The sequence below is a fragment of the Heteronotia binoei genome, unplaced genomic scaffold (assembly GCF_032191835.1).
Source record: "Heteronotia binoei isolate CCM8104 ecotype False Entrance Well unplaced genomic scaffold, APGP_CSIRO_Hbin_v1 ptg000648l, whole genome shotgun sequence".
In the NCBI taxonomy this organism is placed as follows: domain Eukaryota; kingdom Metazoa; phylum Chordata; class Lepidosauria; order Squamata; family Gekkonidae; genus Heteronotia; species Heteronotia binoei.
Window position 1 is genome coordinate 22,203 of NW_026800061.1, and position 140,839 is coordinate 163,041.

The 140,839-nt window shown below is 43.5% G+C and overlaps 1 protein-coding gene and 1 non-coding gene across 3 annotated transcripts; both read right to left on the reverse strand.

Annotated features, from left to right (window-relative positions):
- Positions 1 to 17,544: 17,544 nt before the first annotated feature.
- Positions 17,545 to 121,636, reverse strand: LOC132590752 (protein lin-7 homolog A). 2 transcript variants are annotated; one of them, XM_060263664.1, is made up of 6 exons: positions 121,497 to 121,636; positions 91,882 to 92,000; positions 41,393 to 41,464; positions 38,133 to 38,342; positions 36,587 to 36,796; positions 17,545 to 20,865 (listed from the first exon to the last, which is right to left on the reverse strand). In XM_060263664.1, the coding sequence occupies exons 1-5, from the start codon at positions 121,540 to 121,542 to the stop codon at positions 36,587 to 36,589; spliced, it is 657 nt and encodes a 218-aa protein (XP_060119647.1). In that variant the 5' UTR covers positions 121,543 to 121,636; the 3' UTR covers positions 17,545 to 20,865. The 2 variants fall into 2 exon arrangements, with proteins under 2 accessions (XP_060119647.1, XP_060119648.1); XM_060263665.1 differs by having other exon boundaries at positions 91,908 to 92,000; positions 121,497 to 121,618.
- Positions 36,248 to 36,314, reverse strand: TRNAS-GGA (transfer RNA serine (anticodon GGA)). The gene has a single exon. It is a non-coding gene; the product is annotated as a tRNA-Ser (tRNA).
- Positions 121,637 to 140,839: the final 19,203 nt, after the last annotated feature.

Here is a 140,839-nt window from a genome sequence, read left to right on the forward strand (position 1 = left end):
TTACCGTCCTCCACTGCAAAGACTGCCCATTTATACTCACTCTCTGCTTCCTATTACTCAGCCAGTTTTTGATCCACAAGAGGACCTGTCCTTTTACTCCATGATTCTCAAGCTTTCTAAGGAGCCTTTGATGAGGAACTTTATCAAAAGCTTTCTGGAACTAGCCAGCTGAGGGGGATTTATACTGTTCCCAAAACCGTTTGTTTTATATACTGTCTTTTTGGCAAAAAGCCGTCCTGCTTCCTGGCTGGTGATTATGGTGTAAGTCTTATTAGTTAGTTATATTCTATAACGCTATTGTTTTCTTGCACCAGTCTGTTTTAAAACTACCTGCCAGCTCAATAAAGTAATATTTTTGCTTATTTTTGAGTTGTGCTGCCTTGTCTGTTACTGTAAAGAAACACCTTGCTCTGCCTCAAGCCAGAGCAGAGTTTAGGTTGTTACAACTGGTGCTGCTAAATAAATGAGCTAAGGGAAAGACCCAGGAGGCAATCGCTTGCCTCATTGATGAGATGAGATAACTGTGGTGGGGTCAGACAACCCCCTTTGAAACAGAACTGCTGACTTGGTGAAGACATCACAGGAAATGGCATCATAGAAACAACACGATCTCAGAAAAGACTCCCAAGCAGCGTTAAAGAAAGTGCAGGAGGTGGAAGAAAAGGTGAAAGACCAAGATTCAAGAATTGATACAGTGGACTCCACTATACAGAAAATGCAGGAGAAAGCATTGTAACAAGACTGTAAACTAATGGAAAATCAGATTCATTTGAGAGGAGTGCCTGAATCTGCTGAGACTGACTTAAGGACATATATAATAAAAATCATTGCTGAGTTTTTGGGTGATGACCCAGATGAAACCATTTATTTCTACGACTATATTTACAGGGTTAACTCAGACTATGCCAGAAAAAAACAAATTACCAAGAAATGTGGTAGTAATATTTGTGATGTTGTGGGAAAGATTCGGAGTAAACAATTTGAAAGTACATTGGAGGTGGATGGCAGTAGCATAAGAATTATGAAAGAATTGCCAAAGAAAGTTATAAATGACAGGAGATTGTACAAAAAATTGGCTGAAAAGTTAAGAGAAAATGAAATGAGATATAGATGGATACTTCCAGAGGGTCTAAGTTTTGAATCCAAAGGAAAGAGATTTACAATTACAAGCACTCAAGAAAAGAAGTTTTTGGATGAATATAAGGAATTTGGGGGTACAGACTAAAAGTAAAAAATCATTATGGATTACAAATTAATATATTGGAATGTAAATGGACTAAATTCACCACAAAAAAGGGCAACCTTTAATTGGATTGGGAAACCAAAATGTAATATAATCTGCTTACAAGAAGTACACATTAAACAAACAGATTACAATTTTTTATGGAATAAACAACTTGGTATGGAATTTTGTTCTTTGGCTAAGGAGAAAAAAAGGGGTGTTGTTTTTTTTTATGTTAAACAAGAATTAGACCCAAAATTGATTTTAAAGATGATGATGGCAGATATATTGCGATGGAAGTGATGTTAAACTATAAAAGAACTTTGTTATTGGGATTGTATGCCCCAAATGGAGCAAAAGACTCTTTCTTCAAAGACATTATGCAACAATTAGATCAAGTGGCATATGAGCAAATTATGATAATGGGAGATTTTAATGGAACAGTTAAAAATATTTTGAAGGAAAACTACCAAAGTCTTTTTTTGATTTGGTAAAACAAGAAAGTCTGGAAGACATATGGAGGGAATTTAACCCTAAAGAACGTGACTATACTTTCTTTTCAGCAAGGCATAATTCTTTCTCGAGAATTGATATGTTATGGATTACAAAAGATCTTGGACTTATAACAAAAAAAAATAGAGATTCTTCCTAAAATAGGGGCAGACCACAACTCACTAATGTGGTTTGCAAAACCTATGAAAAAGACCCTAAAATGGCAGCTAAATGAAGATTTGCTACGGAAACAGGAAGTAGTGGCGTCTCTGGAAAAAGAGACTAATTTCTTCTTTCAAATAAATGAAAAAGAGGACACTCAATTTCAAATTGTGTGGGATGCATAGAAAGCGGTGATGAGGGGCATCTTAATTACACTGAACAATAAAGATAAAAGAGCCAAAAATAAGCAAATGATGGACATTCAGAAAGAAATTGGAAAAAAGGAGAAGGCGCTTAAAAAGAGACCTGGGAAAAAGAAAATTATAAGGGAGATTACAATACTACAAAGTCAATTGAGACATTTGTTGAATAAAGAAGTGGAATGGAACTTAAAAAGACTTCAACAGAAATCTTTTGAAGGAGCGAATAAACCTGGAAAATATTTGGCCTGGCAAATGAAAAAAAAAAGGGGAGCATAAAATTATTAACAAAATTGTATCGGGAGGTAAGGACATTGTTGACCAGGAAGGAATTAAAAGAGAATTTTATAAATATTATGCCAAGCTGTTTAAATGTCAAAAGGTGGATAGGGGAAAAATTGACACATATTTACAGAATATTAAATTAAACCCCTTAACAGAAAATATGAAAAAGGTATTAAATGAACCAATTGAAAAAGGAGAAATAGAGGCAGCAATTAATTCAATGAAATTAGGGAAAGCACCCGGTCCAGATGACTTTACAGCAAATTTTTATAAAGTCCGCGTGAAGGCGCTATTACCAAAACTTCAGAAATTGATGAATATTATAAGAATAGATGGGAAAATACCTAACACAGGGAAAGAAGCAGTAATTTCGTTGATACCGAAAGAAGACAGAGATGCTACAAATGTAAAAAACTATAGACCAATTTCATTACTCAACAATGATTCTAAAATATATGCCAGAATTTTAGCAGAACGCCTTAAACAGCATTTGAACAATTTTATTAAAGAAAAGCAAGCAGGATTTCTTCCCAGGCGACAAATTAGACACAATATCAGAACAGTTATAGAGATCATTGAATATTATGAGAAACATCCTGAAAAAGAAGTAGCATTATTTTTTGCAGATGCAGAGAAAGCATTCGATAATGTGCATTGGGATTTTATGTTTGCAGTGATGGAGAAATTGAGATTGGGAGAAGATTTTATAAGAATGGTGAAGGCGATATATACTGAACAACAAGCAAGTCTCTGTGTAAATGCAGACTTGATGGAAAAAATGATAATTAGTAAAGGAACAAGACAAGGTTGCCCTCTATCTCCATTGATATTTATAATGACTTTAGAGGTTTTGCTTATGCAAATTCAAGAAGATAAAGAGATAGAGGGACTGAAATTGAAAGGTTTTTCTTATAAATACAGAGCGTTTGCAGATGATATAACATTTATAAATGAAAACCCCACTCATGTAAAACCATTGTTGCTTAGTAAGATACAAGAATATGGAGAACTGGCAGGCTTTTATATAAACAAAGAAAAATTGAAAATTTTGTGTAAAATATGTCAAAGAGCAAACAGGAAGGTTAACAGAGTGTGAAGTTACCCCCAAAGTAAAATATTTAGGTGTGGAAATCACAACAAAAAATATTGACTTGTACAAAAATAATTATGAGAAGCTTTGGAGTAACATTGATGGAGATTTGATAAAATGGAACAAGTTGAATTTGTCTACGCTGAACAGAATTTCTGCAATCAAGATGAATGTCTTACCAAGAATTATGTTCCAGTTTCAAACAATTCCAATAGTGAAAGATAACAAGCAATTTAATAAATGGCAAAGGAAACTTTCAGAATTTGTATGGGCTGGGAAAAATCCAAGAATTAAAATGAAAATTTTGACTGATGCAAAAGAAAAAGGAGGTTTCCAACTGCCTGATTTAAAGTTGTACCATGATGCAGTATGTTTGGTGTAGATCAAGGAATGGATGACATTATTAAATAAAAAACTACTAGTATTAGAAGGTCATGGAAATGTTTTTGGTTGGCATGCTTATATGTGTTATGGGAAAAGTAAGATGGACGGGTTTTTTTGCATCATTATATAAGAAGCAATTTGCTAAATACCTGGTTAAAATATAAAAGAGATGAGGATGAGAGGAAACCGCCCTGGATTGTGCCAACAGAAGTAATAAAATTATATTCAGATGCTAAAGAAGAGAAGTGGTTATCATATAAACAGCTTTTAAAAATACATGGAGGAAAGGTGGAATTAAAATCGGCTGAGGAATTACAATATAAATATAACTGGTTCCAACCGCAACAAATTAAGAGTTTGCTTGAACAGGACATTAAAAATGATGGAATAAGACAAGAACAAACAGAATTGGAGAGAATGCTGTTTGGTGAAAATGAAAAATTGATTTCAAGAACTTATAAACTATTATTGAAATGGTCTACGGAAGATGAAGTAGTTAAATCTCAAATGATAAAATGGGTGATAAATATAAATAAGGAAATACAGATGGAGTCATGGGAATATTTATGGAAGAACTCTATGAAGATATTGACATGTTACAATATTAAAGAAAATTGTTTCAAAATGTTATATAGGTGGTATGTGACACCTAAGAAATTGGCAAAAATGAACAATCAGGTGTCGGATAGATGTTGGAAATGTAAAAAACAAGAAGGATCTTTCTACCATATGTGGTGGACTTGTAAAAAGGAAAAACAATTTTGGCAAATGATTCAGCAAGAGATTTCGAAAATTTTGGGTTATAACATTAAGAAGGGACCAGACATCTTTCTGTTGGATTACAAATGGAAACATTTCCGAAACAAGATAGAACGATAATTTGGTATATGCTTTCAGCTGCATGGACATTATATGCGCAGATGTGGAAGCAAGACAAAACACCAGAAAATTGGGACTGGACTTTAAAAGTTATGCATTGAAGTGAAATGGACAAGCTTACAAGAATCTTAAAAGAATATGATCTAGAGAAGTTTAAAAAGGAGTGGGGAAAGTTTCAAAAATATGTTGAAAAACAATGGAATGTTAAAGGATATTTGGCGATTTTTGACAATGGTTGAACTTTAAAGGAATGATAAATGGATTATAGTCAAAATGCGAGACAATGTGAACGTATTTTTTTCTTTTTTCTTTTGATAAGAACTAAAGGATTATTATGAAGATGGATTACAATTATAACATATGGGGTTTTTTTTGTTTTTTTCCCCCCCTATTCTTTTTTTTTTGTTTTAAGATCTCTTTATGAAGATTCTTTAATAGATAAAATTACCTTTTTTTTAGCAATTTAATTAAAATACACTGCCAGGGGTCATGAAAAGGGGGGAGGGTGGAGAAGATGTAATGTATTTGTATTAACTTTTTAATAACAGATGATAAGTATTATTACAATATATTGCAGTATAATAAATTGGTTTAAACAAAAAAGCATCAGACCCAGTACTGAGCTCTGTGGTACCCCAGTGCTTACCACCTTCCACTCTTAAAATTGCCCGTTTATACTCACTCTCATTTTCCTATTAATTAGCCAGTTCTTGATCCACAAGAGGACTTGTCCTTTTACCCCATGACTCTCAAGCTTACTTAGGAGCCTTTAATGAGGAACTTTATCAAAAGTTTTCTGGAACAAGGTAAACAACATCTATTGGGTCCCCTTTGTCCACATGTTTGTTCACCCCTTCAAAGAATTCTAACAGGTTAGTGAGACAACATCTTCCCTTACAGATCTTCTCATGCCAAGTCTTTCTCAATAACTTTTGTTCATCAATGTGCCTACTAATTCTTTCTTTTTTAATGGTTTCCACCAACTTTCCTGGTATTGAAGTCAGACTGACTGACCTATAATCAGAAGTGTTTCCGGCTCAACATTAGGAAGACCTTACTGACAGAGCAGTTCCTCAGTGAAACAGGCTTCCTCAGGAGGTGTTGGGCTCTCCTTCCTTGGAGGTTTTTAAACAAAGGTTAGATGGCCATCTGACAGCAATGCTGATCCTGTGAACTTAGGGGGTAGTATTTGTGAATTTCCTGCATTGTGCAGGGGGTTGGACTAGATGACCCTGAGGGTATCTTAAAACTCTATGGTTCTATGATTCTATTTCTGTCCCCCAAGAACATTTATGTTCCCCCAAGCATCAGAGCTTTCAGCCTCCCACCCACATACACCCCATCACCATGTTTGTCCCCCCTACCCTAAATCGTCCACCCCATTGGGGAGATGGATTCTGGTTGGACCCAGCCACTGTCACCCAGGGCTCTCTTTCATTGTTAAAAGGCCTTTCTCTCTTAAACTCAAGGGTTGTTGAGCCACACTCCCCCTCACTGGGATTTGTGAACACCTCCTTTTGAGCCACAACCTGTCCCTCTTCCATAGCCAAGCATAGGGTCTCAGCAGATGCTAGGTTCCTCAGTGGAGGAACTGCATCCCTTCATTGGGATATTTTAACATTTCTTCCTCATGAGCTGCATCCCCCCAAGAATTGGCACCTCCAGTCTTCCCCATCTACATATCTATGCATGTATTTTATGGGCTTGTGAACCACCACTTATCCTCTGACTACAGTGAAGCACAGGCTCTCAGCAGGTGCAAGGATCCTCAACTAAGAAACCACGCCATCTCATTAGGATATTTTAACACCCCCTCATCCCTACAAGAATCATCACTCCAAGCCAGGGCTGGATCTAGGAGGGAGCAGAGGGGGCGCATGCCCAGGGTGCCGCTGGAGGGGGGGCCAAATTGGGTATGGAGTCCATTCTATTTTATGAGCCCATAGAATAGAATGGGCCCATAAGGGGACATCATTTTTTAATTCCCACCTCCTCAAAAACGTATCAATCTGGTCCTGCTCCAAGGCTCCCCAATCCACACCTGCCTCTTCATGACTTCTGTCCCATCCAGAATTGGTGCTTCTACCCCACCCCCTTTGGAGAGATGGATTCTGGTTGTGGCCAGCTTCTCTCACCTTAGAAGGCCTTCTCCTTGCCCATCCTGTTGGGGATATGGATTCTGGCTGTGGCAGCTCTCACCTTAAAAGACCTTCCCTACACCCACCCCATTGGGGAGAGTGGCAGTTCTCACCCAGGGCTGTTTCCACATTAAAAAGCCTTTCTCTCTCAGGCTCAAAGGCTGCTGTGCTACACTCCCCCTCATTGGGATTTGCAAACTCCTCCTCCTGAGCTACCACTCATTCCCTCTGACACAGCAAAGCATGGGTTCTCAAGCAGGTTTTTAATTTTTTAAAGGTCAGGTAGTGTATGACTGGTATGTTAGACTAGCATCTAGAAGAGCTGGGTGCAAATCAAGTTTGCTGGGTGAGCTGCCATCAAGACTGCTGAACCAGCACATTCTCACAGCATTACCTACCTCACAGGGTTACTGTGAGACTAAATGGCAAAGTAGGAAAATGCCATGCATGCTGCTGTTTGGAGAAAAGGCAGGATAAACATATGCTGAATAGGGCTTTTATATCATGTTTGAAAAAAATGGGTCTGTTAGCCAAAAGTAAAATAGTAAAAGTTTAGTCAATGTAAACTTAACTGAAAAGTTGTGCAGGGATAATTCATAATTATCAGGAATAAAATACAATATCTGCTTTATTTGTGCTTCTAACCATTATAGACTTCTATAAGAGTTGGCAGTTGATTTTCAAGTGCTATGCCTGTTTTGTGCCACTAGATGGCTCCCATAACGTTTGAATTATTTTAGACAAGATCTGGAGAGTTTTTCGGTTTGCCAAGACTAAACTGATTTGAACTGTTGTAAACTCATGGCTTCTACCAGCAATATGAAAGGATCTAAGGCTGCCCTCCACAAACCACTCAAGCCAGAATCCTTGGATTTAAAACAGTTTATCCTAGTCCTATATACATTTGCAGTCGTAAAAGTTAACTTGCAAATTATGCTGTTGCATCAGAATGGCTGTCCAACTAATTTCAGTGGAATTAAAATTACACCATCTTAACTTGCTCCTGAATTGATCTTTAATAAATCTTTAGAATAGTTCTTTAAACTATACACAGGGGCAAACTGGAATCATCTGAGTATGAAGCTTGGTCACGTGGTACCAAAGAACTCTAATATAATATGATTCAGTTTGGCTTCCATTAATTCTTTACCTTGGGCAGCCTCTAAAATGTTTAGTCAATGTAAACTTAACTGAAAAGTTTGTAAACTTTTAGCTTAGCTTTAACATATGGATTTTCAATATTCTTCTGCTCTCTGCCTTGTAAGGGACATGTGTGTTTCATTTAGTGCAGGTGAGACATTTGATTATTTACTGGGCTTTATAGTCTTAAAGGGATACTGCCACTGGGTTTTTTGGACCCAGCAGGCTTCACACATTTAAATTTTATTCCTGCAAATACAAGATGATAAGGAAATAGAAGGGTTGAGAGTTAAAGGATTTATTTACAAATATAGAGCATTTGCAGATGATATAATGTTTATAAATGAAAATCCTACACAAGTAACACCTTTGTTGTTAGCTAAAATACAAGAATATGGAGAACTGGCAGGATTTTATGTTAATAAAGAAAAATCAAAATTTTTATGTAAGAATATGCAAGTAAATAAACAAAAGGAGTTGCAGAGACTAACAGGATGTGAAGTCACCTCTAAAGTAAAATATTTGGGTGTGGAAATAACAATGAAGAATATTGACCTGTTCAAAAATAACTATGAAAAGCTATGTCGTAAAATGGATGAAGATGAGATAAAATGGAATAAGCTTAACTTGTCATTGCTTGAAAGAATAGCTGCAATTAAGATGAATATTTTGCTGAGAATAATGTATTTGTTTCAAACTATTCCGATTGTGAAAGACTGTAAACAATTTAACAAATGGCAAAGGAAGATTTCAGAATTTGTATGGGCTGGGAAGAAACCAAGGATTAAAATGGAAGTTTTAATAGATGCTAAAGAAAGGGGAGGATTCCAATTACCAGATTTAAGATTATATCATGAAGCAGTTTGTTTAGCATGGATAAAAGATTGGGTGACGCTGCTGAATAAAAGACTTTTAGCATTGGAAGGTCATGGAAATAAATTCAGCTGGCACGCTTATATGTATTATGGGAAGAAAAAGATGGATAGTTTTTTCTCTCACCATTATATAAGAAATAATTTGTTGAATACCTGGATGAAATATAAGAAATATGGTGATGAAAGAAAACCATTATGGATAGTGCCAGCAGAAGTGATAAAAATAACAGCTGAGACAGGTGAGGAAAAATGGCTGTCATACAATCAACTATTAAAAATACAAAGTGGCAAAACAGAACTGAAAACTGCTGTGGAGTTGAATAACAAATACGATTGGTTTCAAATGCAACAAATAAAGAGTTTGGTGAAAAATGATATTAAAACTAAAGGAATAAGACAAGAGCAAACAGAAATAGAAAAAGTTCTGCTTGGAGATAATGAAAAATTAATTTAAAAAACTTATAAGTTACTTTTAAAATGGTCTACAGAAGATGAATTAGTGAAATCTCAAATGATTAAATGGGAAATAAATGTAAACAAAGAAATTCAGATGGATACATGGGAATATTTACGGAAGAACTCTATGAAACTTTCAATATGTCAGAGTATTAAAGAGAACTGTTTTAAAATGATGTATAAATGGCATATGACTCCTAAAAAATTGGCAAAGATGAATAACGAGATGCCAGACAGATGTTGGAAATGTAAAAAACATGAAGATTCTTTCTACCATATGTGGTGGACTTGTGAAAGAGCGAAAAAGTATTGGCAGATGATCCAACAAGAAATTTCTAGGATCTTGGGATATGAATTCAAGAAAACTGCAGAGACTTTTCTGTTGGGATTACAAATGGAAAAATTTCCAAAAGAAGATAGAACTATAATTTGGTACTTGCTTTCAGCTGCTATAGGACACTATATGCGCAGTTATGGAAGCAAGAAAAAATACCAGAAAAATGGGATTGGATTGTAAAAGTTATGACATGGAGTGAGATGGACAAATTAACAAGAACTTTAAGACACTATGATTTAGAAGATTTTAAAAGGGAGTGGAAAAAATTTAGAAGTTATGTAGAAGACGAGTGGAAAGTAAAAGGACTTTGGACAATTTTTGATAATGATTAAACTTTAGAAGAAAGAAGAATATTAATTTTAGTTCTTAAGAATTAAGGGTACCTTTTAATGTTAGTATTTTGAGTAAATAACACTGGCGGGAGTCAAGTAACGGGGGGGAGGGGTGATTAGAAAGAAGCATATGGGATAGATGAAAAGAAGCTATTAATGGAAATTGTTACCATATGTTATCAATAAAATTGTTTTAAAAGGTTTTACAGTTACTGGTTTTACAGATGAAGCAACAAGTAGTGTTTCCTATTTGTTAGCTTTATTAGAAATCTTAAAGCAGGATACAAATATTTAAAGCAAACAACTGAAAATAATTCTGGAAATATTTTCAAGCATTTCTTAACTTGTCCTAACATTTTCAAAGCAAAGCTACAGAAGCAACAGATAAGATTGCATTTTGGCTTTTCTATTTGAGAAAATCTTGATGGGATTTCTGGTTTCGTCATGGAACTGGTGTGGAAGGAGAGAACCACTTCCTTTACCGCAAAGTAAGTGGAAGAATGTCCCAAGCCAAATTAGCTCTGCCTTACTATACCATATGTGCCAGATTATCACTGATCTAGATCACTGCCTTTGACTTGAGGCATGTTTGAAGGAGACCTTTACAACAAGTAAGAATTATCAGACATACTTTGTTTGCTAGAAGGAACTGACTTGGAGGTACTAAACTGAAAGATGAAGACTGTATTAAGCCACCATGTTTGCTAGAAAGCTAGAGATGTAGATTGCAGTTCTTATAGGAAGTGCAGTGTTGTAGGGGTATATCTAGCAGGAAAAGTGTGGACTTGGGTGATGTGCAATCTTGGATAAAGTTCCATGAAATCATGATGGCAGAAAACTGTATATTGTGGTATAGGAACACTAATGGATGGAGAGCATTGACTGGATAAAGACAGCCAGATGGTAAGACACTGGTGTATGTGATCAGATGGGCTTTTGGGTTCACCTTAGCCACCATCACCCCGCATTTAATGTGTGCAATCACACATACACATCTGTCCTCTGGGATCTGCCCGTCTTCTGATGGCCTGGGGATGGATTAAATAGCCAAATGGTCGCAGCACTTTCATGGTGCGTCTCCAGCTGGGACATGGCATGGATATACCATGCATGCACAGGAGTGGTATAAATAACCTGCCGTGTGTGTGTGGCCCATGGTTATTGCAGGCACCATCAGATTGCCATGGTGTATCTTTTCCTGAAGCAGCTTTTTCAAAGTCAAGAGACTGCTATGGATAAATCCCCATCTGATCCCAGCCACTGTATATGTAGGACAAGACATGTTTCTGCACATCATGTTCCTTCCAGAATTCCTTCTATAGGTGCAGAAAGGATGCACATTTGGTGATCTGCAAATACACTTCCAAATACATCAGTGAGGGATTAGGATCCAATGGATACAGCTGCACAGCCCATAGAGTAGAATATTGTTTTATATGAAGGCCATTTCCAAACCCCCTTTCCACCCAACTTAGGGTCCCCAAGTTTGACACCCCCTGATCAATGTTCCCTCTAAGCTGCAGTCTTGTGAGCAAATATTCCACTTTGTGAGCTACTGGCATTAAAGTTGTGAGCTACTGCATAAATTAGTGTGCTCTGGGGTCATCCTTCCTGAGCTCAGACAAAAATGTGTGAGCTGGAGGCTAAAAATCTGTGAGCTAGCTTACACCAACTCAGCTTAGAGGGAACACTGCCCCTGATATGTCATACGTTTAAAGGAAGCCCGGCACACCTGTATTCACAGGCACTCTCACCTTTGGGACATCCTAAGGCACCTCTTTGTCTGTGGTAAAATCCTGAAAGTGATACATACATAAGGCAGTCTGAAACCTCCAGGACAATATGGAGAAACAGCATCTGCATTGCCTGGGTGTGATCTGCCTTCTCCCTCCCTTCTTAAGGTACGTATTAGGATCAGCAAAGTCCCGGCATCTTCTTCCCTTTGGAAGTGCCTTTTATCTCTCTGAAGTGTGTGTGTCCTCTAGTAACATTCTTCTGTGACGCATTTATCTCTGTCCTTTCATGATCTCTCTCCTTTTGTAGTGTAAACATCTCTGGTTATCCCCTCTGGAAAACAGGTTTACGATGCTCTTCCTGGGTTATCAAAGTAAAGCATAGTACCTTTTGAAGTATCAAAATAGATGGTGTCAGCTGCCTATCTTATACACAGATACATCCCACCAGGGTGCCATCACCAGGATACCTTCCCCAAACATATTAAAATAGCTGCCCAACCACAGACCTGTGTGTTACTTTAAGGATGCCTACACAGTCTCACTCCAAAATTATGAATTTGGGTCCCCTTTGTTTGTGATATGCTGGACGTTCATGATCTTTCATGGACTTCTGCACATCTGAATGGTGAATATTACCCCCAAACTCCTCTTTTATGTCTCTAATCTCCTCCGTTTCTGTATAGCTTTATTTGTATGTGTGTTATTCAATCGTTTATTTTACATTTATCTTTCAATAAAACCATTCTCTTTTACTTTGTCCGAATTATTTTAAGTTTTTCTTCTTGAAATTGACTTTAGTATATACTGGTGTAAAGATCCTGCCTGTTATATCTCTTTTGCCAACTTTGTCTCATAGCTAATCTCCCCATCCAAACTGAAAGATGATTCAGGTAACCAATTAATCTGGTGGAGGGATGTGGGCACACCCTGCATGTCTGGACACATGAATGTGCACACATGCCTCCAGGAGTGCTGTTGTAAGGGAATGTTTTATAGAGGAAACTCTGATCAGGACTTGTGTGAGCATGCAACTCTCTTTGTGGGTGGTTTTTCTCCCTCCTTTCATCTTCTTCAGTTTGACTGGCTAGCTGCACTTAGCTGATCCAGGGGCATAGCCAGGATTTTTTAGGTGGAGGGCTTTAAAAAAAAAATTTTGGGGGGGGACCTGAATTTTTAAAAAGCTCCCTCCTACTAAAAATCCTATGTCCCCCTTCCCTCCCTGCCACGGCTTGAGGACCACGTGCCCCCACATCAAGTCACATGGTACGCTGGCGGAAGCAGCCACCAGTCTTCCTGTGCCATTTAAAGGGCCCACCTCAGTCGCTCTCCCTATCCAGGACCAGTGGATTTCCCTGGTAGCCACTCCCATTATTTGCAACCGCTCTTGTTCCCTTCCCTTTTTCTTTCCCCAGACTGGGCAGGACTTTGGCCTTGCTGCTCAGGAAAGGGTTGTACAGCTTGTCTTGGCCCTGGGTGCTATGGGTGGGTTAGTGCAGCTGCTGGGCACCAGAAGTCACATCTTTACCAGCCCCCAGCAGGGCCCAGCCTCCAATCTGTGTGTCATATCCTGCTCTCCCCAAATAAATTCTAAAGGGGCCCTCTTTGAAACAGGTCCTCCTTGCCCATTTCCAGGGGACAATGGACTTGCTGCTGCTTCCTTCCCAGAATTGGTTTCTCCTCCTTGGAGCCTAGCCTCCCCATCAGCAGTGACACTGCCAAAATGGGCAGCCAAACTTTGGCTTGGACTTTAGCACTTGGGCCAAGGAGAGCTCCCCCTCACCTCACAACCACCACCTGGGGTTCCATTGGGAGGGTTGCAAGGCTCAGGCCCGCCTCCCCCCCGGGCCCCCAGTTTTGTTTCCTCACCACTCTGCCAGCCTTCCACTTGGGATACCCAAGCTAGTGTTGCCTTGTTTTCTGCTCACTCTCTCCCCCTCAGTTTCTGTGTATCTGCATCCCCTGTACTGGGTAGTCATAGAAGTTGGGAGACTTAAACAGAAGGGGGGAAAACAAGCAGCCAAATTTTGGCTTGGACTACACCATCCAAGCCAAGGAGGGCTCTCTTTCCCTTCACCCCAACCCCCCAACCACCACCCAGGATTCCATGGAGAGGTTGCAAAGCTCAGGCTCACCTAACCCTCAGTGCAGAGCCCTTGGTCTGCTGCTCACCCCCCAACAGCCTGGGAGCTTCAAATGCACTAGAGGAACAGCAGTAGCAGCTGCTGACCCCCCAGTATGATTTAAAGGCCTCACCAACCAGCTGATTGGTGGGACCTTAAAAAGGCACAAGGAGGCAGAGTTGCTCCTGCCCCCCCCCCCCCAGCATGATTTGAATCATGGTTGAGGGAGGAGGCTGTGGCAGAAGCCACAGCAGTGACAGAGAATGAAGGCTATGGGTTCAAGGTCTTGAGTTGGGGGGCCCCACACAGAAGTTGGGGGCAGCCCCCCACCCCCCGTAGCTATGGGCCTGGGCTGATCCAAGCAAAGTGCTGGGAATCCACTCCCGCATTATTAGGTCTATTTGGATTGGTGTTCTTGGTTAGAGCTCGAATAGGAATCACTACATATGCAGACACACATAGGGATCATTCCCATTTCTCACACACACACACACATTGTAACCAAAGGTATGTGCCTGGGAAGGTGCTATGGTCCTTCTTTTAAATCCCCAAGGGTTGTTCCCTTTGGAGGAAAACAAGGTAGACTGGCAGTTCAACTTACTTTTGAAGTAACACACTGAAATGTGGTTGTTAATTCTCTCCTCAAAGTCAAGGCTCCAACACAGTAGCTGGGGGGGATTCCTCTGCTGTGCTCCTTTTGCAACTCGGTAACTAAGCTGCCCTGGTGTGGGCAAAATACCCTTGGCACACCATAACCAAGAGCAAATAAAACCAGTAACAAGAGAGAATAATCAACACCATGATCCAACAGGATCCCAACCTTGATAAGCTGGAGAAATGGCTTGTCAAAAAGGGAGAGAACCCACAGGAAGTATGCAGGGCTTTTTTTGTAGTAGGAACTCCTTTGCATATTGGGCCACAGACCCCTGATGTAGCCAATCCTCCAAGAGCTTACAGGGCTTTTATTACAGGGCCTACTGTAAGCTCTTGGAGGACTGGCTACATCAGGGGTGCATGGCCCAATATCAAAGGAATTCCTGCTACAATCCCCCCCCCCCCCGGGAGTATGGATTCTTTAAAACAACAGGAAGAAGGATCGACCTCACTCCAATCCCCAGTGATTGCTGGGAGGCTGTGACAGGGCAGACACACTCTGGTTTGGGACCACCCAGAGGCCAGAGTGATTTCTGCTGGCATGTCTGGATGCAGCTCAAGGAGTCAGAAGCAGACATGGTAAAGTTTGACCACCAGTCCCTGACTGTCCTGTTAAAAGCACTCACAGACATTAAAGACAGCAGGATAACTTCAGATGTATAGCTTTTGTGATGGGAATGCACAGGCATCTCCATCAGGCCCCCAATTCAGGACACAAGAGCTTCCCTTAAACCTCTACATCCCAATTTTGCCTCAGAAACATCCCCCAGCAGAGAATGACACTAAGGATAATACTTCTAACTCAGAGTCAAATAAAAGAAAAAAAGAGTAATTTAGACTACAATTTAAGGGATGCCCATCTCCAGACAAGACCTGGAGATCTCCTGAAATTACAGCAAACCTCTGGGCCACAGAGTCCAGTTCCTCTGTAGGAAAATGAGTGTTTGGAGGGGGGAACTCTATGGCCTTTATACTGCTGGAGTCCCTGTCCTTCAGGCCTTCATCCCAAATCCCCAAACCTGGCAACCCTACCGGAGTTCAACAACAAATTTTCCAAATCCCCCAAGGAAGAAAAAGGCACATTGGCAGAAGAAAAACCTTAGACATCACTAGTCTTAACCAGTAACAAGATTCAGAAATTAAGAACTCCAATGTGAATTTTTAAAAGTAAAAGTCCAGCTAGATAAGAGCAAAAATAACCCTTGTAGCAGGAAATTGTTTGCTCCTGACACCCTTGCACAAGCAAGCCTCCCTTCTTTCTGCAAGGAGCTTTCTGTTCTTAGCTTTCCACCTAGTAAGTGTGCGAGCCAGAGTTCTGTAAAATTCCAAAAAAAAAAGGTGTAGATTCAGCATTAGCAGAGGCTGAAAGGTATCCCATACAATGGGACAAGCTGGTACCCTGGCACCATCTGATCCTATCTCTGCTAATGCAGAGTCCAAACAGGTATGGATGCAAGAAATTTTATCCACGAAGTGTTGAGCACCAGGTTGACAAACACTCCATATCATCCCACATCTCCACAAGCCTACTCTATGCAGATGTATTGGGGGCAAAGAAGTATTGTTTCTTTACCATCACTACCACAGGGTAAGCTTTAAAAGGAGGTTTACTTTATCCCATGTCTTGTCAGACTCCTCATGAGTATTTCTCCAGTGTCCCTCTAGCCATCTCCCTTTTCTTTTAATTGTCTGCAGTCCCTTAGTAAACCAAGGGGATGTCTGGACTCTCTTGTTATTCCTCAAAAGTAAAAAAATAGAAGTTCTGAATTTGATCCTTTACATATTTAGTATTTTTTATTTTACTTCAGTTATACTCAGTTTTTCTCTTTAGTGGAAACTCAAAATGGCTTACATCATTGTCCTTTCTTTCATTTTATCATCACAACAACCCAGTGAGGTAGGGTAAGTTAAGAATATGTCTCTGGCTGAAGGTCACCCAGAAACCTGGGGATTCAATCTTGAGTCTCTCAGGTCCTAGTTCAACATTCTAACCAATACGCCACACAGTCTTATTTGAAAAAGTTGGAAATATTGAGTATTTCCAGCATTCTACCATTCAGATGAAAACAGTACTTACAGAAGACATTAAAGTGCCCTTTTATGTGCCAGTTCCATCCAGCAAATCTTACAAAACTATGTGTAAGCCTAAATGCTATATTATGCTTACTGTATCCCTGGTGCAGTTGTGATAGAAGTTTAGACTCATGAATTCAGAGACACAACCCTTACTTATTATAGAATGTAAAAGACCGAAAAAGTTTTTTTCCCCCTAGATCAAACAGGTCTCTTTGCTTGAAGTTGCTCAGGAGGGATTCATTTTGAAACTTATTGGATTAATTTCTGAGTCACCAACTGAGCTAGAAGAAATCAGGTAGACTCAACATAATCTCTCTGTATTGTCAAGCCATCTTTTAGTGAAGTAATGCTGCACTTGATGCTTAATTTTGTATCATGCTACTTGTCTAACCAGCATCAGAGAAATCTTATGCATCACAAATACAGAAATGTGCAAAACTGAAGCCTGTCTGTCAGGACTACTCAGCTGTAGGGGTGCTCATTCAGAGAGACAGTATTTCAAGCTTAATGCCTTTGTTATTGGACAGAGTTGCAGCATGCCCAATTTTGGAGGCAGTAGGTCTCAGCCAATCTGATAGCAAGGAGAAGTCACATTCTGATCTCCATGGGCTGCCTACGGCAGGGGTGGCCAACGGTAGCTCTCCAGATGTTTTTTGCCTACAACTCCCATCAACCCCAGCCAGCATGGCTGCTTCCTGGAAAATGCCAAGTGTGTTAGAAGCATCTGGATAAGTCTCATCTGATCCAATAAGTAACGTATTGGATCTTAGCAATGCTCCGTTTCAGAATGTTTATGCAACTAGATGCTCAGTTTCAGAATGTTTATGCAAGTTTAGTTTTAAAAAGGATATTTAAAGTTTTGGTATTTGTACTATATGAAGGGTTGCCAAAGTTCCTAAAATGAAGGATTTGCCCAAACGTATTGTGGGGTATATATTTTAAGAGTAACTGGTATACAAAGACAAATTATACGTTTAAAATTTATTAAATTACACAATCCAAATAATATTGCCAATACTCCATATTTAAACATGACTCACATTTTACTTATATAATCTACTTTGTGCAATGTCCATTTTATTGAAATTTTTTATTTTCTGATTTATTTTGGTGATCTGAAATGCAGATGTTATCACATTATGCTTAATACATGAAATCTTTTTACAGGGCATTTGCTATAACTGAGATTGTATGGTTATAACATAATACAGATTGTGTAAAAAGTAACAACAGTGTGTATGAAATACACTCAATACTTACATAGACCCTTAAAACAATATCATTTAAAAGTTAGATATTTCATAAGACACATCACAGTCGGTAAGTAGAGTAAACTAAAACTAATAGCAAAACATAGAATTCCATACTTAAAGTTGTATAACATAGGGTTATAACTCCATTGTCTTAGTTTTAGCCATTTTGAAGCAATTCTATAATACAATTCCACATAATTGTGGTTTTTTCCTTCTAATTTTCATAAAGCCATGACCCAAAACATCATGTCTTATGAACTAAAGGGGTGTGAACATTACTTGGCTCTGAATGCATCTCTTAGAAATGATTTGTAAAACAATAAATGTGCACATCATTCCCTGCCTTCCTTTGAGAGATGAGCCCCCCTGCATGTGAGTCTGCTGAATTCTGGCTGATGGTTATAAAAGTAGATCTGATAGCCACTAAGATTCTATTAAACAATGTTAGAAATTATTTCACTAAGGAAAATAACATTTTTCTAACCAGTCATTCAACATAACTATTAATATCTAATGCTTCTCAAGTAATGGGCATATAGATTTCAATTGACATTTCAGTTTGATTTATTTTGAATTTACAGATCATGGATTGGATCCATCCAGATTTTTCACTCAGTCTAGGCCAATTCTCTTCCTAAGTACAGCCTCCAGCCTACATGGCTTTTGTCCAGCTAGGTCCCATGATCCTTGGCATAGTTTTGGGAGGTTGGTCAAAGGGGTCTTTTCCTTCTTTTTTCAGCTGTAGAAAAGTTGGTTGGATCAAACTGTTAAGTGGTTTGGATGGCAGTGTACACATTCTACTACTGATTCTTCTGATGACAGCCAGTGTTGAGACCAGTGTTCCCTCTAAGCTGAGTTAGCATGAGCTAACTCACAGATTTTTAGCCTCCAGCTCACACATTTTTGTCTTAGCTCAGGAAGTATGACCTCAAAGCACAATAATTTATGCAGTAACTCACAACTTTAATGCCAGTAGGTCACAAAGTAGAATTTTTGCTCACAAGACCCTGCAGCTTAGAGGGAACATTGGTTGAGACATCATTTTATACTCCCAGTTCTTGGTGATAAAGTACTTGTTTTGTATGTATAAAAGTCACATGTTAAATCAATTGCATTTTTAGTTGCAGAACATTGGGTATCAGTGCTTTGACCTAGGACAGTTGCCACTAGTTCAGTTTCAACAATTTGGACTGATTTCATAAATGGCAGAATAATGCAATAGCCCTTCCTTAACTATTCATGGCCACAGAATGAGAACACTGATCTGCACTGTAGAAGAATTAGGTGTCAGAATCCTGTGCTGGTTGAGTGGGGTATAACTACACTTAGCAGATCTGATTTTTAATGCTCTCACATGTCTAGAAATGCCCTGCAAGTAAAGAAATCTACTATAACAAGCAATTGTGCTAGTTTTTTGTTTTCAGAGTCACTGAGAAACACTGAAAAAGGTGTCTGCAGTCCAGTCTACTAATGCAGGACTCATAATTAGTTATGTTCAACTTTCCAGTTCAAAATTGGCTTCTAAAGGTATTTGTAAACCCCACCCCCCCCCCCCCAAAAAAAAACAACAACGACAAATGACAATTAAACTGAACTATGGAATATTCCTTGGAGCAGGGTGAGGGACTTCCTGATAAAGGGGTTAATGGAAGGGTGACTGCCTCCACTTCTCTGATGATGTAAATCAGACATTAGATGTAAAGCTTCAGGGAAACTAACACTGCCCTACCAATCAGAGGTGGTTTCTTAGGGAGGACTGCCTCTCCTTTGAGAACAAAGTTAGATAAGTGACTTGGTCCAGTCAATCTCGGAAAAAACTATGAAATAAAGAATATATTTGAAAAATAGAGAAATGCTGAGATACTTGATTATATCTACTCTCCTCCTCAAAGTTTCTGTCATTAACATTATCTCCACAACATTTGCAATATAGTAAGGATATATCCTACTTCTGGAACAAGTACATTCTGACAATATTTATATATATATTTGTATCTTATAAATATACTGTATACTCAGTTATAGATTTCTGGATAATAGCTATAGTAGATATACTAGCAATATCTATATTTAAAAATACAGTTCTAGGGTCCTCATATCTTACTACTAACAAAAGATAGAATCCAACCTGATAAATAGACTATAGGGATACATCAAGAGTAAAAAGCCAAATGCTTCTACAAATGGAATGCTCTATAAATCTATTAACAACTTTAAAGGGGAAAAATGGGAGAATTCTTATAAATGGGATTTCATATACAGCTCTACAACAATGAGATGCAAATACGTATGTAGAATGTATGAGGGAATTTCATGTGGCGACATTTAATGATGCAATTTTGCTTTACCTTATTATGCACACGCACACACACACAGGCCTCAATCCAGTTAATGCCAGAAGATCTGCACACAAAAGGAGACATCCGCATACCTATCACTACCTGGATCAGAAATTACAGGGATGCTGTTGATCCACACTGTGTTGTTTTCATAGAGGATGCATAATTGAATGCACATCCCTATCTACATTCTAATGTAATTAATCACATACACCCCCCTTCTGTAGCATATCTAGAGCTGTACTGGGGCTGACAAACACTGGACAGTCTTCTTCTTGGCACTGGCCTGTCTTATATCTGTTCGACAAATTCCATTGAAGTACTATTATCAGGAGTGCAGAACTGGACCATACATTCATTCATTCATTCAGAAACCATGAATACTTGGTTTCATTTGTGTTTCTTTTCAAAACAACTTCTTAAATTTTGAAAAATCTTACCATACAACAGGATCAGGGTCAAACAACCCTTTTTTATCCTAAGACTTCAGTATACTGAAAAGCCTCATAGAGAGAGTCTATTGTGGTGTTGGCATGTCAAACAATTCTTATGGCAGTAATTCACAGTTTGCTGGTGAGTGCAATTGTGGTATTGCCGGTGCTACTGCTGCTTCACTCTATGTTGGAATATGAAGCACAGCTTTGCTGTGAAGTTGCTGAATTCTTGATCTTTAGAATTTCTTTCTGGAGAATAATCTATAGCAAAACAAAATAAAGTTTCAGGCACAGCAAGGAATGTTAAGGAATTGGCACCATGATTTCCTATGCATGTTTATTTAGAAGGGAAGTCCCACAGAGTTAAACTTCTAAATATCTATAGGACTGCATCCTTTCCCTTTTACATTTACTTTCTTCTCTCCCCGCCAGATGCCCCCCAGTTTGCCAGAGGGGCTTGGGTGATAATTTTGTGTGTAACAGGAGCAGTTACTAAAATAAGGCCATTCATAGTCCTAGAGCCATTCATGAAGGACCTGGAGCCAATTGTCAGTGCTTTTGTTTTGTTCCTGGCAAGTGTAAGAAAGCTGTATAGGTCTGCCCTTATACACCAACTGGAGGGTGCTGGGTTAGCTGCCATGGTGACAACCTATTGTTCCATACACAGAGAAATCAAGGCAACTCTTACTGAAATCAGTGGAACTATTTAAATGTGACCAAGTCACCAATATTCTTGAATTTCAAATAAGATACAGAGTTCAAAAACTTCACTTGGGGCTGACAGCGCAATTGTATTGCACAAAATATTACCAGCTTGTCAGACATCAAACAAGAGTCTGCAAGGACTGCCTATCATGGCAAACTATGATTTAGAATCTATAGCCCCAGTAATTAGATTTGAGCCTGCAGAACTGGAGGGAGGATATGAATCATAAGCAGAGCCATGCAAATAAGCAGTGCAATCAATAAGGCTTGGCTTAGTTTCTGAAATTAAATTGAAGGGGAAAACTGTTTGGGAAGGAAACTATTGCCATGCCAGACAGCTGAAAGAATGAACCAGCTTGCTGGTCTCAGCAAACAACATTATCAATGTACAGTTCTGATTTTCTGATGAATACAGCAAAGCATAAACTGAAGCTATGTAACAGGTTCATATAAAAACAATCCAGGGACAGAAATGGCAGCTGTGAATATTTTCCTAAACCTAAGTGGACAAGCAAGTAATGATGCACAAAGCTGCCTTATACTGACCATTGCTCTATCAAGGTCAGTGTTGTATACTTTGACTGATAGATAGATAGATGAATTTATTGTCATTGTTCTCAACAAAAAGAGAGCAACGAAATGAGGTGCTCTTCCACAAACATACCAACACATCAAACACACATATTCATAAACCATTTAAATACATCTAAAACCATTAAACCATTTAAACCATTAAAACCATTTAAATACATCTAAAACGGATAAACATTCATAAAACCATTAAAACCATTTAAACCATTAAATAAACATTCATAAAACCATTAAACATTCATAAAACCATTAAAACCATTAAATACATCTAAAACAGATAATCCTTCATAACCCTGCATTTAACCTAACCACAGCACTTGGATAGAAACTGTCCTGAAATCTGTTTGTCCTAGCCTTCAACACTCTATATCGTCTACCTGACGGTAAGATCTCAAAAAGCAAATGGCCCAGATGTGTATGGTCCCTTAGGATCATTTGTATCTTCCTTTTACATGCCATATTATACAGATCCTTTTACATGCCATATTATACAGACTGGCAGTGGCTCGCTGAGATTTTTGATCAAGGTCTTCACATCACCTATTCCTTGGTCATTTTAAATGGAGATGCCTGGGACTGAATCTGGGTTCTTCCACATCCAAAGCAAATACTTTCCCAGTCAACCATGCCCCTTGACAAATGTTTATGCCTGCTGCACTTAGCAGCATCCAGACATCAAAATAAACTGTGACATATTTATACCATGTTCTGTTCTACAGACTTTGCTTAGTCCTCCAGACATACACAGTAGACCACAGTTTATTGTGATGTCTGAATTTAGCCATTGTTAATAAACCATGTACAAACCATGGTTTAGAATCCCTGTTCATTGATTAATAATAATAATAATATTTAATTTATATCCTGCCCTCCCCGCCACAGCAGGCTCAGCGCAGCTCACAACATACAATAGACACATAATTGCAATATAAAGTGTTATATCAATACAATATAGAATTCATAATGGTTGCTATTTAAAACCATTGTAATTAAAGCAATCAAAGTTAAAAACTAACATTTACAGGTGCTATGTTCTAGATGTTCTCCTCTTGTAATTTATGATGGCCGTATGTAAAATCCACATTAAGAGAAGGCCAGTTGGAAAAGGGTAGTCTTGCAGGCCCTACGGAATTGAACAAGACTCCGCAGGGCCCGCACTTCACCCGGTAGTTGGTTCCACCAGTGAGGAGCTGTGATCGAAAAGGCCCTTTCTCTTGTACTCTTCAATTTGGCCTCCTTTGGCCCGGGGATTGTCAAAAGATTTTGTGCACCTGATCTCAGCACTCTCTGGGGCACATATGGGAAGAGACGGTTCCTAAAGTAGGCAGGTCTTCGGCCATATAGGACTTTAAAGGTAATGACCAGCACTTTGTAATGAATCCGGTATACAATTGGCAGCCAGTGCAGTTCGTGCAGCCCCGGCTGTATGTGCTTCCACTTCTGGAGCCCTAGTAACAGCCTGGCTGCCGCATTCTGCACTAGCTGCAATTTCCGGGTTCGGCACAAGGGCAGCCCCATGTAGAGGGCATTACAGTAATCCAATCTTAAGGTGACCATTGCATGTATCACTGTTGCCAAGTCATCACGCTCTAGGAAGGGAGCCAACTGCCTCGCCCACCTAAGGTGGAAAAAAGCAGATTTAGCAGTGGCTGCTATCTGGGCCTCCATTGACAAGGAAAGCTCCAGTAGAACCCCCAAGCTCGTGACCTTGTGCGCCACTTTCAATGGCACACCGTCAAAAACTGGAAGAGGGATTTCCCTTCCCAGACCGCCACGACCTAGGCAAAGGACCTCCGTCTTCATTGGATTCAGCTTCAACCTACTCAACCTGAGCTCACCTGCGACAGCTTGCAGCACCAAGTCCAGATTTTTTGGGACAGTCAGGCCGACCATCCATTAGTAGATAGAGCTGGGTGTCATCTGCATATTGATGACACCCAAGCCCATACCTCCGGGCAATCTGGGCAAGGGGACGCATGTAGATGTTAAATAACATCGGAGAGAGCACTGCCCCTTGTGGCACCCCACAATCTAGTGAGTGCCTCTGGGACAACTCTCCCCCAATTGCCACCCTTTGTCCCCGACCATCAAGGAAGGAGGAAAGCCATTGTTAGGCCAACCCCCGAATCCCTACATTGGCGAAGCAGCGGATCAGTAACCGATGGTCAACCGTATCGAATGCAGCCGAGAGATCCAACAACATCAGCACTGCCACGCCGCCTTGATCCAGATGCCTCTGGAGGTCATCCACCAAGACGACCAGCACTGTCTCCGTCCCATGACCCGGGTGAAAGCCAGACTGGTGAGGATCTAAGATGGAAGCGTCATCCAGAAAACTCTGCAACTGTAACGCTACTGCCCTCTCAATGATTTCACCCAAAAATGGTAAATTTGAGACCGGCCGATAATGTGTCAATTCGGCCGGATCTGATGTAATCTTTTTCAAGAGAGGGCGGACCACTGCCTCTTTAAGAGGTGTTGGAAAACGCCCCTCTGACAGGGATCTATTTACAATGTGCCGTATAGGACATCTAAGTTCCCTCTGGCAAGATTTAATTAGCCACGAGGGACATGGGTCCAAATCGCAAGTTGTTGGGCATACAGTAGAGAGGATTCCATCAACTTCCCCCAAGCTAAGTATGTCGAAGTGATCCAGAACTAAGCCAGAAGACAGGCACGGAGCCTCGAGCTCTTGTACTGTATCCAATGTGGTGGGAAGGTCGTAGCGGAGTGACGTGATTTTATCTGCAAAAATTTTTGCAAAAGCCTTACAGCAAATCTCTAATTCCCTAGCATGTGGTCTGTCTTGAGGCAGTGTTGTAAGATTCCTAATTATCCTAAACAATTGTGCCAGGCGCGAATTTGTAGATGCAACCTTGGCCGCAAAGTAATTCTTCTTTGTGGCTTTGACTGCCATCTCATAGTACCTCATAAACTCTCTATAAGATGTTCTAGTCACTTCGTCTCAAGTACACCGCCATTGCCTCTCTAACTGTCCGAGCCCTTGTTTCAGCTGTCGCAGCTCCTGGGTATACCACGGAGTCAGCTTAACATGATGGCGCAGAGGTCATTGAGGTGTGATCTCGTTGATGGCCCTGGATAGTCGGTCATGCCAAGACTTAACTAGATCATCAAGGGAATCGCCAGGGATCCCACAGAGCCATTTGGAACCGCTCAGGGTCCATCAGACTCAGTGGGCAAGCCAAAATAGGCTCTCCGTCCAAACGGGTTTAGGATGGAGCATCCACACAAGTCTTGAGGGCAAAGTGGTGTGACCATGGCACTGTCTCGTTAGTAATACCGTCCACCAAAACCCCAGCCGCAATCTAACATGTGCCCTGCCTGGTGAGTGGGTGTTGTAACAAATTGGGAGAGTACCAGTGTCGCCATGGATGACACTAGGTCCATCGCCTGACTGGAGGTCGCGTCATCGGCATGGACACTGAAATCACCCAGGATCAAAAACCTTGGGTACTCCAATGCCCAGGCTGTTACGGCCTCCATCAGGGATAGTAAGGCGCTGGCCGGTGTATTAGGTAGATGGTACACCAGCCAGATCGCCAACCCCTCCCCCACATCCCACGCCAGACCAGCACATTCTATACCATTGATCGTTGGGGCCGGGAGAGCCCGGAAGGGGTAATTCTCTCGTATGAATAGCACCATCCCTCCCCCCGCCAGTCCGTGACTGGTGAAAGACCGAGTATCCTAGGGGAGTCATCTGGGAGAGAGCTACAGTCTCCCCATCTCGCATCCAGGTCTCAGTCACGCAAGCCAGGTCCATATCCTGCTCAAGCAGGAACTCCCTAAGGATCGAGGTCTTATTATTTATGGACCTGGCATTACATAACACCAATGACGGAGCAATTCCACTTGACCCCTCTACCTGTCACCGTCGGGATGGGATGCAGACTGGAAGGGGGCCGAGCACTATTTTGTCTTGGTCTCCTTCCCTTATAATTCTGTCTGCTCCCACCGTCATACCTTCCCCTCCCCAAGAGCACTGGAATCCCCAGGTGGGCATCCTCTTTAATAGGCAACCTACACTCAGAAATCACTCTAAATCAGAATGTCATCACCCAGAATTCACTCTAAGCCAGAATTTCATCACCACAGATAAATTATAGTTTATTATCCTTTAGTCATAAAACTGAAGTTGCAGTGGCAAATCGCAGCATCCTGATTTGTTGCAGTCACTGGGGCTGTACTGCACCAACTGTTGGCTGACACTCTGTCTGTCGCCACTTCCCGCTACCACTGCAGCCTTCCCCATGTTCTTGTAGGATTGACTCGCAATCCTCCTCTGCCTTGCCACTGGCTGATTCTGTTCTCCCCCGCCCACTGCCAGCCCCATCAGGCAAGAACACCATCAGATGGCCACTGACCTCTGAGGGAGACAATTCTCTGCTGAAAGGTTCTCCTGGGGGCTTACTGATCACTACTGCCTCTCCTTAGGGCCCTGTTTACCTTCCTTCTTCTCATTTTTCTCTCTCACTCCTTTCTTCCTCTCTTTTTTCTACCTCACCTTCTGTTCTTTCTCATTCTTTCTGTGTATCTCTGCCTTTCAGTTTTTTTTATTTCATTCTGTCTACCTTCCTACATCTTTTCAACTGACAAAAAAGGAATGCTCATTCACAGCAGGGAGGGGCCACTTCAACTCCAGCAGATAAACAGAGGGAGCAAAAGGAAAGCTTGCAATGGCTTCCTGCCTCTTACAGGCACCAATGGAGCAGGTCTGCCTGTCAGCTGATTCATGCTACTAGCCATTTCCTCCCAGGTGTACCACAAGGAGCTATTCTCTCACCAATGATGTTTTAACATCTATATGCACCTCCTTGCCCGGATTGCTTGAGGTTTTGGGCTGGGCTGTCACCAATATGCGGATGACACCCAGCTCAATCTGTTGATGGACGGCCATTCAGACACCACTCTGGAGCATTTGACCGGGGCCTTGGAAGCCGTGGCTGAATGGTTGCAACAAAGCCGGCTGAAACTCAATCCAACCAAGACGGAGGTTCTGTACCTGAACTGTGGGGGACTAGAGTTGGGCCTCCGACTCCCAACCCTGGACAGTGCATCTCTTGCGCCAGTTCAGAAGGTGAGGAGTCTGGGAGTGATACTGGATGCCTCACTTACCATGGAGGCCCAGGTCACAGCAGTTGCTCAATCTGCCTTTCACCACCTTTGGCAGGCCAGGCAGCTGGCGGCCTACCTATCCCCCCAGGATTTAGCTACTGTGATCCATGCAACGGTCACTTCCAGGTCGAATTACTGTAATTCACTCTACACAGGCTTATCGTTGTGGCTGATCCTTTACGGACAAGCATGCAGCCAGTGCTGTATCAACTGCACTGGGTACCTATTGAGTACCGGATCCGCTTCAAGGTTTTGGTACTGACATTTAAAGCCTTACGCAGTCTGGGTCTAACATACCTGAGGGACTGCCTTTCCCCATATACACCCCAGAGGTTGTTGCGATTGGCTATGCAACACCTCCTGACCACCTCTGGCCCTAAGGACGTCTGACTTGCCTCAACCAGGGCCAGGGCCTCTTCAGCCCTGGCCCCTGCCTGGTGGAATCAGCTCCCTGTGGAGATCCGGGCCCTACCTGAATTACTGCCATTTCGTATGGCATGCCATTTCGTCGGAGCTGTTCCGCCGGGCCTATGATTGAGGCAGCGGGCTTCCTATTATTCCATCATTTGGCCTCCCTTGTGGTGACATCATGCTTATTACAGTGCTATCCTATTGTTATTACCATCATATAAGGTGGGTCTACAACTGGTTATTAATATGCTGTACCCTGTCCACCGGTGGTGTGTTTTATTTATTGTTTTTACTGTTAATTTTAAATTGGTGTTTTAACTTTGATATGTAGGTTTTTCTTGTTATTTTTATATGTTGTGATCTGCCTTGAGCCCATCTATGGGAAAAGGCGGAATATAAGCCTATTAAATAACATAAATAAAATAAACCTCCAGGTGCTTGGTTCCCCGCATCCCCACCACTGTGAAGAAAGACTGTCCTTTTCCCATGTAGAGGCTACAGGGTTGCCAACTCCAGGTTAGGAAATTCCAGATGGCAGAGATCACCTCCCCTTGAGGTGTGTGTGTATGGGAAAATAATGCCTTCATTTGGGTGGGGGGGAAGACAGCAAGGCTGGGGGAGCACTCACCCAGAGGCCTTTAGTAGTACCTTTTCAGGTTGGTGGGAAATTCCTAAGGTATCACTGCAAGCCTCTGAGGGAGAGGCTTTTCCTCCTGGGAACCACTGTTGCCACTCTCCAGGTGAGGGCTGGAGATCACTTCAGGATCTGCCATACCCAAGTTCTTGCTGTGGAAGCTGACTGAGTGATTTTGGATCAGTCACAGACTTCCAGCCTAACCTTCTTCACAGGGTTGTTGTTCATTTCACATGGAAGGAGAGGAGAATGATGTAAACTGCTTTGGTCCTCCCCCCACTGTGAAGAAAGACATATTCCTATGTAGAGGCTGCAGGGAGGGGGAAGGTGATGGAAACCTGAAGTCAGCCAGGCAGATAAAAGGAAGGAGATAGAGTTGCTAACTTCAGGTGGGGCCTGGACAGGGTGGGGTTTGAGGAGGGATAGGACCTCAGACAGGTGCAATGCCATTTCCTCTTGAGGAATCTCTGGAGATCACTCAGATTTACAATTGCTTTCTAGATGGCAGAAATCAGCTCCCCTTGAGGTGGGGGGGGGAGTCAATGCCTTCACTCAGGTGGGTGGGAAGACAGCAAAGGTGGCATTCACTCTCCCAGAGCCTCCTTCATAGCCCGTTGTATTTTTTTTTCACAATGGGCCTTACTCCTAGTAACACATAAGTGGGTCTGCATGAACTGGCAAGAAACTGCTCCTTCTTATGCCTGCTGACATCTATATACTAATAGCCAAATCTGTGAATAGCTAACTCTGTGGATCAGACCCACTTCTACTAAAGCAAGACTTTCCCACACACTCTGGGGAATCCCCAGGGTTGCAGAAAAATCTGAAAGTAAGAAAAAAGGCTGGGGGGAGGAGTACTAAAAAACCTAAAAATTGCAGCACCACTGTTGGGGTGGGGAGAAGAATGATTTTCTCCTAACAACAGCTGGAAGAAAAAGATGGTTGGGTTGGAAGGAACCTTGGGTGCTGGTAGAGGAGTGGGGCCTACTTCAGTACCATGCCATAGCTGAGAAGTGGCTGGGACTAGAGGAGGTGGTGGGAGGCAGCTCAAGCTGAAAAAAAGGCAGCTGGATAAGATGAAGCAACCAGTTGCAGCAGTCTCCAGGGACTGAGAAATGGAGGCTGGGAGAGGCCTGGGGAAGCGGAAAAGTCCTGAAGTAACAGCAGCAGGATAGAGGAGTACCCACCAGCTGCACTGAACACAGGTGGGATGGAGAAGTCCCAAGTAAGGTGGCAATAGTGGAACATGTTGGAATGGGGGGGGAGTGCCCACCATCTGCAGTGAGAGCTGAAGCACTGCAGGGCAGTAGGAGAATCCAGGAAGATAGCAGACTTCCAGAGAACCATTAGTACTTATGGGGAGGGGACTGGACAGGCAAGGAGGTGAGGAGCCACTGCCTCATGAATTCTGGAATGTGATGGATGGGTGGGGGGAGGGAAGCAGGATAAAAGTCTGTGGGGGAGAAGGACAGGCAGCATGGGTGCAATGAACTGGAAAAAAGAGATAGAGATAATATCAGAATGAGTATGTGTGAGTGTGTACGAGCAAAGGGCTGGCGCTACCAAGTAGGCTGCTGCCTAGGGCACTACCCGGCCACAGGGGTGGTCGGTGCCCCCTCCACCTCCCTGCACACATCACCTGAAGCAGGCCGGGGTGCCCTCGGATTGGGCTCATGCAAAGGAGCCTGCCATCTTGTGTATGTGTCTGTAAATTACACCGGGAACAAGAGGTGCACACAGGCCACCGCTCTGCTTTGCCTTTCCAATCTCTTCCCTCTAGTGCACGGGTGGCCAACGGTAGCTCTCCAGATGTTTTTTGCTTACAACTCCCATCAGCCCCAGCCATTGGCCATGCTGGCTGGGGTTGATGGGAGTTGTAGGCAAAAAACATCTGGAGAGCTACCGTTGGCCACTCTGCTCTAATGCACTCATCACAGTGAGTGGCCATTTTGCCGCCCCTCCCTCCCTTCCTTCCTTCCTCCCCTGCTTTCCTCTCTCTCTCCCTCCCTCCCTGGCAGAAAGAGAGAGGGAGAGAGAAGGGGGCCAGCAAAAGAGGCAGAGCTGCCTGGAGGCCGATATGTATGGAGTAGGTACTTGCCATGGACTCCAGCCTCTTTATTCCCCATAAACTTGCCTCTGTGCATGCATGCAGAGAGCGCAAGGGAGGCTGAGGCAGGGGGAAGGAAGGGGGAGGAGGGGGTGAGCTGCATCTGCATCTGCTGAGGGAAGGCAGTGATGGAAGGCAGAGCCCCAGCCACAGAGCAAAGGGAGGAAGGTCCGGACTTTTTAGGGGGATGCTTTTCAGGAGTGCCCTTTGCATCTCTCCTGCCCTCTGTCACCTGGATTAACCATTTGCAGGCAGGGGTCCAGAAGGGAAATGCTGTTTGCTCCAGAGAGTCTTTTTAGACCAGAGAGCTAGGGAGGGAAGGAAGGAGGGAGAGAAAGGGAAAGATAAGGTGGCACGCTGGCAAGACTCCCGCTTGCACGGAAATGATCCCCAACCCATAAGTTAACAAGGAAGATCTGGCAGGTTATGCCTCCCGGCCCCAAGCCCATCTGGCCCTCTCAGAGGAATGGAACCTAGGAAGCACATGGAAATATGCTACTTAAAAGCAAACTCTGAGGATGATTAATTCTCACTCCAGTGGAGGAGTTTCCAACTGGTTGTTTCAGATGTCTCCTGAGGTGCTGGGAAGGGTAATGGGCAAGCCCTCCAAGGGTGTGTGTGAGCCACAACTTCCTGCTGGGCAGGTGACTGTAGACAAGTGTGTTTTGTACAAATGAAAACATCAGTGCAACCAGTTTGCAGCCCCCTCCCAAACAACACACACATATGCACTTGCCAACTATTTTAGCTTCTTTGCAAGGATTTCTTGATTTAATGACACTTTGCATGTGTCTGTATGGTGGGGCAGTTGGGCGGCAGGGCAGGAAGTCAGGGCGGGGGGCTGTCAGTGAAGGGGGAGGCAAGTGGGGTTAGATGGGAATCACCTAGGGCACCAAAAAGTCTGGCTCTGGCCCTCTGTGTGTGTGTATGAGGGAAAGATAGAAGCCATGTGTAGTGCCAGGACTTATGTTTTAGCTTGTCTGCCTAAGTCCATGCAGGAGCTTCTGTTTACACTTAACAGTGATAACAGCCAGCTGAACAGCATTAGACCTTGGCTAGTAATTAGTGGCTCTCTGTGATGGTTAAAGGAGATTTTTCTTCCTTGTGGAGCATGCTTGCTTGCCTGCTTGCTTACTAACTTGTTTGCTTAGGTAGGTGTTTTGTGTGGCCTTAGGGCCACTGAAGTGAATGTTTTGGAATCCTGGAAGACTCTGCCGGACAGTCCCAGAAGGGTTGTTGCCCTGTGAAGCTCTAGACTTTTAACTGTCTACAATTGGCTTGTTGCCAAAGTGATTTAGTTAGTTATAAAATATTTTTCATTTTCTTTACACTATGCATTGTGGGATGCTTACCCAGAATAAATCTTGTTTGAACTTTTGTTCTGGTGTTGGTGTTCGTGGCTTGCAGAAGGGACCAGTTGCCTTTCGGCCTTACCAAAGAGTGCTCCTAAGAGAGCGTATGAATACCTTAAATATCTCCCTGTTAATTGAGAGATCACTGACCCTTCTAAAAGGAACAGGGTGGAGTGGGCCCTGGAAAAATACCCAGTCTGGTGGCAGCTTATGTGGGGGAAGGTAGCAGAGCTCTGCCATCCTCTTTGGAAAAAATTCTAAAGGGCCCTATTAGCAGGTTCCCAAGACTGGCCTCCTTGCAGAGAGCTGGGAGATGTGCTAGAGGGGCTCAACAGGGCTCTACACCATGGTTGAAATGGGAAAAAAGAGACAAAAAATAGAGAAAGAATGATAGTAGGGAGGGGTGTGTATGACAGTAGCGATTGCTGAAGTGGTAAAAGAGAGATAGAAAAACAGAGAGAGAAGGAATGACAATGGCATAGCTGAAATGGAAAGAGACAGAAGCAGAGAGAAGGATGACAGTAGAGAGTAGGGTGACCATAATGTCTGAAGGCCAGCCAGGGACACCTTTTTTGGGGGGGGAGGTAGGGGTGTGCGCGCGCGAAGCGCGCGCGCCGCCAGAAACAGGAAGTGACGTCACTTCCAGTGACGTCATGCCACCGCCGGAAACAGGAAGTGACACCACTTCCTGTGACATCATTTCCCCGCGTCACCTGCCGGAAACGGGAAGTGACATTACTTCCTGTGACATCACTTCCCCCAAATGACATCATTTCCCCCAAATGCCACTGCCGGAAACAGGAAGTGACTTCACAGCACTTCCTGTGACGTCCCCAAAAATCCCCCAAATATCACCGCCGGAAACAATTTTGTTCTCAAATCCTGTATATACTTCATCAGTATATGGGATAAGGCACTTTCTCAACTGTGCTGCATAATGCAGCCTATTTATTTTGTCCTGTTTGCTCTGTTGGCTCTATCTGTGCCACCTTAATCACTTTCGGGGTGTGGATCCCCCAGTGGGGTGGTCTCCCGACTCCCTCCGCTGGCTGTTTCTGATAGCCCTGCGCCCCCTCTTTCATTTGATATGTGTCCCGTGCGGGTGCCACCCTCCCGCCAGGAGATGCCGCAAAATGAGCCCCCTTGAGGCTTATGGCGGCAGGGCTCGGGGGAAGCGAGCTAGACTGCTGTTCTTTTGAGGGGTTATAGAGTGTTTCGAGCCTGTCCCTGTGGCATCGGTCCCATCGTTGTGGGACCCAGGGGGCCGGCGCAGCGGCACGCCGAAGCAGCCTGTCACTAATAACACAGGTCAAGATGCAGGACAGGAACCCGGAAGTGACCGACAGGCTGCTTCAGCGTGCCGCTGCGCCGGCCCCCTGGGCCCCACAATGATGGGACCGATGCCACAGGGACGGGCTCGAAACACTCTATGACCCCTCAAAAGAACAGCAGTCTAGCTCGCTTCCCCCGAGCCCTGCCGCCATAAGCCTCAAGGGGGCTCATTTTGCGGCATCTCCCGGCGGGAGGGTGGCATCCGCACGGGACACATATCAAATGAAAGAGGGGGCGCAGGGCTATCAGAAACAGCCGGCGGAGGGAGTCGCGAGACCACCCCACTGGGGGATCCACACCCCGAAAGTGATGAAGGTGGCGCAGATAGAGCCAACAGAGCAAACAAGACAAAATAAATAGGCTGCATTATGCAGCACAGTTGAGAAAGTGCCTTATCCCATATACTGATGAAGTAAATACAGGATCTGAGAACAAAATTGCACCAGAAGACACAAACACAAAGCTCCCTTACACTGAATCAGTGCTTGGGTCCACCAAAGTCAGTATTGTCTACTCCAGTCACAAACACAAAGCTCCCTTACACTGAATCAGTGCTTGGGTCCACCAAAGTCAGTATTGTCTACTCCAGTCACAAACACAAAGCTCCCTTACACTGAATCAGTGCTTGGGTCCACCAAAGTCAGTATTGTCCACTCCAGTCACAAACACAAAGCTCCCTTACACTGAATCAGTGCTTGGGTCCACCAAAGTCAGTATTGTCACATAAGAACATAAGAGAAGCCCTGTTGGATCAGGCCAGTGGCCCATCCAGTCCAACACTCTGCGTCACATAAGAACATAAGAGAAGCCCTGTTGGATCAGGCCAGTGGCCCATCCAGTCCAACACTCTGTGTCACATAAGAACATAAGAGAAGCCCTGTTGGATCAGGCCAGTGGCCCATCCAGTCCAACACTCTGTGTCACATAAGAACATAAGAGAAGCCCTGTTGGATCAGGCCAGTGGCCCATTCAGTCAGGAAGGGAGGAGGGAGGGAGGGAAGGAAGGGAGGGAAGGAAGGAAGGAAGGGAGGAGGGAGGGAAGGGAGGGAGGGAAGGAAGAAAGGAAGGAAGGGAGGGAGGAGGGAGGGAAGGGAGGGAGGGAAGGAAGGAAGGAAGGGAGGAGGGAGGGAAGGAAGGGAGGAGGGAGGGAAGGGAGGGAAGGAAGGAAGGAAGGAAGGAAGGAAGGAAGGAAGGAAGGAAGGAAGGAAGGAAGGAAGGAAAGAAGGAAGGGAGGGAGGGAGGGAGGGAAGGAAGGGAGGGAAGGAAGGAAGGAAGAAAGGGAGGAGGGAGGGAAGGGAGGGAGGGAAGGAAGAAAGGAAGGAAGGGAGGAGGGAGGGAAGGGAGGGAAGGGAGGAAGGAAGGAAGGGAGGAGGGAGGGAGGGAAGGGAGGGAGGGAAGGAAGGAAGGGAGGAAGGGAGGAGGGAGGGAAGGAAGGAAGGGAGGAGGGAGGGAAGGGAGGGAGGGAGGGAAGGAAGGAAGGAAGGAGGGAGGGAAGGAAGGAGGGAAGGAAGGAAGGGAGGGAGGAGGGAGGGAGGGAAGGAAGGAAGGGAGGGAGGAGGGAGGGAAGGAGGGAAGGAAGAAAGGAAGGGAGGAGGGAGGGAGGGAGAGAAGGAAGGAAGAAAGGAAGGAAGGAGGGAAGGAGGGAGGGAAGGAAAGAAGGAAGACCAGCCGCCCCCCCTCCGCCAGCCGCCCCCCCCCCCGCTTTTGGCTTACCTTGATCCAGGGCGGTGGCGGCCTCTCCTCCGGGCTGCTGGCAGGGCTGGCGGCGGCTGCGGAGGCCGGGAAGGCGGCGGAGAGGCCGGCGCTGGTCTCTGGAGGGCCTCCAGGGACCAGCGCTGGCCTCTCCGCGGCCTTTGCTGGCCTCTGGAGGCCCTCCAGGGACCAGCGGCGGCCTCTCCGTGGCCTCCGCGGGCCTCTGGAGGCCCTCCAGGGACCCGCGGGGGCCTCTCCACTGCCGGCGCTGGCCTCCGGAGGCCTCCAGGGACCAGCGGCGGCCTCTCCGCAGCCTCTGCGGGCCTCTGGAGGCCCTCCAGGGACCCGCAGGGGCCTCTCCACTGCCGGCACTGGCCTCTGGAGGGCCTCCAGGGACCCGCGGGGGCCTCTCCGCGGCCTCCGCGGGCCTCTGGAGTCCCTCCAGGGACCCGCGGGGGCCTCTCCACTGCCGGCGCTGGCCTCTGGAGGCCTCCAGGGACCAGCGCCGGCTGCTCTGCGGCCTCTCCGCGGCCTCTGCTGGTCTCTGGAGGGCCTCCAGCGACCAACGGAGGCCGCGGAGAGGCTTTCGCTGGTCGGCGCTGGTCGCTGGAGGCCCTCCAGAGTCTCTGGAAGGCCTCCCGGGACCAGCGCCGGCTGCTCCGCGGCCTCTCCGCGGCCTCCGCTGGTCGCTGGAGGCCCTTCAGAGTCTCTGGAGGGCTTCCAGCGACCAGCAGAGGCCGCGGAGAGGCCTCCGCCACCGCCGCCGGGCCCCGCGCGCGGGCGGGGAAGGCGGCGAGTGAGGGAGGGAGCATCCCTGCGCGTGCGCAGGGGCGCTCCCTCCCTCACTCGCCGCCTTCCCCGCCGGCGCCCGCGGCCCACCGCCTCCGGGGCTGGCTAAACCGGGACCTCTAAATGGTCCTGGTATAGCCAGCCCGGGAGGCGGGAATAGGGGGCCAGAACCGGGACATTCCCAAGCGCCCGGGACGGTCTGGCCACCCTAGTAGAGAGAGCTAAAAAGGAGAAAGAAACAGACAAAGAATGTCAGCAGCAGAGTGAGGTGTGGCGAGGAATGACAGCAGCCATGGCTGAATTGGAAGAAAACAGATAGAAACAGTGAGATAGCTTGACAGAAGCTGCAAGTATTAGGATTCCCCTCATGTGAGTATTGTGGGTCCCTGCTTGTACTACCTAATTCTCTCTTGTTTAAATTAATGTTAAACCTGTTGCCATTCCACACAATCTCTTTTAGTGAGCCAGTGTGCTGTATTGGTTATAATGTCAGACTAGGATGTATGAAAACCAAATTCAAAATCTCAGTCTGCCATGGAAGCTTGCTGGTGACCTTAGGCCAGACACTCTCTCTCAGCCTAACCTCCTTTACAGAATTGCTGTATGGATAACATGGAGGAAGAGAAAACAAAGTTGTTAAGTCATACTGAGGTCTTATTGGGGAGAAAAATGGTGCATATGTATACAAATAATTTTCAGAATGAAACATTTTAACTCTAAATGTGTTGATATTATTTCACTGTTCACCCTTCTTTCTTTTATGAACATATGAAGCTGCCTTATACTGAATCAGACCCTTGGTCCATCAAAGTCAGTATTGTCTATTCAGACTGGCAGCGGCTCTCCAGGGTCTCAAGCTGAGGTTTTTCACACCTATTTGCCTGGACCCTTTTTTGGAGATGCCAGGGATTGAACCTGGGACCTTCTGCTTTCCAAGCAGATGCTCTACCACTGAGCCACCGTCCCTTTTATGTCTTGTATCTACTAGACTGTGGGTCCACTGCACTAGGAGGTACTTTACTAGCATGATTCTTGACAAAGGGACCCTCCCCTCAACTATGTGGGTATAAAATGAGGATGTTACCAGGAACCACCAGGGAAGCTCCCATGGAATGGCAGTAACCACCCTGCTGTTAAGAACATATGAAGCAGCCCTGAGCATTCCAAATGCTCTTGATGTGCCCATGTCCTTTTAAAGGGCAGGCTCAAAGCAAGACCAATGAACACTCTCACCTACGACATATGATTTTGCTGTGCATTTTGCTGCTGTTGCTGCTGAATTAGCAACTGTTGCTGCTGTCTGCGTCGTGCTGTCCTCAGTTTCTCAAAACGAGCCTCCATTTCTTCTAAGACTTTGGGGGTGTAGCGTACCACCAGCTTGACGCTGTCCTTAGCAGCCTTCAGAAGCTCTACAGCCTTTTCATGGTGTTCTCCTTCCACACTCTGGACACAAAAACAGGAATGCAAGTTTAAAACTGCAAGCAGGAAGAAGCTCTTGAGCTGCTGTGAGGTTTTGGGTTAGGAGACTTTCTTGATCCTTCTCCCCCTCTGACTGCAGCTCTTCATAGGCTGAGAAAGAGGGAATTTTTAAATTTAAAAATCAACGGATAGTAACATATTAAAAACTGAAGAAAAACAGACATTGGCCCTTACAGAAGCCTTAATTATCATGGGCAAACTACAACGGCATCAAAAAATGACAAATACTGACTATGACTAAATGCATTTTTGCCAAGATAAAGAATAGTGGTGTTGGCTGCTGGCTTTACAGAATTTTTCAGACCAAGTGAGAGAGGCACACAATTGATCAAACCATTGTTATAGGAACAAGCGTACCTTACCATGGCTGTGCCAGTATTAAGAATGAGGTTAATGATTAAAATTCTATCCCTTGAGAATAGACAGTAATTATCAGAATGACTTTATCTTGGTCATAGATGCAGGTGCGTAGTTATGTTGGTCAGAAGCAGCAGAACAAAGTTCTGCACATGTCACCTTATACCCAGAATAAAACTTTTTTGGGGGTCTTACAGGTGCCACTGGACTCAAGCTTTTATCTTGGTCAGTTTATGATTAATGAATGGTATACTATTATGTCAGGAGCTATGTTGTAATGTTATTGGTTTGAGCACTAGGGAAGACCAATTTAGGTTGAAATGCATTTGGTCAAAGTCAGTATTTGTCATGTTTGGATGTCATTATAGATTGTCAAAGATAACTGAGACCAATAGCTGTTATTAATCAAATGCATAATAAATTCATGGTTTTTCATATATGTGTTAATATCTGTTATTTTTTTAAATTCACAGACAGTATTATTTAGCCTATATGTTTATGTTTTCTTAACCTTTAGGTACTTAACTCAATAGAACTGAATGTAACACTGAGACAGAAAACACAATTCCAGTAGCATGGAAATGATCAGGGAGTGCCGTAGACTTCTGAGCTAAAATGATGCCCTCCTACTATAAAAGCAGGGTGCCAAAGATCCAGGATTCTTGTATCACAAATGAAACATAACACATAAAATCAGCCTTGCACAGGAACTCCAAAAGCAGTATTTGACTGTAAGTTCCACTGCCTTCAATGGGATTTGCTGCCAACAAAGACGTGCAAAGGTGCAGAAGATCACTTTAAAATACAGCTATGATCCTAAGCACTGCCTTTTGAAGTGCTTTACTTTGGAAGACATTCTAGGTACTTCAGATGTACCTGTGGTCAAAAGACATCCGAACCAGTAAGACTCACAAAACCAGATCAGTGAAGTGTATACACATACCACTCCATTAACAGAAAGCAGCTGGTCTCCACGTTTGAGTCCTCCGTGCCTTTCTGCTACTCCTCCAGGAATTATGCGAGAAATGTAAATAGGAGAATTTTGTTCTTTTCCCCCCATCACATTAAAACCAAGGCCTTCATCAGTCTTTGGCAGTTCTACCACTCGAGGGTGTGAATGGCCTTCACTTGCTGCAAAGGCAGCTACTGTTGCCTAGAAGGAAACGAGATATTTAGCAATACAGACTGTAGAATAAGAAGTACATGTGTTGATTTTGTCTGACAGGTTTGTTCACACAAAGCCATATTTTGTATTTCTTATGCTTTGTTTACAAATATTACATCACCTCTTTTGATTAAAAAGTGTAGCTATATACAAGTTAGATAATGTGTGCTCCACGCCTTCATGCCCAGTTATGTTCTAGCTGAGTAATTATGATGCCTAAATCCTGATGTGCAAAGAGTTCAGGCACATGTGGGTGTCCCTTCACATTAATGTGTTCCCTGTATAGAAAAGGAATAGCAGCTCAAATTGGCTCCTTGCACTGGGGCAGCCTTTCCAGGCAATGGAACTCCATATGCACATTTGTGCTTCATACCTAATAGCAATTTCCAGAGGGGAGTGAAATTTTTCCTATATTCTCTAGATCAACGGTAGCCCTCCAGATGTTTCTTGCCTACGACTCCCATCAGCCCCAGCCAGCATGGCCAATGGCTGGGGCTGATGGGAGTTGTAGGCAAAAAAATATCTGGAGAGCTACCATTGGCCACCCCTGCTCTAGACTGTGACCTCCTTGCAACACTCACATATTTATGGATGTAAATGTTTACTGACTGCTGTGAAAAAAAGAAGAAAAAAACCTGTTTATTTCTAGTTAATTTTCATGGAAAGCACATGGATTTTTAAATAATGTTTGATTCATTTTCTGAACTCTGCAGCTTCTAATATACACATGGAGCTCCATGCCAGCAAAGACATGCATCACTGATGAGGAATACATGTACCATTTCCCTTGTGTGTATTGGAAAAACTGGACTCGGTCTCAGTGAGTAACTGTGCAATGTGAAGCAAAGCTGAATCTGTGTAACTCTGGTTAGCACTGCGCTGTTTAGTAAATCGTTTGACCATGGAAATGTAATAACTGAATTTTAGTTAATCTTTCACCATAACAATGGGTGAAATAAGGCAGCAAATGTGGGCTGCATTCTTCGTTTAAAAAACTGGAGGCATATCTTAATTTTTAAAAACAAACCAGTAGCTTGTATTATAGAAATAACGGAGAAAAAACTTGCATGTGTGCAAAATGCCATTCAGTCACAGCCCACTTATGGCAGCCCTTCCTAGCAGCCCTTTTCAAGGCATGAGATGTTCAGAGGTGGTTTGCCATTGCCTGCCTCTGCATACCATCTCTGGACTTCCTTAGTGGTCTCCCATCCAAGAACTAACAAGGGCCAACCCTGCTTGGTTTCTGAGATCTGATGAGATCAGGCTAGCCTGGATCATCCAGCTCAGGGCTGCAGAAAAAAATAGCAACTGCTTATTAGTGTGTGATATATTTTTGTGTATTGCTGACTATAAATAAAGGGCTGGTATAGCCAAAGTCCCACTGATTTCAGTAGGAGAGACTCAAGGACATACTTAGCTTCCCAAGTGAAATCAATGGGGCCAGAAAGTGTTTGGGTCTGCCAGATCTGGCTTGAGATCCTACAACTTAAATCACTTGGCCTGTTCAATATTCTGATAGGGATTTATGTTTAACAGATGAATATTTTAAATATATATGCAAAACTTGTCAGCATGCAAACTTTTCCTATCATGCAGACATTAAATGTCAAACATAAATGCACAAGAAAGATGCAATGCAGACAGCCCAGAAAAAACCAGGAAGTATTGTGATATCAAAACATTGCTCTACAATCCTGCTGTTCTATATGAATAAGAAATGAGAATGGCAAATCTTCTTGAGATTTTTCCCATTTTAACTGTACTACAAGGTTGTAATTTCTGCATTCATCCATAGTGGAAACAATCTAGAATAGGGCCAGAGATGATAAGCTTTCAATATTTGTCTAGGGCCAGAGATGATAAGCTTTCAATATTTGCAGTGTTCAGGTCAAGCACAAGCCACATAAGAATAATGGCAACATTCTAGTAGATAACAAAATGGGCACCTTTTACTTGAATACATTTACAGAATAGAGGTATAACTATTTTTAAAGTGCTGTGTGGCTGAGAGTTTCTAGCTGCTTCAGTGCTATAATATTTCCTCTGCATTAAATCTTTGCTTATCTCTGTTCAAATTCTTTCACTGGCCCTAACTCAAAAGGAAGATCAGTATTTATGTTCTGATTTGTTAGGAACAATCTTTTCAGATGGTATATATGTGCTTGCCAGAAGCCCAAACATTTTCCTAGTTTTCCTTTTTCTGTACTTACCCCTTCTTTATAAAAGCAGAGGAAATGCATTACAATTTATTAAGGGTTTTAAAAAAGGAACAACACCATGGTGTTATTTCTATACAGGGAAAATGCAAAAGCACATTTCAGATATCAGTACAAAGGGCATATCTGTTCTTGATATAGACAACCTACATAGATTTGTAAAGAGATTTCATGGAACTCCACCAACTGATCACTTGTTTCAGACATCACAGATACCCATGGCTACTGCCATCCTGTTAAAGATGTGTATTCAGCACATCTGAAAATAGAATTCTGGAAGTCTCTTCTGAGCTAATCCTAGGACAGGCCACAAACAGTGAGGAAAAAAAGAAACACTATAGGAGAATTTAGTTGCAGAAGCACCAGTAGTCTGTGGGGTGGATGCAACCAATCTTTCCCACTTAATCTTACTCAATATCACTCCTTACTACAATACCTGTCTCACATGGCTTTCATGCATGGAGGTCCAATGTTCCCAAGCACAGTATCTTAGGGTGGCATTCTTCATCAGTGGAAAAGCTGATTGGACTCACCTGACAGTAGGCAATGAACTTGTAGATCCAATTTGGAAACTGACTGCCCCACCTCTCCCACTTTTGAACTCTATAAAGCATTCTCTTTTCTTAAGCTACAGAAGCAGCACAAAGGTTGAATTTTCCATTATGATTGTTACCTGGAAGTAGCACTGGTTCTAGACTCTGGGCTGCCACTGATGTCTAAATTTTCTTACAGTGTACACACGAATACCTGAAACATACACGCGCACAGTCAATTACTAGGCCACTTCAGTAGTGTGTATTTTTAAAGATGCATATATCCTACCTTTGCAGTAGCCCTGGCACGGAATTCTGGGCAGCCATTAACGTTTATGGTTTCATGCATATACTGGTACACCTAAAGCAATAAAAACAGAAGAAAAACAATGGACTAAGAATAACTGTTTACTAGTCAAAGTTTCTAACAGAGTTAAGTTTGCAATATTCTAGGGATATTTAGTATTCCAGAGGTTTTTCCTTATACTCTATGTTCCTTTTCCAAGGATACTTAGTCGAATCTGGTTTGTACAATCACACTGCCCTACTCGCATTACTACACTGCTGAGTATACTACCAGGCCTCAGATTCAGTGGGAGCTCACAGGAGCGCAGCTCCTGAACCTTTCTGAGAGTTCCACCTCTTCCTTCTGAGAGTTCCGCCTCCTTGTCCATTGAATAGTATGTGAAACTGCATAACAATCCCTGGATGAGTTCCATCACCTATTTTTCTACAAAATGACGGTTGGATATTACTAACTTCTAAGCACTCAGTCATCAACATTTTGTATCTGAAATAATGTAAACCTTCAAACACAACTATCTATTGGTTGACATGTTCAATGATAAGTATTACGTTGCTTCTCTTTCCCTGTATGCGTTATCATTTTCTATATAATTACCCTAGCCATTGGATTGTACTAGCTCAGGGGTGGGGAACGTCCAGTCCAAGGGCCGTTTACAGCCCTCAAGATCCCTTGGTCTGGCCCTCGGGGATTGCTGGGCTGAGCCAAGCCATGTGGCGGCCTCCCTGGGGCCCAGCTGCCCAGCGAGGATTGTGGGGCCCAGCTGCACTGCGTGGTGGCCTTCCTGGGGCCTGGCTGGCCAGCCAGGATCGCTGTGGGGCCTGAAAAAGTCACTGTCACAATTCAGGTGTAAGGTCAAGTGGTTTTGAATCATGTAACTCTGTTGATCACCAATATAGCAGACTATTGAAAAAAACCTACAGTTCAGAGATGTATCATACACTTTCATTGAAAATGTCCTAAGATCAATTTCTGATACTCTTTCAGTGAACAGATCTTATCATTTACCCCTTCCTCAAAGCTGCTTTTTAGACCTTTAAGATCTTTGCATCAAAGAGAATAGACATCTGGGAAAGTATTAGAACAGAGAGCGATTAATAGGTGACTTGATAACTGATTTAGGCAAAGCAGTAAGTATTTCACTTCTGATATTTAAGAAAATATATTGTGTCTGATGAACAGGGCTGGACCACCCAGTAGGTGAATTAGGCTATTGCCTAGGGTCAGTAGGTGAATTAGGCTATTGCCTAGGGTGCTGACAGTTCAGGGGTGCAGAATTGGTTTGTGCGGCATCCCCCCACCCTCGTGTGCCTCTCGGAGTCTCTGAGAGGAGCCAGCTGCAGGGGTTTTCTTCTTGCTTTTGCAGCCTGGGATGCCCTCTCCCCACATCTCTCAGAGTCTCCAAGAGGCACAGAGCGGTGGGGCTTTCTTCCTGCTTTTGAGAGGCATGGGCTTGGTGGGGCTGCTTTTGCACCCTGGAGTACAAAAGCAGGAGAAAGATCTCCCCCCCCCCCATGCCTCTCAGAGTCTCCAAGAGGCACGGGCTAGCAGAGCAACCCCTTCTCTGGGGCTGGGCCGCAGCGGTGGCCTGATCTCTCCATTCTATCCTATGGGCCCATAAGATAAAGTTTAAAATCTCTTCTCTAGTGTCACACCACAGCAGTGGGCTGATTTCTCCACTTTATCCTATGGGCCCATGTGTGTGTCTGTTTGTCAGTGTGGGCAGGGGGCACAAGTAGTTAGCCTTGCCTAGGGTGCCAAACAGTCTAGGTCCAGCCCTGCTGATCAATACCAACTATTTGAAACAATACATACCCATTTACTGAGTATGTACATTTGTAGGATAATGCTCTGACTTGTTAAAAAACAGCTTTCATAGAATTCCAAAGCCTGTAAACTTGCAGGAAAAAATGATTTGGCACATTATTTGACACAGTTTTTAGGATTTTAAACTTGGTGTGAATAAATATAAAATTTGTCATTTTTCACAGCAAGAGCTTTGGTATGCTATTCTTTCATTAATCTGAAAGTAATCATGTGTTTCCATTGGGACACTCTTAGCTTCCCTTGGAGACAAACATCTGCATCATTATACCAGCTGTCAGAACAATTGGAAGCCATGCAGTAAGGGATGTGTCATTCCGCCTGGTGCAATGAGGATGATGACTCATTAACAATCACAACCTGCAATGAAGTGAATCTTGTTTAACTTTCTCGGTAGCTATGACACTTTTAATTATAGAACATACAACAGGATAAACAGTGTAAAAGGCCAACTAATAATTATTGTCTTGTAAGGAGAGAGGAGAGGAACAACAATTTTTACTCTTTTTTTTTAAGGATCTTGATACGTTATTCTTGGTCAGTACAAAGAAGCACTGTGGGCTGGGTCCAGTGGAAGATTTCTGTGCAAGTTAGAGCCCTTGAACAAGCAGAAATGCACTAAAAAGATAATTCTGGCTGCTAGTGCTAGGATAAACCTGCATTTCTATTTACACAAAAACTGCACAAACATATGAGGAAAGGAATCTATGGGTATTGACATATATCTAGTGCTATTGCTCATGCAAGCAGAACTGCACTGAGCTTGCATTTCCATTCATGCATCACTTGATGCAACCCTATATTTGGATACCTCATTAAAGAGCTGTGCTGTAAACAACGTTTACAGTAAATGATTTTGAGCTAAGGGTTGTAATTTAAAATATCCATCTGGATTTTGGACATTCAGTCCATATGAACACTTAAAGCAGTCTGTGTGTTTCCTGTTGCAGATTTGCACTTCTTATAGCAGCTTGGATCACGGCAGGAGTATGCAATAGTGTGATCTGTTCCAGGAGGTTTTGCTGTGAAATCTTTCCAAGTTGGAGCTAATTTAGGGTAGGCTGTTTGGCACTGAGCCAGGGCCTTTTTCATTGTGGCTCCGTCTCTGTGATAATGGCTCCCTGAAGAGGTGCAAGGGGCCCAGCCACTCCCTGGAAAACAAGGCCTGCATGTTTTGCCAGGGGTAGTAGGGGGAGGGCTTTAGGGCTTGTTATTTTATTTTTTGTTTTTAGGTAACTATTATTATAAGCTGCCTTGAACGAAGAAGAAAGGTGGAATATACATGTTTTAATAAATACATAAACAAACAAAACCATTTTCCACCAATAATAAAAAGAGGAAAGGGTGCCTTTGGCCACCAAAAAGGCTGTGCCGAAGATCATGGGACTAACGAGAACAAAAGCCTTGTGGCATGGGTGCTGTAATAAAGAGGGTAACTGGGACAGAATGAAAAAGCTGGCTAGATTCAGCACTCAGTATGCTTATCTGATATGAAGTAGGCTGCTGCCCTACCAGGTCAATGTACACTAACATTTATCAGAAGCTCCTTAAACATAGCTGCTCTTCCATGCTGTACTGGTTGAAATGTGCAAGTCATGTGATTCTTTCATACTATGTGGACAGTTTCCATACTAGCACCATTTATTACCAGGAATGCACATCACTGACCCTGCCTTCCTCGGTATGCTGTGTTATTCATTAGAATAAGAAGTCAAACTAATTTGTTATGAGGGCCGGATCTGGCATAAAGGAGACCTTGTTGGGCCGGGCCATGTATGTCATAAAATGCAATGCCAGGTAGTGGAGATATAAACTTTATAAAGGCACAACACATTTTTAAATAAAATAAAATATGCTTAAAATATGCTTAAATTTTGGTTATTTAACAGTCGCTGATAACTGACACTTCTTGCTCTGAATCACTGTATCAAAATCTGGAGACAATGTTTGTGCCGTAGCAATCTTGAGTATGCTGTTCAGATGTTGTCCGGGTGTCGTTCAGGTGTATATGCTTCCATTCTCGACCCCCATCAGTCCAGCTTTCACCCGGGCCACGGGACGGAGACAGTGCTGGTTGCTCTGGTGGATGACCTTCAGTGGCATCTGGACAGAGGAGGCTGGGCGGTACTGATGTTGTTAGACCTATTGGCAGCATTCGATACGGTTGACCATCGGTTGCTGACTTGCCGTCTTGCCGACGCGGGGATTCAGGGGCTGGCCTTACAATGGCTTTCCTCGATGGTCGGGGACAAAGGGTGGTGATTGGGGGTGAACTGTCCTGGAGGCACATGCTTGATAGCGGGGTGCCTCAGGGGGTGGTGTTTCCCCGATGATGTTCAACATCTACATGCGCCCCCTTGCCCAGATTGCCCAGAGGTATGGGTTGGGTTGTCACCAATATGCTGATGACACCCAGCTCTATCTACTCGTGGATGGCCGGCCTGACTGTGTCTCAGAAAATTTGGACCTGGCGTTACAAGCCGTGGCTAGATGGCTCAGGCTGAGTAGATTGAAACTAAACCCAGTGAATACAGAGGTCCTTTGCTTGGGTCAACGTGGTCCGGAAAGGGAAATTCCCCTACCAGCCTTTGACGGTGTGCCACTGACAATGGCACACAGGGTCAAGAGCTTGGGGGTACTATTAGAGCCTGCCCTGACAATGGAGGCCCAAATAGCAGCCACTGCTAAGTCTGCATTCTTTCATCTCAGGTGGGCAAGGCAGTTGGCCCCTTTCCTGGAACATGATGATCTGGCAACAGTGATCCATGCAACGGTCACCTCATGGTTGGACTACTGTAATGCCCTCTACATTGGGCTGCCCCTGTGCCGAACCCGGAAGTTGCAGCTAGTGCAGAATGCTGCCGCCCGGCTGTTATTAGGGCTCCCCAGGTGGGAGCACATTCAGCCAGGGCTCTGGGGACTGCACTGGCTGCCAATAATATACCGGGTTTGGTACAAGGTGCTGGTTATCACCTTTAAAGCCCTATATGGCCTAGCACCTGCCTACCTTAGGGACCGTTTCTCCCCACATGTTCCCCAGAGAGTGCTTAGATCTGGTTCTCAAAATCTGCTAGTAATCCCTGGGCCAAAGGAAGCCCGTCTGAAGTCAACCAGGGATAGGGCCTTTTCGATTACAGCCTCTGCTGGTGGAACCAGCTACCAGAAGAGGTGAGGGCCTTGCGGAACCTTGGGCAGTTCCGCAAGGCCTGCAGTCCTCTTACGGTTGGCATATAACTGACTGGTACCTAAAAACTGTGAAGGAAGGTTGTAGAATAGCACACTGTTAGATTGTTTTCTGGTTTTAACTGCTGTAAACTATTTCTTTTATTTTAATATTTATTAACCTTATTGTTAGAATTTTATGTTGTAAGCCACCCTGAGCCCGCCTCCGTGGGGAGGGTGGGATATAAATCAAATCAAATCATATAAAAAATAAAATAAATAAAAAATATCTTTAAGTTGCAAACCCATTTTTGATTTATTGACATTTATTACAAAATCTCATGGTCAATGCTCTGTGCCCTAGGACCCAGAAGGAAACATGAAATGGCTGGGCATTATGAGCTTTTGTACGTAAGTTGCTTTGTGTGCTGGTCAAGAACATGTGAAGGCACCATGACACAGACTGAGGGCTATGTCTTCCCCAGAAAAATAACTGCAACTCCTAAGAGGCAGTGCAAGAACTGAGAGACTGCATTGTATAGTGGTGAGGGAAGGGGGCCAAGACAAAAAGCTCTTACTTACCTTGAATAAAACTGTGTAGGTCTTACAGGTGCTTTTTGTATTTCTCCCATGGGATTGAGGCAGCCAGCAAAGCAGCATCTTGCTCTTCCCCAGAAAGAGGGGGGAGGGAGGAAGAGCCACAGCCAGTGGAGGAGCTTGGCTGTTTATCTCTGCTGTGTGATTGAGAGAGCCTGGCACAGCTCTAGCTTTGATTTAAAAAACTAGCTGTGTCAGGCTCTCTCAGTCACATAGCAGAGATACACAGCCAAGCTGTTCTAATGGCTGAGGCTCCCCCTCCCTCCCCCTCCCTTGGGGAAGAGGGAAAGAACAAGGAGAGGCTGTTTTACTCGGCTCAGTCCCATGGAGGAAAACAAAAATGGTGACAACAGAAGCAGGAGAGAGGGAGAAGGAAGCAGACCATAGGGATTTGTGGGCCGGATCAGGCATGAGGGATGGACATTTGATATCCTTGCATTAGAACAATAGGATGAAGGAGAATGTCTGACAAACCGCTGCCAGAGTAGCCCATTAGGCCAAGTAGGGCTGTTTGTTGCTGGCTAAGGATGCTGAAAAATGCCAAACCCCTCCCACTATATCTTCTTCCTTGTCTTTAATAGGTAATTGGGATCTGTAGTGTATTTTAAAGGCACAAGGGCTTTTAGCCTGTGGCTTTTCATCTAGGGCAGGGATAGGGAATGTTGGCTCTCCAGATGTTTTTTGCCTACAACTCCCATCAGCCCCAGCCAGCATGGCCAATGGCTAGGGCTGATGGGAGTTGTAGGCAAAAAAACATCTGGAGAGCCAACGTTCCCTACCCCTGATCTAGGGCATACAACAAGTGGAGGAAAGTTTACCGCTACTGGAAAAAGAGAGAGTTTCACTGGTTACATAGTGATCATTGACACAGAACTACACCTACTAGACATTATCTTCTATGAGTTTCCACAGACTTCCACTAAAAACCATCATTGGCAATAACTGTGTGCTTCTCACTATAAGAAGAGAGTAGGCATTTTGCTTATTTATTGGCTGCATAGTCTCAGATATAGTGCTGGAGAAACCCAGACTGATCATTCTGGGAGACTTCAACATTCATGACGAGGATACCACATCAGGGCTTACTCAGGATTGTATAGCTCACTGTCCATCTTGCATATCTCCCAAATCATGACTCGTCTAGTACATGAAAGGGGTCACACCTTGAACCGAATAAACTATACACAACTGAATTATTCAAGAAGGCTTTTCTACACAGGCAACAGAATTGCACATTGCAAAGTGATTCACAAAGTTGCATGGATAAATTATTAGGGACTGTGGTCTATACTACAATGTATAGTTTGCTGTAAATTGGATCCTACCATTTAATGTGTAGGGCTGCCAGGTCCTATCTGGCTGCCAGTGGGGGAACTTCCCTCACATGCACGAAGATGGCACCTGGAAGTGATGTAATCGCACCAGGCACGGTGCGTGGGGACACTCATTTTGGTATAAAACTCTATGGTGCCTTAGAGTTTTATGCCAAAATGCTAGAGCATCCCTGCATGATGTGCACAGCATGATGACATCACTTTCAGTTGATACCATCACATTGGGCATGTCAGGTGCTGTCAGAGCTCCCCTGCCAGCTAATCCTGTGCTGGTGGGCTGGAGGCCCTGAGATTTGAGGAAAACCCGCCCCCAGCGGGAGGTTGGGAACCCTATTTAATGTATCATGTTAACACTTAGCTTTGCTTCAATTCTGTTTTTTTAAAATTATTATTTCTGATTGGCTTACAAACCAAATTTTATTTCTTTATTTCTTTGTTTACTGCATGTAAGAGGCAGGGGACCCCTCTCTTGGGGGGTGAGGAGAAATGCCAGCCCCGCAACCATTGCTGTCCTCAAGCAATAGCCTGGCGGAACAACTCTGCTTTACAGGCCCTGTAGAACTGTAAAAGATCTCGCAGGGCCCTGGTGTCTTCTGGAAGAGTGTTCCACCAGGTTGGGGCCTGGCCCTCATTGAGGACAGCCAGACCTCATTAGAGTCTGGGGTCATCAGGATTATTCAATCAATCAATCAATCAATCAATCAATCAACCAATCAACCAATCAATATTTATTTCAGTCAAAGACTGGAACAGCAATAAAGGAAGACAGCAAGACAACTCATAAGAGTACAGTTGATGAAATCAAGGCTCTTCCAAATATTTACTCTTACAAATTACAATGTAACAAAGTTTTGCTACTGCCCGAGTTATTGAGCTCTGTACTGTATATCTTACACTAAAAATTTCTGAAGTACCTCAGTTCTAAAATTTATATAAAACTTCAAGGGTTTGAAATTAGATAAACGTGGGATAATAAGAGGCAATCTTTCCTCTTGATAAAGTTCACAGTGGAGAAGGATATGCAAGACTGTTTCAACTACTTTTTCTAAACAAAGACAACATCGTTTCTGCATTGGTAGATAGCAGAACCTACCAGCTAATACTGCAGATGGAAAAACATCAAGGTGAGCCCTTGAGAAAGCCCATCTATGTCTCGCATATGTTATTTTCGATAGATAAGAGGCAGGTGTATAATCTGGCCATGATTTTAATCTGGAATAATTTGTGCGGAGCAGTGCTTTATCGTTTTGGAGTTCAATGTCACTCAGTCTCCAAAATACCAGAGCTTTTGCTTCATTCAGGTCCCTATCAAAACGTTCTTCTGGATTCAGCCCAATTTATTTGATTTTTTTCAATAATCTTAGCAGACTAGCAAGGATAGGGGTCTGCTGCAAGAAAAAATGGGATTAGACCCTTCGCCTTTAAGTGAACTCTTAACCAAAAGCAAATTGCAAGTTTCCATATTTTTAACTCTACTCCAGGGAGGTCAGCTTCCTGTCTTAAAATGGCATTAGAGGTGCATCTAGGGACATTAAACAATAATCTAAGAAATTTTGACGGTATGGTTTTTAGGGTTTTTACATTGCTGATTAGGTTAATTTGTGACCCATAAAGTAATTGGGGGAGACTTGGCTTGAAATAGTTTTAAAGCCACAGGAATAAAGCCTAGGCCATCTTTTCCGAGGAAAGCATTAGTGCTCTTTCTGCCGTGTTTGCTGAAATTATTGTATGCGATTTGAAGCTGGCATTGTGCGAGAAGGTGACACCTAAATATTGGAAAGTTTTAACCTGTTTGATAATATTACTGTTGATCTTCCAGTTAACTTTCCTATATCATCTAGTGAAGTGCATTATTTTTGATTTAGAGTAATTAATTGGTAAATGATCAATGTCACATTGTTCGCCAAAATTTTAAAGGGCATGTTTTAGGCCAATTTCCAATTGTGATAAGAGGACAGCATCATCTGCATACATTGATTGATATCTTTTTCCTTCTTGACAGACGGGGGGCATGGGTATCAATATCATGTAAAGATTGAATTAGGGAATTCACATATATATTTAATAAAAAAGGTGTTAGATTGCAACTCTAATTCCTTTTTTTTACTGGAAATCTGGAAGATAATCTACCATCTTGTGTGTATCTTATCTGTAGACTGTTATCTTCATGTAATTTAATTATTTGTCTCAACAGTCTTTTATCTATTGATGTATCTTCCAGTTTAGCCCAAAGTCTTCCCCTTGATAAGTTGTCAAATGCCGCTTTAAGGTCCGCAAATGCTGCATATAGATTGCCCTTTGATGTCTTTGTAAATTTGTGGGTAAAATAATCTAGAAGCAAACAATGTTCTGGAGCAGCCTTGAAGAAATCCTGCCTATTCCATTTCCAACAGATTTTCCTGTTCTAACCATTTATATAACTTCACACATAGATACTTGGTGTATAATTTACAAATGGTATTCAGAAGTCTTATAGGTTTGTAATTGTTTGAGTTAGACTTGTTACCTTTTTAAAATATAGGTACAATAAAGGCCAATCCCCAGTCTTTTGGTATCTGAGCTGATGAATCTATATAGGTGAAGAGGTTGGCCAATATTGAGGCCCACCAATCTACATGCAATTTAAGTAATTCTGCTACAGTGAAGTCGCTTCCAGGTGCTTTCCCATTTTTCAGTTGTAATATTAGTGGCACAACAACACTTGCAGTGTTGGCCATGATTTATACAGGGGCATTATGATACTGGCTGATTTGTTTTCATTTCCCTTCTTAATAATTCCCAGCATGGCGTTGGCCTTTTTTATTGCAATCGCACACTGTCTTGACATTTTCAGTGAGTTATCTACCACGACCCCAAGTTCTCTCTCTTGGTCAATCTCTGCCAGTTCACACGCCATCAACTTGTATTTGTAGCTGAGATTTTTGGTCCCAATGTGCATTACTTTGCACTTGGCCACACTGAAATAGTTTTAAATAGCCTCCCAGATTCCCCAAGGGTTTTGACCCTATTCACCTTTCCTTTCAGTTTCCTCTTCACATGCCTCTTCATCTCAGAGAATTTGCCCCTTTTAAAGTTAAAAGTGGTTGTGCTGGTCTTTTGAGGCAACTCCCTATTTATACAAATGGTGAAATCAATAACATTATTGTCACTGCTCCCAAGTGGTGCAATTACTTTTACATCTCTCATCAGGTCTTGGGCGTTACTTAGGACCAAATCCAGGATTGTCCCACCCCTGGTAGATTCTGTGACCATCTGCTCCATAGCACAGTCATTGAGAGCATTTAGAAATTCAATCTCTTTCTCTCGACCAGAACACATATTGACCCAATCAATCTGCAGGTAGTTAAAATCACCTATTATGACACAGTTTTTACGTTTAGCCACAATCTTTAATCCTTCCATCATATTATAATCATTCTCTATCTTTTGATTTGGTGGGTAATAACGAATTCCCATAGTTAAATTTCCTTTTGGGCCCTCTATTTCGACCCAAAGCATTTCTAGAAGGGAATCTAATTCTCTGACCTCAGTCTTATTGGATTGTATACCCTCTCTGACATACAGAGCCACCCCACCTTCAACCCTTCCTATCCTTCTAATATAACATATCCAGGAATCTCCATGTTGCACCGATTCTCCTCATTCCACCAAGTTTCTGAAATTCCCACAATGACTATGCTTTCCCCCAACACTAAACACTCCAACTCCTCAATTTTACTTCGAACACTTCTAGCATTTGTATACAAACATCTATAATTTCCCAGGCAAGTTAGGTTCGCAACCTTCCTCCTGCTGCCATACTGTTTGTCACCATCTCAGTGGACAACTCTGATTCATTATCCGGTAGAAAAGTTACAGCTAACCCTTCAGCTCTTTGAGATAAGTCTTCCTGAACAGAGACATTTCATCTCCTGTCGGCTTTCCCCCAAGATTTAGTTTAAAAACTGCTCTGCCACCTTTTTGATTTTAAGCGCCAGCAGCCTGGTTCCTTCTGGGGACAAGTGGAGACCATCCCTTTTATACAGCTCCCATTTGTTCCAAAAAGCATCCCAGTGCCTAACAAACTTAAAGCCTTCCTCCCTACACCATTGTCTCATCTACACACTGAGACTTCTAATTTGTGCCTGTCTCTCCAGCCCTGCACATGGAACATTTTACTCAACAGGGATAAACACTACCAAGTGCTTATCCCTAGAATTTTCTGTCAGCAATCATGGTATTATATGGTGCACAGAAATGTATAAAAATCTGTAAAAAGGAATCACATTGCTAAAATGCAAAAACAAAACTTGCATAATAAAGATTTACTGTGGCAAGATCTATATTATCATTTCCAAATTATGACTGGTCATATGTTACCATTACATAGTCTGGATTTTAGTAGTAGAATTTATATTAGCTATTTACCCCCTCCCCCCCAAAAAGGGGGGCCATCTAAGTAATCAAATGCCACTGGAAGTACATATATAGCTAGCAGTCAAGCATTTTCCTACTATAATTGATTTTTGTCTTGAGGTCAATAGGGAGCTCTGATTAAACATCACTCATTTGACGTGACCCTGGATTCTGGGTATTACATTAGTGATATCAATGAAAACAGCATAAAGAATCTAACATTAGTAGTCCTTTTAAGATCTCCTGTAGTGAAGTCATCAGGATATAGTAACTGTAAATAGGCCTAACAATGCTTTAAAAAAACAACAACTTGGGTTTCCTAACCCACTCATGTAATTGCAATTAATGAGAGCAATCTGAGTCATGAAAATGCAATAATTCCTAAAAGGTTTGATTCAAGCTATTCAAAGCAAAGAAGCATCAGTTTATTGGGGGGGGGGGGGGAGGATTCTTTTCTTCCCCTAAATTTGTCACATGGCAACAGTTCTGCTGTGTCTCCTACTTTAGGTTAAAAAAAATCACAGTATTGAATGTAAACGGAAATACGATGTTCCACCTGCTTTTCACAATGGATTCTTCTATCTGCAAAATACCATCTTTTCATGCTCAAAGGAGGCAGCAGAGAATTTGCAAATATTTCCTGGCAGCCTCAGTTTCCAGTCATGCCTTCACCTCCTCTCCTGAGGAAAGAACATTCCCTTTTGCTTTGGAAGAGAGAATGCAACTTTTGCTGATTCCTTTGTAATAATACTAATCCCTATCAAGTTGGAAGATTCTCTTCAGCCTCTTAAGAACTTTCCCAGAAAACATGAGGGTTTACAGGGCTGAATTCATGATACCTAAACAGGTGAAAGGATGGTGATTAGGCAGCAGAACTGTGTTTCTAGGATGGAAAGAAACCCCAGTCAATTAATCAGTGCTTCCCTTGTTCTGCTTCTATTGTGCTGCATTTAAACTTTTATGGAGCCAGTTCACATTTTGTATGTGGCAGCCACAGAATTTAGTTTCCCTGACTACTGCATTTATGTGTGACTGTGTGTGTATGCTTTCCATAAACCTGCCTTAATGTGTTAACATATGGGAAAGAATACATTTCTTAAAATGATGAACCTGCTGTCCTTTAATATCCCTAGCATACTGTAAATACTATTCCTTTCAGTTTGATGAGCCAGTTTGGTGTAGTGGTTAAGTGCATGGGCTCTTATTTGGGAGAACCAGGTTTGATTCCCCACTCCTCCACATGCACCTGCTTTTGTGGCCTTGAGTCAGTCACAAGTTCTCACAGAGCTGCTCCTTTCAAAAATAGTTTCTCTTAGAGCTCTCTCAGCTCCATCTACCTCACAGGGTGTCTGTTGTGGGAAGGGGAAGGGAAGGAGATTTGTAAGCCACTCTGAGGCTCCTTCAGGTAGTGAAGGGTGAGGTATAAATCCAATCTCTTCTCGTCTTCTTTTTGTGAGTACTTATAGGATATGTTGTAATAATAATATATATGAGCATCATAACAAACTATAAAAAGGTAAAGGTCATTTCCGACTCTGGGGTGACATCACATCACAACGTTTTCACTGCAGACTTTTTATGGGGTGGTTTGCCATTGCCTTCCTTGGTCATCTACACTTTACTCCCAGCAAGCTGGGTACTCATTTTACTGACCTTAGAAGGATGGAAGGCTGAGTCAACCTGGAGTCGGCTATTACAAACTATGCATGTGTGTAAAATAATAACTGGTGACAACAGCTAAATGAAAAGTTACACAACTTTAAATGTTACACTATTAAGCACAGTATACACTGTTAAACAGTACATCCTGTTAAACAGTATCTCATAAACACGGAAGACCATCAAATGGGCATTCTGATACGATAGTTCTAATGAGTCATTAGAATTAATTGAATTATCATTAGCTAATTAATTAGAGAGGATATTAGTGGAGGTTGGGGTTTTAAATATTAATTATCTATTAGACTAGGTTAAATGGCAGGTATAGATAAAAATTAGGAAGACGACTTGGACTGGCAAGGGTGGAGAGGTTTAGTGAGTTAGTTAGTTGCAGGGTGGTGAGCTGTGTTTTTCAGAACTGGTATGAGGCTGTGGCGAGACCAGTAGGGGATGACCAGCCTGGGGATTCCAGTACTTCTGGGGAGGGGAAGATATGATGGTGGAAACAGACATCGCTATAAGGGAAGGAGGCCGAGACTTGGAGGCGCTTGGCCCCCTTTCAATCTGCGTCCCATCTCAACGGTGGTAGGTAGTGGGGTCAGGTTGAATTATTGCCTCTGTCATTGGTGTTATGCAATGCCAGGTCCATAAATAATAAGACCTCAGTCCTTTGGGATTTCCTGCTCGAGCAGGACGTGGACCTGGCTTGTGTGACTGAGACCTGGGTGTGAGATGGAGAGACCATAGCTCTCTCCCAAATGGCTCCCCCAGGATACTCAGTCTTTCACCAATCACGGACTAGCGGGTGGGGGGGAGGGGTGACTCTATTCATACAAGAGGCTTACTCCTTCTGGGCCCTCCCGGCCCCAGAGATCAATGGCATTGAATATGCCGGTCTGGCGTGGGACGTTGGGGAGGGGTTGGCGATATGGTTGGTGTACCATCTTCCTAACACACCAGCTGGTGCCTTACTGTCCCTGATGGAGGCCCTAACAGGCTGGGCATTGGAGTACCCAAGGCTCTTGATCCTGGGTGACTTCAATGTCCATGCTGACGATGCGTCCTTCAGTCAGGCGATGGACCTAGTGTCATCCATGGCGACACTGGGACTCTCCCAATTTGTTACAATGCCCACTCACCAGGTGGGGCACCTGCTAGATTTGGTCTTTGCGGTGGGAGTTTTAGTGGATGGTATTACTGCTGAAGCAGTGCCATGGTCGGACCACTATGCCCTCAAGGCTTGTGTAGATATCCCACTGCAAGCTTGTTTAGGTGGTGAGCATATTTTGGCTCGCCCGTGGAGCCTGATGGACCTTGAACAGTTTCAAATGGCTCTATGGGATTCCTGGCCCCCTGGCGATTCTCTGGATGACCTGACTGAGTGTTGGCATGGCCGGCTCTCCAGAGCCATTGATGAGATCGCACCTCGGCATCCTCTTGCCCTAAGCTAACACTGTGGTATACCCCAGAATTGTGGCAGATGAAATGAGGGTTCAGACAGCTAGAGAGGCAATGGCGGCGTACTAGAGACGAAGCCACGAGAACATCTTATAGAGAGTTTATGAGGTCCTATGAGATGGCAGTCAAAGCCACAAAGAAAACTTACTTTGCAGCCAAGATTGCGTCTGCAATTTCGCACCTGGCACAATTATTTAGTACAATTCGGACTCTCACAACACTGCCACAAGGCAGGCCAAACCTTAGGGAATTGGAGATTGGCTGTGAGGCTTTTGCGAACTTTTTTGCATATAAGATCTCGTCGTTCCGCCATGACCTCCCCGCCACATTGGAAACTGTACGTGAACTCAAGGCCCCGTGCCTGTCTTCTGGACCAGTTTTGGATTGCTTTGAAACACTCAGCCTGAAGGAAGTTGACAGAATCCTCTTCACTGTGCACCCAACAACCTGTGATTTGGATCCTTGCCCCTCCTGGCTAATTAAAGCTTGCCAGAGAGAGCTTAGATATCCTGTACGTGATATCGTAAACAGATCCCTCTCTGAAGGACTTTTTCCAACGCCTCTCAAAGAGGCTGTGGTCTGCCCCCTCTTGAAAAAACCTACATTAGACCTGGCTGAATTGGCATATTACCGGCCAGTCTCGAACTTACCCTTTTATGGTAAAATTATTGAGAGGGCAGTAGCGCTACAGTTACAGAGTTTTCTGGATGATGCTTCCGTCCTAGACCCCCACCAGTCCAGCTTCCACCCAGGTCATGGGACGGAGACAGTGCTGGTCGCTCTGGTGGATTACCTCCAGCGGCATCTGGACTGAGGCGGCTTGGCGGTACTGATGTTGTTAGACCTATTGGCTGTGTTTGATATGGCTGACCATCGGTTGCTGATCCACTGCCTCGCCGATGCAGGGATTCAGGGGTTGGCCTTGCAATGACTTTCCTAGATGGTTGGGGACAAAGGGTGGTGATTGGCGGAGAGTCGTCCCGGAGGCACGCACTTAATTGTGGGGTGCCTCGGGACGATGCTCTCCCTGATGTTGTTCAACATCTACATGCACCCCCTTGCTCATATTGCCCAGAGGTATGGGTTGCGTGGTGGGGGGTGGGCTCCCTCTGGGAATCCTACCCCCCCAGGGAAAGTGCATGCGCAATACATAGCCTCTCCTCTCCCGGTGTAGTGAACGCCGCGTGGTCACTGTCTGGCTATGCCTGGCAGATGGTCACTGCAATGGCCTCTCCTGCATTACTGCATCCGTAGCAACACCTTCTCGCTGGTCCCCCCCGTTTTCACAGAGTTTGCTACGTCATGGTGCGACCGAATTGTCCGGCGGTATAACCGGATGGGCAGGCTGGGCCCACCAACTTCGTCAGCCTAAGAGAAGGAAAACTCTAACATCAAACCCGGGCAGATAGAGCTCGTTAATGTAACACCTACCACCTGGAGGACTCACTGCCGGCGTCCCGGCTTACTGGGCCATGGCAGATGACCCCCAGGTGAAAGGGTGGAGCCAGTACCGCGCACACTGCGCTTCACCTAAAAAATTCCTCTGCGCAGGCCTGAAGGGCATATCCACACACACAACCCACAACGCATCAAGTCCTGCAGCGATAGGCAAGGGGCGAAACGGCAGGTGGAAGGTGCCACTGGAAGCCGCAGTCCCGATCCTGCATGTAGGCGGTTCAGGATATTGGTCGCCTGATGCTAACCCGGAGACGAAAGCATCTTTCGGCAGCACCCTGAACGACCAAGCAGCCTTATCTAGGGACAGCACTGCTTGCTCCACACGGAGAGGGGCCTAGAAAAGGTGGCCTAAACAAAGCTCGTCTCCCCCACCCCAGTTGGCTAGCCGCGGTCAACGGGCATCCTTACTTGCGGTCGAAAAATAACAACAAAGAAAAGGCATGCACCTGCCTCACAAAGTGTGCAAAGACTAAAGCTTGCGTGTTGGAACATCAGAACCATGCTTGACACAGTAGGCAGTGGTCGCCCTGAACGACGCTCTGCTCTAGTTGCCCACGAACTTCTCAGGTTGAATATCGACATAGCAGCTCTCAGTGAGGTCCGTTTCCCTGAGGAAGGTAGTCTTCAAGAACACGGTGCTGGCTATACCCTCTACTGGTCGGGTAAGTCAAAGGCTGAGAGCCGCCTTTCTGGCGTTGGCTTCATGGTCAGGAACTCCATTGCCTCCAAACTCGAAAACCTTCCAACAGGTCACTCAGATCGCATCATGTCCATGCGCCTCCCACTTCAAAACAAGCAGCATGCAACACTCTTCAGTGTGTATGCCCCAACCCTTCAAGCAGATCCTGCAGAAAAGAACAAGTTCTATGCTGATCTACGCAACCTCGTACGGAAGACCCCTACAGAGGACAAGGTGATCATCCTTGGCGACTTCAATGCCAGAGTAGGTAAAGGCTCGGAAGCCTGGAAAGGAGTACTTGGCAAACACGGCATTGGCAACTGCAATGACAACGGGCGCCTCCTGCTAGAATTCTGCATGGAGCACCAGCTCACCATCACCAACACTATCTTCCAGCAGAAGAACAGTCTGAAGACAACCTGGATGCACCCACGGTCCAAGCATTGGCACCTTATCGACTACATTCTGGTGCGCCAGAGAGACCTTCGAGATGTCTTACACACCCGAGTAATGCCCAGCGCAGAATGTCATACGGATCATCGTCTTGTACGCTGCAATCTCCGTCTTCACTTTAAACCCACACCCAGGAGAGGAGGTATCCCTCGGAGGAAGTTTCAGGTTGGCAGCCTCCAGTCAGCCGAAGCTAAAGCTGCCTTCCAGGCAAAACTCCAGTCAAGAATTGAGGACCTCAGTTGCCCCACAGACCCTTCTCCAGAAGCACTCTGGGAACACCTAAAAACTACCGTCCTGCAGATCTCTGAAGAAGTCCTCGGGTTCTCCACAAGGAAGAACAAGGACTGGTTTGATGAGAACAATCAAGAGATCCAAGAATTACTGGCAAAAAAGAGATCTGCCTACCAAGCACATCTTGCTCAGCCCTCCTGTCCTGGGAAAAAAGCAACCTTTCGCGCTGCATGTAGCAACCTCCAGAGCAAGCTTCGAGACATTCAGAACGAGTGGTGGACCAAGCTTGCAGAGAGAACCCAGCTGTGTGCAGACACTGGTGATTTAAGAGGGTTCTATGAAGCCCTGAAGGCAGTATATGGTCCATCATATCAGGCTCAGAGTCCCTTGCATAGTGCAGACGGCCAAGTGCTCCTCACAGACAAGGCATCCATACTGAACCGGTGGTCGGAGTATTTTCAGGTTCTCTTCAGTGCCAACCGCGTAGTTCAAGATTCAGCAATCCACCTCACCCCACTTCAACCGGTGAAAACAGAGTTGGATGAGATCCCCACCCTAGAAGAGACTGTTAAAGCCATCAAGCAACTGAAAAGTGGCAAGGCAGCGGGAGTTGATGGAATTCCACCAGAGATCTGGAAGCATGGGGGCACAGTACTACATAGCTCACTTCACAAAGTACTTGTCACCTGCTGGGAACAAGGCAAATTACCACAGGACTTTCGCGATGCAATCATCATCACCCTATACAAGAACAAAGGGGAAAAGTCAGACTGCTCCAACTACCGGGGGATAACCCTGCTCTCCATCGCAGGCAAAATCCTTGCCAGAATACTCCTGAACAGACTGGTGCCCACCATTGCAGAAGAACTCCTCCCAAAGAGCCAGTGCGGCTTCAGAGCTAACAGGAGCACCACCGACATGGTATTTGTTCTCAGGCAGCTCCAAGAGAAATGCAGGGAACAGAACAAGGGTCTGTATGTGACTTTTGTCGACCTTACCAAAGCTTTCGATACCGTTAGCAGGAAAGGCCTGTGGCAAATCTTGGAACGTTTAGGATGTCCCCCAAGGTTCCTCAGCATGATCATCCAGCTACACGAAGACCAGCGAGGCCAAGTCAGACACTGCAACGACCTCTCGGAGCCCTTTCCAATAGGCACAGGTGTAAAGCAAGGCTGCGTTCTCGCGCCAACTCTCTTTACGATCTTCTTTAGCATGATGCTTCAAAGAGCCGCAGTAGATCTAGATGAGGACGATGGTGTCTACATCCGCTATCGCACCGATGGCAGCCTGTTCAACCTGAGGCGACTAAAGGCACACTCCAAGACAATGGAAAAACTCATCCGAGAGCTACTGTTTGCTGATGATGCTGCACTCGTCTCCCACTCGGTATCAGCTCTGCAGCATATGACGTCCTGCTTTGCAGAGGCTGCCAAGCTATTCGGCCTAGAAGTTAGTCTGAAGAAGACAGAAGTTCTCCACCAGCCTGCACCCCAGGAAGATTATCACCCTCCCTGCATCACTGTGGGTGAATCAGTTCTGAAGACAGTCCAGCAGTTCAGCTACCTGGGGTGCATCATCTCCTCAGATGCCAAGATCGACAAGGAGATTGACAACAGGCTGGCAAAGGCAAACCGTGCATTTGGCCGACTGCACAAAAGAGTGTGGAGCAACAAGCATCTGAAAAAAGGCACAAAGATCAATGTTTACAAAGCGGTTGTGATGACAACCCTCATCTATGGCTCCGAATCGTGGGTTTTATACCGTCATCACCTGCGACTCCTTGAGCGCTTTCATCAGCGCTGCCTTCGCACCATCCTCAACATCCACTGGAGTGACTTTGTGACCAACACTGAAGTCCTCAAGCGGGCAGAGGTTACCAGCATCGAGGCACTGCTGTTGAAGATGCAGCTGCGCTGGGCAGGGCATATTTCTAGGATGGAAAACCACCGCCTTCCCAAGATTGCCCTGTATGGCGAACTCTCCACCGGCCATCGAAATAGAGGGGCAGCAAAGAAGAGGTACAAGGACTCCTTGAAGAAATCCCTTAGCACCTGTCACATCAACCATCACCAGTGGTCTGACCTAGCCTCAGATCGCAAAGCATGGAGGCACACCATCCACCAGGCTGTCTCTTCCTTTGAGAACACACGCATAGCTGGTCTTGAGGACAAAAGGAGATTGAGGAAGAATCGCACTGCTACAGGACCAACCCTAAATCAGACTTTTCCCTGCAGCCGCTGTGGCCGGACCTGCCTGTCCCACATTGGTCTTGTCAGCCACCAGCGAGCCTGCAGCAAACGTGGACTATTGCACCCTTCTTAAATCTTCGTTCGCGAAGCCAAGCCGAGAGAGAGAGATGGGTTGGGTTGCCACCAGTACGCTGATGACACCCAGCTCTATCTGCTGATGGACGGATGGCCTGGCTGTGTCCCAGCACAAGGTCAGAAGCTTGGGGGTGCTGCTGGAGCCTGGCTTGACAATGGAGGCCCAGATAGCAGTCACTGCTAAATCCCCTTTTTTCCATCTTAGGCGGGTGAGACAGTTGGTCCCCTTCCTTGAACGCGGCGACCTGGCAACGGTGATCCATGCAACGGTAACCTTGAGGTTGGACTACTGTGATGCCCTCTACTTGGGGCTGCCCCTGTGTTGAACCCGGAAACTACAGCTAGTGCAGAACGTGGCAGCCAGGCTATTGGGGCTGCCCAGGTTGGAGCACATACAGCCGGGACTGCGGGAACTGAACTGGCTGCCAATAGTATACCGGATTCGGTACAAGGTGCTGGTTATCACCTTTAAAGCCCTATATGGCCTTAGGGACCGTCTCTCCCCACACGTTCCTCAGAGGGTACTTCGATCTGGATCTCAAAATCTATTAGTAATCCCTGGCCTAAGGAGGCCAAACTGAAGACCACTAAAGAGAGGGCCTTCTCAATTGCAGCCCCCTACTGGTGGAATCAACTACCAGAGGAAGCGAAGGCCTTGCGGAACCTTGCCCAGTTCCACAAGGCCTGTAAGACCGCTCTCTTCCGACTGGCTTCCAACTGATGCCAACTGAGCTTGTATCGTAGGGAAATTGAAGAAATACTGTCGCCACTGAAATGATATAATATCAAGGAGATTAGCACCAAACTACTCTGATTGTTTTAACTATGGAATGTGGAATTTTATAGTATGTATGGATTTTAATTGTCTATTGTGGTTTTATACCGTGAGGGTTTTATACCCTGAGCTTGCTTTGGTGGGGAGGGCAGGATATAAATCAAATCAATAAAATAAATAAATAAAAATAATATTCCTAAACCATCAGAAAAGTTAAAATTGCTCATTTTGTGCATCCCACAAAATTTAGCTCTATTACATTTTGAATCTTTTCCATACACCTATTTAATCCAATTGTAAAGTGCAGGTTATATAACAGAAGTCCATACCTAATGTTAAATGATACAGAGCCTTGGCTAAAAGAGCAGTTCTAAGAACACTTATCTGGGGATAAGCCCAATGAATAGACCAATGCAGGATTCTGAGCAGATCTGCTTAAAATTGCTCCCTATGAGCATGAGCTATGATTGGAGAATTCCATGGTTCAAAAATTTATCTTGGCTATGAACTCACTGTGCCTTCAACCAAGCCACTTATATGTAGCATCCACTACCCCTTCCGTAATATAGAGATAATAATTCTGGTTTACCTTACAGGGCTGTTTGTAAGCTTTACTAGGTATTTTAAAAATACTTCGAATACTAAAATCTTTTATAAATGTTAAGCTGTAGTTGCCTGCTGATAAATTTATGAAAATTTATTAATTTGTTCCTTATGTATATCAATGCTACAAATATTTTTAATGCAGGAAAATATAGCAAGACATGTTGAAGGAACATGTTAAAAACAACAGCAACTAAGACTGGAAAAGCAGCTAGGCACATGCTCTCAAAAGTGATGATGCACATAAACCTATCAGCTCTGATTGTTTGGCTGGGGGAGGTAAGTACATAGTACATCTTGTCATGAGCATCTCTTGCTTCCCATTGACTCTGAATATTATGTACAAAACTGCGTGAACAGATAAACAGAAATTTTTCAGCTCTTAGTTGTGATGTTTCAGCTTTCACCAGGCTCTTATTTCAGAACTGCTCCAATGGGGCCATAAGCAGAGTGAATGGGATGCATTCAAAGACTCAATCCTTGGTCCAGACCTTTGGCACTGCAAACCTATAAATTCTACAACTCACACTGCTCTTAAACTCCTTATAACTTTCAGGACTACACAACGAGTAGTATTTTAGGGCTTAGCAAGAGAAAGGGGCATGATTAAAGTGCATATTATTAAGAAAACAAATGCATATTATTAAGAAAACAAATGTTAAAACCCATTCAATACATAAAGCTATTTGAGGAAAGGAAAGGTCCCCTGTGCAAGCACCAGTCGCTTCCGACTCTGGGGTGACATCACATATTTACTTTGGTGTTATTTGTTGTGCTAAGTCACTTGCTGGTTGAGCAGCCATTTGTAAGAGACTCTGTGCCCAGACACCCTGGCCAGCACTACTTGCTTTTGACCAGCAGATAGAAAACACAGGATGGACACCGTTTATTCAGATGTTCTTTACACAGAAAAGCAAGTCCATAATAATAATTAAAAAATATGAAGTCCTGACATAAACAACAGTTCAAAGACCAAGATACAAACCAGTGTTTCTCTCTTTCTTCTCTCTTTTCAGAGACATCAAAGGCATACTAGAAATTACGACAACCCATCACCTCTTTTCTTTAGAAATTCAGTGTAATTTGACTTTTATCCTAAAAATATTCATATCGAATCCTACAGAAATGATAAATCCAACAAGATTAGACTCCTAACAGGTAATTTTGGCAGGACACTTTGATTAGCATATAATAGGGCTTTAAGTGGAATGAACAGAGGTGTCATCAGCTTAACATAATATTATGAAAAACTACAAGGAAAATCCTTCACAGCGCAAAGGAAGAGAACGAGACATGCCTGTTAAATTTAAATTAATACTTCCCATTATTATTCCCATGGCTGTTCTTTTTTTGTGCACAGGAGACTGGCCATATTTATTTACTTACTTTATTTATTTATAGCCTGCCTTTTTCATTGAAACCCAAGAAAGAATCTAAAAATAATGCAATTCTAACAGCATAAGTTTTACATGCAAACAAATGTACAGCTAGGATTCCTTCCTATACAGGAAATCAGACCTCTTAGTGGGTTTGATCCAGCTACCTTTTTCACTCTATCTTAACCAATTCCCCTCTTTACTATAGAGCTAGTCCTACATGACCATTTTTCAGGGAACTCCTACAACCCTCAGTAGAGCATTTTTTTGTGGTCAATGGGGACCCCCTCCTCTCTTTCTCATGAAGAGTCCAAAAGATGGTTAGATCCAACCCCATGCTATTATGTCATTGCAAATGAATAACTGCCTTTTATAAGAAGGCAACAGGGTTGCCAACCTCCAGATGAAGAGATCTCCTCAAATTATAATTGATATCCAGATAACAAAGATCTGTTCTCCTAGATAAAAAGTTGCTTCTGTGGGTAGACTCCATGGCATTATAAAGTCCCTCCTCTTCCCTAACCCCACCCTTTTCAAGATTCTCCCACAAATCTTGAGGAATTTCCCAACTTGGAGTTGGCAACCCTAGTGGTTAAATTATTTTTGTCAGGAAATATGCATCACAATTCATGAAGTTGTATTAAATGAGCCATTGCGGATCTTAAAAAACAGATTTACGGTTCTCCCTCCTTCCCGATACATACAATTAATGAAACTGTGATCTATTTGGTTGCCCACCTGAACCTGTGACAAGTAAAGTGCCATCTCCACATACTGTCACGGATAGTAGATATAACCTATTGCAGATACTAAGGCAGATTCAGACAGCCAAGCTATTCATGTGAGGACTGTAATCTCTTTTAGGCAAGGTAGCTCAGCTATTTTAAATCATTAAATCTGCATACTGATGTTCCTTGGAGACATATCCTTTCAACCACATAAAAAAATCCAGGGCAACAGCAATCCCTGTCTCTCTAAATCTTTCTTCATTCATAATTACTAAATGAATAGCAACAGCCCCTTTATTTGATAAGTTTCAAGAGGACATAATCTGATAGTTTGATGAAAGGCTTAGTGAACATGAAGAAGATGGGTGCTTGTTTTCTCTTCTTATTAACTATGCAGAGCACACCACCTTTCCAAGCCTGTTTTATATGCGACATAGATATTGCTTAAGAAAACAAATTTTGTTAATGTAAGAACTTGTGTGATGATTTTAATAATATCCAGGGCTTTTTTGCAGAAACAGCCCAGCAGGAATTCATTTGTATATTAGGCCACACACCCTGGTGTCACCATTGTTTCACACATGGATTTTTTTGTAGGAAAAGTCCAGCAGGAGCTCATTTGCATATTAGGACACACACCCCTGATGCCAAGCCAGCCGGAACTGCATTCCTGTGCATTCCTGTACAAAAAAAGCCCTGACAATATCTACTGGAACATTTTTTAATAGCCTTGTTATCAGGGTTTGGAGGAGGGGATGGGTATCATTAATTTGTGAATATACCCTATGGCTGCTATCCTCCCAGTCTGGGTGGGTTTTCCCTACTTTTGAAGGCTCTTCCCTGTGGCCGATCAGCTGAGTGGTGGGTGGAAACCCTGCCCTCAATGCAGCACAATGATGTTACTCAGACATGGCATCATTGTGTGGCTGATGTCATATGGTGACACTCTAGTTTTGGGGCAAAAATCTATGGTAAATTTGGGCTCAAACAAGAGTTTTGCCCCAAAACTAGAACGTTGCCACATGGCTCCCAGAAAGCCCTGAAGATACCCCCACTGGGAAGCAGGTAGGACTTGGCAATCCTAATATACTCTGTGATTTAAGCGAACAAGGGAGCCGGCACTTAATTTTCAGAAGTTTTAAAAAATCAACAACAGCTTGTTATGCGGCTTTATTGAAAGAATTTATCTGAGAGGACTAAATGCTTCCTGTGAATGGTAATTTTGATATGTGTCTCAAATGAAATATGTCACAGCTATTTATGTTTTTGTTTATGTTTAACACATATGTTTAACACAATTCGGACTCTGATAACGCTGCCACAGGGCAGCCCAAACGCTAGTCAATTGGAAATCAGCTGTGAGGCTTTTGCGAAATTCTTTGCAGATAAAGTCACATCGCTCCGCTGCGACACCCCCGCCATATTGGAGACAGTAAGCGGACCCGAGGCTCCTTGCCTGTCTTCAGACTGTATTCTGGATGGTTTCGGCGCTCTCAGCCTGGAGGAAGTTGACAGGATCCTCCTATCTGCACGCCCTACAACTTGCAATTCGGACCCGTGCCTCTCCTGGCTTATTAAATCTTGCCAGAGGGAGCTTAGGTATCCTATATGGGATATCATAAATAGATCCCTAATGGAAGGGCAATTTCCAACACCTCTTAAGGAGGCAGTGGTCCGCCCCCTCTTAAAAAAACCAACATTGGACCCGGCCGAATTGGCACAGTATCGGCCGGTCTCGAATTTACCCTTTTTGGGTAAACTCATTGAGAGGGCAGTGGCGTTGCAACGACAGAGCTTCCTGGAGGATGCTTCCGTCCTTGACTCCCATCAGTCGGGCTTTCGCCCGGGTCATGGGACGGAGACAGTGCTGGTTGCCCTAGTGGATGATCTCCAGCGGCATCTGGACCGAGGCGGCTCGGCGGTACTGATGTTGTTAGACCTATCGGCAGCGTTCGATATGGTCGACCATCGGTTGCTGACTTGCCGTCTTGCCGACGTGGGGATTCAGGGGTTGGCTCTACAATGGTCGGGGGACAAAGAGTGGCGATTGGGGGTGAACTGTCCCGGAGGTACCCGCTGAATTGCGGGGTCCCTCAGGGTGCAGTTCTCTCCCTGATGTTGTTTAACATCTACATGCGCCCTCTTGCCCAGATTGCCCAGAGATATGGGCTGGGTTGCCACCAGTATGCTGATGACACCCAGCTCTATCTACTTATGGACGGCTGGCCTGCCTGTGTCCCAGAAAACCTAGACCTGGCATTGCAGGCTGTATCTAGATGGCTCAGGCTGAGCGGGCTGAAACTAAATCCGTCGAAGACAGAGGTCCTTTGCCTGGGTCGCCGTGGTCTGGGGAGGGAGATTCCCTTACCGGCCCTCGATGGTGTGCCTCTGTCAGCGGCGCACAGGGTTAGGAGCCTGGGGGTGCTATTGGAGCCTACTTTAACTATGGAGGCCCAGATAGCAGCCACTGCTAAGTCCGCATTTTTCCATCTTAGGCAGGCAAGGCAGTTGGCTCCTTTCCTGGAGGACGACGACCTGGCAACAGTGATCCATGCAACGGTCACCTCGAGGTTAGACTACTGCAATGCCCTCTACATGGGGCTGCCCCTGTGCCGAACCCGGAAGTTGCAGCTAGTGCAGAATGCCGCTGCCCGGCTGTTGTTAGGGCTCCCTAGGCGGGAGCACATTCAGCCGGGGCTTCGGAGACTGCACTGGCTGCCAATAACATACCGAGTTCGGTACAAGGTGCTGGTCATGACCTTTAAAGCCCTTTATGGCCTGGGACCCGCCTACCTTAGGGACCGTCTCTCCCCACATGTTCCCCAGAGAATGCTGAGATCGGGGTCCCAAAACCTTCTTACAATCCCTGGGCCAAAGGAGGCCTGTCTGAAAGTGACCAGAGACAGGGCCTTCTCGATTGCAGCTCCCTGTTGGTGGAATCAGCTCCCGGAGGAGGTAAGGGCCCTGCGGAACCTTGAACAGTTCCGCAGGGCCTGCAAAACAGCCCTCTTCCGGTTGGCATATAATTAATTGTTATCGAAATGCCTGAATATTCAAATCTCGAACATCAGATTTTTAATACTGGAATATTGAAGAATTGATTTAAAGAAGGTAGCATAGTACATACTGAAGTGAGTTTTACATGTTTTTATGTATTTTATATGTATTTTATGTATTTATTGTATAATTATAATTATCAATGTATTATTAATGTATTTTAAATTGTTAGTTTTTGTGCTGTAAGCCGCCCTGAGCCCGCCTCGGTGGGGTAGGGTGGGATATAAATCGAGTAAAATAAAAAAATAAATAATAAAATAATAAATGGATTAATATCTTGTTATTGGTTGGAGACCAGCAGAGGCATTTCTAAATGGTTCTTTAGTAATACTAGCAAGGTGTGGGGTGCGACAGGCCTGTAGCTCCAGATGCCCCCGGGGGGCATGGCCCCTCCATTCAACCCCCCCTTCCCTATTAGGGCCCCTCCATTGGATAGGCTCTAGGACCCATGGGGAAGGGTGGGCTGCAAGCGCTGTGTCCCCCTGAGAGCGACACCAGCGTGAGCCCTCTTGTCTGTCGGGCCGGGCCATCCCTCTGCCTGCAGCAGCAGCGGGGCCTTTCCCTTGCAGTGCCCCTTCCTCTGCTTGCTGGCAGCAGCCCCTCGCCTCTGCCTTCCCTTCCTCCCACAAGTCGTAGGCCTTGATGGGGTGGACAGGCACAGTGACACAGAGGAGGGAAGAGAAGGAGGCACGCCTGGTTGGGTTGGGTAGCATGAGGCAATGAGTCGTGTCTGGGACCCTGTGCACCTGGCATGTGGAGAGAAGAGACCTGTAGCTGGCAGGCAGGAGCCAGGTGGGGAAACCTTCACCTCAGCCCCCCCCTCCGGTAAGTGCCGCTGGGCCCACCAAAAAGGAGAGCAGCAGCAGCAGAAGCAGCAGCGCCATCCCTGCTGGGGACAGGGGAACATGCCTGATTCCTCTCCCCCCCCCCCCAAAGAAGCACCGGGCTGCCTGGAAGAGAGTGTCTCCTTCCTTCCCATGCAATCCACCCCCCTTCCCCCCCCCTCGCTGCCTGGGGCAGTGGATCCAATTCTACAAGCCTCAAAAGGTCTCAAACCTGCCCTTTTTGGGCAAACTCATTGAGAGGGCAGTGGCGAGGCAGCTACAGACTTTCCTGGAGGACGCTTCCATCCTTGACCCACTTCAGTCCGGCTTCCGCCCAGGTCATGGGACGGAGACGGTGTTGGTCGCCCTAGTAGATGACCTTCAACGGCATCTGGATCGGGGTGGCTCGGCAGTGCTGATGCTGTTGGACCTATCGGCGGCATTCGATACGGTCGACCATCGGTTGCTGACTTGCCGCCTCGCCGACGCAGGGATTCAGGGGTTGGCCTTGCAGTGGCTTTCCTCTTTCCTTGAAGGTCGGGGACAAAGGGTCGCGATTGGGGGGGAACTATCCCGGAGGCGCTCACTTAACTGTGGGGTGCCCCAGGGAGCGGTTCTCTCCCCGATGTTATTTAACATCTATATGCGACCTCTTGCCCAGATTGCCCGAAGGTATGGGCTGGGGTGCCACCAGTATGCTGATGACACCCAGCTCTATCTGCTTATGGACGGCCGACCGGTCTGCGCTCCAGATAACTTGGATCGGGCATTACAGGCCGTGGCCGAGTGGCTCAGACTGAGTGGACTGACATTGAATCCTGCGAAGACAGAGGTCCTTTGTTTGGGCTGTCGGGGGCCGGGGGGGGGGAAATCCCCCTGCCAGCTTTTGGCGGTGTCCCGCTGAGGCCGGCGGACAGGGTCAAAAGCTTGGGGGTGCTGCTGGAGCCGTCCCTAAATATGGAGGCCCAGATAGCGACCACTGCCAAGTCCGCGTTTTTTCATCTTAGACAGGCAAGGCAGTTGGCCCCCTTCCTGGACCCCGACGACCTAGCAACAGTGATCCATGCTACGGTCACCTCGAGGTTGGATACTGCAATGCCCTCTACATGGGGCTGCCCCTGTGCCGGACCCGGAAATTGCAGCTGGTGCAGAATGCCGCGGCCCGGCTGTTATTGGGCCTCCCAAGATGGGGGCACATTCGGCCGGGTCTTCGGGCTCTGCACTGGCTTCCAATAATATACCGAGTCCGGTACAAGGTGCTGGTCATTACCTTTAAAGCCCTATATGGCCTGGGACCTGCCTACCTGAGGGACCGTCTCTCCCCACACGTTCCCCAGAGAGTACTGAGGTCTGGGACTCAAAATCTTCTCACCATCCCTGGGCCCAAGGAAGTGCGCCTCAAAACAACTAGAGACAGGGCCTTTTCCACAACGGCCCCTATGTGGTGGAACCAGCTACCGGAAGAGGTGAGGGCCCTGCGGGATCTTACTCAGTTCCGCAGGGCCTGTAAGACGACCCTCTTCCGGTTAGCCTACGCCTGACTAGACAAATGTAGCTTTCTAGATCTTAGATTTTTGTGATTATACTGCACAGTTTTAATGTAAAATGTAAAATTTTAAGGTTTTTAGGTTTTAAATGTTTGAATTTAAATGTATTAATTTGTTCCGATTTTATTGTTTTATTATTTGTTGTAAGCCGCCCTGAGCCACTTGTGGGAAGGGCGGGATATAAGTTACGGAATAAATAAATAAATAAAAGAAGGTGCCCCTATCCTTCACTATTACCAATTGAGGGAAGGCATTTTAAAAGGTGTGTGGTCTCTTTAAATGTGGTGGCCAGAATTCCCTTTGGAGTTCAGTCATACTTATCACAACCTTAATCCTGGCTCCACCCCCAAAGTCCCCAGATATTTCTTGAATTGGACTTGGCAACCCTAGCCACCAGATATGGGCTCCTGCTGGCCCCACCAGGGGCCATTTCTCTCCTGGGCCCCCCCACCCAAAATTTTCTGGCTATGGCCCTGGGGTGTGATGGCAGAAAAAGAGAGCGACCTGCTTCTGAAACCTTCTCCTAAGAATATAAGAAGTGTCCTGCTTGATCAGATCAGTAGTACAGTATCCTGTCGCACAGTAGCCTCAGAAGACCCAGAGCAGAGGAACAAATGCCAAAATCTCCCCTTGCAGCTTCCCTGCTGCAAATTGCATTCAGAGATATATTGCTTCTGGTTCCATTAAAGCTGTTCCATGACCTATTCCCACTCCTCAGTAGAACAACCAGAAATGAGACCATGATTCTAATTACTATATAAACCCATGTGTGGAATTGGGACAGAGAAATATACCAATTTCTCACTAGTCTTGCTCTGCTCCCAGGCTTGTTTTCCCCAGGTGGAAGTGATCTATTCCCCACCAGTTGCTCCGCAGGTGCATTTGACATGGGGCTTCCTCCATGTTTCTTAATCCTTTAAAGACAGCATCACAAAGCCACGAGGGGATCTGGAGGGAGCTGCATGTCAAAATGCACCGTGGAGCAACTGGTGGGAAATCCTAACCCTCCCCACCAGAAGTAAAGCGTTGTGAGGTCTCAGTATGATTTTTAAAAACTCATTGAAATGTGTAGAATACATTGGCTATCCACATTGGGGGCTTCCTGGGACGTCTACTTTCAACCATGGATGACTTTCCATTCAATTTGCACTAGCACTTTGTCACTGTTAAGATGACTTTGTGAAGCTTGTGTCTATTTATGAAATTTACCTTCAATTAAATGTTGCTTATTTGATTCACATTTACCTATACATGAACTGACTATAAAATCGCTTACAATTTTGGAAAATCATTGTTCATATTGTATTAGTAATTTTTCACAGATTTGTTCTTTTGTTTCAGCAACTGGCTGCTAATGGGATTAATTTACCTTTTCATACAATTCCGGTTGTGCCCCATTCAGGAAGTGTGCCTGAGCCATTATTGATGAAAACTGCTTTTCTTCCATTTTCAAACCCTGCTTCTGAATTGCTGTGGGGATGGCTGGCTCTGCCACTACGCAATTTAGGCAACTGCCTAGGGCGCTGGGCTCCCAAGGGTGCTGAATTGGCCGTCACCCACATGACTGCAAATTCAGTCTTGCAGGTGGCATGCTGTGGCAGTCCCTGGGAGTCTGGGACAGCATGGAGGCTGGATCTGGTTGCCTTCTTTCTGCCTTTCCCCCTGCTGCCAGAGAGGGTGCAGCTCTCATCATCTCACCATCTTGAATCCTCTGCACAGGTGAAGCAGGAGCCTCCTGGCCTCGTGCGCTGCCTCCTGCCAGCGTAGCTTTGTTTCAGTCGCTCTCCTAGTTTGAACCAGAAGTGCTTCAGTGTCCAAAATGGGTTCCAGGCAGGCTGCCAGCTGCTCTAACTCTGAGCCTCCAACTCTGTGCCCAGTGGCCACCTGCACTAGCTAAGGAGCAGAACAGCACTGGTGGGGCACATTTGCATCAACTGCCTGCCGTCGCAGCTGCCTTCTCAGCTTGCACATGCGAATCACTCGAAGTCTGACCACTGCACAAGACAGGAGTCCTGGATTCCCTCCCCACTAGGAGTAAAGCATTGTGAGGTCTTGAGTTTACTCGCAGCACTCTCCACGTGTCAGTAGCGACAGGCTGGAGGGGGCTTGCGAGGCTCTACACAAGATCCAATGCATGGACGCTGCGAGGAGAGTGGACTGGAAAGGGCCACTTGCTGCTATGGCGTGATCCCCGGGCAAAGAAAAAAGGAGCGAGAAAGACCAGAGCCCTCCCTAGCTAATTTTGCGCTCCAGGCAAAGTGTGTCATCCCTCCTATACTTTCATTATTAAAAACACCAACCTCGTATGAGCTCCAGTTGGGGCAGGGGGAGGGGGGAGATGTAGTTCAGATCCCTGTGGTGAAAGCTTTTTGGTAAAAGATCCGATTCCCCAAGCTGAGGTTGCCCTTTTTTCTTTTACTTTGGTTCGGCATGTCTGTTTGGAGGTCAGTAACACGTCTGCTCTTTGTTGTCTTTTCTGCCCAAATCTTGGGATCCATTAACCACTACTGCATTCTGCATGCACTTTTTTCAGGGGAAAAACATGTCTTTAAAAAGATAGTTTCAGGTTGGTCACTATGTTAGTCTGCAGTTGGGAATAAAATTTAAGTCCGGTAGCACCTTAGAGACAAACAACATTTTGATTTGTGAAGATAGCTACTATGCATAAATACCAGCCTATGTTAGAATGGCACACAATCTTTGAAAAATGTTTTAAAACCATAATGTTGTTGGCCTCTAAGGTACTATGGTACTTCAGTTTTGCTTGCTACTACAGACTTTAGCCCAGGCTAGCCTGATCTTGTCAGTTCTTGGAAGCCAAAGAAGGTTGACCCTGGCTGGTATTTGAATGAGAAACCTCCCAGAAATACCAGGGTCATGATGCAAAGGAAAGCAATGGCAAACCACCTCTGAACATCTCGCCTTCAAAACCCTACGGGTCACTGGGTCAGCTGTGACTTGATGGCATAATGCACACATGCTGCAGACTTTTTTTTTTAAAGTAGGAAGACATAGCCTAAGCTTCTGGTTCAAAACTGAAAGTCTCTGCTAGTCATGAGGCATCATGGAGGTAGATATGAGTTGGCACTCTGCCTCTACATCTCTACCGTGTAGGTTCTGTATGTCTGGTAGTGGTAGCCAATGAGTTTAGTTTTTTACAAGGAGTGTCAATCAGTATTATAGTCCCATTAGTTTAGACTAAGGATCCCTGAACTTGTTGACCCCATAGGCATTACTGGAATTTTGAGAACTAGGTGTGGACATCACTGCAAAATAGCTGCCATGGGCCAATCACAAAAGTTTGGTTAGTTCCAAATTAAATATCTTCCTATGATGGAAGCAGCTGCTTCTGAATGGGTGTTCCCTGCAAAGAGAAAAGTAATGCCTCTTAGGCTTTTCCAAAGCACTTCCAGCTCGTGAGGTGGTGGAAAGGTAACTCTGGGTCTTTGCTTCAGGTAGGAAGAGTGTATCCTGATGAGTGAACCTGTCTAGGTCTGCAATGTAAATGTGGCCTTGGGATTCACATCCTCTTGACAGAGGAAAATGCATGTTATGTGTCTCCTAGACATCTTTGTACTCCTGTTTCATTTGGCCTAGCTGATTCCACTTCTGGTGATGTGGCAAGGCAGGCATGGCAGGATGATGACACTTCATTAATGAGGAAGACGCATTAATTTCTGGAGTGTTTGCTTCCACATGTGTGTTTAAGATCCCAAGTTACAGGGAATATAAAGTCTACCAGCACCTTGTGATTTATGCACTAAACTGTTTTCTGTTTGATAAAGAAAATGAAAGATTGCTGTATTACTTACTTTCACATTTTTTTATCTTTTACTTTTACTTTCACTTTTTTAAAAAGGCAGCAATTTCAAGTTGGTTTCTTTGTTATTGTGTGTGTGTTTGTGTGGGTACACCTGGAAATCATGTCAACCCCTGGTGACTACTGGGGGCCTGGAGGATATTCAGAAAGGGTGCTGAATAGAGCCTGCCCATTCAATTTTGTTATTCCAAGGAGGTCTCCCATCCAAATACTTGCCATAGTTGGCCCTGCTCAGCTTCCAAGATTTGGCAAGATCAGGCTTGCCTGGGCTATCCAGGTCAGGGAGCAAGTTGAAGTTTTGTGCTTTTCATTTTCCCCACAATTCATCTGTTCCTGAAAACTGGTTATCAGTGGGGGCGGGGAGAAGTCAGCCTTGTGTGGAGCACCAGATAGTCTAGGGCCGGCCCTGGCTGTGGGGAGCTATGTGAAGTGCCTCATAGTGCTTCATGCAATGTCGCTTTCTTTCCCCTCCCCTTTTCACCCTGATGTGCGATCTTCCTCGGCCTTTTAAAAAAAGGTTCTACAGTGAGCGCTGAAACACTAAATTAAATATATAACAAGTCAGTGAAATAGCAGCACTATAGAGATGCCTTGACTTTCAGGCTTGTTTGCAATCCTCCCTCCCCAAGCCTCCAGTTGCAGCTCAGCTACATACAGTATCTGAAAGAACATGTCTTGGCAACATGGAAATAAATTCTTTGCATCACTGAGCTGCAATCAGGAAGAGGGAGAGCAGACTACTTTAAACAACTTCCTAGAAACTGCAGAGAGCTGGCAATCAGAAAACATGGAGGAAGAGGGGGGGGCTCCTCTTTTCAGAACTCAGGCTGGGAGCCTTTTGGTTCCTGATGGTTCAGCTGGTACACAAAGGCCTTTTGCTTTGTTTTGCTTGGAGCACACAAAAGTTTACGTTCTGAATAAAACTTCGTTGGTCTTAAAGGTGTACTTGACTCCTACTTTGTTCTGCTGCTTCAAACCAACACGGCTGTCCATTTGGATTTAAAAATGTGAGTACAGGAGGAGAGAGAGATCCGTTTACATAACAAGGAGTGGGGGGCTTGGGGAGGGGGACTGCAAACAACACTGACTTGCTATATTTGTTTATCATTTCAGTGCTCACAGTAGAACTTTAAAAAAATGCTCAAGTAAGATTGTGTATGAGTGAGGCAAAAAAGGGAGGAGAAAGAAAGTGGAATTGTTTGAAATGGCCAGATTGCTTCAGAGACACCTCCTTAATGGAAGGAAATTTGCTGTGAAACCCTGCATTATTTTACATGGAACTAAGTCAATGATGGATACCATCCAGTATAAATCAGTAATGTCAAAAGGACCAACTGCCTCTTTCTAAGACCAGCTTAGGCACAGACCCAGCCTGTCTCAACTATCTCTTTCTAAGACTGGTCTAAGCTCAGACCCGATAGATCTCTGTTGGATTCCTCCTGTGCAGTGGAGGGCTGGCTGTGGAACTACCCAAAGCTTTCAATCTGCCAGCACTGATGGTGGTTTGTACTGCTATAAAGGTCATTCTCTGGTGCTTAGAACCTCCTGTGGAAGAAGCTTGTCTTGTCTCTTTTCTTTTCTTTTTAAGACCAGTGATAGACCATTCTTCAAGGCTTTTCTGTCTTCCATACTAATTAAGGCAAGAGCCTCCAAGGAAGTGGAGTTCGGCTCAAGCGTCCTGCTGGAGCAGCAGGGCTATCAAAACTGAAGGGTCAGCCTCGCTCTGAGACAATATAATCTACACAAATTGCATAGCCCTTCCTGGAGCAAGAAGAGGTGTAATCTAGCCAGTCTGGCTGCCTTCCCTCACTGAAGGAGAAGTGCTAGTCTGAAAGAAGCAGTATCCTTGCAGAGAATAAATTATCCAGAGAAAGAAGAAAAAAAGAATCCACTACATAATCCACCACTATCCTCTACAATCTCAGTACAAATTGCATAGCTTCAATCATGGTGCATTAGCATTTTGTGTTTCCCCCATAATTCTTAGGGCACTGTTTTAATGTATTTCCTTATTCTCAGGGATTATACTCATGTATGTTTAATTCTTTGTCAGTACAAAAATGGAGAGAGAGCAAATTATCTGCTCCTTTTAAAAGAGATTTATTACTATTCCTCAGTTCAACCTTTACTATAGTGCAGGGGTGTCAAACATGAGGCCCGGGGGCCAAATGAGGCCCCTGGAGACCAACTATCAGGCCCCCAAGCAGCTGGCTGTCATCTGCATCCTTCTTCCTCTCTCTTGCTTCTTTCTGCATCACAGCTTGTTTTGCCCAGCTTGCTCAATTGGACAGGAGCTACAAAGCAAAACCTCTATTTTCTCCATCAGCTGAGGCTCCTCCCTTGGGGAGGAAGCGGGGGGGGGAGACCAAGCTTGCTTTGCCAGGCTCTCTCAATTGCACAGCAAAGCTACTGAGCCAAGCCTCTCTTCCTTCCATGGGCTGAGGCTCCTCCCCCTCCTAGTCCCCTGGGGAAGGAAGGAAAGAGCCAGAGTTTCCTTGGACCAGTCCCCTGGATCTCATAGGAGAAAGACAAAGAAAGCACCCTTAAGACCAATGCGTGCTAATGTTTTAAGCATGTTTTATTTTATTTTTAAAAAATATTTAATTGTGTTTGTGTCGTTTATAAAGTTTATATCTCTGCTACCTAATCTTAAATAGGAACACACATGGCCCATCCTGACATGGCCCTGTCCAACAAGGTCTCATTTATGTCAGATCCGGCCCTCATAACAAATGAGTTTGACACCCTTGCTATAGCAGGACTCTCTTTATTCTTGCCAAGGAAGTCCAGACTAAAACAGACCCAAATGACTAGTCCTCTGTACAAACAAAAGCAGCAAAAAAGTCCAGAATAGCCTCAAATATTTCATAGAACAAAAGTTTACTTGGAGACAAATATGAAAAATTTATAAAACCAGGCCCTTGCTCTTAACTAATTCTAAGAGAACTATTTAAAATTATTTGATTTCATCCATATGGATGCCAAGCTGAGAGCAAGCTGTCAACAGTGCTTCCTGCCACAGGTGGGCTGGCCCTGGAAAAGGGCTTCATAGGGGAGAGGGGTGGGAGCCAAGACAGGTGGTGTTCCTGGCCAGCTACAGACTGGCCCTCCTAGATGCAGCTGAAGAGGTAGCTGGATATGAACAAGACCTATTTCCTGTCTCAGCCATCATCCTGGCAACTGCTCAGGATGGGCAAAAAGAGACAAGTGGTGCCTATGTAGTTGTTGGGGACAAAATTTTACCCCTTCCATTTTTCCCTAGTTGTCTCTGCTAGTCATGTAAAAAACATTTGTGTCTTTGGCCTGTCACAAGCAGTTGCCAGGGTGACAGTTAAACCAGAAAGTGACCTTGCTGACCATGGCCCCATCATAGCTGGTGCAGATGGGGAGCAAGGCTTATCAGCTCTAGTAAAGGCTGCTGTTGAGATAAGAAGCACCCAAACAGGGAATGGGCAACAAAGTTAGAGAACCTCTGGACAAGGTTGGAGCTCAGAGACAGACATTCCCCAGGGCACTGGCCCACCTGGACCTTCCTCAGTAACTTTAATAGCTGTCAGCCCCTGCTTTATGTACCCGGGGTACCCAGAATAAACTCAGTAATAATCAGTTACAAAATACACAATCATTTCAAACATAAATTGCACCCACATGTATTATCACTCTTCCTCCCACAAAGCACATGGAGGCCAGACAGACATGTAGAGAAAGAAAGGAGTATAAAAATACACAAAATAAAAATAAGGGGAGGGACGGTGGCTCAGTGGTAGAGCATCTGCTTGGTAAGCAGAAGGTCCCAGGTTCAATCCCTGGCATCTCCAAAAAAGATTGGAGATTGCCCCCCCCCCCCCATTTCTTTAATTGCTACCTTTTTGAGGCAACCCTGGTTTGCTCCAGCGGCAAAACAGGAATCTTACGGTTTTTGGAGCAGAAACTCAATAAAATTTTTGTTTCAATTAATCGCTGGGAGCTCAATTTTGTCAATGGTTGAACTGGGAAAGAAACTAAACTGCCTTCCTTCTTGGTTTGAGTATATTCAGCTAACACACCTTTTAAATTCCCCAATGTTGTTAGCAGCTAATTATGTCCTAAAACTGAATCTGAACGATTGGTGTTGAATTTTAACCAAAACAGTAAACATACTATCTCTAAATTGTATCACATGTTATTGTTAGATCATTTTAGACAGCCACCTTATGTTGTACGTTGGCATAGAGATTGTGATATGATCCTTGATGCAGACCATTGGGATTCTATATGGTCATCAGAAGCTTTTTGACAATACTGACTATGATGGACCGAGGGTCTGATTCAGTATAAGGCAGCTTCATATGTTCATATCTGTTCACACAGGAAAGGCCCAGATGTGATGCTGTATGTATATCTTGTCACAATGTAAACGGGACCACGGAGGAGAGACTAAACCACAACAGAAAGAAAAAACTCTCCATGTAAAATGCAATTTTAACTTGTTGTGAATAATGTATCAAAATACAAAACAAATAATATCAGTACCTATCACCAAGTTAAAACCTCATACGTTACTCAATGCTCCTACTGTCCTTATGTGGCTGAAAGCCACTAAATAACTTTCAGTCCAGTGTGAAAGTAGGTGGTCCAACGAAGAACCGGTCCGCTTTGCAAGCTGTTTTGGATCTCAGATCCTTCTTCTAGGGACCATTCTTATAAGTGTTGTACAATTTCCCGGGTCCAGTAGTGCCAAAAGTATTCCTAGCTTTCTGTAATTAGCATGCATAATAGTGGGAACGCCATAGTAAGTACTATACTTGAAGGATAGTACTTACTATGGCATTCCTGCTATTATGCGTGCTAATTAGAGAAAACTAGGAATACTTTTGGCACTACTGGACCTGGGAAATTGTACAACACTTATAAGAATGGTCCCTAGAAGAAGGATCTGAGATCTGAAACGGCTTGCAAAGCGGACCGGTTCTCCATTGGACCACCTACTTTTACACTGGACTGAATGTTATTTAGTGGCCTTCAGCCACATAAGGACAGTAGGAGCGCTGAGTAATGTATGAGGTTTTAACTTGGTGATATGTACTGATATTATTTGTTTTGTATTTTGATACTTATTATTCACAACAAGTTAAAATTGCATTTTACACAGAGAGTTTTTTCTTTCTGTTATATGTATATCTTGTAACTGAATATTCATATCAGAGTGCAGAAAGCACTGAAGGCTAAGAATCACATCAGTGACTTACAATGAAGTTCCTTTCATTCATTCTGCTCTTGTTTGGTCACTGGGCTGTTCTCTTCTACCTTTTACTTCATTCCACTGAGTACTTCTGCATAGCCAAGAGACAGTTGGAGGAACTAATGAGATACCAGGGGTCAGAACAGCAGTCTAGACAGCATGTGCCAGGTACCTTTTTACTTTAATGCTTCTAAAGAGTATTTATATAGTCCTTGAGAAAGACTCTGGAAAGGTGGCCTTAAAAAACACCCTTGAAATTCAGCTTGCGGGGTTTTTTTTGTCCACTCTTGATTCAAACGTTTTATTGCAATCTTGTGGTAGGAGCAAATGACCTTCCAAAACATTTGGGACTCTATAACTGTAACATTCAGACTGCAGTCATAATAACCACAAATCTTGGCATATGTGAGAGCTACCATGCAGTTACTCCAGATGCTCAGCTGTTTTCTGTTAATATCCTTTTTTCCATAAACAGAAATTTTTTTAAAAAAGGCAAGAGAAATCATTGCCAAATTTATGCCAGTTGGCACATGTTATATCATTACATCTTCAGAATTCACAAATTACTGCTTAAACGCCTAATTATAAGTTTGTTAGTGAATTTGGGGCGCACTAATGGAGAAAACAATAGTTGCTAAATAATAGCCCATAAAAGCTTCACTTGGATTGTTGCACACACATCCAGTCAGATAGCTTTTGGTTTACTCAACCAACAGCAAATCATAATCTAAGTAATTTTCTGGTTTCCTGGGTTTTGCACCTGCTACAAAAGGTTACATGTTGTCTGCTATCCAGAGTATTTCTCACAAATGAATATCAATATCATAGAGTTTTTGTAGTGCAATTGCAGAGATAGCAAAGTTTCTTTTGCTGAAACAAATAAACTACACTGCATTTAAAAGAGTGTTCAGCATGACCAGACATCAATTAAAGAAATTTATTTGATCAAATTCAAGTCCTTCATCAATCAATCAATTAATCCTTTAGCTCATTTGACTAAGGGTCTTAGGCCAAAATTACATACATACTTGTAGAGATGATCATTATTTACTAAAATTGAATGTTATTCTTCTTAAACAATCTTAAAGCAGGTACTAAATTCTTATATCTCTAAGCAAGAGCTCACAAATTACAATAACGCACACTGCCTTTTCTGTCTCCATGAGCCATTCAGAAATTTCTTAATTAAAAACTATGTTCTGCTATTGCCTGAGTACCCAAGTGTTCAACTGTGCTGCTAGTTAAATAACAGAACTTCCATTACAATCAGATAGTGGTAGACAGAAAATACAACAGATCAAAAATTAAACTTTAGATAGCTGCTGGTTTTCAGGTGCAAACTCCCCCCCCCTAAAGTGTAAAAGTACTTTATGCTGCCATTTAATTATTAGCTTTGATCAGAATTTTACATTTCTTTTAATTTTAATTTTTTATTTTACTTAACACAGAATCATAGAAGGTACCTCCAGGGTCATCTAGTCCAACAATGCAGGAAATTCACAAATACCTCTCCCCCCACACATACATCCTCAGTGACCCCTGCTCCATGCCCAGAAGATAGCAACAAACAAACACAAAACTTCTCCAGGATCCCTGGCAAAAGTGGCCTAGAAAAAAGTGGCTCCACTCGGGCGAGGGCTTTTTTGGTGGTGGCACCAGAAATGTGGAATGCCCTCCCAGAGGACATAAGGGCCCTGTGGGATCTTTCACAATTCCGCAGGGCCTGTAAAACTGAACTGTTTCAACAGGCCTTCAACATGTGAATCTGGGATAGAACCACCACCTCTCACCGCTGAGAAGAGCTACGAATATCATGGGATCATCAGCAGAAAAAGAAAGATCCCGCCATATTAAAATGTATAGCACCATAAAATGTTGTAAATGTATTTTATCATTGTAAAATTGTTTTATATAACTGATTGTTAGCCACCTTGAGTCCGCTTGCGGAGAGGGCAGGATATAAATTTAATGTAATAAATAAATAATAAATAAATAAAAATTGCTGCCTGACTCTGAAGTGGTGAACAGCATTCCCTGGGCATGTAAGAAAGGGCCACAAGGACTAAGCACTGATGCAACCCTTCCTGCCTTCCTTCTCATGTTTTGCCTAAGCTCACAGAATCAGCATTGCTGTCAGATGGCCACCTCGCCTCTGTTTAAAAACATCCAAAAGAGACCCCACTACCTCCCAAGGAAGCCTGTTCCACTGAGGAACCACTCTGTCAGGAAGTTCTTCCTAATGTTTAGTTGAAAACTCTTTTGATTTAATTCCAACCTATTGGTTCTGGTCCAACCTTCCAGGGCAACCGAAAACAACTCCACACTATTCTGTATAAGACAGCCCTTCAAGTATTTAAGGATGGTGATCACATCACCTCTCAGTTGTCTCCTCTCAGGCTAAACATACCCAGCTTCTTCAACCTTTCCTCATAGGACTTGGTCTCCAGACATCCCACCCTCCCCACACACACATCTTTGTTGCCTTCCTCTGGACACATTCCAGCTTGTCTATATCCTTCTTAAATTGTAGTGCCCAAAACTGAACACAATGTTCTAGGTGAGGTCTAACCAGAGCATAGTAAAGTGATACTATCACTTCACTTGATCTGGACACTGTACTTCAGTTAATATAGCTCAAAATTGCATTTGCCTTTTTAGCCACCACATCACACTGCTGACTCATAGAACAAAGTAGGACTTTAGCAGCACCTTTAAGACCAACAAAGTTTTATTCAGAATGTAAGCTTTCATATGCATGTATATTTCATCAGACAATGGAATGAGATACAGACAGCAGTGCTACATATACCTGATAGGCAGTGGTAAAGATTGCAAAGTGGTATAAAGTTGGAATCCAATAGCAAAATTGTGAAATTAACAAATTGAAAGAACATTTGGTCTGGATACCATTAGCATGGGAAAACAACAAAGGCAGTAGCTTGTCAGAATTGGAGAATAATGGTGAGAGTGTCACAAGGCAATAAATGTAGTATGTTAATTGCTCTATTACTCCTTCATTCTGGGTTAAACTGAGAACATGTTTTTCTTAACCATTCTTAACCACTGCCCACCAGCTATATATATATGCTCACTGTACAGCATTCCATTGTCTGATGAAATATGCATGCATACGAATGCTTACATTCTGAATAAAACTTTGTTGGTCCTAAAAGTGCTAGTAGACTCCAACTTTGTTCTTTTGCTTCAGACCAACATGGTTGCTCACTTGGATCTAATTGCTGACTCATGTTTAGTGTACGGTCCAATATGACCCCTAGATCCTTTTTGCACATACTAACTGCCAAGACAAGTCTCCCCCATCATATAATTATGCATTAGATTTTTCCTGACTAAATGCAGAACTTTACATTTACCCAAGTTAAAATTCATTTAATTTATTTTAGCCCAGTTTTCCAGTCTATCAAGATCATCCTGTATTCTGGCTCCGTCTTCTACTGTATTTGCTACTCCTCCCAATTTAGTATCATCTGCAAATTTAACAAGAATTCCCTCTGTTCCTTCATCCAAATCATTCATAAAGATATTAAACAGAACAGATCCCAGGACAGTTCCTTTTTCCTCAAAGACAATTTTTATTGGTTTTTATATAAAGTATAGTGAATATAACAAAAGAAAAAGAACCCCAATCAAAAACAAACGTACCCAAAAAAATCAACAATATGTATAGAAGTGAGTAGAAAAAGGGGGAAAATAGGACCTACATAGCATACTGAAACAGATTAGTTATGATAAATAAATAAAGCAAAGCAAAAAGTATAATAACTACTATTAACGTAAGGAGCACTAGGTGGGGAAACATAAACTACTGTGCATTTCCAGGAAAAAAATTTAAATCACATACCAAGGTGCCTTGAGTAGATATCATTTAATAGAGCAAGATTTCTTCATAGACCTTATATGTGTTGAAGGAGTTTATATAAACCAGATCATTGTCAATGCCCAATCTTCTGACTCATTCTGAACTTGGAAAAGAGCTTCCTTGGTTTTCCTAACTGACATGGTCTCAAAGAAGAAACTTATCATAAAAGTTAAGCTGGATCAACAAACAATAACTTCGATACCATGGTTTGAATACCTCTAGGCCCAGCATTTGCTAGATAACCCTAAAATTACAGAGGCTATTACAAGATCTTCAATGGATTTTGAACAATTAGTTTTACACTCAAGAAAACTGTTAAAGACTTGATTAATTACCAATATTTACCCAGGACACATCCTTGAGACACTCCACTTGTCACTCCTATTAACAACCACCAGAGCTTTTTTTGTAGAAGTCCAGCAGGAACTAATTTGAATATTAGGCCACACCCCTGACACCAAGCCAGCCAGAACTCCATTCTTGTGCATTCCTGCTCAAAAAAAGATCTGACATCCACTCTTTGGGGGTGATCTGTCAACCAGTTACAGATCCACTTAACAATCTCACAGACGTCTGAGAGGAGCAGAACAGAGCAGAGCAGCTCTGATAGCTGAGACAGCTGGAGAAGTTGCTGAGAATTTCTGAGTTTTGAAAGACTTCATTGTGAGGTTTGTGGGGCTGCCTAAAATTCTGAGTTGTGATAGCTGGGGAACTGCTCTTTGTTTGCTCTTTGTTTGGTTGAGTGGGCTAATGGTGAAAGAGATTGAGAGTGATTGCTGCTAATTGCTCAGGAGTGCCTCTGCTCCACCCTCTTTGCATTTTAAGCTGTGCCTTGCCAAAGGCTGAGCACATCTCACAGAAGTCTGAGAGGAGCAGAACAGAGCAGAGCAGCTCTCATAGCTGAGACAGCTGGAGAAGTTGCTGAGAATTTCTGAGTTATGAAAGACTTCATTCTGAGGTTTGTGGAGCTGCCTAAAATTCTGAGTTGTGATAGCTGGGGAACTGCTCTTTGTTTGGTCTTTGTTTGGTTGAGTGGGCTAAAGGTGAAAGAGATTGAGAGTGATTGCTGCTGATTGCTTAGGTCTGACTCCGCTCCACCCTCTTTGCATTTTAAGCTGCGCCTTGCCAAAGGCTGAGCACATCTCACAGAGGTCTGAGAGGAGCAGAACAGAGCAGAGCAGCTCTGATAGCTGAGACAGCTGGAGAAGTTGCTGAGAATTTCTGAGTTTTGAAAGACTTCATTCTGAGGTTTGTGGGGCTGCCTAAAATTCTGAGTTGTGATAGCTGGGGAACTGCTCTTTGTTTGGTTGAATGGGCTAAAGGTGAAAGAGATTGAGAGTGATTGCTGCTGATTGCTTAGGAGTGCCTCTGCTCCACCCTCTTTGCATTTTAAGCTGCACCTTGCCAAAGACGCGAGCCGAAGGGCACGAGCTAAAGAGCTCTTGGCCTGTGGCTCTTCGCCTGGGGGCTCCCTAAGGACCAGGAACCCAGATCCCTGATTTCCTTGTTTTCCCAATAAGGTAAGTTGATCCTCCAGAAGAGGAGCCACTTAAACAAACAGCATTTAAAGAGGACTGTATATCTTAATATATATATATATATATATATATATATATATATATATATATATATATATATATATATATAATGAAGATAGAATGCCAGCAGGGGGTTGGGGGCTTTCCAGTGTTTTGCACTGAGTGTCACATGTATGACTATCTGCCCAAAGGACAGAAGTCTTGGGTGTGTGCTCGATGCAAGGAGCTCCTGGTCCTCAGGGAATGAGTTCGTACCCTTGAGGCCGAGGTGACTGCCCTGGAGAAGCAGAGACGGTCAGTTAGGCACTTGGGGAAGACTCTCGGGGGTGTATTAGGTGAGCCCTGCTCTGAACGTAGCAGCCCCGTTGCTGCCAGACAGCGTGAGGGTCGAGAGGGAACAGGGCACCGTGCTGAGAATAAGGGGAATGTGCCCTCAGAAGGGACCTCTTCTTCGGTTGGTGAGTGGGAATCCTTTCGCACCAAGGAACCATCCCTGGGCAGGGGGGGAGGGGGGGTTGGTAGTTGGTGATTGAATCCTTAGGCAAGTAGACAGCTGGATGGCGAAACCGCGTACTGACTGTATGGTGACTTGCCTGCCTGGTGCAAAGTTAGCGGACATTACGCGTGTAGTAGATAGGCTGATAAGACAGTGCTGGGGAGGAGCCTGTGGTCGTGGTGCATGTTGGCACCAACGATGTGGGGAAATGCAGTCGTAAGGTCCTGGAGGAAAAATTTAGGCTGCTAGGCGGGAGACTTAAGGCCAGGACCTCCAAGGTAGCCTTCTCGGAAGTGCTACCTGTTCCACGTGCAGGGCAGGAGAGACAGGCACAAATTAGAAGTCTCAATGTGTAAATGAGACGATGGTGTAAGGAGGAAGGGTTTAAGTTTGTTAGGCACTAGGATGCTTTCTGGAACAAGCGGGAGCTATACGAAAGAGACGGTCTCCACTTGTCCCCGGATGGAACCAAGCTGCTGGCGCTTAAAATCAAAAAGGTGGCAGAGCAGTTTTTAAACTAAAACTTGGGGGAAAGCCGACAGGAGATGAAATGTCTCTGGTTTGGGAGGACTCGTCTCAAAGAGATGAAGGGTTGGCTGCTATTTTTCTACCGGGTAACGGATCAGAGTTGTCCACTGTGATGGTGACAAACAGTATGGACTGTCTGCCAGAGTCTCGAGGGGGCAGGAGGAAGGTGGCGGGCCTAGCTTGCCTGGGAAATTATAGATGTTTGTATGCAAATGCTAGAAGTGTTCGAAGTAAAATTGGTGAATTGGAATGTTTAGTGTTGGGAGAAAACATAGACATTGTGGAAATTTCAGAAACTTGGTGGAATTAGGAGAATCAGTGGGACACGGTGATTCCTGCATATATCAGAAGGATAGGGAGGGAAGGGTTGGAGGTGGGGTGAGCAGACAAATTAAAAACTAATGAGTCACCAGGTCCGGATGGCATACATCCGAGAGTTCTGAAAGAACTCAAAGTTGAATGTGTGGATCTTCTAACAAAAATCTGTAATCTTTCATTGAAAACTGCCTCCGTTCCTGAGGACTGGAAGGTAGCAAATGTCACCCCCATCTTTAAAAAGGGTTCCAGAGGAGATCCGGGAAATTACAGGCCAGTCGGTCTGACTTCAATACCGGGAAAGTTGGTAGAAAGCATTATCAAGGACAGAATGAGTAGGCACATTGATGAACACGGGTTATTAAGGAAGACTCAGCATGGGTTCTGCAAGGGAAGATCTTGCCTCACTAACCTGTTACATTTCTTTGAGGGGGTGAACAAACATGTGGACAAAGGAGACCCGATAGATGTTGTTTACCTTGACTTCCAGAAAGCTTTTGATAAAGTTCCTCATCAAAGGCTCCTTAGAAAGCTTGAGAGTCATGGAGTAAAAGGACAGGTCCTCTTGTGGATCAAAAACTGGCTGAGTAATAGGAAGCAGAGAGTGAGTATAAATGGGCAGTCTTCGCAGTAGAGGACGGTAAGCAGTGGGGTGCCGCAGGGCTCAGTATTGGGTCCCATGCTCTTTAACTTGTTCATAAATGATTTAGAGTTGAGAGTGAGCAGTGAAGTGGCCAAGTTTGCGGATGACACTAAATTCTTCAGGGTGGTGAGAACCAGAGAGGATTGTGAGGAGCTCCAAAGGGATCTGTTGAGGCTGGGTGAGTGGGCGTCAACGTGGCAGATGCGGTTCAATGTGGCCAAGTGCAAAGTAATGCACATTGGGGCCAAGAATCCCAGCTACAAATACAAGTTGATGGGATGTGAACTGGCAAAGACTGACCAAGAGAGAGATCTTGGGGTCGTGGTAGATAACTCACTGAAAATGTCAAGACAGTGTGCGTTTGCAATAAAAAAGGCCAACGCCATGCTGGGAATTATTAGGAAGGGAATTGAAAACAAATCAGCCAGTATCATAATGCCCTGAATAAATCGATGGTGCGGTCTCATTTGGAGTACTGTGTGCAGTTCTGGTCGCCGCACCTCAAAAAGAATATTATAGCATTGGAGAAAGTCCAGAAAAGGGCAACTAGAATGATTAAAGGGCTGGAACACTTTCCCTATGAAGAAAGGTTGAAACGCTTGGGACTCTTTAGCTTGGAGAAACGTCGACTGCGGGGTGACATGATAGAGGTTTACAAGATAATGCATGGGATGGAGAAAGTAGAGAAAGAAGTACTTTTCTCCCTTTCTCAAAATACAAGAACTTGTGGGCATTCGATGAAATTGCTGAGCAGACAGGTTAAAACAGATAAAAGGAAGTACTTCTTCACCCAAAGGGTGATTAACATGTGGAATTCACTGCCACAGGAGGTGGTGGCGGTCACAAGCATAGCCACCTTCAAGAGGGGTTTAGATAAAAATATGGAGCAGAAGTCCATCAGTGGCTATTAGGCACAGAGTGTGTGTGTGTGTGTGTGTGTATATATATATATATATATATATATATATATATATATATATATATATATATATATATACACATAATTTTTTTGCCACTTTGTGACACAGAGTGTTGGACTGGATGGGCCATTGGCCTGATCTAGCATGGCTTCTCTTATGTTCTTAATAATAGGATCCAAACCGCATTTTACCAACTTGTCAACAAGAATATTATGTGGAACCTTATCAAAAACCTCACTGATATCAAGATAAATTATGTCTACAGCATTCCTCTGATCCAGCAAGATAGCAACTTTCTCAAAAAAAGTGATAAGGTTAGTCTGACTTGACGTGTTCTTGAAAAACCCAGTAACTTGGTAATCACAGCTGTCCTTTCTAAATGCTGAAGTACTGATTATTTGTTCTAAAACTTTTCGAGGTGTAGACGCCAAACTGATAGGTTGGTAGTTACTTGGATTCTCCCCCCCACCTTCTTGAAGACGGGGACATTTGCTCACCTCCAATCTTCTAGCACCTCAACTGTTTGCCAAGAATTCTGAAAAATAACGGCCATAGGCTTAGAAATTACATCCACAAGGTTTTTAGTACCCTTGGATGCAGTTAATCTGGTCCAAGGACTAAGTTTCAGTTAAAGAAACTAGGTATTTACGTACTACTCCTGTATTGATTCTAGGCGACAACACCCTTCCTTCATCAGGTGTTCTGTTTCTGCCAGGTTGAGCACCATTCCCCTTACAAGAGAAGATTGAGGAAAAGCAGGATTTGAGCAGTTCTGCCATCTTTTCATCATCTGTTACAATTTTACTATCCTGTCCCCATAAGAGGCCTACCATGCACCCAAGCTCTTTTTCTTACTTTGAACATAAGAAAAGAACCTTTTATGTTGTTTTTTTAGCATCTCTTGCTAGCCTAAGCTCATACTGAACTTTAGCTTTCCTTTCTCCCTACAAATTTCTCTCTGCACCGTTATTTGTTTGTATTAATTTCCTAAATCTGTATCCATTTGTATCCATGTCCTAAATGAGTCTTTTTTACTTCTCAAGTCCTTACAATGTGGTTTATGGAGCTACCCTAGCTTCTTTATGCTCCTGCCATTTTTTCTTCTCATATGAATCATATGTAATTATGCCTTCTATATTGTGCTTTTAAGAAACTCCCACCCCTCTTGAACTCCCTTCTCCTTCAGTATTTCTGGCCATGGGATTCTACCTAGCATAACTTTAAGTTTCTCAAAATTTGCTTTCCTGAAGTCCAACCTATATAGAAACATAGAGTTGGAAGGATCATCTAGTCCAACCCGCTGAACAATGCAGGAAACTCACAAATACCTCCCCCTAAATTCACAGGATCATTGCTGTCAGATGGCCATCTAGCCTCTGTTTAAAATCCTCCAAGGAAGGAGAGCCCACCACCTACTGAGGAAGCCTTTTCCACTGAGGAACCACTCTAAAGGTCAGGAAGTTCTTCCTGATGTTGAGCCGGAAACTCTTTTGATTTAATTTCAACCCACTGGTTCTGGTCTTACCTTCCGGGGCCACAGAAAACACAGACAGCCCTTCAAGTACTTGAAGATGGTGATCATATCACCTCTCAGCCGCCTCCTCTCCAGGATAAACATGCCCAGATCCTTCAACCTTTCTTCATAGGACTTGGTCTCCAGACCCCTCACCATCTTCGTCACCCACCTTTGGACCCATTTCAACTTGTCTATATCCTTCTTAAAATGTGGTGCCCAAAACTGAACACAATACTCCAGGTGAGGTCTTACCAGAGCAGAGTAAAGCGATACCATCACTTCACATGATCTGGACAATATACTTCTGTTGATACAGCCCAAAATTGTATTTCCCTTTTTAGCCACCACATCACACTGTCTATATCCTTCTTAAATAGCAGCATATGGTCCACTAAGACCCCTAGATCCTTTTCACACATATTACTGCTAAGCCAAGTCTCTCCCATCCTATAACCATGCATTGGATTTTTCCTACCTAAATGCAGAACTTTACATGTATCCCTGTTAAAATTTATTTCATTGGTTTTAGCCCAGTTTTCCAACCTGTCAAGGTCATCCTGTATCCTGTTTCTATCTTCTACTGTATTTGCAACCCCTCCCAATTTAGCATAATCGGCAAATTTAATAAGTATTCCCTCTATACCTTCATCCAAATCATTTATAAAGATGTTGAACAAAACAGGTCCCAGGACAGATCCTTGAGGCACTCCACTTGTCACTCCTCTCCAAGAGGATGAGGACCCATTCACAAACACTCTTTGGGTGCATTCTGTCAACCAGTTACAGATCCACCTAATGTTAACAGGATCTAAACCACATTTTACCAACTTGTCAACAAGGATAGTATGTGGAACCTTATCAAAAGCCTTACTGAAATCAAGATAAACGATGACTACGACATTCCCTGATTCAGAAAGGCAGTCACTTTCTCAAAAAAAGAGATCAGGTTAGTCTGACATGACTTGTTCTTGAGAAACCCATGCTGGCTCTTAGTAATCACAGCCATCATTTTTAAATGTTCCAGGACTGACTGTTTGATGATTTCTTCTAAAACTTTACCAGGGATAGATGTCAAGCTGATGGGTCGGTAGTTACCCAGATCCTCCTTTTTCCCCTTCTTGAAGATGGGGGACAACATTTGTTCACCTCCAATCTTCCGGCACCTCTCTTGTTCTCCAAGAATTCTCAAAAATAATAGCCAGAAGTTCAGAAATTACATCTGCAAGCTCTTTTAGAACCATTGGAAGTAGTTCATCTGGCCCTAAGGACTTAGTTTCGTTTAAAGAAACTAGGTGTTTATGTACTACCCCTATGCTGATCCTAGGTTGGAACGTCATACCCTCATTTCCCTTGTCTGGCAAAAGGCTGGTGCTCCTGAGCTTTGTGCAGCCTATGATGAACCCTAACTGTGGCAGAGATCTTGCACATTCTATTAGGATTTCCTCTACTGAGTAACCTACAGAAGTAATTGAAAGTTGAGGCTGGAATGGCTTTGTGTTTCCTTCCCAGCGTGTGTACATGACTAAAAGGGACTACATTGTAGACAGGGAGTTAAGCCCACATTCACAAAACTAACTGGAATATGTTCATTCTAAAGTTCCTCATGGTCACCCCACCATGCTCTTTACAGTACAGGAGGCTGTGTTCCCTAGATATAATTTAGGGATGGGTGCAGTGCCCTGACATCAAAGGCATAGCTATTGGCTACATCAGGGTAAGCAAGTTGGCTGTAAATCCTCCTGTCATGGGGGAGCTGCTGACACACTGCTCTTGAGTCATGGTAGCTATGAACTCCTGCTGTGCTCTCCATACTTGACCAAAAGATGACCAGTTTTGCACTAGACCTTTAATCCTGGTTTAGCCCTGTTCCAAACTGACATTCTACACTAGAATCAGAGAAACCAACTCTATGACTCTGTGATTCTATGATTTTAGTGTAGAATGTCAGCTTGGGGACAGGGCTAAACCAGGACCAAAGGTCTAGTGTGAAATTGGTCAATGTTTTTGTTACATATCTCCCCTCTGCACAGGATATCAATGAGTGGTGCCAGCATCAGCAATATACACTTGCTGGGTGGGTCTTAGGTTTGGGATGTTTGTTGTTTGATCTATGATGCCTTCCCTAATTGAGCCCACAGAACTCATTTAAAAATGAATTTTTTAAAAGTGCATAATTGGTTCAGAAGGCAGTCCCTCTTCTAAGATGTTGCCCATTACAAAGTAAGCAGGTGTGATCTTAAAAGAATGTATACCTTTGTCTTTAATTTGTTTGGTCATATGTAAATTTATGCCTTCAGTCAATCACTAAAACTCATACAGTTAATCAACTAATATTTCTTTATCCAAACAACAACCAATGAATTGCATTTCTCCACAAAGCTTTCTAAAGTTCAATGGGATAGAAATCACTACAGCGCTGAAACTGATTCAGAAATATTTTGCGGTGTATCCAAAACAACTGATTTAAGGTATCTTGTTCGGCCAAAGATTACATGACTGTGACATTACAACTGGGTGAGATCACATGGGGAATTTGGTGCAACAGTATTCCGGCTTTGAAAAAGCCAATACTCTTTGGCAGTCATACAGGCCCCACCCTGGCAGTCATACAGGCCCCACCCTGCTGCCAGGAGTGGCATAGGCCACACCCACACACAAGAGGAGCATTCATACTGCTCCTGCGCGTACGGGGCATGTGCATCATGCGCCCCAGCCGTTTAGACAGCTGGGAAATGCACCCTGCATGTGCTTTAGAGATCTGCTACCAGGAAGTTCCCAGTAGCTATTTAATCCACTCCCAGTCTATCCTAAAATGAGGTAGGTATGGGTAGGACTCGGGAGCAGATGTGCAGGTGTGACTGTTCACATTAAATATGGAGGAGAGGCATGGCTAGGTCAGGCCAAATCTCCCGTGATCACACCCATTGTGTCCTCACTACTACAATGATTTTAATCAAACCCAATGAATGACTTACAGATAATCCATGGGATAAAGTTGACTTAGTTAAATAGCACAGGGGACTGTTCAGTGGCTTGCACTCCTCATTTGACCCTTGTCAAAAGCAGCACTATCCCCAACCCCCACAAAGTATACCAGGGCCTCATTACCATACCTCTCTGATAGCTGTGCAAAACTCACTCTGCAGTACTTTTTTAAGTGACTGTAGTTTGTGTCCTGGTACTTCTCCACATTCTTGTAGCTTCTCCAGCAGTTCAATGGCTCTGGCAACATCTGAATATATAAAAATAGGGCAAAAGTTTAGGGAGGGACACATACATTATGATTCATGTTTATGTTCCAGCTAAACAGAGGAGTGACTGAAATAATTTGAAATACAAGCTTTTCTAATACCACAGTGATTTTAATTTTTTTCCTCTGTACTAATAAGATCAAGTTCAGCTTTGCATTTTCGGTTCTTTAACTAAACATATTGCTTTAGGCTGCAATCTTAGTCTGCAAAATATATGAGAAGCAGGAAAGTGGGCATGAAGTTGAAGGTATATTTTGAAACTTTACATGGAAGCTGATCATCCAGCTAAGCAAGCAGCCCAGACTTGTGTAGTTCTTGATTTGCAAGCTAGAAGCATAGATCTTTGGCCAGACAGAATTTTAAATTTTTGTTTTCCATGTAGAAATAACTTCAGGGATGGAACTGAATAGTACAGTGATCCAAGTGTTTAAAAGGACCCAGGGGACAGTTCTGTCTTGCACTATTGCACGGCTGACACATAACCTTGTACTTTGTTTGCAAAATGTAATGTTGAGGCAGAATGTAATGACTCCATATAAAACAAGAGTATCGTAGATGCCTTCTTAACTCCCCACAGCTAAAACATCATTGCCTAACATTTTGGAACTTTAAAAGATGCAAGTCATTTAGGGTAAGCGAAACGGAAGCTGTCTAAAAACAAATATCAAACTAGCTAGCTGACAGGCTGAAAGACACTGGCCCAAAAACTGCTAGCTAATAGTGTATTTCAGGATAATTCTAGCCAGCACAATTTACAATACACAAATTAGCATCAATTATTGTGACCTGCTAGGTGTTTAACAACACTCTTACTTTATATTATGCCAGTAGCTTTCAAGACTCAGTGGTGGGGGTCTATTCATTTTAAGCTTTTAAATAAGAATTTCATTTACTTTGAAACCTTACTGTCTAGCTGCAACAGTACAGCTGGTCCAATCAAAATGATAATGTAAACTGAATGCCTAAGAAATTATTAAGAGAAAATATTTTGATTACCCATGTACATCCACTTGTCTATTTTTGCAGATATGTTTATTATGTAAATTACTATATCATCCTACTAATAACTGTCTTGACAACTTCCTATATCAGTACCATACATCAGTACCATATCTCATGTGCAAATCTCATTTGCAGAGATTGCACAGGGACAATTGCTAGGGGAAGGATAATTAATCTTTATTTTTTCTAATTCTATTTAACACTCTATTTTACTAGTTCCTAATGATTTTAGCACACTCTGAAGTTCATTTTAATAACTCTATAAATGATAAAAGATCCAGGATTTTGAGAAAATCTTAATTTGCATGTTTGATTCATATTCTTTAAAACGATATTATTACTGTGAAACTGCAAAACAGGAAAGACCAAAACTTGTAGGAACACATCAGGACCACAATTTAATTTTGTTCAAAATGGAGAAAAAAATTAAATATAAATGTGAGAAAGAAACACTGGCATTGTGAAAACCAGAAGCTCTACCAATCTTTCTGTGTACTTCCTGGCTATGTGCCAAGGATTTTCATGTGTGTTTTAATTAAAATGTATTCTCTCTTGATCTTCATATACAGCAGAAGCCTGCATGCACCATATCCTCCTCACCCAACAGATGGTTAGTGCTCTAAACAGCAATGATGGGGGGCAGAGATGAAATAAATAACCACATACAATCCCTTTTCCAAAATGATGACTAGCATTATCAGAAATGACGAAGCTGCTCACCCAGGGAGAAAAGGTACAAATAAAAGATAAAATAATTGAAAGAAGCTGTCTCTCCACCCGTACCCTGGACTTTTGGATGATAAGAATTGCAGAATTCTTCCCCTCCTACCTTGCATATTGCAAAGGTTTGCGTCTGATGGGCTAAGAGATAACTAGAGCTTTAAAGAAAAGAAAAGTAAAAATGTAACACAAGCAGGGGACCTGTGAAGACTTGCAGGGGGCATCTATTTTCTCTTCTGCGATTTCCTCTTTCCCTTCCTTGCAACCCCCCCCCCCCCAGCCTCTCCCCTTTTCTTGCTTCAGCTGCTTCTTCCCACCCACCCCCCCAAACCTGCATTTATTTTTTTACTACATTTTGACTACATTAAAAGATTAACAATTAAGAATGTATCTTTTAAAACAGCGGTCCCCATCCCTTGGACCAGTACCGGTCCGTGGCCCATCAGCAACCAGGCTGCCAGCCTCGGTCCCCCCTGTGGTACCCTGCAGTCTCTCCACCCCCACACCGCGGTGCCTCCTCCTCCCTCTGTTTTTACAATGTTAAGTCAGGGAAAGCGCCTTCCAGGCTCTTTAAAAGCTCACCCCCTTCTGCCAATCAGCTGATCCACAGGGGAAACCGTGGCAGCGGCGGCGAGTGACCGCTGAACAAGCAGTGCTACCCTTGCCTCCAGAGGCAAGAGCAGTGCTGCTTGTTCAGCGGTCTGCTCACCACTGCTGCCGCAGGGGGGAGGGGTGGGGTTGAGCTTTTAAAGAGCCAGGAAGGTGCTTTCCCCAGCTTAACATGGTAAAAACAGAGGGAGGAAGAGGCACCACGGGGGGGGGGGGCAGTGAGGCGGCACAGGGGGGAGAGCAAATTCAGTTTCCCCACCCTGCTGGCCCTGGGGCCGCAGTGGGCAAGTCACCGGTCCCTGGTGCCAAAAAGATTGGGGACCACTGTTCTAAAATCACTCCAGAATTTTCTTCATATTGCAGACTTCACGAGAAACTTAGTCAAATTTATGGACAAAGCCATCTGCCTTTCCTTTTTATGTGATGTGCAAAACTTCCAAAATTAGAAACATCAGATGCATTCATCTGATATGCCTAATATTGGAAGTTTGTTCAACACCTCAAAAGGGAAGGCATGATAAATCCTCTTATCAGATACCAACACACTTCCATTCAACAGTTAGGTGGTTGCTACTACATGAGGGGGTAGCTGAATTTGAAAAGGTGCTGGTTAATGTCTGCTGAACTAAAGCTTCAATCTCACAATATTAGCAATACAGAATTTACAAACAGAAATGAACTCAGCAGCAAAAATGGTAATTCAAAATAGATTGGCATTAGACACAATGCTAGCTCAGCACGGAGGAGTGTGTGCTTATATACACCAGGAGTATTGTTTTTATGTGAATATCTCTGGACATACTGTAACAGTATTAAAAGACCTCAAGGATGCAGTTTAAAAGTATTTCATAATGTGGCTTTAAATTCTGGAGTTGGTTACCAGATGTATCCTGATGGGTTGAATCATTTGGGGCTGCAAACACAGAAGATGACAGAAACAGGATACAGGATGACCTTGACAGGCTGGAAAACTGGGCTAAAATCAATAAAATGAATTTTAACAGGGATACACATAAAGTTCTGCATTTAGGTAGGAAAATCCAACGCATGGTTATAGGATGGGGGAGACTTGTCTTAGCAGTAGTATGTGCAAAAAGGATATAGGGGTCTTAGAAGAAGATACTGGATTTATATCCCGCCCTCCACTCCGAAGAGTCTCAGAGCAGCTCACAATCTCTTTTACCTTCCTCCCCCATAACAGACACTCTGTGAGGTGGGTGAGGCTGAGAGGGCTCTCACAGCAGCTGCCCTTTCAAGGGCATCCTCTGCCAGAGCTATGGCTGACCCAAGGCCATTCCAGCAGCTGCAAGTGGAGGAGTGGGGAATCAAATCCGGTTCTCCCAGATAAGAGTCCACACACTTAACTACTACACCAAACTGACTCTCTTAGTGGATCATACACTGAACATGAGTCAACAGTATGATGCGGTGGCTAAAAAGGCAAATGCAATTTTGGGCTGTATCAACAGAAGTATAATATTCAGATCACATGATGTGATGGTATCACTTTACTCTGCTGTGGTAAGACCTCAACTGGAGTATTGTGTTCACTTTTGGGCACCACATTTTAAGATGGATATAGACAAGCGGAATGGGTCCAGAGGAGGGAGATGGTGAAGATGGTGAGGGGTCTGGAGACCAAGTCCTATGAGGAAAGGTTGAAGGAGCTGGGGATGTTTAGCCTGGAGAGGAGGCATCATTCGCGGGCCATAAAAAATTATCGACTAAAAAAACAGTGCTCCTCCGGGGGAGAATGATTCAGGCCAGCAAAATTAATGCAAATAATTGTTTTTCTATTTGAAGTCATGTGGGGAGAGACTAATCTGGCACACACACATACACACGGCCTGCTGCTCTAGGCAAATGCATAGGTCCAGGGCTTTTTTGTAGAAAAAGCCCAGCAGGACTCAGTAGCATTTTAGACCACATTCCCTAATATTAGCATATCAGGTCACACACTCATTAGCATACTAGGCCACACCATCTGGGATAATCAAGTGCAAACTGAACTGTGACAGTAGCTTTTCCAGGCCCTGCAGCAATTCTGGCTGGTCAGCAATGCCCCAGGGAGGCTGCCACACAGTACATCTGGGCCTTGTGATCCCTGCCTGGCGCTGGGGAGGCTGCTGCACAGCGTAGCTGGGCCCCACGATCCTCGCTGGCCAGCCAGGCCCCAGGGAGGCTGCCACATGGCAATCTATGTATCTGTCCAGCAATCCCCAAGGGCCACACCAAGTGATATGCGGCCCTCAGGATGGAGGTTCCCCACCCCTGATATAGAGGATGGTGTGGAATTGTTTTCTGTGGCCCCAGAAAACAAGGAGGGACGGTGGCTCAGTGGTAGAGCATCTGCTTGGTAAGCAGAAGGTCCCAGGTTCAATCCCTGGCATCTCCAAAAAAGGGTCCAGGCAAATAGGTGTGAAAAACTTCAGCTTGAGACCCTGGAGAGCCGCTGCCAGTCTGAGAAGACAATACTGACTTTGATGGACCAAGGGTCTGATTCAGTATAAGGCAGCTTCATATGTTCATATGTTCAGAAGGTAGGACCAGAACCAATGGGTTGAAATTAAATCAAAAGTGTTTCCTTGAGAGGTGGTGGGCTCTCCTTCCTTGGAGGTTTTTAAACAGAGGCTAGATGGCCATCTGACAGCAATGAAGATCCTGTGACTTTAGGGGGAGGTGTTTGTGAGTTTCCTGCATTGTGCAGGGGGTTGGACTAGATGACCCTGGAGGTCCCTTCCAACTCTATGATTCTATTTCTAAAGGTTCTGATAGTAGCGGGATTATGCTTAGTGATATATGAGAATGTGTTTTTGTTGCATTATGAGCTGTCTACCATCACTATCTTTTTGTATTTCTGCTTCTATGAGAACCAAGCCTCTCACTGTTAACATACCCATGCACCAGCTGCAGCAGGATGGGTGGGCTAAATTCTAGAGATGAGACAGAAAGGCCCAAGTCTCAGAGAGGGAAAACTATTGCAGAATTTGGGGTTACATGAACCTGGGCCCTTCTGTTCTTTTGTGTTATATAGGCAGGCCTCAGATTCAGCGGGAGCTCACAGGAGCACAGCTCCTGAACCTTTCTGACAGTTCCACCTCCTCCTTCTCACCTTGTCCATTGAATAGTAGGTGCAGCTGCATAATAATCCCTGGATGAGTTCCACCACCTTTTCTCTTACAAAACGAACCCTGTATATAGGTTTTAAAATAGCTAACATATTCCTTGGTTCAATTATCCCACAAGTCTCTGCTTTCCTGCTGACAACCTAAGTGTAAAAAGTAAAGCTTTGCCCTCCAAATGTACCTTCCTAGCTTGGCCTCCATGTTCCAGGCTAGCATAAACTTTAAGAGATAAGTATCTGAGGCACTATACTCACTGAACATAGAAAAAACCCTATATATCTAGGTAAGAGTTCACTGCTGAACAAAGAATTCTTACCTATGGTATGGACGAAGGGTCTGGTTCTTGTCAGAGACTACCCCATTTCAGAGTGGCATCTTGCAGTGAATCCTTTAGGTAAGCAGAAAGGTATAAGTAGACGGTCCTTTCCACCATTTCTTGCTTCTTTTCAAATACTCACTTTTGAAGAGCTTGGTGAGCAGACAAGGAATGTTCCTTATTTTTATTTCGGGGTGTTTGCCTAATGCTCTATTGGATTATTTTTGATATTAGGTTTTTTCCTTGGTCAATAAAAAAATACCTCAGCATTAAGCTGACTAGAATATTTTTCTCTCTGGAGTGAATTCAATCATTGACTCAATGAACCAACGGTTGGGGGAGTTTGGGGTGCAGCCTCCAGCAAATCCTTCAATGCCGACTTCCTGCCCATTCTTTGATGGCATGAACTGTACTTGCCACCTTGCACTTGCCATCCAGGTGTCCCTATTGTTTCTAGCAGACCCACATCCCCTCCATTTTATCACTAAGATGTATCCCACAAAGAAAATTTCAAATTCACGGATGGCAACTTGGATTCCAACATTTTTCTAGATGAGGGCACAGATTCTAGCATTCACCCAGTCACTGAACATCTCTGGATTGTTCAATCCCCAGTGGCCCAGTGGAAAGAAGGATCCTAGCTTGTGGCTAATGGCATTTGGTCTCAATAGGAAGTGCTGAGGTCACCAAGCTAGGTTCAGTCTCACTCTGGAACTGCTTCTCTGTCACTAGATACTCAGCACAAAACTCATTCCAACCCTTGCTATTTCCAACTACTGAGGGAGAATACTGAGACTGTTGGATCAGGCTACGTATGAATTTTCTGCTCTGCCCTTTAATCTTCTCCTCATTTTATCACAATATCCATCCCTTTGAGGTCACTGTCTATCCTCTGAGCGTTACCTGAGAAGAACCTTGCTCCTCCTACCTCCCCATCTCCTTTTCAGGGGACATTGTACATTTGTAACAACACTGAGGGAGGGTTCTCACTTCCTAGGCTAGCCTGAGGGAGAACAGCATAAGCCAGGGGTGTCGAACTCATTTATTAGGAGGGCCGGATCTGACATAAATGGGACTTTGTGGGGCCAAACCATGCATTTCATAAAATGTACTGCCAGAGAGCAGAGATATAAACTTTATAAAGGACACAAACAAACACAAAGATATTTTTAACTTAAATACAAACATGCTTAAAACTCTTGTAATATTTTGTTTAAAATGGAAAGGTGGGGGAATAGTGGGAATTTGCAATGCAATTTTAAAAATAAAACATTAAGAAAAAACACAGCTGTCACAGCAGAAACTAAAAATATAAAATGCTCTCAGCCTGGGAAAACATGAACGTGCCAGGGTAGGGCATTACAAGCTTCTTTCCACCCCCACCCCCCCAAATCTACTCAGATTGGCAATGGCTCCCCAGTGTAATATCCCCCTTTGGCTGTGGGTTCCCAAGTTAGTGTACTCAGTAGGTACCAGTTCTCATGTCCATTGAGCAGAGACAAAGCTGGCTCAAAGCATCAACCCTTTATGTGCAAGGACACAACTCCAGGAAGCTTCAGCTGGCCATAGGAATGCTGGGAAGTTACACTGAGCTCCACTCCACTGAAGCACATTGCAGCACAGACAAAGTTGCAAGGAAAACATGGAGTGGATTTTCCATTCAGTTCTCTGTGCCCACAGACCAGAATGGAAAATCCACTCCGCATTTTCTTTGTAGCTTTGCTTCCTGCTTTAGCCTTTGAAAAGACAAAGGGGAAGAAAGAGCCCTGTGGGCCTGATCAAAGTTCTGAGTGGGCTGATTTGGCCTGCAGGCCAGACACTTGACACCCCCTAGCATAAGCAGTTCAGCTTCCAATAAGAATATCTTGTTGAAAACTCATTCATCAAATGCTTGAGTGATTCTGTATCCCAGCCAGTTACTTGTAGCTTAATGATTCCCAAGCTGCCTTCTTAATTCTTTTCTCTACTCATTCCTGTTATTTTTGTATGTTAAAGACTGTACTTCAGTACTGTTTCCCTCTGTCTTCTACCATGATACTTTCCCAAGGTATTGCCTCAGGTTTTTATCTATATAAACACAAATTAAAAGGTCCTCTTACCCCAGGACTTGGAGGTACACTTGTGAAAAAGCACACACGTATACTGCCTTTGGTCCCCTGGTAACAAATGGCACAGATGTGCTTCTGTATCATTAAACACAGGGGGTAATCTATAACTATTATTCATAATTTAGTGTATATCTTTGCATGCATATAGCTCTGAGATACATATAGCTATAAACTATGGTTTCACTTAAGGGAATCTAAGGGTCCAATTTACACCAGAACATCCCCTCCTCTCAAAATAACTTGCCTGATTTTTTGTACATGGTCATTGCTCCAATAAAGAAGAACCAAACTATATATGTTGAAGTACAAACAGCATATTCCACACAAACAAATCCTAGAGGATAACCTTTTGTACCGAAATCTTCAAATTGTTTCTGCTGTTAGATAAAACCCCTATGTTTTGCTTAAAACCAATTGTACTGTATATCAAGTAGTATATCAAAAGTAGTAGATATGGGGCCCCTATCATCATCAAGCTGCATTCCAAAGTGACAGCTGCCCTGCCCACACATGCGCGTGCACACACAAAAAACGAACGCTGTATGTTTCCTTATGGGGGAGTGACGCAACAGTCCCCGATGCGAGGCTAGGGATCCGCCCACCCCAAGGAATGCCGGATGTTTCCTAAGGGGGAAAGGAGGGTCAGCCACAGGTGTAGCAGGCTTCATATTGTTTGGGGAAAGCGTGTTTTGCTACACAGACGTTATTTAGAGAATTGTGGAGATGCAACGGTTCTAAGCAGACATAGTTTGGAGAGGAGACATACCCAACGAATAAAATGATGGCTTTAAAACTGAACACAGCTAACATTATACGTGTAACACGTCCCTTTAACATCAGGTTGCGTGTCGATACAACTCATGCTCTTTAACTTGTTCATTAATGATCCAGAGTCGGGAGTAAGCAGCAAAGTAGCCAAGTTTGCAGATGACACTAAATTATTCAGGGTGGTGAGAACCAGAGAGGATTGCGAGGCACTCCAAAGGGGTCTGTTGAGGCTGGGTGAGTGGGCGACAACGTGGCAGATGAGGTTCAATGTGGCCAAGTGCAAAGTAATGCACATCGGGGCCAAGAATCCCGGCTACAAATACAAGTTGATGGGGTGTGAACCGGTAGAGACTGACCAAGAGAGAGATCTTGGGGGTCGTGGTAGATAACTCACTGAAAAAATGTCAAGACAGTGTGCAATTGCAATAAAAAAGGCCAACGCCACGCTGGGAATTATTAGGAAGGGGATTGAAAACAAAGCAGCCGGTATAATGCCCCCCTGTATAAATTGATGGTGTGGGCTCATTTGGAATACTGTGTACAGTTCTGGTCACTGCACCTCAAAAAGTGTATTATAGCATTGGAAATAAGTGTAGAAAAGGGCAACTAGAATGATTAAAGGTTTGGAACACTTTCCCTATGAAGAAAGGTTAAAACGCTTGGGGCTCTTTAGCTCAGAGAAACGTCGACTGCGGGGTGACACGATAGAGGTTTATAAGATTATGCATGGGATGGAGAAAGCAGAGCAATAAGTACTTTTCTCCCTTTCTCACAATACAAGAACTCGTGGGCATTCAATGAATTTGCTGATCAGTCAGGTTAAAACAAATAGAAAGAAGAATTTCTTCACCCAAAGGGTGATTAACCTGCGGAATTCACCACCACAGGAGATGGTGGAGGCTACAAGCATAGCCAGCTTCAGGGGGGAGGGCTTAGATGAAAATATGGAGCAGAGGCTATTAGCCACAATGTGTGTGTGTGTGTGTATAGGCCACTGTGTGACACAGAGTGTTAGTATAAAAGACTACTCCTCTCTTCTGTTCAGCCAGTGTAAAAAATTCTAGTCCCAATTGTTTATTCCATAAAAATTTATAATCCTTTTGTTTAATGTGCACTTCTTGCAAACATACTATATTACAATTTTGTTTTTTTATCCAATGAAATGTTGCCTTTCTTTTTTGTGGTGAATTTAGTCCATTTACATTCCAAGATATCAATTTGTAATCCATCATGGTGCAAATTCTTTATCTTCTTCATAAAATCTTTGCAGTTCCTGTGTATTTGTGATTGTAATCCTTTTCCCTTGAAGTTCAAAGCTCAGACCTTCAGCTATTATCCATCTATACCTCATTCCATTGACACATAGTTTTTCTGTCAATTTTTATATGCTTTTCTGTCAGTTAACACTTGTCTTGGCAGTTCTTTCATAATTCTTACTCTACTGCCTCCCACTGTCAAATGACTTTTCAAATTTTTTATTCATGATTTTTCCCACCATTTCTTTTGTCATAAATCTTATGACCACATCTCTTGGCAGATTATTGTTTTTTGCATAGAGTGAATTTACTCTATACATATAGTTATACATATTTCTATTCCTTCAGGATCTTCCTCCAAAAATTCTGCAATTATTTTTATTATGTATTCTTTCAAGTCTGATTCTTCATCTTCAGGTACACCTCTCAGATGGATCAGAGTTTCCATCAGTTTTCAGTCATGAATTGTCACTTTTTCTTGTAATTTTAACAAGGCGGAGTCATGTGTTTTCACTCTCTCTTCCACTTCTTGTACTTTCTTTGTTATTACCACAGTGTCATTTCTAAGATTCTCTATTTCTTTTTTTAATTCTTTCTTTGAGTCCTCACTATCCTTTCTTATTTTTTTTTAGAGGCAGTTATCATTTCTTTCATCCCCTTCATTATCCTAGCTTCCATTGCATCTAATTGGCTTGCATTTTCTCTATTGAAGCAGCCCTAGCACGAGTTTGTTTCGGGTCTGACATATAAAAGAAATCAAAAATTTTAATCTCACCAAATTGAATTTGAACCATCAGGTTTGATAAAGTGAAGCTTGCCCTTTCCAATGCACCCAATTTCGCTGTCCTCTGAGCCTCCCAGGCTCAGATATTAATGTTTAAAGCTTTTATTTCTCCCAAAATGGCAGTCACAACTTTTGCTTCACTTTAAAAAAATTTCCTTTTTTCCCCTTTTACCAGTTCAAATTTTATCTACTATCCAACAGTAGTAATTTTTTAATTGCCAAATCTGTTAACTCCACCAATGTTTAATGTCCCAATCACTTTAAAAACAATGTTAAAACTTAGTCCTCCCAACAACAATGGCCACCGATGTCTCTCTCTGGTATTATAATCCTAGAGTAGGCTGTTTGCTTCATTGACTTCCTTCTTCTTCCTCCAATACTTCCTGCTTTTCTTGCCTTCAAATCTCGTTTCACTGGTAGAGAAATCTCACAATATCTGACGTATTTCCTGTGTTGACTATGAGAACTGCAGGTCTGTGATGATGGTGCTGCCTCCTCAATCACAGATAGACTAAACAATAAATTCCTTTCTTCTTTTAACACTGTCTTTTAAGTTTACAAAGTTCAAATTTAGCCCCTTATCATTTTCTCCTTTCAGGCTTTCAGTATTTCCAGCTCCCACCTTTTACTTTTGTTTCGTTTAACTTTAATTAGTCCCGGAATGAAGCGATAGCAAATAGTACCTTTTTTCCGTAGTTTATCCAAATCAACACCAGTCCTTTGCAGATTAGATGTTTAAAATTGTAAAAGAAGGTTTGGATCCTGCCGAGCGTATGCCAATTTGATGACTCTGGAAACTTCTGCAGACGATGAATATGCAACTTCTCTCTTGAGATTCCTCAAAGGGCACCCCCCAGGACTCCCTTTCAGCCAAGGTAAGTCTCCTCAAAGTATCTGTGCATATCTTGGACAATTCTCTAGCTGAGAAATGTAGGCAGAAGGCATTAATTTGCCTTTTACTACCCTGAACAGAAGTGCCAGCCTGCCCCCGTTAGGGAAAGCAACTCAACTCGCCATTTTCCAACCCCGGAAGAATTAGACCCGAAATTGTGTCAGCTTTAATAATATCCGTATTTTGTCAATATTCTTGTTGAACTGCAGGTGTGTACTCTCCTACGTCTGAGAGGTATACATTTCTGCACTTCTCACCATAAAATCACTGTCCTTGAGCAGTTGACCTTTTAGGACAGTTTGAGGGGTTAAATACTTTTGTCTCACAATTAGCAATATATAAGATCGATCAAATTAGAAGGTGGGAAATGATACCTTGGGAGAGACCAGTTTCCCAGACACGGTTCTGTGAGAATTCTTGTTTTCACAGCCTGAGCTAGATTCTCCAGCCTGGAGACTGGTAACCTCCCTGTGCTTGCAGAGGATGAGAGACAGTTTTCATGATCGTCTGAGAACAGGTTGCTGAAGCTGCTAGAAAGATAGGTTTCAATGTTAATAAGAAACTGTAGGTGTTTGCAATTAATAATTAACGGGGCAGTGTTATTAGAAAGGGTTGCAGAACTAGTCATGAATGTCTTTGCAACAGTATCCCCCCGTAACACAAGTTCCAGATCATAATAAGAACATGAGGGAAGCCGTGTTAGATCAGGCCAACACTCTGTATCACACAGTGGCAAGAAAACAAAACAAAACCCATATTCCATCAGAAGGTTCACAAGTGGTGCTAGAAGCCCTTCCACTTTGCCCCCCCAATCACCAAGAATACAGAGCATCACTGCCCCAGACTGTTCCAATAAAATGCTGTGGCTAATAGCCGCTGATGGACCTCTGTTCCATATTTTTATCCAATCCCCTCTTGAAGCTGGCTATGCTTGTAGCCTCCACCACCTCCTGCGGCGGTGAATTCTACATGTTAATCACCACACTGCAAATATTAAAAAGAGCTCAAGTAAGTAGCAGTATCTTTAAGTGTGCACCAAGTTGTGAAACACAAGTTGCAGATCATGATAAGAACATAAGAGAAGCCGTGTTGGATCAGGCAAACACTCTGTGTCACACAGTGGCCAATATATATATATATATATATACACACACACACACACACACACATTGTGGCTAATAGCCTCTGCTCCATATTTTCATCTAACCCCACCCCTCTTGAAGCTGGCTATGCTTGTAGCTTTCACCACCTCCTGTGGCAGTGAATTCCACATGTTAATCACCCTTTGGGTGAAGTTCTTCCTTTTATTTGTTTTAACCTGACTGATCAGCAATTTCACTGAAGCCCATGAGTTCTTGTATTGTGAGAAAGGGAGAAAAGTACTTCTTTCTCTGCTTTCTCCATCCCATGCATAATCTTGTAAACCTCTATCGTGTCATCCCGCAGTCGACGTTTCTCCGAGCTAAAGAGCCCCAAGCGTTTTAACCTTTCTTCATAGGGAAAGCCTTAATCATTCTAGTTGCCCTTTTCTACACTTTTTTCCAATGCTATAATACACTTTTTGAGGTGTGGTGACCAGAACTGTACACAGTATTCCAAATGAGCCCACACCATCAATTTATACAGGGGGGCATTATGATACCGGCTGCTTTGTTTTCAATCCCCTTCCTAATAATTCCCAGCGTAGCGTTGGCCTTTTTTATTGCAATCGCACACTGTCTTGACATTTTTTCAGTGAGTTATCTACCACGACCCCCAAGATCTCTCTCTTGGTCAGTCTCTACCGGTTCACACCCCATCAACTTGTATTTGTACCCGGGATTCTTGGCCCCGATGTGCATTACTTTGCACTTGGCCACATTGAACCTCATCTGCCACGTTGTCGCCCACTCACCCAGCCTCAGCAGACCCCTTTGGAGTGCCTCACAATCCTCTCTGGTTCTCACCACCCTGAATAATTTAGTGTCATCTGCAAACTTGGCCACTTTGCTGCTTACTCCCGACTCCGGGTCATTAATGAACAAGTTAAAGAGCATGAGTTGTATCGACACGCAACCTGATGCAACCTGATGTTAAAGGGACGTGTTACATGTATAATGTTAGCTGTGTTCAGTTTTAAAGCCATCATTTTATCCGTTGGGTATGTCTCCTCTCCAAACTATGTCTGCTTAGAACCGTTGCATCTCCACAATTCTCTAAATAACGTCTGTGTTGCAAAACACGCTTTCCCCAAACAATATGAAGCCTGCTACACCTGTGGCTGACCCTCCTTTCCCCCTTAGAAAACATTCGGCATTCCTTGGGGACGGCAGATCCCTAGCCTCCCATCGGGAACTGTTGCGTCACTCTCCCATAAGGAAACATACGGCGTTCGTTTTTTGTGTGTGCACATGCATGTGTGGGCGGGGCAGCTGTCACTTTGTAAAGCGGCTTGATGATGATAGGGGCCCCCTATCTACTACTATTAGAGATTGCCATGAACTGGTTTGTGTTGGTTTTTGGTTTGTTTGATTGCCCGAACTGGTGGTAAACAAAGGTTTGTGGTTCATTTGATTTCCCAAACCGGTTCATTTGGTTAGGGATGTGTAGAATAGTTCATCATGAGTTAGAGATGCCAAATTCACCACGAGTCCTCAGTAGGCTCTCCTGCACCCACCCTCCAAGTTTGGTGAAGACTTGATTTGGAATGTCCAAGTTATAGCACACCCCCAAGGCAGGTGCCTTCAGGAAATCTCAGCTTCAGTTCTCATGACAACTAACTCTTCTCTCTTCATGCTGCAAAATGAGAGGCTGAGTCTGCTCTCCAGCAGAGCAGAATGGGAGCTCCTTGACTGGCTCCCAGGGCTGCCAATCAAGGTATGGACAACTGAAATGGTTGTATCTAGGGCTCCCAGAAGTTTACCCCTAGCACTGCTTAGGAATTTATTGAACTGGCACCAGGTTGTTTGGAAAACGAACTGCAACGAACCAAACCAACCACCAACGAAAAAGGCGGTTCATTTTCTGGTTCGGGAATGGTGTGACCAAATGAACTGGTTTGAAACCGCAATTCATTTTTCGGTTCATGATCTTACCTATTGTTTTTCTCTCACTATATTTTGACACATCTACTCCATGCCTGCTACATGAATTTTCAGGCCAAAACCTAAATTTATCAATGGAACTTGCAATACTGCAGGAGAATGCCTTCAAATTGCTTGAGACAGATTTGAGAACAAGACGTATTATTCCCAACAATTTTGGATTATTTTAATGTCAAAAGTCATGTTAATGCCTGAGTGATTTCTAATTTGACTTTTTTACAGTTTGCAGTTTTGACTTGTAGGAAACATTACAGCCAGCGGTAATGCTTTTTCCTTGCTATGATATCTTTATGTACCAAAGGAACTGCAATTCCCAAGCATCATAATAAATTAATGTAAGCAGGAAAAGATGAAATCTGTAATTTGCTCAAACCATGTTCAGTGGGAGACCATCCATAGAACTGACACAACATTATTCCCATTTCATCTGTACAATTAAAATATTTGATTCACAAGTTATCTTAAGGAGTATTTATAATCAAGCTGTAACCTATATTCAGTTCCCAAAGCAACCTTTCCTTCTTTCCAGAACCTGATTCAGACAGCACCTGAAAAGCCTGCTTCCAGCCTTCTAATTCTGTGCTCTTACTAAGGAAGGATCCTTGGGTGCTCTGGCCTTCTAACATAGCCTTGGTCCTCGGGGGGGGGGGGGGGTATGTCCCAGCATGAAGAACTGCTCAGCTAATAAACTAAGTCTGCATAAGGAACTGCTCAGTATTATTAAATTAGGAAGCTATCCTCTTCCTGTCTCTCAGCCACAATGTTAACATTAACAATTACTGCAATTATTAGGTCACTATTAAATAGTTTTGCTCCATAGATAACTGCAAATTAATTGCCTTCAGATTCTATCTGATGAACAGTTTTGTTCTGATGATGGAACTCTCTTCAAAGGACTCAAAACATCCCACATAGTCATCTTTCATATAAAGCATATCATATCATATCAATTACACCTACATGTATAGCACACTTTTGATTTTAACACTTGCGATGGAGTCGCTATATACTGGCACTTAATGAATCTGCTGGCATTAGAATGTGGCTAATGATACACTTCACTTCTCTTCTTATACTCTGCTATGTTTCTCTACATCCTCAGTTTGTCCCTTACAATATTCCTTCACCCTTGCCCACTATATGCCACATGATCTTCTGCCTTCTAAATCCCTGAAATTCTGGAACATCTGCAATTCAATCTACTGGTTAGCTGAACTGCTGCGCATCCCTTCCTCTACCAGTCCTGCCCCAAGCAAAGCTCATGTTAAATAGCAGTGCTTGTGAGATTAAACTGCAAAGTGATTAAAATTCCCATTATTTTGGAAATGTGTTCTACACACCAGGAGTATGCTGCAAGACATTTTTGCAGGCAAGAAAACATATGCTGACAATAGGCTTCCCAACCCTCCCGCCCAGGCAGGGGACCCCAGGTTTTCCACCCTCTTCCCCCGCTCCCCAAAAAAACGGAAGCGGGGGGAGGGGGAAACGGCGCCGGGGAGCATGGCGAGCTGCCCCAGCCCAGAGCGGGCGAGGCCGCCGCGCCGCCCCGCTGCCGCCCCCTCCCCGCCCACCGTAGCTGGGGCTCGTGCTCAACTCACAAAGAACTACAGCTCTCATGAGCCTCCCCCCACAGGACGCTCTCATGTGCGTCACGAATGCGCGACATGGACATCGAGGCATCGCGGCACTCCCTGTTGGGAATCCCCTCCCTTTTTCGCCGGTGACGTGCACTCTCTCAGGCGTTCAGAGTTTCGCCGGCTGGCGGAGGGAGCGGACGCATGACCCATGGCGGAGAGAGGGCAGGCATGGCCCTGAACAGCGGGGGAAACCCCTTCGAGGGGGACCCGGGGAATCCCTTCCAGGTGCGTCAGCAGGCGGGGCGGGGGGATCCCTTGGGTAACTGTGGCCCGGGAACAATTGGGGACTTACCTCGGTATGGATCACCAACTAGGGTAATGGGTGTTGGTTGGGGTGATGAACCGCGGGTCCTGCTGGGCAGGCATAGACTTGGCACGGGGTGGGAGTAGGGTTGCCAATCCCCAGGCGGTGGCAAGTTTGGAGCCCTTCCCCCCCTCCCCCCCTTTCAGGGACATCAGAAAGCGGGGAGTGGGGGGAAGCAAATAGCTGCTGGGCACTCCATTATTCAGTATGGAGACCATCTCCATACTGAATGATGAAGAATTGATCCCCAGGTATCTGAGGCTCTGGGGGGACCCTGTTTTTTTTTTTAGATAGAGGCACCAGATTTTCAGCATAGCTTCCAGTGCCTCTCCCCAAAATACCCGCCAGGTTTTAAAAAGATTGGACCAGGGGGTCCAATTCTAAGGGCCCCCAAAGAAGGTGCCCCTATCCTTCATTATTTCTAATGGAGGGAAGGCATTTAAAAGGTGTGCAGTCCCTTTAAATGTGATGGCCAGAACTCCCTTTGGAGTTCAGTTGTACTTGTCACAACTTTACCCCTGGCTCCACCCTCAGTGTCTCCTGGCTCCATCCCCAAAGTCTCCTGGCTCCACCCCCAAAGTCCCCAGATATTTCTTGAATTGGACTTGGCAACCCTAGCTGACAAGAATCAAAGAAAGGAATACCTGTGTTTGAATCTTAAATCCCCTCTCATTAAATCAATCTTAGGCATCTACAATATTGTGTGTATTGGGGGGGGGGGAGAGAAGAGCTTTTCAGCCATGAATTACTTGATGGTATTTTCGACAGGCACATATTGATTGTAAATGCCATTGTGGTGTACAGATAAAAATAGAGCACAGTTTCATGTTGCTACTGGTAATATCTGGGACCAAGGAAAATAACACAAGGATAGCCCCTGGAGAAGACTTACTGCCCAGTTCCAGCACCAAGTTAATTGAACAAGGAGAGGTTACAACAGCATAGTGAAGTTACAGTGGTATATGGGTGTTGTTATGGCTTTGTCAAGTATCATGTGGATGAAACCACAGTGGGAGAAGTAATGGATGGATTTGATAGAATGAAAGGACTGGTTAAATGATTGTCTTAATTTGAAGGCTATCTTCCTGCATAATAAAGCTCTACCTTGCCAACTAGTGTAAAGTTAAAACAGCAAAATAACTGCCCTACATAAATATGTAGCATGCAGAATAATACAGTGTAGCCCTATCTTGTCAGATCTTGGAAGCTAAGCAGGATTGGTAATTGGATGGGGGATCACCAAGGAAAACTCTATGAAGAAAGGCAATGGCAAACCACCGCTACTTCTCACTTGCCTTGAAAAACCTTTTATGGGGTCACTATAAATTGGTTGAACTTGTTGACATATGCATACATAAGTAAATATGTAGTGATTTAAGACAGTAGAGAGCCAATGTCCACTATTTCCCTCTCTGCTTCCTGTCCCCACAGCTACTGTGAAGAAATGGATACAAACTAACTCTACAGCCATTCACAGCTCACAGGTAGTAGCCCTAGCAAGAAAACATAGCTCACAACAATGTGAAGCTACACTGCTCTGTCTCAGTGTTTAGAGAACCCCTGGCAAAGAAGTGGGGACTGTGATGATGAAGGCCTTTAGTATAATAGTCTAGTGCAGGGGTCCCCAACTCCTGGGCCATGAACCGATCCTGGTCCATGGCTTGTTAGCAACCAGGCCATGAGTTGTATAATTATTTCATTATATATTAAAGGTAATGGTAGTCCCCTATGCAAGCACCAGTTGTTTTCAACTCTAGGGTGACGTTGCTTTCACAACGTTTTCACAGCAGACTTTTTACGGGGTGGTTTGCCATTGCCTTCCCCAGTTATCGACACTTCCCCCCCTACCTGAATCAGCTTCTGCTGGAATTGAACTCAGGTCGTGAGCAGAGGGCTCTGACTGCAGTACTACAGCTTTATCACTCTGCGCCACGTGGCTCATTATATATTACAATGTAGCAATAATAAGACATTGGATTTATATCCTGCCCTCCACTCCAAATTTCAGAGCAGCTCACAATCTCCTTTATTTTCTTTCCCCACAACATACACCTTGTGAGGTAGGTGGGGCTGAGAGAGCTCTACCAGAAGGTTCCCTTTCAAGGATGACTCTGCGAGAGCTATGGCTGACCTAAGGCCATTTCAGCAGCTGCAAGTGGAGGAGTGGGGAATCAAACCCAGTTCTCTCAGATAAGAGTCTGAGCACTTAACCACCAAACCAAAATAAAGTGCACAACTGTATCTTCCCAAAACCATTGCCCCACCCCCAGTCCATGGAAAAATTCCACAAAACCAGTCCCTGGTGCCAAAAAGGTTGGGGACCGCTGGTCTAGCACACTAGGGCACATTTCTACATTGAAAAGCACAATGAACTCTGAAAAACAAACAGCAATGAAGAGCAATGAATGCATAGCAGTGCACTTGCATAAGTTTATAGCAAGCATTACTAATCGCACCTGGCTTCACCCACTGTGTTACTGACAGAATTATTAAATATTGCCTTTGATGTTCAGTTGGTGAAAATAGCTACAAAGGCAGAGCTTAGTGAGAGGAGGGATAGTGTTAGATCTGTTATCAATGTTTATGGAGATAGTCCTCTGATCAACCCCTTTTATTAGAGTCAATAACTAGGCCAAATATAAATTAAAATGAGTTTTACTATAGAGAAAATAACAATTTAAATATATGCACACAAATTGGGTGACATACATGCAAGATATTGAAATAAAAGTAAGTAGCGGGTAAAAGAGAAGGGGAGGAGATTTATGAGTAATACTTTGCAAGATCTTGGAAAATGGTTCAGCCTGTTGACAGAAGAGAGGGATGTGTGCAGAATGACCAGCGCTATACACACGAGACCTGATATGGACTGGGGTGCTGCTTTGTGATTGGTCAGCAGAACACATGGCATAGCAGAATTGGGTGTACCTGAAAATGTATCCTATAAAGGTATGTTAATGTGAGTGAGCTAAAATGACAATGACATAATGGGTTTAGGAGATCCTAACAAAAAGCAATGTTTGAGTTTCCCCAGGTGCTAAACAAGAAGAAAGGCATTTCTTAACAGGTGTGATGAGATATTCCATAGCAGGGGTGGCCAACGGTAGCTCTCCAGATGTTTTTGCCTACAACTCCCATCAGCCCCAGCCAGCACGATCAATGGCTGGGGCTGATGGGAGTTGTAGGCAAAAAACATCTGGAGAGCTACCGTTGGCCACCCCTGTTCTATAGGGTGGTAACCTGGTGGAACTGACCAGATAATAATTCCTTGATAGCCATGCAGGAAGTTAGGACATGTAAATGTAGACAAACGTTGGAGGATTTGTGTACACAGACGAGGTTATTAGCTAGAGGGAAGAAATACTATTAATACCATAGTGTGGCAGGATTCCTTAGAGGAAGACAGATATTCAGGCCTCTTTTTGGGCAGGAGCTCACAAGAGCAGAGCTCCAGAACCTCTACATTTTATTGCGTTCTTTCTTTCTTACTGGTTTCTGAGCTCCACTGTTCAGACCCCCTGTGAGAATTTTGCTGAACTCTAACATTTGACAAACTTTCTAATATCCCCCCCCGCAAAAAAGGGGGGGGGGGAATAACCAAAACATATAAAGCAGACAGATGGAAATCTTCCTCATACCATGTGGCCACATAGGAGAAAGTAATTTTAAAAGTATGACGGAAGTAAGGTTTTATTATGACAATTAGAATTCCAGAAGCATTTTAAAGTAGATGCTGAGCTGATATAATTTAGTACACCTTCTGGTGATGTCAAGGGTGTATGGCAAATGCAAATAAGCTATGCAAATGAGTTGTGCTAAGGAGCTCCAGCACCTCTTTTTCTACAAAATGACCCTACAGAACATAATCCATTCATACCACGGAGGATGTACTAGAGGTATGATCCTTTGTTATGTGCCTTTTCTGACAATAGGTAGCCTCTTAGCCCGTTATAAACTGGGACCTTTGGATTATGGCCAGCTGCCCATCCTTTGTTTCCCAGAAGAGGGAGAAGGCTGGAGGGGAGGGGGGCGGGGAGATGCATAGAGGAATGTTGCAACAAGTTTGTTGTTTTGAATCTTTGTCTATCTCAGGTCCAACAATGGCTCCAAGCAAGCCCATCATTAGTGCCAAGCCTGGCTTTCTGGGTGTTGGGGTGTCTCTGCTCTCGTGGAAGGACCACCCCAGGCTGGAGAATGGGTACCCTGGCAACAACTGTATTGTGGTGGTGGGCGGGTTGTTTGCTTTTGTTTTGCTGCTGGGAGGTAGGCTGGTCCCACCTAGCAGGCAGAGAATGATGCCTTTCCCAAATCAAATTGAAAACTGGGGGGAGAGACTTTCGGGCTCAGTCATCTTGCCTTCAGAAGTATCCGCAGATCGTCCTCCTGCGGTGCCTCTGATTCTGGCTTTTGGAGGGGGGGTCACCGAAGTGGCACCCTCCTAGAAAAGCCCTGGAGGGGTTTTTTCTTCGGCATGGGACTTTTGCAGGGAGCTAGGGATTCAGCAGCGGCTGTCCCTGTGCTTCCTGCATGTCCCGAGGCTCCACAGCCATGAAAGTTGGTGCACCAACAGAAAAAGATGAACGCCCGACTTCTTTCTTTCTTTCGCTTTTCTCAGTATGCCTTTGATGTAGCGTCTTTCTATTCCTAATGTGGCAATTCTACTTAACAAGTGACTTTTCAATACCGCTGGCTAATGGGTCGCTTTGCATAACAACGAGAGGCTAGCTCAAAGAAAGAGAAATGAGGCCTCAAAAAGTCTACGAGCAATCTTAAGTATTGCTAACTATTTAAATTGGATTGAATACAAATACTAAAACCGACCCGGATTACTATTGGACATATACAAAAGAGACCAACATTAGACTGCAATGATCTGAACATAAAGGAGATATATTTTAGAGAGATCTGTCTCTGTCGCCTGACTGTATATGAAATGAAACATTTGAAATCTCAGCTGGAGCTCTTGTGGAATGTGGATTTAACAGGACCCTGAAGCTACTTTTCAACTTGGATTAAGAGACTGTTTGCTGTCAGAGAAAATGGCACTGCCTAGCGAAATGTCTTATAAAAAAGATTTCTTATCCAATATCAGTTCTCTGAGACAGGATCTTGGCTCATTAATGCAGCTTATTAGAGAGCAAATGGGTATTCTTATGCTGAAAACTAGTGAAACTGAAAATCTACAGAAGTGTTAAAGAGATTCGGCTGACATCCATGGAATTGGAAAGGGAAAGTGCTACGCTCTGAAACCAACAAAAGAAAACCAAAATGGATCCCTATGTCGCAGCAGTAAAACAAGACCGGAAATTAAGATTCAGTGAAATGATCATATTGATGTAAGAGTTGGATTAATTGTTGAAAAGGTAGATAGTACAACTGTTTTGTAATCTGGTAGATTTGTTTCTAACATGCCTCTCTGGAGAAACTGTTTAGACTGAGATAGATAAATTATTAAGTTGTATTTTTTGTAATTTGTTAAAGATAAAAATATGATTTCTATGTGTCTATTTTAATAAGGATTTTGTTAAACCAACAATTTAATTTGTGCTTATAATAGGGTTATGCTAAATTAGGCAAAATTGGTGCTGAGATGGTTTTGAAAATTTTTTTCTTAACTTTATACACTTATTTGTGTTCAAGAAGAATTGTTGACATTCATATTGCTAGTATTAGTTTATTAAAAATTTTCTGTAATGAAAGAAAGGATGGTAAAATATATGGAGATCTTTATACCTGCAGGCAGAATGATCCGGGTAGTCTATTTGGAGGTAGAATTATAATTGGTATATTTGTACTTTTTTCTGTTTCTGTTTTTCCCATTCTGTAAATGCCCCTTTCCCCCTTTTATGTATCTTTTGTACTGCTTTATCTTTCTGTAGTTAAAACCAATAAAAATTATAAAATCTGAAAACGGGGGGGAGAGGTGGTTACTTAAATATTTTTGTCTATGTCATTGTTCCTGCACTCTGCACCCAAACGTTTCCCTAAACCTCAAGAGTTGTCTCTCAGTGGTAGTAATAAAGCCATCAGACAGGGACACTTTATCCTAAGGAAGTACAGAGTCCTCTTTTTTTGGTAAGACTCTACTTATTACTGATGACCATTCCAATATCTTTTTAGGCAACAAGGCTGCAATTCAGCATGCAAAGAAGCAGGAGATGTTCCCTATTCTGATCCCTCACCATACCAACGACCCCCAAAGGCCTTCAGCTGTGTCTACTGGAAAACCTGATGTTTGTATGTGGGATTGCCACATTTGTGTTATAGCAAGATAAAATATCTTTTGTGCCTCTGAAAATAACCACACACAGCAAAGTAACAGGTGCAGCCCTACCAGAGAGCCAGTTTGATGTAGTGATTAAGTGCACAGACTCTTATCTGGGAGAACTGGGTTTGATTCCCCACTCCTTCACTTGCAGCTACTGAAATGGCCTTGGGTCAGCCATAGTTGTCACAGAGTTGTCCTTGAAAGGGCAGCTTCTGGGAGAGTTCTCTCAGGCCCACCTACCTCACAGGGTGTCTGTTGTGGGGGAGGAAGGTAAAGGAGATTGTAAGCCACTCTGAGACTCTGAGATTCAGAGTAAAGGGTGGGGTATAAATCCATTATCTTCTACCCAGCATGAATCTGCAATGATGGGGGAAAGCTGCATCTATTACTCGGTCTCTTATACCAATTTCAATGGGTGTAGAAACCTTGTTAGAACAAAAAATCTGCACCCCAATGTCTCTGTTTTGCTTTACATTTCAGTTCTGTCTCTGGTATTTTGAGGTGTCTTGGTGTCTTTGGTATTTTGAGGTGTCTGGTATCTTGCTATTTACCTTTGCTTTTGGAATAGTCCAGTGTACAGGCACACTTTCCATAACTACATTCCATCAGAGTTCAAAGTCTACATATTCTTCATAGCCACAGGAACCCAACCAAGTTAAGGGCTCAGGCTCCCAACAAACAGTTCACTGTCCCTTGTATAGTACTATACACTGTCCTTGTATAATGAAACCATGATACATGAAGTAAAGGGCTGAGTAGGATGGATAACAAAGTCTGGTGCTAAAATAATCAGCATCTACTGGCAACCAGATTCACATGAAGGAGACAGGACAATATGAAGGGACTGGACAACATTAAGAGCATTCTAAGAGCAAACTGCCACAGACAGCTCCTAGCATCACCAGCTCTGATTAACAGAATCAGTGCTGTATTTAGCCATTTCCTCTGCAAGTTTGCAGCCAAGGACTGAACTTAGAATCTTTTTTTGGTTGAGCCTGTGTTCTCCTATTGCATCTCATTGGAATCAGTGGTACCAGGCTGTCTGATTGGTACCATCCCATGCAAGAACATGGAAAGGACTGAAGAGGGCATGTTGCAGAGTCAGGCTCCTTGAGACTGTAAAGATTCTATCATCATTTCTTCTGTCATGCATGGTTGCTATTAGACCAGTGGTCCCCAACCTTTTGGCACCAGGGACCGGTTTTGTAGAAGATAATTTTCCCACAGACCGAAGGGGTGGGCGGGGAACAATGGTTACAGGATGATACAACTGTGCACTTTATTTCTATTAGTTTGGTGTGGTGATTAAGTGTGTGGACTCTTATCTGGGAGAACAGGGTTTGATTTCCCACTCCACTTGCAGCTGCTGGAATGGCCTTGGGTCAGTCAAAGCTCTGGCAGAGCTGTCCTTGAAAGGGCAGCTTCTGGGAGAGCTCTCTTAGCCCCACCCACCTCACAGAATGTCTGTTGTGGGGGAGGAAGGTAAAGGAGATTGTGAGCAGCTCTGAAACTCTGAGATTCAGAGTGGAGGGCAGGATATAAATCCAATGTATTATTAATTCTGCTACTAGTACTACTACATTGCAATATATAAAGAAATAATTATACAACTCACGGCCCAGTCGCTAACAGGCCACGGCCCAGGGGTTGGTGACCTCTGCATTAGACTACTGAGATAGTTTACTGTTTTAACTCAAATGGCATTCCTTTTCTGCCATGGCAAAAAAAAAAGTGGCTGCTTGCACTGTCCTCCCAGGAGACAACCCTTTGCTGAAGAGTTTGGGCTTGTGGCTGTAGGTACTGACAGTTTCCCCAACCACTAAGCTATCTTAGTATTAGATATTAGAGCAGTTTCTGTGGATCACTTATGGAAGTATGCTTGGGCCTTGGTATGTGGGAAAGGGTATGGAAAGGATTCTTGCTAACTGAGATATCACTAAAAGCATGGTTGTGATTGGTGGGTGATACAATGTGTGGTAATAGCTGTTTTTTATAAGTTTGATTTCTTTTTGTACTAGTAATATTATGTTTTGCTACTGAAAGAGCTTGGGATATTAACTGGTTAAAACTGGTATAAATTCTAGCACAGTAATGGCCATTTTAGCAAGAACATGGGATTCCATAGCTGAAACACAGAACTTCCTGTTTGGCTGTTATCTTAAGTAAGTTTACTAAAGAGTAACTGAACTCAGTGGAGCCTTTTTCCAACCCACCATGCATAGGCCTGGGCTGTACAATGATCATTTGTCATTATCTTGGCTAAACATGGCAAATCAGTATACTACACCATGGACAATTTCTCTTTCTAGTGGCATATCAAATCCCCCTTGCATCTCCTACTTTAAGTATACTGGAATTAAAATATTTATTGGCATTTTTCTGGGATAAATTATGGCCAACATTATTAACCTTCCTACTAGTTTTGTGTAGTTGGAAAACTTAAGTGGAATCAACAGTCGGTAAATCTTGGAAGAATGCTTCTCTCTTCTTGCCCCTTATTCGGTGTTTAGCTGGCAAGCATTACTGACCACTGGAGAGACTACTTCATGCAATATCAACACATAATACTGGATGCTTCATACATAATAATATTTATATTATGCAAAGATGTAGGTAATTAAACTGCTACTGTATTATTTTCAATAAAAATGTCAATGAATTTTAAATTTGACTTAGCACATTCATTTGCAAAATTTAAAATAATGAACGCTTCAGATGGCTTAGCAGAATAAAAAAACCTAATTAAGTCTTGACCCACCTCCAAACCATAATACTTCTTAAAATTGTGACCAATGTGTTTGGTAATAGTCACCTATCTTTTAATATACATGGTGATACATGCCCTGAGCCCGCTGCGGCGGGGAGGGTGGGATATAAATAAAATATTATTATTATTATTATTATTATACACACCCTCATATAAAATTCATCTGAAACCTAAGTATACAAGGTGGAATTGTAATTACATTTAACTTTCATCTACTCCCTTTAAATAGTAATGCTTTCCTTTGAAAAGCTGTGCTTCCTAATGGATTGCCATCTGTTAAACCTTTTGCCAGGAAATATTTATCCTGCTTAATGTAGTCAGCACTGGGGCAGAGCTGCAGATTACACCCTGGGATTCTAAGAAAAAGGCAGGAAAACTCTTCTCATTAAACAGTGTTCTCTCTTTCCTTTAACTGTTTATCTAAACTAGGGTGGGGAACCTTTTTTCTGCCAAGGGCCATATTGATATTTATAACATAATTCATGGGCCATACAAAATTATCAACTTAAAAAACAGTGCTCTGTTGAGGAAGAACGATTCAGACTAGCAAAATTAATGCAAATAATTGTTTCTCTATTTGAAGTCATGTGGGGAGAGCCTAATCTGGCACACACACACGGCCTGCCACCCTAGGCAAACACATAGGTCCAGGAACTCAGTAGCATATTAGACCACATCCCCTAATATTAGATATTAGGTCACACACTCATTGGCATATTAGGCCACACCATCTGGGATAATCAAGAGAGAAAGAAAGGGAGAAAGGGGGTAGGAAAGGGAAAGAAAGAAATGGGGGGAAGAAAGGGAAATGAAATGGAGGGAAGAAGGGATAATAAATGTAGAAAAGGGGTGAAGAAATGGAAAGAAAGGGAAATAAAGAAATGGGGGAAGAAAGGGAAGAAAGGGGAATAAAGAAAGGGGAATAAAGGGAAACAAAGAGATGGGGAGAAGAAATGGAAAGAAAGTGAAATAAAGAAATGAGGGGAAAACTTACCTGAACTGTGACAGTAACTTTTCCAGGCTCTGCAGCAATTCTGGCTGGCCAGCCATGCCCCAGGGAGGCTGCCGCACAGTACATCTGGGCCCTGTGATCCCTGCCTGGCCCCAGGGAGGCTGCTACACAGCATGGCTGAGTCCCACAATCCTCGCTGGCCAGCCAGGCCCCGGAAAGGCTGCCACATGGCTTGGTTCGGCCCAGCAATCCCCCGAGGGCCACATCAAGTGATCTCGAGGGCCATATATGGCCCTTGGGATGGAGGTTCCCCACCCCTGATCTAAACTGTTTTTGTATACCATACATTATACACTTCAGAAATCAATTTTAGTAAAGATTATGACCATCAAACAAATACCTCTAGTCTTCGTCAGAATCCAGAAAAGTTGTCTAAAGTTTAAACAAATTTAAACTGAGATCAACAGAGTTCTTTTTCATAGAATGGACAAAAATAATCTTTATATGTTTTCTATATCGACTCATTTGTAATCCTCAACAGATAGTGTATTTATAGCCAAACTCCTGATTCTAATAATTCTTAAGTGATATAGAAGCCCTGTGAAGTGGCTTTCAGGTACACACAGTACAGATTTCAAAATAAATGCCTGAAGTTCCTTGAACGCTGTATACCAAGAGAGTTAATTTGATTTCACTAAAATGCACAAAACAAGCAGTGGCAGAGCAAATAAGATGATCAACTGTTCTCTAATTTGTAATGTTCCTTGTGGGGACAAATGCTTATGAAGGGGAATCCTAACATCTTCATGACACATATTTTACCAATGGATTTCAAATTCCCAATGTAGCTTTGGGTTTGCTTGGTAAAATTTGATTTTTTGAAAACATAATTGTAGCATATCTACCTCTTAAATTAATTATAACAAACAGCAGTGCAGCATGGTTCTGCAATTGCACTCTTAGAGATGAAGAAATTATATAAGAACAGACATCAATGCCAAACACAATTACTTATTTTTTGGTTTCTACGTTGCCTTACAATTCTCATAGCAGCAACATCAAGTTAGAAGCTGACCGGCGAAGGATGGACTGGTTAGTTAAGATCAATACGTGACATCCAGAAGACCATCTAATTCCACTCCATTTTGGCCCTCATTGTCCACTTAAAATGAGGGATCATGATGATGGCAGGGTTGGTAGAATCAAGAATGACTAAAATTCTCCCTTTATGAATGTACAGATGCCCTATAATTATAGGGCTGTCATCCAAGGTGATAAATAAATAAAGAGAGCCCCGTGGTGCAGAGTGTTAAAGCTGCACTACTGCAGCCCTAAACTCTGCTCATGATCTGAGCTCAATCCCCGGCGGCAGCTGGGTTTTCAGGTAGCTGGCTTGAGGTTGACTCAGCCTTCCACCCTTCCGAGGCTGGAAAAATGAGTACCCAGCTTGCTGGGGGGGGGGAGTGTAGATGACTGGGGAAGGCAATGGCAAACCACCCCGTAAAAAAGTCTGCTGTGAAAACATTGTGAAAGCAACGTCACCCCAGAGTCGGAAATGACTGGTGCTTGCACAGGAGACCTTTCCTTTCCATCCAAGGTACACTTAGCTGGAAGCTGATCTTTTGGAATTATGACTTAATTTTGGGAATTATCCATAGTACACCACTGCCCGCCACCCCCAAGACCTAGCACCTTGGGTATAAACCTTCAACCTGGCAACTTTATCCCACTTTACTCCCCATTCTCTCACTTCCTTCAAACACCCCATCTCTTAATTCTTGGGTTCTCTTCCTTCTGAATCCTCCTCCGTGAGTTTACCCACCAGTTTCTCCTTCCCATGTTAGAGCAGCCTGTGCTACCGATCCCAGCCAACTGTTATTGAAAGATGCACCCCACAGCACAATATAATACTGATTGCTGTGGTTTCTACCACAAGCATTTAATCCAGATTGGGAGCTTTCTCTCATTTTGCCACTGCATTTTACAGAAGGTTTATAGAAGGGGAGGGGCAAAACCACTCACCAAAAAGTAATCTAATTGAAAGGCAAATGTAAACCAGGTAGCACTTCTGCAGCTGCACTTGGTAGTGCAGTAAAGACAGACTGCAATTCTATGCAATAGCTATATGTAAAAATAAATTAATCATGCAAAAAATCAGAGAGCCTAGCACAGCACACAATAGCCACAGGCTATGTGAATACCCAGACCACATAAATTATCATAGACCCCTTCACACATTTTACCTGCTTAATCCAAATTGTTAAAAAACAAAACAAAACACTGAAATCCTTCCCCTTTTCCAATGAATTATTTTCTATGAAGTTTGGTCCATGTTTAACGACTGTTGGTCTAGACTGTGTTTGTTTTATTTCTTTTAAAAGTGGGTTCTTGCTGTATCTCCAGGCAGGTTGATCCTATGGCTTCAACACTGTGCTCTACCGATTAACCATTATGGCAAACGAGGCTCGCACACTCGTGTAAAGTTTTCACCCAGCCCTTTCCCCTTTCATACCATCTCCTCATGCATGTGCCCAGCCCTTTCAGCAGCCCTAAGTCCCCAGTGCTGAGGAACAGCTAACCCGTCTCGGAGGGCGTATTGTGTCCTATTCTCCTTCCAGTTCGGCAACAAGCCTGGAACCCCAGGTGCGGGTTAAGCGCGCTGCTGCCGGCTGACCAACGTTGCTCCTATGGGAATGGGACCCAGCCTGCGCTTATCTCACAGCCCGCTCAGGCAAAGGCAGAGGATTGGGCTCTTGGGGACGGAGCTTCAGTACAAGCGCGCTCTCTACAGCCTTTTGCGGCGGAAAGGGCAAAGGGGGAAAGCGGCTATCCTTCCAGGCTGCCATTGCAAGTGAAGCCGGATAAGGCGCCAAGCAGTGCGCTTACCTCTGTCCAGGCTCAGCGGCTGGACCACTGTCAGCGTCGTCGCCATGTCTGCAGCGCCACCGAAGCTGGAGTGACGCTCGATTCCAGCATCAGCCGGGAGAGTGATTGGGAGTGGGAGGGGGAAGAGGGTGGGGCTTCGGGAGGAGGACGGAGTGGGCAAGGGGGAGAGAGGCACGCGCGAACGTGTATGTGCATGCGTATTGAAGGGCGGCGGGGGGCAATAAGGATGGCGCAAGCGTGTGTGTGCAGGGAGGTGGTTGGAAACGCTGGGCTGGAATAGGGCTTGCAGAGAAAGCGCATGAGACAGGGGTCAACCGGAGGCCAGCTGCAGCCCTGAGCAACGGTCATGGCGTCATCTGAGATTGGGGCGGTCTTCCAAAAGAGTCTGGGGAGAGTCTCTATAACCTGCGCTGTCCTTTCCCCCAATCCATGTAAAGTCAAAACAGGAATCCAGTGACTCGTTAAGGACTAACAAGTGTATTTCAGCAGCAGCTTTTGTCAGACAGTTCAGTGCATGCTAGTTTCAATATTATTCGTCTTTAAGGTGCCGCTAGACTAATGTTGTCAACTTCCAAATAGGTCGCACGGACTCTTCAGATGACAGAGATCAGTTGTCCTGGAGAAAATGGCTGCTTTGGAGGTGGACACTGGCGTTATATTCTGCTCCTCAACCCCAACCTTTCCCAAGCAGTATCCCCAAATCTTCAGGAATGTCCCAACTTCAGACTCCTCTTTTATTTTATTGTTTCAGATTTAAAAAGGTAGCAGTCCCCTGTGCAAGTGTAGCAGGTAAATAACGAAGCCCCACACATTGCTTGGTTTGAAATGAGGTATTTTACTTTGACATCAAAGTAGAACTTGTCAGCATAAGCTCAAAATGACTAAGTTAAAATCATTAGCCTTCTGACTATTTTTATTCATTCCCAAAACAAGCAGACAAGCCCCCTCTTATCTAATTCAAATGCTCCACCTCCTGCTTTCCTTCCAGTAATTTCTTGTAGTTTTCCCCTGCTCTGTCCCTCTGTGTTATCAGCAAGAAGCTCCTTCTCTGTGGGGCCCCTGTTATCTTGGATTCACACCCTTAGCCTGTCTGGTTTTAACAGTTTAGCAGAAGCTCCTCTGAGGGGCCTCTTAACAGTCACTCTGAATGTTGCATCAGACATTCTCTTTTGAAGGCACAATCATATTTTCCATTACTATTATTGAGGTATTCATTAATTATTCAGGGATCCCTCTTCACGAGCACCAATCTGCTTCCTTCTCCCTCTTTCTAGCTTCCTTCCGCATCTCAGCTTGCTTTGCCAGACTTGTTCAATCGTACAGGAGCTAAAGAGCAAAGCCTCTATTTTCTCCATTGCCTGAGGATCCTCCCTTGGGGAGGAAGGGAGGAAGAACAGCTTCAGATTAACACAACTACTAATCATGAATTGCTACCCAATACCAGGCATCACAGTTCAGTCAAGCAAACAAGACATTCCAAGCTTGATACTGCACAGGAAGGACCAGCAGCCAGATGGAAAGAAATTCGTGAAGCAAAATCTCATAGAACATTGCCTTTGCAAGTTCTCTTGTGACAGAATCTTCCCCATGTCTGCAGCCACATGTCGAGTAACTCACACAATGTGGTCTGCCAGGTCTACTCAAAGCAGAAATTAATGTGTTCAGTGTGCTTACACAGCGCAGATAGTGCTAGATGACACAAACAAGACTATGTATAATGGGGAAACTCCATCTCTTTGAGCTTTTGTTGTGCTAGGGAGAGAAATTGCGTAGGATTAAGTGGAAAATGTGGCTGGCTCCAACATGCTACCAGTTTTCAAGTAAAATATGTAATCACAAATGGGCAATCAACAAGAATTTGCAGGGAACATCTCATTTTCCTCTCTCCCCTTTCTTGTTTCCATTTCTGGACAGCCCCTATTAGCATATATCCAGGTAGGCAGCCATGTTGGTCTGAAGCAATAAAACAAAATTGGAGTCCAGTAGCACCTTTAAGGCCAACAAGGTTTTATTGAGAATTTAAGCTTTTGTGTGCTAAAAGCACACTTTATCAGACAATAGCATGGGATGGAATTAGCAGTCCTACATATAGAGAGAGTAGGCAGTGAATTAGTATGCAAAATAGTTAATAAACATCAGAACTGGAGATTGCTTTCTTCTCTCCTTCCCACCCACCAGCCAATCAACCTTTATCTGCCCCCCCCCTTCAGCTTTCCTTCCTTCCGTCTCCTGGCAGCCTCTTTCCTAGAAAAGTCTGGCCCAGTTGTACAGTGCCTGCTGAGCCACTGAGCACTCCCTATATCCTCAACTCTTCCCACCCACCAATGAAGCTAGCATTAAATTGCCCCCATCTTCAGGTGTATTTAGAACTTATTTACTTCATTTATACCCATCTTTGTCCTCCATGGAATCCTAAAGCAACTTATATTATTCTTCTCTATTTTATTTTATCTTCACAACAACCCTACAAATTAGGTTAGACTGAGAATGTGTGGCTGGCCCAAGGTCACCCAATGAGTTGGCATGGAAGAGTGAAAGTTCAAACCTGGGTCTCCCAGGTTCTAGTCTGAAGCTCTAACCACTACTTAGCACTGACTTTCATTAGGTGGCTGCTGTGGAACAGCAGCAAGCAGCCAAACTTGGATGAGTTATGGAAATCATTGGTTCCTAACAATGGTCAGAAGCTAAATAGAAATCTTGTGATTTTGCTTAGAAGCTAAATGGAAATATTGTGCTTGACAAATGAGGCAAGTCTTCCAGATTTGTCTTGCTTGCCAAAAGAACACAGTGCTACACAAACAACATAAAGTAGGCAATGAATATCTTATTCATGATCCACCTGAAGGGCTTTAAAATATTAGTGATCTGTATTATTTGATTTTGGATTGCTTGCCTACTATAGCCTTTGTTTCTTGATTATTTACACTTAGTTTTCCTCCCCACTGGGAAACCGAACTGGCTTATAGTTGTAATGTCCCCCTTTGGCTGCAGGTTTCCAGACTGGAGTGCTCACTCAGGCATCCATTCTCAGATCCATTCAGCAGAGTCAAGCTGGTTCAAAACATCAGACAATTATTTGTAAGGAGACAACACTAACAACTGTTAGGGATTTCTGTTTGAAATTCTATTTCTTTATCTCAAACAGTCCGATGGATCACTGGATCAAATAATCATTGAGAGGCATTTAACATGAAAGCAAAAACATATTTATTTCTACAGGGAAAGGGTACTGAGAGATAAAACAACAAACACTATAGAACTACATGCTTACACTAGAAGATCATGTGCTTTATGGAAGACCACTTTCTCCTTCTTCTTGAACTCTCTGCCTGAACAAAGGAAATCACTTGACTGACCAAACAGACAAAACAGGTTTTCCAGCTTCTAGACCTTGATTGACAGCAGTCTTCTTCCTAGGTCATGCAGACAATAGGGAATCAGGCACAGTGTTAACCCTATAATGACTGGAACTTTAGAACATTGCAAAGGACATACAGAACAGATACATATTTCCAACAACAACAATTTCAGCTAACATGCAAAAACTGGAAATGGAAACTAGAACTCCACACAATGGCTGCTAACAGACAGACAGCTGAGGGCAGCATCAAGCCAACCCAGAAGTGAGCCAGCCAGAAAAGGAGTACCCGGGAATGTCCTGACAGCCGTGGAAGAGGGACGGACCATGGGGGCCTCAGGGAGCATGTAGAGCACTCACGCACCCTGTCCGTGGTCCCTGGGCACTTTCTGGATGCTTCTTGGCCATCTGTTAGCCAAATTGCCCTTAAAAGAGGTTTAGGGGAATTAGTTTGGTGGGCACAGATGACCAACTGCAGCAGGACTGAAAAACCTATGTACAGAAGGCAGTCTTCCCCAAATTTCCTTTTAAATAATGAGATCGTTGGTAAACTAAAAGTATATTTTATTAAGAAAATTCACTCAGGCACACAGGATAAAACAATACATTTATCAAACATACAGCTCCTAAGAAAAATAGAGATGATACACTTATATAGCGGTAACATAAGAGTACAATTTAGACAGGGTGATACTTTACCTTCTCATAGTGTTCTGGCAAAATGTCCGATAGCGATGAAAAAGGGAAAGGGGAGCAAGACATGGCCAGCGTATCTCACTATATGGACCCTAAACTGATCAGGTTTTGGGTGAATCTAAACAGCAAGGCAGATGCGCACCTGGGGGACCATGGGTAAGACCTTTTAAGGATGACCATGTGCCCTTAGGGGGGTTAGATCAGATGACCTGTGACATAGGGGTCAGGTGGGCTATGACACTATGTCATGTGATATGTGACCTCAGAAAAGGGGAGGCTCCATGGTGACGCTTGGAAAGGATTAGAGGTTGATGGACTTAACATATCTAAATAATACTATCTAAGAGGATGCTTTAGGGCTGAATTGTTATCTAAAGTGACACCCGGAATTGCACAAAAATGACAGGTTCTGCATTAATCACATCTCCGGATGATTCATTTAGCTGGTCTAGCACAGTCTTTGTCTTAAGTCTGGTTTTTGATGGCTGGCTGGATCAGTCCCAAGATAACATTGATAGTCCATTCAACACATCTTAGTTACACCCAGCATATGTGGTGCTTTCACTTCGCTTCCATGGCATCCAAGAACACAGAAAGAAGCCCGAAGACAGTGCCTGAGAACGATGGCTTCCATTGAGACGAACTGCATTGAAGCGGGACTTTTGGACAGCTCACGGTTGTGGCAGAGTCCACAGTTCTGTCAAGTGGGAGAAGCTGTGCGGCTGCTAAGGCGGCTGAGAGTCCTTGGTTGTGCTTGGTGGTTGGGTGTTTCTGGGGTGGCACAGCCTTGGCCTAAGAGGTTTGGACCTTCTCAGTAGGCCTAACAGAGAACGACTCCATTGCGGAGGCATGGAGTCTCTTGCCGGCTTAAAGAGTCTGACATTCAAGTTACACTTAGCAATGTCCAGAAAAGATGGGTTTAGGGGGCCTTGGTCTTACACATCCAGATGGCTGGGAAGGTGTCCCAGCAAAAAGGCACCACTTTTAAAGTGGTGCCTTTTAAGGGTGGCTCCTGTTAAGTTGGCAGCAGCTCGGGGGTGGGATGGGGATGGCAGGCAGATGTGCACATGTAGATGTACTTTTGGGGGGCACTTGCCTGCCATCCTCAAGGTGGCATAAGCCACCATCTATAAGCAGCCATCAGGACCAAACCAAGTCACACAGATATTAGAGGAGAAGCAGACAGTTCCATTCCATATATATATAATAAACATCACAATTACATTCTCCCCTTCTCCATTTTATCCTCACACCAACCCTGTCACACAGGTTAAGATGAGAGTGTATGAGTGGCCCAAGGTCATCCAGTGAGCTGTCACAGCAGAATGAGAATTCAAACCTTGGTTTCCCAGATCTTAGTCTGAAACTCTAACCACTATACACACTGACTTAAGAAACGAAGGAAACCTATAAAATTTTGAGACGCAAGCTGCTATGCCCAAAGCAAGACATTTTCTTATTTCATTCCATGTTTATTTTAACATCTTTTATCTTTTAAATCCCAGATTTACATTTCCATTCTCAGTTTTCTAGCCCAGCATGTATGCAAGCTAAAGCATTGGACAGAATGAGAGACGACAGTTCCTTCAGTTACCTTTTTCACATAGCTTATTTTTAAATTGGACCGAACAATTTTTGTTGTCATTACACTCTAAAGTCAGCTGTTCAAGGTTCTCAAAATGGCACCATACTGATTAGCTCAAAGTTCACTTCAGAAGTTGTCAAATTTGCCTTCAAGCTGACCCACATTCTGTGCTGGAAAATAAAATTCCTAATGATTGCTGTACTGTCAATGGCATTACTATCAAAGGCTTTTCCTCAGCTGAAGTAAAGAGGCACTCTTGATGGTAAATAAAAGAGTCTTTCCAGCCAGTGCTGGGGAAAATGAGTTAATGGACATCCAGTTGCATCAGCTCTAATCAAACACTACAATATCTTGTTTGTACTATCTCTGCTGTGGCTTTTATAGAACAGAAAATTTAGCATGTTCAAAGACTGAGAGATTACTGAATATATAAAAACATCTTTGTCACAACCTGGATTAAGATTTCCACAAAATTAGTCTCTGACAGCTGATTTTACAGTCCAAGGTAACCTAGTTGTGATCTTATGTTTCCTCTAGTGGCAAAATCAAAAGCACTAGATAACTATAGTTAAAGCATTGCCAACAGCATCCCTGGTAACTGTGTTCCCACTCACCAGTTAGGATGATGCTTACTGGCAAGACCTCATGCATAGCTGCAACATTTCATGGATTCAATTGAATTAATGCAGTGCAGCAAATGAAAAGAGCATACATTGGAGCATGCAGGTTATATCCATTGCTGCTGCTGCCACTGTCACTATTACAGAGTTTGAATAAGCAATGCGGTGATGGGAATGATCTAGCAGTCTGATGTCTAGAGGCCACATCCTAAGGAGAGAGGCCCTAGATAATAATAATTCTAGCTGTTGTTGCCTATAACCAGTAGCTGAAAATCATTGCAAATGCCATGATCAGCTGCAAGCAGATTATACTACACAGATCAATGCAGAGGGCACATGCTTTTTGGTTTCTAGGACAGACAAACCACCAACCCTGAGCTTGCCACTCTCAAAATGAAACGTGTCAGTTACTGAGAATAATATATTTGGGGCTTTTGTTGAAAATCTTCCATTCACAGATTTTCCAGCAGGGATATAAGGAAGTCTATTTCTTTCTCGTCCGTCATTCAAGCACAATTTCTTTGCAACTTCCACTGATACCACATTAGTTTTTAAAATGTCATCTCTCTCTCAAAAACTCCTGTTCAGGTTTCCTTCCAAATACAGAAGAAACCCTCCAGGAACAATTTGCATTTTGATTTCAGCTGGTTAATTCCTGCCAGTTCTGCTGCTTAGTTTCATGTTGTGCCACTTAACTTCATGTCATGTCTCATCCTCCAGTCATCAGGAGAGTTTGAACGAATGAGAGAAAAACAAAATTAAAGCCTATCTGGCTTGAAAGCTGAGAATTCTTTGGATTAAAACTTTCATCTATCCAATATGTAACACTTCATATATGTTACTGGAGAACGAAGACAATATTATGCAGTATGATCGTGCAGAAGTAAATCCCACTTTATTCAGTGGGGCTAACTCCTATGTAACTGTGCAGGGAACTACAGCCAAGAGCTTGTATTTAACATCAGTTACGTAAACGTCCTTATGAGGATGGTAACTACATGTAAACCTCTAAAACCTTGAACATAAGAACATAAGAGAAGCCATGTTGGATCAAGCCAATGGCCCATCCAGTCCAACACTCTGTGTCACACAGTGGCCAAAAAACCAGGCACCATCAGAAGGTCCATCAGTGGGGCCAGGACACTAGAAGCTCTCCCAAGCACCAAGAATACAGAACATCACTGCCCCAGACAGTTCCAATGATAAGCTGTGGCTAATAGCCACTCATGGACCTCTGCTCCATATGCTTATCCAATCCCCTCTTGAAGATGACTATAAGAACATAAGAGAAGCCATGTTGGATCAGGCCAATGGCCCATTCAGTCCAAGACTCTGTGTCACACAGTGGCCAAAAAACCCGGGTGCCATCAAGAGGTCCATCAGTGAGGCCAGGACACTAGAAGCCCTCCCACTGTTGCCCCACCGCCAAGCACCAAGAATACAGAGCATCACTGCCCCAGAGAGAGAGTTCCATCAATACGCTGTGGCTCATAACCACTGAAGGACCTCTGCTCCAGAGGTTTCTCCAACCCCTTCTTGAAGCTGTTGAGCAGACGACTGGGGAGGGCTGAGGTATGGTGGTGTTTCGTGCTTCTTGTCTGAGATGGGGGAGAGCTGCAGCCATTCAGAGAAGACAACCCCGACATGAACTTGACTACATGTCTTTGATTTTTAAGATGTGGAAACTATAAAACACTGTACAAATAATCTTTTCAAATATTCGCTTTTTCCTTTAGTAATTATTATTTCCATGCATCTTCAAATAAAAGAACTATAATATGCATCTATCATTCATCAGCATTTAAGATCCTCAGGCAGACATTGCCAACTTTTGTATTTTCAGGTGACGGGGCTCTTTGTTATCTCGATAGTTGTCCAAAGAATGGAACCATCAAGCTCTGCAATAAAACTGGCACCTCCTGAGAGAGAGAAATATCTAAAGAATATCAAAGTAAGCTTGCTGTGTTTACAAAGTGAAACCACAGCTTTTTGAACTCCCTGTTTTGAACTTCCAATGCATACAGCAATCCATTTCAACACAGTTGTTGTCACAGAATCTGAATCTATTCTGAATATAATTTATTTTTATTTATTTCAAACTGAGACTCAAAGTGGATTATACCACATCACTGATAGGCAACCAATTAAATTACTGTAAAATTGGAGTAATGTGCATGCTCTGCCTAGCTCCTGATAATAGCTGAGCTGCAGCATTCTGCACCCACTGAAGTCTCTGAGAATTCAACTGAGTTGAATTCAAGGGGAGACCTATGTAGAGTGCATTGCAGTAGTCTAGTTATAATGTCACCACGGTGTGGATCCAGGTGGTCAGATCAGTTCCAAAGAGGTAGCTATGTCAGTTTCCTGTAGCCAAAACAACGAATAGTCTTGTGTGATACCTTATAGATTATCTCTACAGTGTGATGAGACCCTCTGTAAATTTTTCCTGTATAGTTAAAAAAAAAATACCAAAGCATTAGAACACACACAAAACATTAGAAATATATATATATATATTTCTAAAACCTATTGGAAATGTTATTACAGCAACATCTGGAGTTTATTTGAATTATGGATTCAGTTAATCTCAAAAATAGGAATATAAATATTTTGTACCAATGCAGTATTTTTTGCAGCCGTTTCTAAGGGGAATTAACTGATGATTCAGTGTGAAACACATAGAACCTCAAGATGAAAGGTGAACAAAATTAAAGGTTTCATTCTAAATGTAAGGGTGATTATTTTAGTAATATTATTAAGCTGTATTGACATGAAATTGTGACAAATTTAGAGAATGGGTTTGATTCATACATACAAATTAGGTTTTATTGTTTGGACTGAGCACATACCAGAAATATGTAACTACAGAGAACAGATGGCATGAGATTTTATTTATAATAAACAGCCTTTTTTATTTCACTGGGTCATCCAGGATGTAGACCGGCTGTATTATTCTTTTTGTCAGCATTTTTTTATAATATTTGTGTCTGTAAAAACTCCCCTTTCTAAAGCTCATGAGATAACTTTGCTCTGTAATTATGTATCCTGAGAACAGTAAAAATGAATGTGAATGGCCAGGAAATCCAAAATCTTCCAAATTAATAGCACAAACAGAGCTTTTTTTGTAACAGGAAAGCCTTTGCATATTAGGCCATACACCCCTGATGTAGCCAATCCTTCAAGAGCTTACAGGGTTCTTAGTATGGGGCCTACTGTAAGTTCCAGGAAGACTGGCTACATCATGGGTGTGTGGCCTAATATACAAAGGAGTTCTTGCTACAAAAAAAACCCAAAAACCCTGAGCATAAGAGGCTTTGGCTTTTTTGTTGTTGTTCCACTTCATGTATAAAAGTCAAAAATTTTGGCAGCCTCCTATTCAGCTGACACGGTCATGGAATCACAGGAAAAACAATGGTGAAGATGGGGTCCATCAATGGTTACAAGCTGCTGTAAAAGATTTGTTCAAAAGCAGCTCTTCAACAGCTCAGTACCTATGAGGGCCAGCATCAGCATACCTGAAGTAGGGCAGCTGCTTGTGTGCAGAGCTTCCAGCAGGCCTACTGCTGTCACACACTCCATCCACACACCTCTCCTGCTGTCCACCTGTTCGCATTTTCCCCATCCACTTACTTGCAAGTGCTCTGCCACCTGCACTCTCAACTACTGGGCAGAGGAGGGGAGACAACCCCTGGACACTCTTTGCTCACCCTCCCCCCAAAATCTTGGATTTGGCCTTGCTACCTATACACTTTATCCTTTGCTGTCACAGACACTCAGATCCAACCACCAAGTCTGTCACATGAACAGAATTCTAGTTGTTTGCTGCCCACATCAACTATTTTAATTTGTCATGGTTAAGCCAGGGCTCAATGAGACTCCTCAGGAGAATAGGACTCCTCAAGAGAATAGGAGCTCTGTGTAGGCAACTCTAAGTCAGCAGAAGCCAGCAAGCATGAAGACAAACTATTGACTTGTTAGGATTCACAGCCAACAGCTGGAGCACAGCCACTGACACCCTCCAAGCCTAATGCAAAAGGTGAAACAAAGGTAATCATTCCTAGCCCTCCAGTATCACCACACCCTTAGAACACTGCAGACAGAGGATACAAGAGAACATCTAGAGAGACAACGAAGCCCTCTTGGCCTGACACTAGCTGCCTGAGTAGTTGCAGGATTACTCCTGAGCAGTTGACTGCAAGCAGGACCCTTAGGCATATGCCTATACAAACCAGCCAAGGGAAGCTGTTAGATGCGGAGGTAACAAGTTGGTTTCATAGAATCATGGAGTCGGAAGGAACCTCCAGGGTCATCTAGTCCAACCCCCTGCACAATGCAGGAAATTCACGAATCCCTCCCACCACACTCCCAGTGACTCCTGATCCATGCACAGAAGATGGGGGGGGGGGGACTCTCCCCAGGATCCCTGGCAAAACTGGCCTAGAGAAAAATTGCTGCCTGACCCCAAGGCAGTAAACAGCATTTCCCTTGGTGTGTAAGAAGGGGCCACAAAAACTAAGTATTGATGCAATCCTTGCTGCCCTCCTTCTCATGATCTGCCTAAGTTCATAGAATCAGCATTGCTGTCAGATGGCAAACTAGCCTCTGCTTAAAAACCTCCAAAGAAGGAGAGCCCACCATCTCCTAAGGAAGCCTGTTTCACTGAGGAACTAGTCTGTCAGGAAGTTCTTCCTAATGTTTAGTTGAAAACTCTTGTTATTTAATTTCAACCCATTGGTTCTGGTCTTATTTTTGGGGGCAACAGAAAACAACTCTGCATCATCCTCTATGATTATGAATGGGATGGAGAAAGTAGAGAAAGAAGTACTTTTCTCCCTTTTTCACAATACAAGAACTCGTGGGCATTCAATGAAATTGCTGAGCAGTCAGGTGAAAACGGATAGAAGGAAGTACTTCTTCACCCAAAGGGTGATTATCATGTGGAATTCACTGCCATAGGAGGTGGTGGCGGCTACAAGCATAGCCAGCTTCAAGAGGGGGTTAGATAAAAATATGGAGCAGAGGTCCATCAGTGGCTATTAGCCACAGTGTGTGTGTGTGTATTTTGGCCACTGTGTGACACAGAGTGTTGGACTGGATGGGCCACTGGCCTGATCCAACATGGCTTCATCTTATGTTCTTATGTTCTATACGACAGCCCTTCAAGTACTTGAAGATGGTGATCATATCACCTCTCAGTTGTCTCCTTTCCAGGCTAAACATACTGAGCTCCTTTAGCCTTTCCTTGTAGGACTTGGTTTCCAACTTGTTTATATCTTTCTTCAATTGTGGTGCCCCAAACTGAACACAATACTCTAGGTGAGGTCTAACCACAGCAAAGTGATACCATCACTTTGTGTGATTTGGACACCATACTGCTGTTGCTACAGCCCAAAATTGCATTGGCCTTTTTAGCTACCACATTACATTGCTGACTAATGTTCAGTGTATAGTCCATTAAGAAATTTTGTTCAGACTTCATGGAGGCTGGGGAAGTAGCCCTTGTTCCAGTGGTCCAGAATCAATATCTATGGGGAGATCCTAGAATTAATTGCTTAGCAACAGAGGTGCAAAATGTCCCTGATTGTCCTGCTTCTATGGGTTACCTTTTTCCATGCACCCTCCTCCTGTGTTGGATGCTCCTCCAGTCACTGAGGTTCCTTTTCCTCCTCCTCCTGTTGTCCTCTCAAAAGCACTTCATGGGCTCTCTCCATGAAATCTTCACCTTCCCATTCGAATTGGAGTGTTGACAAGACTGCCTCAAGTACCTGTATCTTCTCCTCCAGTAGGGCTACCAACTTGCACTTGCTGAAAGTGTAATTGCTGTTACCCTCAGGTAAGAATACAAACATGCCACAGACTTTGCAAGTCACTGTCTTTGCTCCATACTATACCAAACCTTTAATGGCATAACAGTTGCAAATAAAAATACACAGAATATAAAAATTTAAACATTGGAGATAAAATCAAAATGAAACCGAGCTTACAGATGCATTCATCAGATTTAAATTTAAAGATGTCAGCCAAAATTTTTGCCTCAGCCTCACTAACCTCCCCCTCAGTATCATTCAATAAATAATAACAGGGTGGCAGAATAGACAAATCTGGGGAGAAAAAAAGCTTACAAAATAAAACTTTACGGAGATTATGATAAAAGGAACAATCAAGCAATATATGCTGAATTGAGTCGGGAATATTCACATGAATGCTCCACAGGAACAGAATCTGTCGCCTAAAGGGACTCGATGATATCTCCCTTGTAAAACTTTGAAGGGAAATGCATTTAGTCTAGCCAACATAAATGCCCTGCAATGACTTGGAATGATTAAGTCTGATAGATAATGGGGCATTTTGCCGCAGAAAGCATAAAGACCTAAGGAAGCTGGGGAGCAAATATAAGGGTCTGTTGGCTGTAGTTTCATTTCCTCTAACTCCCACAGTCTCGTTTAATACCTCTGAATATATATGACTCATCAGAAGTAAAAAAATCATCAACCTCTATCCCCATCTGGTTAAGTTTGGACATAAGCACTGCTGTCCAGGATGAAATATATGGGTCTCTTTTCATACAATCAAGAAGGCTGTTAGGATCTGTTCTAAAGTGAATTTTGAGTCAGAATTTAAACACTGCAATCTGGGCTTTTGTCTCCACCAAAGACTGACCCACTTCAGAGGAGAGAGCAAAGTAGGACACACATTTTGGCATACCAAGAATTTGTCTAAAGAATGAGGCTGAATGCCCTCCACTTTCCTGGTAAATGCTGAGATCCATATAGGGATTCCATAGAGAATTTGGGCTAGCGTTTTGGCTTTGAACACCTTAATTGCTGCTAGAAATAATTGGTTGCCCCTTGCAAAGAAAAACTATTTAATTTGAGCAGCCGAACATTTAGCCAAGTTGACGGTGTTGTTACGATGTGAAACCCAGCTTAACTTGTGATTAAAAGTGATTCCCAAGTATTTAAAAAATTTTGTTTGCTCAATTGTTGAATTGCCAATAAACCATCTCCGTGGGCGCCAGCAATTTGAAAAAGACGACTACTTTAGATTTAGCATAATTGATAGAGAGTGAATTACAATTACAGTAGTCATAGAAGGCATTCAAATACCTTTGCAGGCCCACACTTGTGCAAGAGAGGATGGTAGTATCATCGGCATAAAGTAAAAAGGGGACCGCTCGGCCTGCTAGTTTAGGCGGATGACCATTAATAGGGTTCAAAAATTGAGCCAGGTCAGTTAAAAATAAATTTAAAAGATGCGGGGCCAGCACACAATCTTGTTTAACCCCCTTTAACACTGGGATTTTGCTAGTCAAGTCACCCCTAGAAGAAAATTTCACTTGGCAAAAAGTATTAGAATTAAGTTTCCTCAAGAGAAACAGCAGATGAGGGTCCATTCCCAGGTAACCTAGCTTAATCCATAGTTGGGCTCTATCTATTGAATCAAAAGTGCCCTTCAAATCAATGAAGGCAGCATATAATTTTTTTGTCCTGGTATGCATATATTTTTCAGCAAGTAAGGCCAGACTGCAGCAATGGTCCATAGCATATTTGCCTTTGGAGAAGCCAATCTGTTCAGGACCTATGATGTTGCCTAGGCGCATCCAGTCAGTTAATCGGAGTTCTAAATGTTTGGCATACAGTTTGCCCACTATAGATAATAAACTAATGGGGCGGAAATTTTCTAGTAACTCCAACCCCACCCCCCCTTTTTGTATATTGGGATAATTATAGAATCAAGCCAAGAGTCTGGGATGGAGCCATGCAGATCAATGAAAGAGAACAATTTTGCAAGGGGCAAGAGCCACCAATCGGCAAACTTTGTGAATACCTCAGCGGGAAGGCCATCAGGGCCTGGTGTTTTACCCACTTTTAAATCCTTCAATAAATCACTGATTTCCTCTAGAGTTACTGGATGCCAGACCGGCATATCAGTAACTGTGGGGTTTGCTAAGATAGGAGGGGATACACATGGAGCAGCAAAAATGTTAGAGAAGTAATCGACCCATGTTTGCACAGAAATATTTGGGTCAGTAACAGAATTGATTTTTAGATTACCCGAAATGATTCTCCAGAAAGCCTTATTATCAGATTTTATCGAGTGGTCCCATTTATTCTGAAAGAAAACTTTCTTTTTGGATGTAATAAGCTCCAGATAAGCTGTCTTACAAGCAATATAGGCCTTAATTTTTGTTGGGTCTTTGGAGTGACAGGTCTCTTTAAATTGTGCTCTCAGTTCTTGTTTCCAAGCTAAACAATCTGTATTGAACCAGCTAGAGAAACTAGACCTAGACAAGATCACAGGTTTAGCTTTAGCACTACAATAATCAATTAATAATGAGAATCTTGAAAGGATTGCATCATCTGATTTGGAATGTATGATTGAATCCCTTAATCTGCATAGTGCTTCAGAGCCAGAGAGGGAAGAAAACTCACTTGATTTTTTTTTTAGAACGTTCTCAGAGGCCTTCACAGATTGGGAAGATGATACCATATTAACCTCCAGATCCAATCTTAACAATAGAATTAGGGGCAAGTGGTCAATTTCCGTGCGCGAATCAATGTAAAAGTTATTGATAGATGACAGAAGGTTGGGTGAACCCAAACAAAAATCTATCACATTGCAACCCCGTGTTGAAAAAAAAGTAAAATCAGTTGCAGCCGGAAATTTGGAGAGACCATTAAATATTATAGCATTGTGTGCTATGCAGAATTCAATTAATCTAAGACCCGCCTTATTGGTTAAAGTAACTTTAGAACGACGGGACAAACATAATTGTAGTGGAAGGGATTCAGCCGCTTCAAAGCCAAAATGAGAGATCCATTTCTGATTATTACTGTCTATCCGAGCATTAAAATCACCAAAAATCATGAGCTGAGCAGCATGGAATTTCCTAGACAAAGACATCACATAATCAGAAAATTTCTCCCAGATAGCATCAAACTCCAGCTCTCCATTAGAAGGGGCTAAATAAACATTAATCATGATTAGAGTCAGTGCTGGAGAGGACAGCAATAAAGCCTGGGCAAATGGCGGGCAAGGATCCAAAAGGATCACCTTAAATGGTAAGTTGGATTTCACCAAAGCAGCCAGGCCTGCTTTACTGCGACCTTTAGAATGAGTTCTATAAGTAGGGAGATTAAAAACTTTAAAATCCGTCAGTCTAAAACTGTCTTCTGCCCATGTTTCCTGAAGGAAGACACAATCAACGGATTTCAAAAAGTCCAAAAAATCTGAGTCATTCACTTTACTCTTCCACTCAGCATTTTCCAGGAGACAATGTGGATATTCCTTGTGGCATCCCTAGCTGGTAGTCAATCAATAATGGATATCCTTTCTAGCACCCTGGCGTCATCAGTGAAAATACAGCCATTATGTTGGGGTGCCCTTGAGCCATTTAGAGAGGGTTCCATAGTCAGATCAATTAAGTCAGCCGATGGGAGACAAGGGGACAGGGGGTTGCCTGCAGCATCCAGGTTGATTGAAGGAATTGATCTCCCAGACTCTAAAGACCCTTGCAGCTGCTACCTCGTCTTCTAGAGGGGAGAAGCGATTCGATGTTTTAATAGCAAATGATGGCAGAGCAGATTTGGACTTGTTGTTTAAGATAAAAAAGTCCTCTATCCTAAACTGTTTGCAAACTGGCAAAGAAGCAGATTCCTCCTTCACTTCTCTTGGCTGCTTGCCCGATGCCATTAAGAAGGTTTTGTTGGATGGCAATTGGCACTGTTCTGATAAAAGATAAATAAATAAATAAAACAAGTACCAAACAACTAATATCTTAAAACTTACAGATAAAAGCCACAACATCTGCTAAGAATATTGTGAAATGTCTTTAAAAGCCAAATTTGTCAGAGCCCACGCTGTAGCCGACTGAACTCCACCATGTTGCTTTGCAGGAGTTGACTTAATTTCAACCTTCAGTTAGATTCACAGTTCAAATTAAAAGACTCTAAAAAAAACCCTGTCTTTGAGGGACAACGTAAAACTTTATAAAACATCAGCTGTAGTTCGTTAGCTGTAGCAGCTTCTGAGTTAGAAAGCGAAAGCAGAAGCTTATTAACTGATTAAACAGCCAGAGCTTGGGAAAGATAAAACAGCTGCACCAAAATTAAAAGTGAGGTGATAAAACTATTTAAAAACAATTCCTTCTATCAAGGCAAGATAAAAGCTAGAAGATTGAAAACAACTTAGTGTTTTTAGGAGCGAAGAAACAAGCGTCTGCCTTCCTCCGAGTCTGCGCCGGCTTCTCTTATGTTTTAAGCTAGGGAGACTCTCCTGTCTTTGCTCCTTTACCAGCTATGCTGCTGTAATCCATTTCAAATTTGAAATCCAATTCAAATTAGTTTATCTTGTACCTCCCTGAAAACTCAACCGCCAAACTGTTTCCCAAGACTACTTCTGAGGAGCTACTCACCCTCCTACAAGGCCTCCAGGCCAGAACCCCAGGCTAAGAGCCATAGGGCAAGAGCCCTTGAGTTCGTGTCTCAGGCGAGGAGGAACCTTACACAATAGAAGCCTCACCCAGCAGAGGGTGGGCCAACAATAAATCCAATTACACCCAAGCAATCAAATTTCTCCCAGGCAACCTAGACAAACAGGAAGCACGCTTACCTAAAAAGGCACCACTCTCCAACAAGCTATATACACCCTCAAACACTGTTATCCCACATAGTAACCTCAGCTAAATCTTCTCAGCAGTTAAGGAAAGGCAAATAAAAAACAGTCACCCCTCCTGCAGCTCTATATTATGCTGCTTCTCAGAGTCCGGATGATTCACCTGTGTCCATTATATTTGAACCTGCTTTGTATTCCGGCAACTCTTGAATCAGACTCTGTGACTTCTTGGACTGCCAGACTGTGATTCTTGGATTTGCTTTACCTCACTCATGCTTGACTCTTGGACTACTAGACACTGCCTTTGGGTTGTCCTTTAACCCAAGGACAGCATTCTGTGCTGACATTCTAACTTGGTGCTCAACCTCGGACCAGACCCTGATCATGCTCTTTGACTAGCCACTCACCCTGCATCACTGCCTGCCTGCACATCACAATATAAATGGAGAGATCAGCTGATAATTGTATCCTACCAACAGTTTCACCTGGCACATTCTCCCTTCCCCACCCACCCAAGAGTCCTTATCCTCATTCAGGTACATAGCCTCTACTGAATTGTTTTATGCAAATTAGTTATTTTAACTTCATAGGCATTTTTGTTTGATTTGCTGTGGAACTGTTAGTTGTCTTGAAATCTTTGGACATATTTTCCTGCTTGCTTGTTGCTTGCTTTGGCATAGTTGCTTCCAGTCATGTTATAACCCATTACAAAATATATAATCCCATCACATAACTCTTCTTCATTAAGTGGAATCTGTTGTTTAGAGTAGTATTCAAGCAATGTATCAAATGACAGAAGTAATTAAGCCATTAAGATAAAATCACATATCTAATAGCCATGGCTGCCCCTCCGTCTGTCGATCAAAAATGCACAAGGAAGAACTACAGAGACTAAGGGAGAGGTCTCAGGGAAAACTCTACATTTGCAGGAAAAAGCTTTATTTTATGGGTGAAAACACAGTGCTGGACAAAGAGTAGGTTGCTCTCCAGTCTGCTGCTCATTCCACCCCCCAACCAACGGTTGTTATGCTGTTTGCTTATACCTGGGCACACTTGCTTTTCCCTGTGCCATAACAAACGGGATGAAGAGCCAACGAGTAATTGGTAGGCAAAGTCACAGCAGGCAGGCAGGAGGAGCAGAGAAACAAAAGTGAGTGGGCATGCAAGAGGGTGAGAGCATGTATGCCACTAAATATAATACAAAAAAAAAAATAAGTCAGAGATGGCCCAGGGTTCACAGGAAAACAGAGATGGAGAGTAAGAGATGATGAGAGCAGGACGATGGACAGGGAGAAAAAAAAGGTTTTCTCTGCCCCAAATTTTCTTGTAGGTCCCTGCTTGTTTTATTTAAATAAAGCAAAGATCTCCAAATAAATGTCTTTTCTCTTTGTAATCAGGATGCCACCCAAGCTGCTGCTGCTCTTAGTAACTGGCAGGGCAATCTGCTTGGCTGGCTGGGCGCAAAATGACACCAATTATGTCATCTCTCTTTATTCAAGCTTCCTTATTCTTTTGTTACTAATTTTTAAATTTAATTACTAGGTCAGATATTTTTCTGTCTCCTGTTCCCAAAAATGGAAATGTCTACGTTAGTCATTCCTTTTAATCCTTAAAGCAATGTCTTTCCAATTATAATTTCTGTCTCCTTTTGGCAAAGGAAGCTTCCATGATACTGTAATTCTGCAGTGTACAAAGGGTGGCGATTGGGGGGCAGTCATCTCAGAGGCACCCGCTTAATTGCGGTGTGCTTTCCCCGATGTTGTTTAACATCTACATGCACCCCCTTGCCCAGATTGCCCGGAGGTATGGGCTGGGTTGCCATCAGTATGCAGATGACTCCCAGCTCTATCTACTGACGGATGGCCAGTCTGACTGTGTCCCAGAAAATCTAGACCTGGCATTGCAAGCCATGGCAGGATGGCTCAGGCTGAGTTGTCTGAAGCTGAACCTGATGAAGACAGAGGTCCTTTGCCCGAGTCGTGGTGGTCCTGGCAGGGAAATCCCCCTATCGACTTTTGATGGAGTGCTACTTACAATGGTGCCTAGGGTCAGAAGCTTGGGGGTACTACTGGAGCCTTCCCTGACAATGGAGGCCCAGATAGCAGCCACTGCCAAATCTGCCTTTTATCATCTTAGGTGGATATGGCAGTTGGTTCCCTTCCTCGAGCGCGGCAACCTGGCAACTGCAATCCATGCTACGATCACCTTGGACTACTGTAATGCCCTCTACATGGGGCTGCCCCTGTCCCGAATCTGGAAACTGCAGCTGGTGCAGAATGCTGCAGCCAGGCTGCTATCGGGGTTCTCCATGCGAGAGCACATACAGCCTGGACTGCAGATGCTGCACTGGCTGCCAGTGATATACTGGATTCGCTACAAGGTACTGATTATTACCTTTAAAGCCCTATATGGCCAAGGACCTGCCTACCTTAGGGACCATCTCTCCCTACATGTTCCCCAGAGGGTACTT

What these genes read in the sequence shown, in the direction of transcription:
- LOC132590752 (XM_060263664.1), bottom strand. Translation starts at nt 121,542, where the DNA reads ATGGCGACGACGCTGACAGTGGTCCAGCCGCTGAGCCTGGACAGAG. An exon ending in GCCGCTGAGCCTGGACAGAG is followed by an intron (nt 92,001 to 121,496) that starts GTAAGCGCACTG and finishes TTATATATTCAG; the next exon opens with ATGTTGCCAGAGCCATTGAA. An exon ending in TTTGCACAGCTATCAGAGAG is followed by an intron (nt 41,465 to 91,881) that starts GTATGGTAATGA and finishes TTATTGCTTTAG; the next exon opens with GTGTACCAGTATATGCATGA.